The sequence below is a fragment of the Zingiber officinale genome, chromosome 6B (assembly GCF_018446385.1).
Source record: "Zingiber officinale cultivar Zhangliang chromosome 6B, Zo_v1.1, whole genome shotgun sequence".
In the NCBI taxonomy this organism is placed as follows: Eukaryota; Viridiplantae; Streptophyta; class Magnoliopsida; order Zingiberales; family Zingiberaceae; genus Zingiber; species Zingiber officinale.
In genome coordinates this window covers 127,147,222-127,291,400 of record NC_055996.1, presented here as the reverse complement: position 1 = coordinate 127,291,400, position 144,179 = coordinate 127,147,222, and the positions used below count along the sequence as shown (strand labels likewise).

The following is a 144,179-nucleotide window of genomic DNA, read 5'->3' as shown; positions in this document are numbered from 1 at the left end:
TTCCTTTATCGTCTCAATGAAATCAGCCCCTATATTGTCCCAAGCCGCCGTGAAGAATTTTGCATTATAACCATCCGAACCGGGAGCTTTATCGGCGCCTATGCTAAATAGAGCCTTCTTGATTTCTTCCTCCGTGATTGTAACTTCAAGGGATGATACTTGGGCTTGAGATAATTTAGTCCCATGCAAGGAAGAAACATCAATTGGAGAGCTTTGACCGACTTCACCCAATAAGCTTTGAAAATAATCCACAAATTCCACGGTGGCTTCATCGAAACTAGTCATTTGTTCCCCGGATGTTTGATGAGTGTAATAATAGCATTTATTTTGTTGTTTCGCTTCACCAAGTCATGATAAAATTTGATGCATCTATCACTATTATTGAGGTAAATACTCTTAGCACGTTGTTGATAGAAGAGTCGTTCCGCCTCCGCTAGCATAATTGTCTTCTTCCTTATTGTGCCATATTCACTTGGGGGCTCTCCACCATCAAGAAGGGTTCTTTGAACAACCTCTAACTCTGATTTTTCTCTTGATGCTTGCTCTTTGATATGTTGAGAGTGAAGAGCATCAAGTTCCCTTAGTTTACCTTTCAACCGTGTAAGTTTAGTCTTGAGAGTAAATTGCGCATTGCCATATATGAGTGTCTCCCATGTATTTGCCACCAAATCTTTGAATCCATCATGCAACACCCACATATTATAAAATTTGAAGGGTATATTGGAACCTCTCTCTCTTACAAAAGTTGAAACTATGGTACAAGAGTGATCCGATAGACAACCCGAGGGCGTAAATTTCACAAAACTTTCACAGTCCGCAACAAGCCATTATAGATTTACCATAGCATGATCTAGCTTGCAAGAAACCCGTCCATTTGTCCATGTCAAACGACACCCAATAGAGCGAAGATCAATCAAACCACAAGTGTCAACAAAGTACTCCAAATCATGTATCTCATAATTAGAAACCGGTTCCCCACCTTCTTTGTCTTGAATTGCCAATGGTGAATTATAATCTCCCATAATGAGCCAAGGTTCCACAATCATTTCTCCAAGGGTAAGAGAAGTCCATAAGGGTCTCCTTGTCATGATAGAATGAAATCCATATATAAATGTCACCAAAGAAGATCGAGCCGTAATAGAACAATGAACACGACAATGTATATATTGATCCGATGTGTCGAGAACATCCAAATTGACCCTGTGCATATCCCATAGAAGCAAAATACGACCTCTATTAGAATAAATGAAATTATTTGTCATCTCCATACCTGAGAAATTTCTTCGCATGATAACATCTAAGGAGTCCTCATTAGGTTTAGTTTCAATGAGTGTTATAACTTGAATTGTCTTTTGCTTGAGAAGGTGAATGATCCCCCCCCAATGTTTTAGGGGCTTATGGAAGCCCCTAATGTTCCAAGATGCAATTTTCATCGTCCATGAGAAGGTCGGGCTGCTCTAACCCGTAAATTCCTCCCATTTTGCCGAGTCTCCTCATGTGCTGAAGTTGAAGTTGGTGAAGGGGGTAGTTCCGCTTCCACAATAGCTTCTCTCTCATACTTAGATACACAGGGGTGCAAATTTATGTCCAAGATTTGTACTAAATCGTATTGACTCATATGCGAGTACAACCTGTGCATGTCGAATGCTAGACCGTTCGGGGTAAAATTTGTCAAAGTGAAATAACAAATATTTTGCCATGTGAATTTCTTTATTTGTTGCTCAAATAAATTGATGCGTTAATTGACAATCAATGGAAATCTCTAACCAATAGATATTTCTATCTAGATGGTAATGGTCTTTAATCAGCTATTTAATACAACAAAAGGGAGACACTTTTATAAAAAATGAGGTCATGATATTAAGTAAACGGTGTCAGAAAAGAATCTCCATTCACCTATGTTCTCCTCGCTCTCTTTTTCTTTGTTGTGCATCTCTTACTTGCCAAAGTACTTGTGATAGCATTCAAGTACCTCTCAATTCGCCGCGACCGCCAATACTTGGTGAGGATCATGGTTTATCATTGTAAACTGGGAAACATACGACTCGAGAGAATTTCAAAACATAGTCGGAGGTGGGGCGAATCTGTTTCATGGGAAATGCCTGATAGCAGGCCTTAGCATCTTCTTCCAACTCGACAACTGGTGATTTGGCAATCGACAACTCGACAGTCAGCGACTCGACGATCAACAACTTAGCAATCGACAACTCAGCGATCGGTGACGCGACAGTTGGCTGACTCAGAGTTGGCACTCGACTTACTCGGCAATTAGCACACGGAGTCAAACTTGCTAGTCGGACTTAACAGTTGACTTGTTGATGTAATATCCCTAGGTCAAGGTTGACTTGGTTGACTAAGCTTGAGTTGATTCAAGCTTGAATTTCGATATTTGATAATATATGAAGATTGCAGATGTAATCATCTGATTGAGGAGATTGTTGATATAATTCCCCTCTAGTCAAGGACATACTAGTTAGATGTGAAGATAAGTCAAATAGGTCAAAAGATTGACTGAATACTTGACTGGGAAAGCCTTAACTGGAGATTAAGCAAAGGCAACTCTTGGTGAGTGAAGTCAGACAGTTGGAAAATCCTGGTGAGTGAAGCTAAGTGAAATACCTAGTGAGTAAAGCTAGGCAGTTGGAAAATCCTGGTGAGTGAAACCAGGTAAAAGACTTAGTGAGTGAAGCTAAACAAGTTAAAGTCTCAGTGAGTGAGCTGAGTAGTGGAAAAATCCTAGTGAATGAAGCTGGGTGAAAGTCCTAGTGAGTGAAGCCAGGAATATGGATAGTCCTGGTGAGTGAAACCAGGCTGATAAAAAAACCTGGTGAGTGAAGTCAGACACGTGGAAATCCAAGTGGGTCAATGTTGACTAAACACCTGGTATTGGGAAGCCCAAGTACGTCAAAGAATTGACCGGATACTTGGCACAAGGAAATTCAGATGATTCAAGATTGACCGGACATCTGGTGGAAGTCCAAGTGGGTCATGGAGGACCGGACACTTGGCACGAGACAATAAGTCCAAGTGTGTCAAGGTTGACTGGACACTTGGTGAAGAAGTCCCAGAAGGTTAAGGTTGACCGGATGCTAGGCATAAGGAGTTCCAACAAGTCACGGTTGACTGGATGTTAGAATTAGGGATCGTAGACTTAATTTAAGCAAGTCAAAGGGAGGTTAATCCATCAACTAATCGATTGAACCGTAGTCCAATCGATCAGTTGATCGATTAGAGGTGGCTGTGAGTGAAGGCTGGCCCAATTAATCAGGTGATCGATTGGGAGCCTGAATCACGACCATAAAAGCTTGCCTAATCGATCGGTTGATTAATTGGGGGGCTAAAAATCATGTGAGTCGCGATAAACGTTAAATCGATCGGTCGATTGATACAAGTTTCTCCAACAGAGCACAGAGGCGTTCTGAATCGATCAGCCGATCAATTCAAGCCTCGCCAATCAATTTATCAATCGATTGAGATATGACCGTTGCGAAGGAAATGCTCAAAAGTCTTCTTCCTCGCAGCGATTCGACAACCCTTTCTCTACACTTCTTCCTGCGATTGTTCTCACAGGTTCATGCCAATTCTTGAAGCATTTTTGGAGCAAAGTGTTGCTGCACTTCCAAGGTCAAGAGGCATTCCATACAAGAAGGAGAAGCAAGCTAGGGTTTTACAGATCTTGTAAGATTTGATATTGTATTAGCTTATTTTTTTTGTTCCTCTTGTATATCTGTGTGTGTGAGTTTGTATAAGGCTTTTCCGCCTTCGGTAATTGCCGTAAAGGAGTGTTTTCATAGTGGATGAGTGAGTAAGGGTCGGATCCTTGAATTAGTCACATCTTCTTGAGGTGGATACCAAGTCAATCCTTCATGTTAGCGTTATAAGAGTTTTTCATGTTTCATTTCGCTGCATATCATCATCACGAAGTAAGACAATGAACGTGACGAGCTATTAACCGCCCCCCTCCTCCTCTAGCTACAAACCGAACCTAACAAGACTCAGCTGACTCAGACTTTACACTCGAACTTGGCTGACTCAGACACGACACTCGAACTCTGCACTCAGATTTGGCTGACTAGGACTCTGCACTTGGACTCAACAGTCTACCATGCAAGACAGCTCAATATTTTAGGTAGTTTAGTCATCCCATGTAGCTCATTCTCTACTTGCCAATATGAAATTATTTGTTCAAGCCACACTAATTGATAAGTCTGAATTAAGTTTCTAAATTCGATATTTTTTGTCAAAAATTCTGGCAACATATTATCCAACAATGTTGAAACAGATTCATTTTTGTTGAGATGATCATAGAGAATATTGAGGTGCAACAAACTCATCACATGGAGGCCCCCTCCGCTTCAATTGGAAATGTTCCCATGGGAAAATGGTAGAGAAGTTCACTAGGTTGAAGTTAAAGTGGTGGTAGCACAAGATGCTTTTTTACTTTTCCACGCTTGATCTGGCTCGATTCTTGAACGAGAACCTTCCCAAGCATGCTGAGGATGTTAATGTTTAGACCATTAGAGCAGCGGAGGCATGGACTCATTCTAAGTTTTTATTCCAAAACTATATCTTCAACTGTCTTCCCGACTCACTGTATGTTGTATACAACACAAAGAAAATAGCTAAAAAGTTGTGGTAGTCATTAAACAAGAAGTACAAGATGGAGGATGTGGGAGCTAAAAATTTTTTTGTAAGTTGATTCCTAGACTACAAGATGGTTGACTCCAGAACGATGATCAACCAAATTTAGGAGCTTCAAGTGATTCTGCATGAGATTCACTCAGAATGTATGGTTCTGAGTGAAACCTTCCAGATGACTACCATCATTGAGAAGTTGCTTCTCGATTAGAAAGACTTTAAGAATTAGTTAAAGCATATGAGGAATGAGATGAATATAAAAGAACTCATTGTTACACTTCATAGTGAGTAAGACAACAAGAGTTTGGAGAAAAAATTGTTCTCTTAGGCTATTGTAAAAGCCAACGTGGTCGAACACAATCAAAGCTCGAAATAGAAGAGTCTCAAATCTTCTAAGATGGGATCTAGGGAAGACATCAACAAAAAGAAGTTCTATAGGAAAGACTTAAATTGTGATCAAATTGGTGACAAATATTCGTGGTGTAAAAAGCTAAAAAAAAAAAAAGCAGAAGACCTACCTAAACAAGGGATCATAAATGGACGACCTCTACACCATGGTCTCCGAATTGAATTTAGTGGGTTCAAGCCTGCGACAATGGTGGATTGATACCGATGCCACCATACATATGTACTACAACAAAAAACTATTGGTCTCGTGCGATCGGAAAAAAGGGTGAATTCTATGAAATTGCAAATATACCATTCTCACAACTTTCAACTTTGACTAATAAACACTTGTTAGAAAAATTTAGATTAATTGCATAAGAGTAAACGAGGCTAGCAGATTTACTTTATTTGCAACCGAAGAGGTCGCTAATCTAAGATGAATGATGCGCACTATTAGAACACCTTGTTCAAGCAAATTCTTAGAGGTGGAGAAGCCCCGTATAATGACTTTACAGCTTAGAAAATGAAAACAGTAAATAAGAGATTTGAATACAAGTGTTATGTTAAATGAAGAAGAACAGTGCTCTATCTATAGCCGACTAGTCAAAACTAGCCGTTTACTGATGAGGCATCTCCGGGCACCTCTAGCTGTGCAAACTTTACATCCACACAGCAGCTTCGCAATGCCATGTAGATTGAATTTTTCATGTCTGGGCACTTGGATCATGCCCGGACCAGTCAACCCTTTGTTGATTCGTTTGGCACCTTCTCCGATCCTGGGCTTCTTCTCCTGTCGCTTGGGTGATCCTCTGACCTTTTAGAGTTGAGTTCAACCGAATCCAACTCTGGCTTTCTCCTCCAGCGATCCTCCGCTCTGACTTCTCGTCCCTAGGAAATGTCGCGCACTTACTTCTTGTCTACCGACGTACTCTTCCGCAGTACTTCATCCCTCAGACATACCAAGCGCATCGACTCCTTTCCTGTGTCATCCTTCTCGCCAGCTGTGTCTTCTGCTTGACTTTTTTTATTCCTAAACTCCTGCACACTTAGATAGAAGGCTTAAATACAACGGGATCTAACTTAACCTGGTTGACCACATCAAAACTAACCCAAAGTACTTATATAAGCTACTCCACAACTTTAAAAAAATCAAAGATAGAGAGAAATTGTTCATAAGAGACTCAGTAACCTTGGACATCATGGGTCAAGGAAAAGTGATGCTGAAGTTAATCTCGGGCAAGGAGTTGACTCTTAACAATATGTTGTATGTTCTAGAAATTTAGAAGAATCTGGTTCCGAATCACTTCTGAACAAGCATAGCTTCTGCATTTTTTTCTAGTCGAACAAAGTTATTCTTGTTGGATCGTGATGATTCGATGGGGGGGGGGGTGAATATCGATTACGAAAAATTCTTCGATAAGAGTTAAGCGCAGCGGAAAAATTAAGCAATGCTAACACAGACCAATTTTACTTGGTTCGGAGCCTGTGTCGACTCCTACTCCAAGACCTGCACTCTTTGAGTGCTTTCGGTGGGCAATCACTAGCAATTCGAAATTTATTACAAACTACGTATAGAGAATGCTAATGAAAATAAAAGAAATACCGACAAAGGAATAAATCGAAAAGGTGAAGTGTGTTGTCGGAACTTCATTAGCGTCGCAGGAGCGCAGAGCAAGCAATAGAAGATCTTCTTGTCAGTTGTTGTTTTGAGCTCCACCCCTGACCCTCCTTTTATATGAGGCTCGGAGCGCCCCGGATCCCTTCCGGGCGTCCTGGTGAGACGTGGCAGGTCCAACCAGCGAGTTCAACGTGACGACGACGCGATAGGATAAAAATTACCTCCCGGGCGTCCGGATCCCTTCCGGGCGCCCGGACCACCTTTCTCCAGGGAACATCTTTCCTACAAAACAAGGTTAGTCCGAAGCAAATAGATAATGCATATCTTGCAAAACAAAGTGTTAGCACAATTTATAAGTTTAGTATAAAAAGTATGACTTAGATTCCGTCTTTCCGAGATCGGAATCTAGTCACGATCTCGACTTAGATATCCGAAATGGATCTAAGCCGGATCAACGCCTAATGTTCCCTTCCCGGGAACGCGTCCTCACAGTCACTCTCTTCTAGTGACATACCTTTACTCACCTGCCAGACGTCCGGTCAGCCCTTCGACCCATCTGGACTTCTTGCCAGCTATCCGATCAGTCCGTCGACCTAGCTGGACTTCATGCCAAATGTCCGGTCAGCCCTTTGACCCATTTGGACTTCGTGCCGAGCGTCCGGTCAGCCCGTCGACTCGCTTGGACTTCGTGCTAGACATCCGGTCAGCCCGTCGACCTGTCTGGACTTAGCCTGTACACTCGATCAGAGTGTTAGATAACGATAAACCTAACTTAACCTGATTTGTCATTCATCAAAACCTGAGTTAGATCGTTAGTGCTAACCGCACCAACAATTCTATCTAAAAATAAAATATTTTTAGGAAATGATTTTATAACCAAGGAGTTATTTAAGCTTAGCCTAATAGAGATTACATTTAAAGTTAATAAAACTACAAACTCTTCCGTTTATATGTTTGAGTTTTCATGTTTATGGATTGGACATGTTAACTATGATCTATTGCGTAGATTAATTAACATGCACCAAGTGTCTTAAGGATCACATATGCGTGAAAGAAGTGGACTACTTCAAAGAGAATTAGAGACAAAATTCTTAGACTTTCTCATAGAACTAGCGTGTTCATTATCAAGAACGAATACACTCATGAAAACTGAGATGTATCAGGGAGAGCATTAGGTGTGATATGTCAATTCTTACACAAACAATATAACAATTAAAGAACATCGTGTCTACTGTCAGCCAGTCTTAAGGAGAGTCTTAGATGAGATATGTTAATGCTTACACAAACGGTAGAATAGTTAAAGGACATCATGTCTATTGTCAGGCAGTAAGAAAGCATATCATCACATAGGAAGGTTTAAATGGTAAAATCTATCGGTCTCATACTGGACTCAAATGTTGAATGCTATCATATATTATGTTTTCATTCATATAGAGGATTGTTTGAAATATGAATGGAAAGGTGGAAAGAGAGAATGAGACTTCATTGTGCATGAGTTTTTAGTTTTGCATTAGGAGTTTCATGACTTTATGGTTGATTTTTATTATTGCACATACATATATGATGTGAACAAATGTATGGAGACAGACTCTCTCTCACGCATGAGTGTATAGAAGAGTGCAAATTTAGCATCCGAATTTGCACTAAACCAAGTTGATTAGTGTACGCACATGACCTGCGTCCATCGAATGCCGGACTAATCAGGGTAAAATTTGTCTAAATGAAACAACCGATATTTTACCATGTGAATTTCTTTTGTCTGTTGCTCAAATGAAATAGATGCATTAATTGATAATTAATAGAAAATTCCTATCCGATAGACGTTTTGATCCATGTAGTAATGGCAGCATTTAATCAGTCATTTAATGTAGCAAAGGAGAGGCGCTCCTATAAAAGGGGAGGTCATGATCTTAAGCAAAGGAATGCAAAAAAAAAAAAAAAAGAATTTCTTTCCGCCTATGTTCTCCTCACTCTCTTCTTCTTTATCGTACATCTCTTGTTTGGCAAAGTACCCGTGATAGTATTCGGTTATCTCTCATTTTATCGCAATCACCAGTGCTTGGTGAGGATCGAGGTTTACTGTTGTATCCTAGAAACAGATGACCCGAGAGATCTTAAAGCATAGCCGAAGGTGGAGCAAATATATTTTAAGGAATTTACTTGATAGCACAGATCTCGATATCTTCTTCTGACTCGATCGACACTCAACAGTTGGTGACTTAGCACTTGACATTCGACAGTCAACACTTGGAGTCGACACTTGGTTGACTCGATAGTTAGCATCCAAAGTCGAACTCGACACTCAGGCTTAACTGACTCGGACTCTATATTCGAACTCGACAATCAATCATACTAGACAACTAAATTTTTTAAACAGTTCAGTCATCCCAAGATTTTTTTTTTCTTTCCGCTTACATCACTTTTATAAATAAATCTGAATTTAATTTATAAATTCATAAATTTTTTTTTCAAAATCTCCGATACCAACAAAAACCACTCAATTGCATAAAGTCTAGCTCCACGAGCTCTGCGTGTATTCCATTTTCATATAGTCTTGTATTTTTCAGGCACATATCAATGGCGTAGGCAAATTAACTTAAACTCTTTACGAAACCTATCAAATATCAATGTACTTTAGTTGGCACAAAAGTCACCCATTCATTCAAAATATAGAAATGACTCAGAAATTATCATGCAACCTTCTCACGAGCTTGAAACAATTTTATCCGCTTATGATTAGATGAACCATTACAGAGTAAAAAAATAGTTTTCAAAAATAAATATTATTAATAAAGATGTATGCTGATTTTGATAGATGGATTAAGTTAAGAGTTAGAAAAAAAACAAAATAAAATATAATTAATTTTCAAAAATATTCATTATTAGTAAGGACATATATGTGCCTCCACGGTTGTGAAATAGTGATAACACATTCAGAAAAATAATTAAGAGGACTATTCCAATTTTACTTAATAGGTAAATCGGAAGGTAGGCCAACCTAATATCAAATATATATACTTACTGTATACATTGATTTGGACATACTAATTAAGCTAGTTTTTTTTTTTGGTAAGGCATTTAGGACGTTTGATAGACACGTGGAGCACTTTCTTGGCAATAAATGAAACTCATCAAGACCCTTGGAGAATTCTGGCTTCATTTTTTTTTATTTTCGAAAAAAAAACACACACGCGCCCCTTCTTGTGGTGGGTTTAGGCGAAGCGTGTGCACGTTTTATCTCGCATTTTGTCCCACGCAAAAGGCAATAAAACACGTGGATTCCGTTGGCGGAAACTTTCATCTAGCTCCATAACCTACTGCATCCCCCAATTGCCATCCCTTGAATTCTTATCCATCACCAAATTACACACCCAACCGAATCGATGCGTCGCGCTCCCGATCATCCACGATTCCATTTCCATTTCCGATGATTAACGCTGCCAGTATTTTAACCTTCAGGGACGCGAAGGAAAAATCTAGAAAGAACATGTCACACATATAGCCAAAAATGGAAAAGAAATGAATGAGCATGCCACCTGGCACCGGTGGACGAGACTTGCAGCCCGTTTCGAATGACCGAATAATTTGTGCATCGTGCACGTCTCCAAGTGCCATGGATTAATGAACCAATAATATAAATAAATAAAAATTATTCCCATCCACGTCAGCTCGCTTAAAACGTTCCCGCGGCTAACTATAAATACAGGGGGCACCTCCTCCTCTGCTTCCTCGTCTCGTCCTCCGGCTATGGAGAGCAAAGGGGATAGTTGGATCAGGGGAATCCTCCTCGGACGCGGCTCCTTCGGAACGGTCAGCCTCGCTTTTGACCCCTCGGCCGTCCCCGCCGGGCGGATTTTCGCCGTCAAGTCCGTCTCCTTGGCCTCCGGCTGCAGCGCTTCGGTCGACTTCCTGGAAAACGAAATCCGGATCCTCGAGTCCCTCTCCTCTCCATTCGTCGTCGAGTACCTCGGCGACGATACCACCGTCGAGGCCGGCGCCGGAGTATGCCGGAACCTGCACCTGGAGTACCTTCCCGGCGGCACCGCGGCTGACTTGGGCGGCTGCGCAGACGAGTCGTCCGTGCGCGCCTACGCCCGGTGCGTGGCGCGCGCGCTCTGCTACCTCCACGACGTCGCCGGCGTCGTGCACTGCGACGTCAAGGGTCGGAACGTGCTGCTCGGAGAGGCCCCCGGCGTCGCCAAGCTAGCTGATTTCGGTTCCGCTATGAGGATTTCAGATGTTTTCTCGGGAGATCGGCGGAGCTTGCAAGGCACGCCATTATGGATGGCACCGGAGGTAGCGAGGGGGGAGATCCCAAGGCCGGAGTCGGACGTGTGGTCGTTCGGGTGCACCGTCATCGAGATGCTCACCGGCGTAGCACCGTGGTCATCTTGGAAGCCTAAGGACGCTGCCGAAGCCATGTTCCGGATCGGTTACGGCGCCGAGCTGCCGGAGTACCCATCTCATCTCTCGAAGCAGGGGAGGGACTTCCTCGACAAGTGTTTGAGAAAAGACCCAAAAGAACGATGGACGGCAGAGCAACTACTGCAGCACCCGTTCCTGGCTGAGGCAGAGCCTCCGACGGAGCAGACTCCGAGAGGAGTACTTGAATGGGCTAATTTGCAGTTAGACTACGAAAGCGATGACGACAGCTACGGCGACTTCGACTCTGTATGTTTGATCTCCGAGGGAATAGAAAGAGTAAGGGAATTAGCATCGAGTGGATCTCCTCCGGCAGCCTGGAACAACGATGGCTGGGAACAAGTAAGGAATCCAGAGGAATTGGCTGTGGATAAGTGTGGAAGAGAAGTGGAACAACAAAAGTGCTGGGAGATATCTAGAATGGATTGCTCTGTTTTTTCTGCTCTCTGTTCTTGGTGTTGCTTTGTTAAATGTGATCCGAGTTGTTACGATGAGATTATTGTCAATAGACAGTTACATGTTTTCTCCTCTGGTTTTTGTTTACGGTGTTTAGTTGATATTATTTTTTTTATAAAAAAAATAAATCAAGCAACAACGCAATACCAATTTTTGATAATCATGTTAGTTCAGGAAAAATGAATAAAAGTTTAATTTCATTTAGCCTTGAATCTATGCAACCAATGTTAGCCTCCTTGCGAGTAGCAAGCATCGAAAGCCAACTCATGGTGGATCTACATTAATTTAAATGCAATACAGTGGTTTAAATGCCTCTGAGAGAGTATTGATGAGTTTTTAAGAACTTTAAGAGCATACTAGTGGTCTCACGCTAGTATTTTGGCATGTAAATGTTCATCGAGGTGAATTGACCATTACACCTCGATTGAAAAGCCAAAGGTAAAAACATGCAAGTATTACTGCCACAAGAGCTCTTGAGCACTCCAAAACTTAAACCAGGATCCTCTGGATTGTAAGATTGTTAATAGGTGGGATTTTATTGATCCATCTGTTACCTTTGGATCGCAATCCCTGATCTGTTCTTGGACAGGGGTTGTTAATAGGTGAGATTCCATGGATCCTATTTGTAAAACAGGTGAGGTCGAGATCTCACCTATGAATGAAGTGATCCATCCTCTGGATTGTATTTTACGATCTAGAAGAGCCGGCCTCCCAAAACATATATATATATATATATATATACAGAAATAATATGCTGCGGACAAAGTCGTGCGAACCGCTGCGGACTTGCCTTCCTGATCGGTCACCAGTCCGATCAGGGAACCTCCTGATCGGTCTGTAGACCGATCAGAAAATGATCGGTTCCCTGATCGGTTTGGTGACCGATCAGGAAGGCATGTCCGCAGCGGTCCGCTCGGCTTTGTCCGCAGTATATCATTTCTGTATATATATATATGTGATTAGGGCATCCACAACGACGTTAACGCCTGAGGTATTAATGCCGACGTGGACAGAGTTTTTGGTACTACAACATTAACGCGTTCAAATCTTTGAACACGTTAATGCTACAGTACCAACTAAAAAATAAACATTAACGCATTTGAACGTTAAAAGTATTACAGATGCTCTTAGGCGAAATTAGCATGGAGACATTTTAGAATTTTTCACTTTAAAGAAGTATGTTTATTAGACATCTATAGAACTAGATACGAAAATTTCTCAAGGCAAAATCTCTCTTTGATCGAGAATCTACAATGTTTCATAATATACATTTTTTCTGATATTGTTATTCTTTTGATCAAACTTTTGATTTTCCCCGTATCTTCCAATATGCATACATGTGTTCTTCCTTATCGTCATAATTTCCAATATGCACATGATGTTCTTCTTCCAGTAAGGCAATAATGCACACATCATCATATCCAAACCCCAATTAGCCTGTGGGGCAAAAGTTGTATGGTCCAATCACCAATGGATTGCAACCTCTATTTCCAGAAGAGTTCTCATACTTGAATTGAAAAAGGGCTGGTGATAAGGAATGATGTGCAGATTCCATGCTGCACTCTCCCGTCTTGTGCTTAGAATTGAAGAGTACATATTCTTATCCAGCTCGCCGTGTCACCATGGTTTGTGGAGCTCAGGTTGCCATGAAAAATATGAAATGACAGCTTCAGCTTCCGGGTTTATGCTAAAGCTCACGTACTGTGGATTATTTGGGTCCCTCCCATGAGGGCACTTTATCCATTGCCCCAAGGACTGTTGTCTCGTCCTGCCAAAAGGGAGAAGAAGATTGTGGTTTCGGATGGCTGCATAAAGGTAGAAAAAAGATTGTGGTTTCAGATGATCCACATGAACTTTTTGCCTCAAGTTTTGGTCACAAAGTTATAGAGCGCTGTGTGAGGAAGATAGATAGACACCACCACCCGACGTAATGTTATCAAGATACGGAGAAGTTATTCGGATGCAAAGTGGCATTTAATGATTTGTCTTTTTTTGTTTTCGAAAAATAAGAATTAATACAGTTGGAATTAATGGTGTCTGTGTTGGCTTCATCATTGTATGCTGTAGAATTTCCATTTCCAAAAGGTTGAGAGTGAAAGCTACCACATGTCTTTTATTCTCGTTCCTGTGAAATCCAAACAGACCAATTAGATGGATAGAATAATGATTATTTTAAAGACTCTTTTTATCAAGAAATTTCAGAGAGGACGCAAGAAATTGTTAAACATAAAAACGTTTTTTTAGATTTAACAGAATAAAATTGATTTAAAATAAAAAATAATGACCTAGTACCAACTAGACAAATGCTTAAATATATCAAAATTCCTAAATTGTAAACAAATTAAAATAATCCTAACAGAAAAATAAAATATCCATAACCACCAAAAGACCTTAAACAATATTTTTTAGATTTAATTATAGATTTTTGAACAAATTTATACATTAAAAATTATATGATTTAATCTGAGTAAAAAAATTATGATCTCTTAAAATTTAGATCCTTTAATTTGCATCATCTATGTTGTTAAATCTTTTATAATGTTTGATTATCATTCATCATGAGAAATTCAATTTTGAATAAATGGGAAAATGGTCTGTGTCTAGAAGAATTTAATTTTATATTAAGAGTTTTAGAGTTTGGAGACGATATAGCTGATTTATATTGAATCATAATTTTTGATATTGTAAACATCTATAGATGCAATGGCGGAGCTGGCCCGGGTGAATTACTCGGGTTGATTTCAAGATGTGGGTCACAAGTGTTGACACAAAGATCATCAACGTCAGTGTTCAGGGTTAGTCGTCGACAATAATGTCACTGCCCCAAACTAGCCGCCGACACCGACATCGCCACCTCGTGCTAATAATCCATGTTTCTTACTTTTTCTTTTTCTTCCATTATTATATTTTTTCCCCCGTTGTGGGCTACCCGGCTTATAGGTAGTCATGCATGTGGCTTCGTCCTTTATAGATGATACACTTGCGAGCGTGCCAATAAGGATGTGTGGATACGTCTAACAAAACCTCTAAGCACTCCACAGATTGCCACGTCAAGATTACGTATCGACATATTAGATAAATAGATTCCGTGACTTTAACACACAGGGACGGACCGAAAGAGGGGCTAAGGGGGAGCTTTAGCGCCCCCCCCCCTCGAGTTCGTCGGAACCATCTAGTATGGCGGTTCTTGCCTGTGGGGCTGCTTTTACAGCTCCCCAATCTTTTTCTCCAATAGACTTTTATGCAAGGAGGTGATGAAGCGGATGGTGTTGGTGGAAAAATGGAGTCTAACCTGAGCTCGAGGCCTTCCACCTTCCATCTTCTCTCGCCCTTCTTCCCACCCAAAAGGACTTACCCAAAAGGACACGTTGAAGTGAATCTGCGCATGCGATCAGTAATGGCAATAACGAATGCAGAGTGGATTCAGTCCTCTTGTAAAAAAAATTTCTAATTCCATCCCTATTGACACATATACACCTTCATGATCTATCACTATAAAAACACCACCACATTCCACTTCTTAGAGTGAATAGATTCATGAATCATCCTACAACAAACAAAAAGGGATACAGTATTTAAACTCTATATTTAATTTTGTTCCTGTATTCTGTCCCAAAATGAGTACACAGCAGTTTGAGTTTCCCCAAAAATGTTTGACATTTGGCTTGTTCTCGTAGATCTCAGTGTCAAATCGAAGACCCAGTTCTGAGTTAAACGTCTCCAAATGAGGCATGTTGACTGTAGCAAGATTTTCTTATGAGATCAAAACATTGCATAATTTTAGCAGGAGGAAAGTTGCGGTGCGTCGTAATAGACGATCGTGCAAACTGTTAAGACTGTTTATGGTAAACATTGGATTGTGTTCTTCCTATTATTTACAGGTATGATGGGTGAGATATGGTCAGTAGTTCCTGCTATGCTTAAAACATACTCAGGTAGAAGAAGTAGATTAAATCATCCATTTTAATTAGATTAAATCGAGCCAATCCATTTAAAACAAGCAAGTTTTTAGAAAACTTATTTTTTAATTTTTTAATTCTCTTACAAAATTTTCTTTGAAAACTTTTATCGAGGAAAACTGCTGCTTCCCTTGAGAGCAACTATCCAGTACTGGAACTACAAGCTTATATTGCAGGGGAAAAAAAGTTTGAAAATGATATGTTCAAACAAAAAATCTTAAGAAAAAGTTTAAAGATAAATATATAAATGATGGGACCTACAAAAAATGAAATGATAGGTCATGAATTTATGTATCTATCCTTGAGCTTTTTTTTCAGATTTTTTTCTTGTACATATAATTGTTCAAAAAGTTTTTACAAGATTTTCTTTGAAAACTTTTACCGAGGAAAGAACTGCTGCTTGCCTCGAGTAACTCTTGAGATCATCCGACTGACAGAGAGAGGAAAAAAACACAGAAGCATTATTAATCAGATTTGAAAGGTAGAGAGATGATATGCTACATATAATTCGGATGTCAATTAAAAGAAGATTTTAAATCAGACAAAATGCTATGACGGGAAGTAAGAATCGTCTTTGCACATGTTCAAAAGAGCAAACGTTGGTCGGATGAGGAGTTATGTCATCTTAATTTTGACCGTATCGGCGTATAACATTCCGTATTAATTATTATTATTATTATTATTATTATTATTTTTCAAATAATCGATAGAGGAATCTGTCTTGTCTTCATTCGTTGACTAGTCAAATTGAGTTGACACAGCAGGCGAATCATTTATAATTATCCCATGCCATACTCCTGATCCACCTCATGCTCATTTCCCACATTTATCTTCTTCCTTCCTGGTTAATTCGTCTCTATCTACTTGCGTTTTTATTTTAAGCCACACTTCGCTGGTGGCGTGACAACGCACTTAACCCCATCATGATATGCACAAATCTAGTTGATGGTGGCTCTAACCTTCTATTATTTATACTTTAACAAATAAATTGCTTTTTGTAGGTAACCATACACAATGCATACTTTACGTATCCACCACAGTCAACACGATCCACATTCCAAAGTCGGATTAGTGCGTTTTGTCGCAGTGCTCGCAAGCCCATTAATCTGGCCGTGATTATTCCAATTAACTAAGACCATTTTGGCAAAAAAAAAAAGTGATTTTTTTCCTTTCTCAAAAGTTGTCTTTAGTTAAGTCTTAATATAATCTATTGTTTGTATTTTATAAAGTGTCGCGGCTTGTCAGAGTCTTGGAGATTGGAAAAAAAAACTGAAAGACGAAGCACGCCTGAATGTGACACCCATTTAGGACTTCCTCAGACAGATACAGTTTGACATTTAATTTTCGAATTTATCTCTCGGTAAAAAATTTGAAAATTCTGATGGTAAAGTATTCGATAACAATATTATTTTGGTACTCAGATATGCCCCATGAACAGCGTTTGTAACTGACAGTTACATGCATGATCCATTATTTCAAGACGATTCAAAAAATTGAAACCTTAAACTATCACAGAGAAGATTAATTAATTAGCTAATCGCTCGATTGGGATTGCGTGGAGGTCTTGGGCGGGCAGTGCGGCGGCCGGAAGGCCAGCGGCCCGGCCGCGTAGACGTCGATGTCGGCGTACTGCCCCGGGACGGTGGTGTTCTGGAATCGGAGAGGCGCCCCTTGCAGGCCTCCGTTGACGTCGGTGGCGGCGCTGCAACGTTGGTCCGGCGACTCCAGGAGGCGCGCGCCGCACGCCTCCGCGGGGTCGAAGTATCCGCCGCGCATCGTCGTCGTGAAAAGTTCCGCGAATACGTAGCCGTTTTTGTCCGCCTTGGCCGCCCGGTAGAGCACCACCCGGCCCCGGTGGTCCCGGCACGTCACCACCAGCCTCGCCCCCGGCAGCGGCCGGGCCCCCGACAGATCCCACGTGCCCACGCTGCCGCAGCCCTGGCAGCTCACCAGCCCTTCCATCGCCACGATCACCTTCTTGCTGATCTCCTCCGCCTCGGCCGTCGTAGCCGCCGCCAGCACCGCCGCCACGAGCACCGCGCACCAAATCTTAGTCGCCATACGATCTACCGAAACGAAGGACAAATGCTCCCTTCCATCGAAAGGCAGGTGCCGCGGATTATAACGACAAACACGATCGATCCGGTTCATACTCTGAACCCGGTTCATAAATAGAAGGACAAAGAACCAAAATTGTTAGGGAAATTTCACTGTACCACCAAATGATCAGATATTTCAAGTAATTATACACTACCGCAGAGTTTATCCCTTATGATCGATCCTTATCTTGATTATACAATATATTGACTTTGTGGGGGCAAACTGAAAATACCACTAGACTCTTTAGTTGGTGGAAGGCGAATTTGGTTTAGAATAAAAATTGAGTGATTCCTAAGTAACACACTTTTTTCAAAATTTAAAAAAAGGAAGAAGAATAGATGGAGAAATTTAGTAAGTGGGTTATGGCCAGTTTAGCGTTGATTCATGGGGTTCAATGGCGTCAGTTGTGGCGCATATTAATGTCTCTGAGCCAAACGCATCACTGTCGAGCGTCGACCGGTCGATTGCTTTACCATTAATTCATAATGGCGACGCTTGCGAAGGGATGGTCCTTCTTCTATTTTTAAAAAACAAACGAAAAGTGGTTTTTTTCTTGTTATAACATAAAGGTTTAAGTAAGCCCATGAAATTAAATATATATTCATGTGATGGAATCCTTCGACCCCGTGAAGCTATGCTGAGTTGTTAATTAAAGTTAAAATGGATCAGATGTGACCCAAAGGATGAAGGCCAGATAAGATTTAAATTTGATCGAGTTTACTCTGTACATTCGTTTTCAAAAATATAATTTGTCTGGAGACATAATCTGTCGAAAGACAAGACATTATTTTTTTCGCTCTCAAATCCCAGCTCGTCCTTGCTCAGCCTTGGTCGTCAATTTCATCCATGCCTCAATCTTAAATTTCGACATTATTTTTGTCTCGATCTCAATCGTCGATATTCTACACGCCTCAATCTTAGGCCTCGACGTCATTCATGTTCTAGTTAGTCGTCGACATCTTTCGCACTCAATTTCAAGTCCTAACATCACACTTTTGACATCGGGCAAGATATTAATTATCTTACAGGCTGACGAGATGAGAAAAATTGAGGAAAAGATAAAAAGAGAAATCTTCAAAAGGAAACTTTTTATTAACACTAGAGAATTAATCTCTCAACATATAAACATAATTCTTATATAAACTACAACCTAAGACTTAAATAAGAAAAGAAATTATAATTAACATATTTTAATTCCAATTTTATAAAAAAAATATATTTGTATCCGAAAAGAAAAAAATAATTAACATAACTATATTAATTCAAATCAAGACACAAATCAAGATAAATCTTCTCTAAAAAATATCAGGAATATGAAAATTACCTTAAATATCTAAAAATAAAAATAAAAATACCAAAGGGTTTAAATGGTAGAATTTATGGCTAAAAATTTGATGGTTACGATTTACTGATAACAAACGCAGGTTTTCAAATTTTGCATGCGTGACGACACACAAAGTCTGATTCCGAATCCCGAGTCAAAAGTTATGTCCGTTTGAAATTTAAAGTCTCATATTAGGCTTCAACAGGGGTTGGGCCTGCATGTTGGAAATGAGGATAGTGGGGAACGTGGCCCATATTCCCCACTACACATAATGGAAAAGTCCATTATGCCCCTAGTGTATTTCCCTATATAAAGGGGGTCCGTCCAAGGCTCATGGTGTGTGAAATCGCGATCGTGCGACGAGAGTAAGAGGAGAACATCCAAAGCGGCGGGATTTGGTTTGTGGAATTGCGGAGGGCTTTCTGATCCTGTGATCGCTCTTCCGATAGCGAGCTTCGTCATTGCCGATTGCGGATCTGCGGGAGATCGCTGTAAGTTTTTATCGCATTTAATTAATTCGTCTATCATACATTTAGAACATATTTTCTACAATGGTATCAGAGCGCGTAGTTATTTCTAAATGTTTATAGACGAATTATGAAATTGTCATTTGAATGCTTTCTCGTTTTGTCATTTCCCGGCGCTGTTTTGCACGACTAATGTGTCGTAGCATACACGTTGTGCCCAATTTGTAAAATCGCTACCGCTGGATTTACCGGCGATGGCAGTCCGTGGCCGTTGTTGGCGTCCTGGCTGGCCGGCTATGTGTTGGTGGCTAGAACAGTCAGAACCACTGTCGGCAATCTCGTCGAGCCTAAAATTGATTGGTTTTTGGTGCTGGAAAGAACCGGCTACCACCGGCAGAGGCTGGCGATAATTTCCAGTTTGACCGGCGACCGTGTCCGTGGCGGCGTGGGCGGTTTACGCGGTGTGATTGAAGAAGGCGGCGTGGCAGCGTGTGCGGCGTGCGCAATGTGCACGATGTGCTCGACGAGCGGACGTGGGTGCGGCGGAGAAAACGGAGGCACGTTGTTCGTTTTTTTTAATAGGATAAGTTCTATTTAAAAAAAATGAAAACAAAATTTTTTAATTTCGAACAGAATAGAGAATTGGTTTCATGCATAGATTTTAAAGCTTACGTGTTTAAAAAAAAAAACGTGAGTGAAATTGCTGCATGCAATTAAATATAAAAAAAAAGAAACTTTTAGTTTCGTATATTTTTTTTATATATGCAAAAATTTTAAACTCCTGTGTTTTGAAAAAAAAAAATTTATATGCATGGTGAAATTAATTAAAATTAGGATTATTGGTTCATTTTTTAATTAATTATATGGGTTTAAACTGGTTGGTCCAATTAGACCCGGTTTAGATTAAATCATTGGGTTTAATTAAACCAATTTGATCCAATCCCAAATAAATTTGGGTTGATTAATTGGACTTGAACCAAATATGATCAAATGACCAGATTTGTTCTATTGGATCAGATTTGATCAAAACAATTAGATTTGTTCTAATTGGTCGGACTTAAATCAATGGGCATTGGTTTGATCAAACGGATCTGAGTTTGATCAATAAGTATGAAATTGGTAGAAATGAACTTAGAGAAAAGGTAACAGGACATAGGCACAAAATCCTTGTCCAATTAGATTAGTTCTAATTAAGGACATTGGACCAAGCTTAGGATCTGGATCCCTAATCCGATGGGTCTGGCCAATTAGATTAGTTCTAATTGTTGACTTAAACTCCTGAAAATCGAGAAGATTTGTTTTTCTTAATTTATTATGTTGGTACTATGCCTGTATAAATTGAAATAAGCCGGTTTTGTACTGGTTAGTCGGTTTTGTACTGACTTATTTATTTTCAATTTTTCATATGGCTAGTCGTGATTTACGACAACATGAGCTTTGGGAGGAGATTAAGGAGCTTGATTTCGACCCTGTTCTAGGACTCGGATGGCTTATTGGTCGGCTCGATCGGTTGTTCTGGAAACTCGAGCGAGAAGAATTTCCAGTAGAAGACACACACAGAAGATTTGCTCTAGTCTATTCACTGCCAGAAAACCTTAGGCAGATAGCATTCCAACTTTGGGATGATTATGATGGACACATCTCGTACTCAGAGATGTGCAGACAGTTGCTTCATCTCTATTGGGATCCTGAAGACCCAGAGGAGGATCCAGATGAATCTGAAGAGGATTCAGAAGATCCTGAAGATCCTCTAGAGGAGGATCTAGAAGAATCTGAAGAGCATTCAGAAGAGCCTGAAGATCCAGATGAATCTGAAGAGGATCTGGGAGAGTGTGTGTGGGATCCAATTGAAAATCTTGAAGTTGTCTTGCCTGGGATTACCCCAAATGAGTCCAGGCTGAGAGGGATTAGATTAGCCACTGCACTAGTGTCTGTCCTAGTGAGAGTGGTAGTTGCCTATCTAGTTTATTAGAGTTCTGTTATTTTTATTGTCATTTTGTATGAACAATAGTTAGTCTATTTCATTCATGTCAGTTGATTATATGTTAACAATTTGCAGCATAATTTTATATTAATGATATGTTCATTTATTTATGCTGTTTGCTTGACATGATGCATGATTAGTTCATGATATATTAAATGATTAGTTCATTTAATTAAAAAAATATGATATATTAAATGATTAGTTCATTTAATTAATGAATTCATGATATTATAAATGATTAGTTCATTTGTTGGGATGTATGTAATAGAATTGATTAATATTAATTTGATTGGTCATACGGATGATGAGTGAAAACATAGTTGTCACTTGATTTTGTAAACCAATTCAAAGTAATATTAAGTCAATCATAAATTGCATACATATGATTTACACTGAATACTAAATAATGTGTTTATTTATGATAGATTATGACAACTAAAAACGTAATAGCTGAACTCAACAAAGGTGAAAAACTTAATGGGGATAACTATAAGATCTGGCACCTTAGGATACAATATGTACTTGAGGAACAAGAAGTTCTAGAGGCTGTAAATCAGGTTATGGAAGTACCTGTAGATGGTCCCACTGCACAACACAGACGAGATCTTGATGCCTATAAGGCATGGAAGAAAAAGGACTCCACTGCAAAGGGTATATTGATTAGTTCAATGGTAGACGACCTAACTTTTGAATATGAGTCATATCTTACGGCTCATGAAATCTGGGTTGCCCTTAAAGAAAAATACAGTGGAGTAAGTCTGAGCAAGCTTCGACAGCTGACAATTAAATTTGACAGCTATAAAAAGCGTCCGAATATGTCAATGGTTCAACACCTCAGGGAGATGTCGAACATGATTCGGGAGCTTAAAACTGCTGGTCATGAGTTGACTGATGAACAACAAGTTCAAGCAGTTATTCGTTCACTTCCAGATTCTTGGGAGACCATGAAGCAGACCTTAACTCACAGTGAGAGTATCAAGACTTTCACTGATGTCTCACGCCATGTAGAATTGGAGGCGGAGAGAGTTGAATCTGCAAGGATTTCTGGACAAGCCTATGTGGCTGTAAGTTCTGCTGGATCATATGGATCCAAGAAAAAGAAATGGTTCAAGAAAGAGAATGGAAAGAAGAGGGAAGCTGCTGTTGTGGGACAAGTCCCAATCAAGAAGATAGCCAAGAAGACTGGAAAGAAACCTAAAAACAAGTTGACTTGTTTTAACTGTGGCAAAAAGGGTCACTTTGCTCGGGAGTGCACTGAGCAGAAAAAGGTAAATCCAAGTGTGTCTTCTTTTCAAGAGTATTTTGTTGCTAGTTCAGTGTTGTTAGCTGATTTTTATCCTGTGGATTATAGATTCGGGAGCAACCAACCATGTAGCTCGGGAACGAGTTACATTTGTTGAGTACCGTCGTGTACCAGCTGGCAACAAGTGGATCTATGTGGGAAATAATGCAAGAGTTGAAGTCAAAGGAGTCGACACTTGCAAACTCAACCTACGTGGTGGTAGAGTTTTATTTCTACATGATGTCCTGTATGCACCTGAAATTCGACGGAATCTTGTTTCCGTTACGTGTCTTCTTGATTTAGGGTATTGTATTAATTTTTACAGTCGGTCTGTTGAACTTAAGATTGACTCAGTGTTAATCGGATATGGTTTTTTAACAAATGATTTTATGGTTCTTGATGTAGAACCAGATGTCAATTATGCTATTGATGGTTGTTTTTCAAGCATTGCTTTAACTAGTGATGCAGATATAACTGATGAGGTTTGGCATGCTAGATTAGGACACATAGGACAAGAACGTATGAATCGGTTAGCTAGAGAGGGTCTATTGGGCACTCGAGCTAAGATTCAATTGTCTATATGTGAGCATTGTCTTGCTGGAAAAGCAATTAGGAAACCATTTGGTAAGGCTATTAGATCTGAATCGACATTGCAGTTAATTCATTCGGACATTTGTGGTCTAATGAATGTGAAGGCTAGACATGGAGCTTCCTATTTCATTACATTTATTGATGATTTCTCTAGGTTCGGTAATGTGTATTTGATTTCTCACAAATATGAAGCATTAGATTGCTTCATTCGTTATATGAACGAGGTTGAGAATCAAACAGAACGTAAAGTTAAGGCTTTACGCACTGACCGTGGAGGGGAGTATTTGTCTGATATGTTCAAGACAATATGTAATGATAGAGGGATTATTAGACAGTTAACAATCCCTGGAACTCCACAGCAAAATGGGGTAGCTGAAAGAAGAAATAGGACTCTTCTTGAAATGGTTAGGTCTATGATGGCGCAAGCTAATTGGCCAATCTCCTATTGGGGAGATGCATTATTAACTGCAGCCTATGTACTTAACAAAGTGCCTTCAAAGTCAGTTCCATCTACCCCATATGAACGTTGGACAGGCAGGAAACCAGATTTGAGTAATCTGAGACCCTGGGGGGCAGCTGCTTATGTTCATGATAGTTCTCACAAGTATGGAAAACTAGGGCCTAGAGGTAAGAAATGTATCTTTATAAGATATCATGAGACCTCCAAAGGTTATGTTTTCATAGGTGAGCAACTAGATGGAACCATCTCCGAAATAGACTCGAGAGATGTGACTTTTCTCGAAACAGAGTTCCCAATCAGAGGTGATGTTCCTCTATTTGAGGAGGATGAGATATTATCAACAAGAGAGGTGTCAAAAGGGATACCTGAGTCTAGTCAACCGAGTGGGAGTGATATGCCGAGTCATGAGTTGACTTCTCAACAACCCAACTTACGGAGAAGTGTTCGTAAGATCAAATCTAAGAAGAGGTTTGATATTGAGAATGAGGCATTAGTTACACTTCCAATTGACGACGACGAGCCTCAATCCATTGAGGAAGCATTGGGATGTAGAGTTAGAGAAAAATGGAAAGCTGCAATGGTTGAAGAGATGGAGTCCATGTTTCAAAATCATGTTTGGGACTTAGTCGATCTTCCTCCAGGCCGAAGGGCTATTGGGAATAAATGGATTCTCAAAATAAAGAGGAAAGCAGATGGATCGATTAACAGATACAAAGCTCGTTTAGTAGCAAAAGGATATACCCAAATGGAGGGTATTGACTTTGAACAGACATTTTCTCCCGTAGTGAAATTTGTATCAATAAGAGTTATTTTGACCTTTGTGGCACATTATGACTTAGAATTACATCAAATGGATGTAAAAACCGCTTTCCTTAATGGTAATCTTGACGAAGAAATCTATATGGTTCAACCAGAAGGTTTCATTGCTGAAGGCCAAGAGCAAAAAGTATGTAGACTTAGAAAGTCTATATATGGGCTAAAGCAAGCGTCAAGACAATGGAACATAAGATTTAACGAAGTCGTTTTATCTTATGATTTTGAGATGATCAATGAGGATCATTGTGTTTTCCTAAAAAGGGAAAAAGGAAAGTATGTCATTTTATCATTATATGTTGATGATATGTTGATAGCTGGAAATGACATAGAATATGTGAATGAAGTCAAGAAGTGGCTGTCATCACAATTTGATACAACAGATATGGGAGAAGCTGAATACATCTTAGGGGTGAAGATCATAAGAGATCGTCCTAAAAGACTTTTGGGTCTGTCACAAGAGTCTTATATAAATAAGATGTTACATCATTTCAGCATGTCTAATTGCAACATAGAACATACACCTATTGTGAAAGGTACTGTGTTGAGCAAGAGTATGTGTCCTAAAACTCCAGAGGAAATAGCTGAGATGAATAAAAAACCATATGCCAGTGCTATTGGTAGTTTGATGTACACTATGTTGTGTACACGTCCCGATATCAGCTATGTTGTGGGCTTGGTCAGTCGCTTCCAGTCAAATCCAGGACCGAGACACTGGAAGGCAGTAAAAAGGATATTCAGATATCTGAAGGCGACAACAGATTATTGTCTCTGTTTTCAAGGATCAGATATGAGTCTGAAAGGTTATTCAGATGCAGATTGGGCTGGAGACCTGAATGATAGAAAATCCACATCAGGCTATGCATTCTTGCTGAATGGTGGCGCCATCTCCTGGAACATCAAGAAACAAGCTTGTGTAGCTTTGTCGACTATGGAAGCTGAATATGTGACATGTTCAGCAGCTGTGCAAGAAGCAGTCTGGTTGAGAAGGTTTCTGAAGCATCTGAAAATTGCTGAGGATAGTGGGTGTTGGTTGCTACTCGGAAAACCTATAGGTTCCACTGTACAAAAATTTTGTACAAAGGTCTGAACCTTTTCCTAGCTACCATGTGTTCTTTTAAATTAAATTTTGGATCGCCTGCGGAACTTAACACGTTTGATCCAAAACTTAATCTATTTGTTCTTTTAGGTTTTGACTTGGATCTCCTGCGGAACTTAACACGTTCGACCCAAGTCTCCTTAAGTTATTAATTCCATTAAATATTAATTTCCATAAAAGGTTCCCAGTACTGACGTGGCGAGGCACATGGCCTTCTTGGATATGGGAGCAACCACCACCGACTAGACAAAACCTTTAATAGAAAGCTAATATTTAATTTCCTAAAATAACTTTAGGTTAACCAAAGAGAACAATCAAATCACAAGGAAAAGAAAGAAACAAAAGAACACAACTTCGAAAAACCATATTCGAAACACTAGAACGTAAGCCTCTTGTATTTGGTATTATTTCCAAAAATAACTAGTATGATGCGGAAAGAAAAATTACTAGTTATACCTTTTAGAAAAACCTCTTGATCTTCTACCGTATTCCTCTTCTTATCCCGGACGTCGTGTGGGCGACGATCTTCCGAAACGAGAACCACCACGCACCTTCTTCTTCTCCAAGCAAGGTTCGGCCACAAGAAGAACCACCTCCAAGGAAGAAGAACTTGATCACCACCAATACTCCAAGGGATCTTCAAGATGAGGCTTCCTCCTCTTCTTCTTCTCCTTCCTAGGTCCGGCCACCAACAAGAGCTCCAAGAGATGTATGGTTCGGCCACCAAAAGAGAAGAAGGGAGAAAGGGCAGGCCACACAAGAAGAAGAAAAGAGGGAGAAAAATAGAATAGATTCGTTAGCCATGAAGCCTCCTCTACCCCTCTTTTATAATCCTTGATCTTGGCAAATAAGGAAATTTTAATAAAAACTTCCTTAATTCTTTTGCCATTGAAAAGGAAAATTTATTTAATTAAAATAATTTCCTTTCTCAATTTTATAATGGTCGGCCACAATAAAAACTCCAAGCAAATAAAATTTTAAACACCAATTAAAACTTCCTTATTTGCTTCCGAAATTTTATAAAATTTCTCAATAATTTTATCCCTTCATGATTGGTTTATAAAAAGGAAATTTAATAAATTAAAATCTTTCTTCTAAACATGTGGATAAAAGAAAGTTATCTCTAAAAATTAAAATCTCTTTAATCTACAAATAAGGAAAGATATCAAATCTTTTCTTAATTTTTTGTAGAAACTTATAAAGAGAATATTTAATTTTTAAACTTTCTTTAAATCATGAACATGATTTAAAAGGAAAGTTTTCTTAAAATTTAAAATCCTCCTTTAATCAACAAATAAGGAAAGATTTCAAATTTTAAACTCTCTTTAAACATATAGATGATTTACAAATAAGGAAAGTTTTACCAAAAATTAAAACCATCCTTTTAAACTACAAATAAGGAAAGAGATTAATCTCTTCTCTTAATCTTTTGTAGAAAGCTATAAAAGGAAATTTTTAATTTTTAAACTCTCTTTTAAAAACATGATATCCACATAAGAAATCATTTTAATAAAAATCCTTTTTAATATTCTAGTGGCCGGCCACCTAAGCTTGGGACCCAAGCTTTGGCCGGCCACCAACTTAACTCATCCACTTGGTCTTGGCCGGCCCTAGCTTGGGTTCCAAGCTAGCTTGGCCGGCCCCATTGGATGGGTAAGAAGGTGGGTATGCGGTGGGTATAAATCTCTATATACTAGAGGCTACGATAGGGACCGAGAGGAGGAATTGGTTTTGGTCTCCCGATAAAATTAAGCATCCCGTGTTCGCCCCGAACACACAACTTAATTTTATCAATAATAATTCATTCCACTAGAGAACTATTATTGAACTACCGCACCAATCCCAAATTACATTTTGGGCTCCTTCTTATTATGAGTGTGTTAGTCTCCCTGTGTTTAAGATAACAAATGTCCACTAATTAAGTAAGTTACTGACAACTCACTTAATTAATATCTAGCTCCAAGAGTAGTACCACTCAACTTCATCGCCATGTCGGACTAAGTCCACCCTGCAGGTTTAACATGACAATCCTTATGAGCTCCTCTTGGGACATTCTCAACCTAGATTACTAGGACACAGTTTCCTTCTATAATCAACAACACACACTATAAGTGATATCATTTCCCAACTTATCGGGCTTATTGATTCATCGAACTAAATCTCACCCATTGATAAATTAAAGAAATAAATATCAAATATATGTGCTTGTTATTATATTAGGATTAAGAGTACACACTTCCATAATAACCGAGGTCTTTGTTTCTTTATAAAATCAGTATAAAAGAAACGACCTCAAATGGTCCTACTCAATACACTCTAAGTGTACTAGTGTAATTATACAGTCAAGATAAACTGATACCTAATTACACTACGACCTTCTAATGGTTTGTTCCTTTCCATTTTGGTCGTGAGCTACTGTTTATAATTTATAAGGTACTGATAACATGATCTTCTGTGTGTGACACCACACACCATGTTATCTACAATATAAATTAATTGAACAACTACTTTTATCATAAATGTAGTTATTTGACCAATGTGATTCTTATTTCTAGATAAATGTTTATACCAAAAGCTAGACTTTTAGTATACACTCTAACAGTGGGAGTCCAGTAACTGTCTACTGTGACAGTCAAGCTGCAATAGCTTTTTCCAAGGATCCCAAATATCATAGCAAAGGCAAGCATATAGAAATTAAATATAATTTTGTAAGGGATATTGTGGCTAAAAGAAAAGTCATTCTTGAGTATGTCCCTACACGTGTTATGCTTGCAGATCCTTTTACTAAGCCAATGACTAAAGAGTCATTTAAAGAACATGTAAAGTCTTTGGGACTTTGTAGAATGTAACAATATTAAAATAACAATCAAACTTTGTGTTATGATTGTGTAATTTGTCATAATTTATTCAGTGTATATGTTGTATTTGTTAAATTCATGTAAGATCTCGGTGAGCATGTTGGCAGGTGGAGATTGGTCCACTCACATGGACAATCATCTCTGTTTGTTAAGTACAAATAGGGGTAAGACCGTTACTTATGAAACAGTTTACGTAGCTGAAATTATGATATTAGAGACAGATTCATAAGTTGAGGTCGCCTTGATAATTGTGTCAAGATGAGATCATTTATGTATAAATAATGATCGAAGTAAATGAACCCACCATTTACTGAACCTGTTGAAATCCAGATTAGAATTCATATGTTGAATTCAGGATTAAACGTTAGGTATGTCTAGATCGAAATCTGTATGATGTTAAATTTGAAGACAACATGCACTCTTTTTTTTTAGTAAAGAGAATAACATCATAGCATGTGATTCATACCACATGTGCTATTGCGACAATAAAGGTAGTAGGAGAATAAATCCTTGTTTCTCTACTATGTGAGACCTTTGAGATTATATGTTAATCTTAATTTTTTGCCTTAGTGACTATTTAGCTGTCTACTTGAAGTTTTAATCAGTGTCTGCTACTTTAGCGTGTATCCTATGGCTATGGATGATTCGGTCTATGGAGCATAACTAGGAAAGCGACTGATTAAAATGAATTGATTCTAGCTAAAAAGGAAGATTAAATATATTTACATCTTTTGTTGTTATTCACAGGTCGACCCATTTCTGTTATGTACGGAAATGAATGTGAATATTGGATATGGAACATGCTCATGACATAATGGTCATTATAAGGGATTAGAGATGTTCATATCGATGTAAATGAAAATTATTTAATCTGGGTAAATAGCAAGACATGGATATCTTCAAGATAATGGCTGTGTGTCACTTGAAGATCGGATGGATTCTGGATAAAGGCTATGTGCCACCAGGAAAGTGGCTAAGTGCCATAAAGAGTGTGTCTCTAATTTATTTGAGTAGCTAAGTAAAGTGTAACAACTTTATTAGCATTGATTGCTCAAAGAGCGGCTAAGTCAAGGTGTAACAATCTTCTTAGCAACTATCGCTCAGTGTGCTTGCTGTCGCACGAACCATTTTCTCTAAGTATGGATTGGATGTTCTCATACGGTCTTTGTGACCAAACTCTCTAATAGTCTATGTGACTTGTTAAGTCTTTGTGACTTACCTTGGACGAGTGGGAGATGTTGGAAATGGGGATAGTGGGGAACGTGGCCCATGTTCCCCACTACACATAATGGAAAAGTCCATTATGCCCCTAGTGTATTTCCCTATATAAAGGGGGTCCGTCCAAGGCTCATGGTGTGTGAAATCGCGATTGTGCGACGAGAGTAAGAGAACATCCAAAGCGGCAGGATTTGGTTTGTGGAATTGCGGAGGGCTTTCCGATCCTGTGATCGCTCTTCCGATAGCGAGCTTCATCATTGCCGATTGCGGATCTGCGGGAGATCGCTGTAAGTTTTTATCGCATTTAATTAATTCGTCTATCATTCATTTAGAACATATTTTCTACACTGCATTAGTATCCCCCACTTGAAAAGAATTCACCCTCGAGTTTAGATTAACTTCATTAGCAACCATTGAATAAGGAGTTAAGTGATTCACATTGAAGAAATCAGAAGTCTTTAGATGTCTAGAAAGGTGCAACCTGTAGGCATTGTCGTTAATCTTTTGCAATATCTCACATGATTCAATTTTTTGATCCTTTAGCTTTTTATAATCTCCAATAGGGAAACGATCACGAGTTAATATAGCCAAACAAAATCTCCAATCTCAAAAAGCATCTAATGTGTCATCGACCCGAGCTTTATACTTAGTACTGCTTTCCATAATTACCTATTTCATCTGCTCATGAATACCTCGAAGATGCTCTGTCATCTTATCTTTTTTAGGACTAATTTGCCCTACACGTGGAACTGGGGCTAAGTGTTGATGCAGATTGCATTAATAATAATGTTTTGATGTATAACAAATAAGCTAAAGTTAGATGTTGTTTGCCTAACCTTTTACCAAGTGTGCGGACTTGATGGGTCTAGAGGACCGAAACACCCGGAGGGGGTCCGGGTGTCTGGAGGTGGATAAACTTCAAAAATGAAGTTCGATAAGAGCTCGCCATGTCAGCACAATCAAAATACCCAGGATGGGATCCAGGGGCCCGGACAGGGCTATAAAAAGAAAACTTCGACCAACATCTTCAATACAACAATTGCAACAACTTTTGTACTCACGCGCTGCTCCGAAAAGGTCTCCAGAATATCAAAAAGTTGCTCCGACAAGCTACGTACGCTTAAATCTGCGACAAATGTTATTCACCCCCTTTAGCGTCTTTACGGTCAACACTAAGTCTAGAACTCCTGATGGATTCCGACTATAGATAATCCCAAAAGGATTCAATCTTGTGGTCCTATTTTTGATCTATTGTAGGCAAACTCTGCTTGAGGTAACGCTAAGTTCCACTGCTTTGGTTTAGTTTCTGTAAAGTATCTCAGAAGATTGCTTAGACTCCGATTCGCCACCTCGGTTTGTCCATCTGTCCGAGGGTGGTAAGCATTACTAAAGTTTATCTGTGTTCCTAATTTCCCCCTTAAGCTCTTCCAGAAGTGACTTATGAATTTGGTATATCGATCTGAAGTCATTGACCGAGGAATGCCATGTAAGCGCATGATCTTCTTAAAGTAAAGATGACAATCCGAGTAGCATCCATAGTCTTCCTGCAAATTACAAAATGTGTCATCTTTGAGAATATGTCAACGACAACAAGAATTGAGTCTGAGGTTCGTTAGATGCAAGGTAATCCCAATATGAAATATATGCTAACATTGAACTAAAGAGCTTTAGGAAACTGATAGGGGAGTGTACAAGTCTGCATTGGTTAGAACCCCTTAGACCGTTGGTATACAAAACATCGATCAACAAAGTGAGCCACATCATTAGTTAACTTGGGCCAATATAAATTGGCAAAGATGAGGGCTAACGTCTTATCACGTCCAAAGTACCCCTCATTTTGAAGCTCGCTCATAATCTGCTGCCTTAGAGAGTAGTATGGAATACACAACTACAACCCATGAAATAAATAACCATTATGCAAAATAAAATCGTGTCGATCGGTAATCATCATGTATCTCCTGGAATATCCTTCTGAATGATAGGTCAATTGCATACATATCTGGAAAAATCTCAAAGTCCGCAACTCTAGTACTTATGGTGGTGAGTAATGAAGAATGCCAACTTAGGGTATATGCGACACGATTCAGACTTCCAACTTGGTGCCTTAGTGTAAAGGTGAACTCTTTCAAGTAAGCCACCCATTTGGCATGCCACCTGCTCTAGGTTGTGTTGACCATTGATATACCTTAATGCTTCATAATCAGTGAACAAGATGAATTTCTTCTATACTAGGTAGTGTCGCCAATGCTTCAAGGACTGTGCAATGACATAGAACTCCAAGTCATAGGTTAAATAATTTTTTGTTGACCCGGAGAGCTTCTCGCTGAAGAAAGCAACTAATTGCCCAAATTGACTCAGAACACCCCCGATACTTATGACGGATGTATCACAGTTGATCTAGAATAATCTATCAAAATTAGAAAGAGCCAAAACTGATGCTTTGGTCATCCTTTGTTTGACCAGTTAAAATCTAGCCTCTGCTTCTTCAGACCACTTGATATCCCTTCCCTTGAAACATTCGTTGATAGGAGTAAATAGAGTGCTAAAATTTCTGATAAACCAGTGGTAGAAAGAAGATAAGCCATGTAAGTTTTTGATATCGTGCAAGGTACTCGGTTGAGGCCACTCAAGGACTGCATTTATCTTTATTTAATCTACATGTATACTATCAGTAAACACAATAGAGCCGAGAAACGTTACCGATATAGTAAAGAAAGAGCACTTTTCTTGTTTACAAATAAGCACTCCATTTTCAACTTTTCGAAGATGGCACGACGATGATTGAAGTGTGATGCTCATGTCAGACCATAAACGAGGATGTCGTCAAAGTAAACCTCCATAAACTTTCCTATAAATAGTCATAAAATCTGATGCATAAACCTCATGAAGGTACTAGGAGCATTGGACAATCAAAAAGCCATGACTATCCACTCACATAGCTCATGTTGCGTCTTGAATGTCGTCTTCTATTTATCACCAAGCCTTATTCTGATTTAGTGGTATCCGCTTTTAAGATCATTTTTTTAGAAGACTTTTGAACCGAATAGATCCAACATGTCATCCAAGTAGGGATTAGAAACTTGTACTTTACTGTAATCTTGTTGATGACTCTGCTATCGACACACATACGCTACGAGCCATTCTTCTTTGGTACTAGTAGGGCAGGAACTGTATAGGGGCTCATGCTCTCTCGGATGTGTCCCTTTTCAAGCAACTCCACTGCCTGATGTTGCAATTCTTCTGCTTCTTTAGGGCTAAGATAATAAGCTGACCGATTAGGCAAACTCGCCCCTGGAATAACGTCAATTTGATTCTGGATATCTCGATAGGCGGTAGCCCAAAAGAAAGATCCTCCGGCATCAGCTCATCAAAATTCACTAATAGTTGCTATAGTTGGTTGGTAACTCGGTGTCTATGGTCGGAGCAATGCTTTGACATGGTAGCAAAGATATATAACTCCTTACTCCACTTCATCTAAAAACTTGGATATAGAAAGCATATTAGTATTTTTATCTACCAAAATTGGAGTAGTTCCTTCCCGCCAGGGCCCCAACACAATTTTTTTTTCCTTTAATGTTAAGTGTATATGTATTCTCTTGCCCATCATGAACAACACTGTGATCATACTGCCAAGGTTTTCCTAACAATACATGATATACATATATGACCACCACATCACACCAAACACTACCAAATTAAAATATTTGCTAATTAAAAAGGAAAAGAGACATCGTCGGTCAACTGTTACCTATCTTTCTTTATTCAGCTAAGTTAACTTGTAGAGTTTAGGATGACGATCAATTTTAATTATAATTTTTGGATAACCTCTAAGGATATTATATTCTCACAACTGTTGTCGTCGATACTCATCTTGTAGACTTTACCTATGATGTTGTAGGTAGTATGAAAAATATTGGTTTTCAACCAATTATCCCCTGAATCACCCTTTAGAGTCAACAGAATCTTATGAAAGGCCAAAGTCTCATGATTATTGCCATAAATCACTTCGTCAGATGATACATTGGATTGTCAATTGTCGTTGTATCTTTTATTACTTCTTCCCCGATCAACAAGTTTTTGCCTTTCAGATAAGTAGAAGAGGGCTTCCTGCATTGGTGCGCCATATGTCCTTGTACACCACATTGATAATATCTGACAAGAGCCTTAGAGTAAACCTATGGTTACCATTGCAGTGGTCGTTGTGATGGCTACTACGGTGGTTGCTGTTGTGAAGGACAAGAATTTTGAGGACGAGCTGGTCGATTGTTCTGGTCGTCTCTCCCCATTGATTTCTTGTTTTGTTGCTTTTCAGCCGCCAGTGCACCCTGAAAGGCCTTTGACACAATCGAGAGTGAATGAAGACTGATGACATCTTGCAAGGCCAAGCATAGACCCCCTAAGTAACGTGTTAGCTGCTGCTCCTCAGTCTTAGCTTGGATAGGTCATTTTGGGTCACCAGTTGGAAAAACTCTTCTATATATTCGTTGACCGATCTCATGCCCTATCTTAATGAGTGAAGTAGCATGAATAGAGTCTGGGTGTAGGAAAAGGGAAGGAAGTGTTCCTTCATGTTTTTTCTCATTTCTTCCTAGACTGTTATTTGGGATTTACCTTGTTTGTCTCGATAGCGCCGCATCTATTCCTACCATGCTGATGCTTGCCCTTTAAGTCTGATGACAATTAACTTTACTTTCATCCTATCTAGAACTTGCTTGTAGTCGAAGATCGGCTCTACTTCCTTGTCCAGTCAATGAATTCCTTTGCTTGCAACGAACTAGAAAATTCAGGCAGATCCTGAAATCTGAAGTCTTGATTAGGTTCCTCACATCCACGGTGTTCTTAAGGTGAGTCACGCCGATGATATGGGTTCTCGAAGTAAGACTCATATCTACAATCTGAAATCTCATGATCTTCGGTTAAATTTGTAATTTGCTTCTGTAAATCCTCAATCGTCATTATGTCATGGATGTTATGATCATTGTGCACAGCTTCCTCCCCTGAAGCCCGTCTGTTGTTGCAACTGTGACTATGACTACGACGACCCGTTATTGGATTTGTTGATAACCTTCTTGTTCTCTGATACCAACTGGTACCAGGCAGGATAACGATTATCCTGCGAGCTGATAATAAAAAAAAATTGAGGAGAATACAAGAAGAGGAACCTTCAAGAAGAAACTTTTATTAAAACCAGAGGATTAATTCCTCAACATCATGACTCTTACGTATTGTTTGGGAGGAGGTGAGGAAAGGGTAAAGAAGGGGAAGGGAAACTTAAAACCCAGTTTGGGAGGAAGTGAACTACGGAAAGGAAAGGTAAGGAAGGGTAAGCTTTAACCTTCTTTATTCATGAAATGAAAGAATTTCTTACAGTCCGATTTGGGGGTGTAAGGAATGGTAAGCTTTAACCTTCTTTATCTATGAAACGAAAGAATTTCTTACCCTCCTATTTGGGGGTGTAAGGAAGGGTAAGATAAATTAAAAAAATTATGTTCCAATTTTATCTCTATTTTATTATATTAATTCTAAAAATCTTTGTTTTAGATATTCTTTGCGTCACGATGAAAAATACTCGCATCGCTTGACTCGTACCACCCAACGCTCGCACTCCGTTGATGATGACACCGACTTTGATGTTGACACCGACTTCGACGTCGACACCAACTTTGACATTGACTTTGATGCCAATGCTGATTTTGTCGCTGATGTCGACATTGACTTCGACGTTGACGCCAATGCCAACACAACTTTAATAAATGAGCTACAATTACTTGAATGCGTAAGTCTTAACTAATAAATATATACATGATGTACTGGATTTCTGAACGCGTATGTCTTTAATAAAAATAAGGGTAATTTTATAACTTTATATATTTAACATAGTAATACATGTTACGTTAATGAACCTTTTCTCCCTCCTAAATAAGGAGAATATAAATACTTTAATTCTCTTCCCTTTCTCTCCATTCCCCTCCCTTCTCCAATTCCGTTAATAAACTTTCACTCACCCCATCCAAACAAAGGGTTATATAGACCACAACCTAAGACTTAAATAAGGAAATAAATTATAATTATCAAATCTTAATTCTAATATTGTAAAGAAAGAAAACAAATTTTTATTCGAAAAGAAAAATAATTAACTTAATGATCTTATCTCAAATCAAGATTTGGATCAAGACAAATCCTCTAAAAAATACCAGAAATATGAAAATTACCCTAAATACCTAAAAAATAAAAATTACAAACAATAACAAAATGACCATAAATAGGGTTTAAACCGTGGAATTTACGGTTGAAAATTTGACGGGTATGGTTTCACCGGTAACACACATAGGCTTTCGAATTATGCACGCAGTACGATAGACAAAACCTGATTTCGAGTCCTGCGGAAAAAGTTATGTCCGTTTAAAGTTTAAAGTGTTATGTTAGGCTTCAATAAGGGTTGAGCCTGCATCAACCTCTCTTGCCCTCAGTCTTTAACATCTTTCATGTCTCAGTCTGAATTCTTGACACCACACCTCTGTTGGCCTTAATCGTCGACATCTATGTTTTAGCCTCAAATCTTGACATACTCTCAGTCTCCGTCGTCGACATCCTCCATGCCTTAGTTTTCGATCCGAGCATCATCTCTGCCTCGACCTCAGTCACCGACATCCTCCCTATCTCGACTTCAGTTGTTTACTAATTCATTTCTCCTTGTGGTCACTCAACACCGATGTCACTTCGTCATCCATCCTCAGATCAAGCCCACACTAAACCCCCAATGATGAGACTACTTTTCCTTGAACATGAAAACAATAATGATAAATATTTCAGAACATGTGATACTGAGTGAATGGAGAAGTGATTATATGGTTGTTAGATTTGATTTTTTTAATTATCCTCTTCCAAACATGTGACATTTAATAGATGAAGAAACATATAATGATTGTCAGATTTGATCTCTTTATTGACTATAATGTAGAGATGCTTTTCTGACAGTACATAAATCTTAGAGGAGATGAGCACCAGAGAACTCTCTGGCTAATACTCTCTTCTCTCTCCGGTTACCATCAAAGTCTTGCACCTTTTTCTTTTTCTTACTTCTGCATTAAGTTCATACCTTAAGCAAACACTAATTTAAGCATCAAAGTATCTCTCCCTTGCATCAGTCTATCCCTTTATTGAAGTACGTTTGAGTTCTCCTCATCCTCTTCACATACAATTTCTAAAGAGCGCAATATTAGATTATTTATTGACTTATAATTTGATCATCCACGTATTTAACCGGAACATATTAATGAATTAGGAACTCAATAAGTTTCTCTCTCCGTCTGTGATTTTGTTTACATGCATGAATCCGTCCTAAGAATCATTAATTACCCGACTCATTTTAAGCGAATGACATGCGTGCACGATATTCATGCCTTGGATTGGGGTAGGGCAGGGATTAAATAGCATTGCGAACTTGGACGTGGATGGGACGACAGAAAACGACGACACAATTCTTAATTATGTTATTATATATATTCAAGATAATGTGGAGATAATCCACATCGAGATAAACAGGTGGCAGATCTACTTGACTGAAACACTCCAAAGACGATGAACATAAAAAACGATGCTTTAATTTGTCGACTAAATTATTTTACCTAGCTTTTTATTTAGATAATTTTTTACAACTATTATATGTTCCATCTTTCTTTTTAATCGGATAAAAATGACACGGAAGCTGTACTAAATATTGAAGCTTCATACCTTTTGTATGAATTTTTTATTTTTGATTTTTTTTTGCCTTGCAATTGAACTGATAAATGAAATCCAATTCAATTGATATATTTTTTTTTATCAAACTGATTAAATCAGCTGATTGGACAAAACTCGATTTATCGTTAACGATTCTTTTGTGACAATCAGTTTAATAAATTGATACAGGATTATGAACGGATCCAAATATGATGTGACAATTAAAATAAGGTGAGATGACAATGTAAGCACAGCGGAGATGAAAGTCAAAGGGGCACTCTCAATATAGCTTAGCTTTTCACCTAGTGCTAGGGCTCCCAATTTAAGGATGACTGATCCTAAAGTCAGTCAGAGACCCATTGTTTTACTCTACTGACACTAAATGTATATTCGGCTGTCTAGCTTAGCTCCTCCATTTTCAAAGTATATATAGCTCCATATCTGACCGATCTAACAAATGGGTCCTCATTGTTCATTATTCGCCCATCCTCCTACATACATGCGTTCGGGTAAAAAACTGACCAGGGTTATAAGGCTCGGCCTCCTTATCTATACAAGATAAATATACAAGGCAATTTTTAGAAAAAGCCAGACCAAATTCCTAGAGGTCAGGATATTACTTCAGGGACATGTCTCTGAATACTAGAATGGCTAGTTGAAAGCATTGGTCGGCCCTCTCGGGGCTCAATTCCCTATTCTCCACAAACGAGCATCCCCGCTTAATGTCGGTCAATCATAGAACTGCCCGAACCTAGGGGGCTCGGTTCCTTATTTATATAATCAGATCTACATCATTCGATATATACCCAAGTAGCCATAAAGGCCAAACACCCTACCATATTCAATATTCTGCTTATGCAAGATGCGGCCGGCCGGCTAAGTGCTTGATTGGGATGTATTCAGGAGACAACACTGTCAGAGAATCATAACAACTTGTCATTAAATAGTATCCGTTTGTCAGGGAATATTCTTCTGCTCTTATGAAGGCATTTAATGGAACCTTCATCGAAGGTGACTCTACATTTTCCCTTAGCTGATACATTATAACAACATATTTCTTTAACTACCTCATTAATGGTGTTAGCTACCAAAAGAGTGCACACGAGTAACGGAAGATTCTTCGGACAGTGACGGTACACATCTCAAGCTATTCTTATTCCCTTATTCAATGACTTCTGACACCCGATATTCTATGTAACCTCATGATTATGAAGGTTATAGAGATGATATATAAATGGGGTCCTCTCCGAGAGCAAGGTACGCTGGAGTACGCTCACACAATTACACAATTAGTATACTATGGGCGTGTCCTACTATCGATTTATTGTTTTACTTTCCACTAGGATAATACACTGATTTGAGCGTTAGAGGACCTTCGTCAGACCCCTTCTTTGGTTTTTAGCACTGATGGCTTGTTTGCTCGTCAACCCACGACTCCTTTGATCTAAGAGTCTTCGTCTAGTCAACGTAGCAATCATCTACTCAGCGCACTATCTTCAACTTCTAGACAGGATCATAAATAATAAAAAAATAGATATTTAATAATTACCTCCAAACAAATTTTAGTAGATTCCTAAATGCCAATTAGGTTCTTACCAACAGTTGCCCGTTAAATTTTTAAAGTTTCTAGCCAAAGTTTAAAGGTTCGAATATTTTGCTTTCTTTACAAATCGCTTCGATCATTTTTTTATTTAATCAACTGCTAATGCATTTTATGTATTGTATAAACGAATCAAACGTTCTAAGTTCGGTATTCAAATTGGTAAGAGCTTTTGTATATGTCTTATCATATAAATATTAATTAAATGAATACATTTAAATAATTAATCAAATTTAATGAACTAGTTTGAATAAATATCTCATGAATCGAAAAATTAAAAATTATTAGTGATAGCATTGATGAATAGTGTATAGAAATAAAACTTATGAACTATACTTATTAATAAATTTCTCGAATTTATTAATAAATATTTTTGAAGTTTGATAACATTACGGAACAAACTAAGATCGAATCAAATTTAAGCCAAATTAAAGCCAATTTAAATTTAAACAATTATTTTTATAACTTAAATTCATTAAAGTCCGATGTGATTTAACTCAATTATCTTACCAAATATTTTTGAATAGCATAAAACTTAATTCAACTCTAGTCTACGTCCCTAATTTTAAGAACAAAAATTTTCAAATTGTCATTCCCACTGACAATGTACACTGTGATGAAAGGTGAAACTATCACCGACAGCCTCAGTATATATTAAAGCCAATTACAAACAGGGACTCAGCGAAACACCAGAAACAAAATAGCAAATTGAACAACATATCGATGATGCACTCAATTCTCCACACAACACATCGCAAATTGAACATATCGACATTAATGTATCTTCACGCCTCCTCGATCGCTATTCGCTAGTACCTCGGGGCGCAGCGAACAGGCCTGAACGCTAGCGGTCCGGCCGCATAGAAATCCTTCACGTATTCCCTCCCCGCGAACGTCTTGTTCTCACACCGCACCGCCGCGCCTTCGATCCCGTAGTTGACGTTAGTCAACTTGTTGCACGTCGCCTCCCGCGAGGCCAGCAGCCGCACCACGCAGGCCTTGACGGGGTCGAAGTGGCCCCCGCGTCCGCCTTCGAGCGAGGAGTAGAAGTATCCGTTTCTGTCGGTGGAGACGGCGCGGTGGAAGACGACCCTTCGGTGGGGGGCCCTGCAGGTGATGGTCACCTTGGCGCCCGCCAAGGGCCGTGCCCCGTGCAGGTTCCAGGTGCCCGCGTACTTGCACTTCTGGCAGTAGACCAAACCTTCCGCGACCGCCACCACCTTCTTCGTGGAGTTGTGCGTGGACGAGGAGGCTCTCACCGCGGCCACCGCCAACGCGAGGAGGAGGAGGAGGAGGGCCGCTTTGGTAGGCATTTCGTCGAACACTTGGGGTGCTGATTGAATTAACGGCTAGAGTATTAATAGATGGATTATTAGTGACGACGGACGTGGGAGCTTGTAAGAGCCTTCGGGTTGGGTCGAATAACAACGTGAAGACACGTTTGTTTTGTTTTGTTTTGTTTCATTTCATTTCATTAGCTAAAAATAACCTTGCTACATATCGGGAACTAGTGATCCAAACATCTCAGAGTCAGGCCTCTGAAGGTAGAACAACACATTCGAAGCATCACCTTCCATCCAATAAGAACCACTGGCGTTCCACCCTAACCTGCAATCCGCATCATCTGAAGCATCAAAGTCAGTAGTACTACTCAACAGATCCTCCAAGCAGAAGACATCAGAAGGAACGCCGACCCTCCAATCGTCGTCAGTCTGTTCAACCTTTGGCCGTATCGACGTATCACTCGATTCAGTGACAGTGGCAACATGGCCGTCATTAGATTGATCAGGGAAATTGAGACGCGCGTAGGGTCCGTACATAGCTCTGGCAGCCTCGTCATATGCAAGTGCAGCTTCTTCTGCAGTCGGAAATGTTCCCAACCACAGTCGGCTAATGCGATTGGGTTCTCGAATTTCAGCTACCCACTTCCCCCATGTACGCTGCCTCACACCGCGGAAACTGGAATTTGGATTATCTGGGCCTCCCTTGCCTTGCATGCACCCCTTTTTTGATCCTTTTGCCGGGGCACGTTGCACGCGTTTCTCCGCTTCTGATACATCGTTCTGCGCTCTCCAACGAGCAATGGTTTCTGCTACAGAGTTTGGACCATCACGCTTTCTTCTTTGTCTTTGTCTCTTTTTCCTGAACAAAATGAATCCAAAAGATTTATCACCCGCCCAAATAGTTTAACCATGTGCAGAGAGTTGACACCGATATCGCAACAACGTAGACTCTACTAATATATTCATGCAAGCACTGGATTGTTCTCTTTGCCAATAACGAAAATCGAGATCTGAGACCAAACACAAAATCGAGATTGAGCGCCCAACTAAAACCCGATCACCAGCTTTGCAGAAGCAATATGAATCACGCTTGCTTTCCAAAATTCTTGTTACCTCATTAAACGAAAACTCATTTGCCAGAACAAAGACTACTGTTAGATCAGTTTCCACCCACACCACATCAACAACCAAAACCACAGACTTAGATTGAAACAAGGACAGAAAGAATCACACAAAGAACAACGGGAAAAAAAGACTCTAGAAATGTCAAGAGGAAAACATTCAATCTGGATCCTACCTTTCTTGTTCCATCACCATCCCCCTCGTTGTCTTCTTCTAATGCTCAAGTTTCTCGGCCTCTCTCGCGTTCTCGAGAACTCCTCTCTCGCAAGCCCAGAAACCTTAACGCCAGCATCGGGCCGTATTTATATCTAGGACGAGATAGTCCGAGAAAGGGCGTGGGTGTCTTATTCCTTGGAGACGAAGAATCGAGAGCCTTGCGGGTCAAGTCAAGTCCGACTCCGAAACCAAATTTGGTATTCTTCTTCGAAGTTCACCAAAATATATTGGGCCTTTAGTGGGCCGGAATGGAGGCAGGGTATCGTTCTAGTGGATATTTCGGCCTACCCATGAGAGCCCAAATCAAACCCCAAACAAGGTCAGACTTACATAACACGTGCTTTTCTAAAGCTTATACATGGGAGTATTTATCAAGACAATAATTAACATAGACTTCCACGGTTGCATAAGAATTTAGAGCCAAAATTCACTAATTTAACATGGTTGGTGCTGACTTATAGAAAGAAACATAATGGCGAAAAAAATCTTTCCAAATGTAGAGTAGAAGAAAGAAATCTCCGGCATCAAGTGAAAAATCAATGATTTACTCCCTCAAACTCGACTTCCCCCAATATAATTAGCAGATTTATGCTCTCATATCTTACCTAATCTACCACTAAAAACTTTCTTTCTCCCAAGTTCTCAAACCGAAATCACAATCAACGCCGCCGAAATGCATCAAACCAAACAAGTATTATTTGTACAGGTAAATCATAATTCCCTGAAGCAAAAATACATGTGACATTACTTCCAGTAGTCTAGTACCGGTAGAGTATTTGTGTTGTGATTATGCAGATGTTCACCAGCTTTAGACAATCTTAATGGAAAAGTCGTCCTCATAGTGCAAAAAATTCATTTTATTACTAGGAAGAGTTGCTCCAACTAACAAGATGGATTATATTTTCTCCTTTTCATTCAGAATTTAAGCAGACAGTTGATGCAGATGAACCAAATATTGCAGAATTGACATGAGAGAGATTGAGCAGGTTAAAATTCGGAGCAGAAACCGGAGCCCTCCCATATTTTGGGTCAGATAAGATTTGGCATGACATCCTATCAGTCCAAACAAATAAGTTTTTTTTTTTGTTTTCATAAGCTCAAGATTTAATTCCTTGGTGAAACGTCGTTAATAAAGTTCTAAACAAACTTAGGAACCAATTTATAAAAAGAATGACATTTCTAATAAAGACAAATTTTAAATAATTTAAACTGCATCTCATGTTTGGGAACCCAGAATGCAATTCATTGCTCCCAGCTAATTTCTGCTGAACTCTCATTGAATTATCATGTTAGGATTGTTTAACTAATTTGCTAACTATACGATAGTAATCTGCGTCAATGGGTGTGAGATATCTTATATTCCATAGTTTGGTGATATTTGTTAATCTTTAACCTTTTGCAATATTAACTTGGGAAGGGCTGCTCTAGAACGAATTGTTTTGAATTGGCGAAGAACACGGTTTGGGTGTTGAAACTTCTCATGAAGATTGATAATGCTTTTTTTTGTTGGAAGAATCAATTGTTTAGGCTTTGAATCCACCCTTAACACGTCATCATCAGACACAACAACCATTAGGATAGAAAACTTGACACTTAGCACGCTATCGGCACTTGTAATTGGAACTTTGGAAGACAGAACCCTCCTCATGGGCACTTGCTTTTCTTCATGCGTATACATCATCTTGAAACATTTGCATCTCTATCTTTCTGCAATAAAACACAGTAAAATTAGAGCATATCCAATGCAGCTTTTTTAACAAGTTTGTAAAATTAAAAAAGTTCAACAAAAAAGCTCTAATAAATGGAGACATAAACTTTGAGTTTTTTATTTTAAGAGCAGGTTTGATATTTCAAACCTGTTTTTTTCTCTTGAAGATGGAGCCATTAATCATTAAAAAATTAATATTGCATGTTTGATTTTTTTAAAACCATTAAATATTTTATTTAATAGTTAAATTATATACTTTTCTTTTGAAAATAAATATATTTGGTAAGTTAAAAAAAAATACAAATGACTATAATTAAATTAAAATTCATAAGTTAATTAAATATTAAATAAAAAGTACAAATAAATTAATTTAAAGATGACAATTAAATAAAATATTAAGTAAAAATTATATAGAGATATTAAATGAAAAAATAAAAATAAAGATGTATGATTTGTAATGTAGGACCCACAAAAAAAGTTGTATGGAGGTTTTTTGATTGTGGAGAGAATAGTTGGTTTTTCTATTTTTGATGTGGCATATTGGAAACTAAAAAAAAACTTACGAAGAGGTTTAATTATTGGAGATGCCCTTAGTCTTGGGCGTTTATTTCGGCATTAAATTTCAGACCAAGTACAAAGCATCTCCAATGGAAGCTTTTTAAAAGGTTTGCAAAGTTAAAAAAACTATGTAGATAATAAAGACATTTCCAATGCAAGGTTTATGAGAGGCTTGTAAAATCCAAAAAATTGAATAAAAAGTCTTAAATCATTGTAGAGGTGAGGTATGAGATTTGTAGTTTAAGAATAGTAGTGAAATCACAAACTTGTTTTTTTGTCATGAATTTGATGCAATATGCATGAAGCCATGTAACTTATACTATGAATGAGATGATAAAAAAAACTCATTTAGAACTTTAACTATTGGAGTTATTTAAATAAGTTTTCATATTATTGATGTGACATATTGGAATCATGAAAAAAACTCATTTAGAGCTCCAATCATTGGAGATGCCCTAAGCTTTGAGGTTTTTAGTTCAAAGCTGATTTTTTTAAATCCGGTTTTTTTTACTAGATGGAACTATTAATCATTGAAAAAAATAATATTACATGTTTCATTTTTTAAAATCATTAAATATTTTATTTAGTAGTTAAATTATACAACTTTGTTTTTGAAAATAAATATATTTGATAAGTTAAAAAAATACAAATGACTATAATTAAATTAAAATTCATAAGTTAATTAAATATTAAATAAAAATTATAAATTAAATTAAATTAAAAATCATAAGTTCATTAATTTATTAATTAAAAATTACAAATAAATTAAATTAAAGATGAGAATTAATAACACTATTAAGTAAAAATTATATAGAGATATTAAATGAAAAAATTATAAATAAAGATATGTGATTTGAAATGTAGGACTCATAAAAAAGTTGTATGGAGGTTTTGTTATTGTGGAGAGAATAGTAGGTTTTTTTACTTTTGATGTGGCATATTGGAAACTACAAAAAAGCTTATGGAGAGGTTTAATTATTGGAGATGCCCTAAGAGCATCTCCAATGTAGCTTTTTTAACAGGTTTGTAAAGTTGAAAAAGCTCAACAAAAAAGTTCTAATGAGTGGAGACATAAGTTTTGAGATTTTTATTTTAAGAGCAGGTTTGATATTTCAAACCTGTTTTTTTATCTTAATATCAAACTTACTTTTTTCTCTTGAAGATGGAGCCATTAATCATTGAAAAATTAATATTGCATGTTTGATTTTTTTTAAAACCATTAAATATTTTATTTAATAGTTAAATTATACACTTTTCTTTTGAAAATAAATATATTTGGCAAGTTAAAAAAAATACAAATAACTATAATTAAATTAAAATTCATAAGTTAATTAAATATTAAATAAAAATTACAAATTAAATAAAATAAAAAATCATAAGTTTATTAATTTATTAATTAAAAATTACAAATAAATTAATTTAAAGATGAGAATTAAATAAAATATTAAGTAAAAATTATATAGAGATATTAAATGAAAAAATAAAAAATAAAGATGTATGATTTGTAATGTAGGACTCACAAAAAAAGTTGTATGGAGGTTTTTTGATTGTGGAGAGAATAGTAGATTTTTCTATTTTTGATGTGGCATATTGGAAACTAAAAAAAAATTTACGAAGAGGTTTAATTATTGGAGATGCCCTAATAATCCAATCATTTTCAACATGTCTCAAACTCATCTAGGAGCATCTCTAATGCAAGGGTTTTAAAAAGGTTTGTAAAATGAAAAAGCTAAATAAAAAAGTTTTAATCATTGTAGAGGTAAGGTTTGAAGTTTGTTGTTAAAGAGCAGTAATAAAATTTCAAAGCTATTTTTTTGTGTTGAAATTGATGTAATATGCATGTAATCATGCAATCACATATTATAAAATAGAGCACAAAAAAATCATTTAAAGCTCTAACTATTGGAGATGTTTCAATAGATTTAGAATGTTGATGTGGCATATTGAGATCATAAAAAAAGTTTTTGTAAAACTCTAACTATTGGAGATGCTCTAAATAGAAACACGGGATACTAAGAGCATCTTCAATGATTAGAGTTCTAAAAAAACTTTTTTTATGATCCCAATATGTCACATCATGCCACATTAATATTCTAAAAACTATTGAAATATCTCTAATAGTTAGAGTTCTAAATGATTTTTGTGTGGTCTAATTAATAACATGTAATTGCATGATTACATGCATATTACATCAATTTCAAAATAAAAAATAACTTTGAAATTTCACTACTGCTCTTGAAATATAAAATTCAAATCTTACACCCACAATGATTAGAATTTTTTTTTTCAACTTTTTTATTTTATACAAAGCTCTTTAAAACTTTTACATTGAAGATACCCTAATTTAGACATGGTATATTGTTGGCTCAAAACCCACCACATGAGCACTTGCTTTTCTTCAGTGTATAGCATCATCTTGATACATTTTCATCTCTATCTTTGTGCAATATAGCTTGCAGAATTAGTCTTGGGCTTTTATTTCACCATTAAATTCCAGACCAAGAGGATTAATAACCCAACCATTTCCAAAGTGTCTCAAACTCATCAAAGTGGAGCAGAAACATTGGATGCTAAGTTATAAATCATGGTATATTGTTGACTTAATTATTTGATTGAATGACTTAACCCCTGCCAACTGTCCAACGTCCTTAAAAAATATCCCATAAATTAAATTAAGGGTAAATCTCAATGGCTAAAATCTGATCAATTAAAAATGAATCTAAAGTATTTAATCATGTTATTTTAAAGATGTAATTAATCATTAAGATCTAGAGAGATAATTTTTAAAAATTAAAAATGTCATGATAATGTTTAAATGGAGAAAAATGATGATGATGTAAGAATCTATCATCTTCCCTTTAAATCTAAAATATCTTTCTATAATATTCCTAACTTTGAAATGCTTCATGTTGAAATATTCCTCCGGTGTCTCCAATCAATGGCCATGAACTTCTTTTAGGTAATATCGTTATCCTCGGTATATAACAAGAAATCCATTTGCATTGTAATATCCAGAGTCAACCAATTAATAACAACTTTCATTGTTGAATAATAAATGACATTGTTTAGTAATATTAAAAATAAAAATAAAATTCATAACAAGCTATACATTGCAACATAAATGTCCCTCGAGGGACCCTTAGACCATGTGGTCTTGAGATCGCATCTCGAAGCAAATGACCATTATGTGCTGAGCTCTCCCAACCAAGGAATACATATATGAATTGCATGTTTGGCCAACAAACACCTAATACGTTTGTTGAAATACACCCTGTTCTAGTGTGATAACAAGGTTTATCTTCGGTAGGAGGTGTAACTTTAATTAATGTTCCATTTAAGGCTCCTAAGCATCCCTACACAGTTAACAAAAAATATACGATTATCACTTATTATAAAAAAAATATGTATTAAAGTTAGGGATGTAAATAAACCAAACGGTTCGCGAGTTATTCGGAGCTCAGTTCGATAAAAAGCTCGTTCGAGTTCGTTTGTTTGTCTTACCGAGCTGAGCTCGAGCTCGATTTCGAGCTCGACAGTTTTATCGAGCTGAGCTCGAGCTTAAGGATATTCGGCTCGTGAGCTTGTGAACATGTTCGTTTGTAGGCTCACGAGCCAAAAAACGAGCCTTAAATCGAGTTCTAAAACGAGCCAAAAAATGAGTTCTAAAACGAACCTTAAAACGAGCTTTAAAACGAGCTCTAAAATGAGCTCGAGCTCATTTAACGAATTAGGCTTGTTAACTATGATATTTCCAAATCGAGCTAATAACGAGCCGAGCTCGAATTGTTCGCGAGCTTGATAATTCCAAATCGAGCCGAGCTCAAGCCTTGTAATAAAAGTTCGATTCGAGCTCGAGCCGAGCTCGAGCCCGAATATAACTTAAATGAGCCGAGCTCGAGCCTAATACTGTTTGGCTCGGTTCGGCTCGTTTACATTGTTGGTTGGTCCTAGGAAGATCGTATTAGTTCAACTGTACAAAAATTTTGTACAAGTGTCGAACCTTTCCTAAACAACCTATTGTGTTCTTTAGAAATTAAATTAGGAATCGCAAACGGAACTTAATATTATTGATTTCAAATTTAACTTATCTGTTCTTAATGGTTTAGATTTGGATCACAAGCGGAACTTAGCACTATTGATCCAAATCCACATATGTTATAAAGTTGATTAAATATTTATTTCTAAAATCGGCTCCCAGGTCAAACATGGCGAGGCACTAGGCCTTCTTGGGCATGAGATCATCCATCACTGCCTCGACAAAGCCTTTAATAGAAATTCAATATTTAATTTCCTAAAATAACATTAGGTTTAACCGAAAAGAACAATCGAATCATAAATCCGAAAAATAAAACAAAAGAAATACAACTTCGAAACAAATTTGAAACTCTAGAATCATATGCCTCTTGTGTTTGGAATTCATACAAAGAAAAACTAGCATGATGCGAAAAATAATTACTAGTTATACCTTTCTTTGTATGCAACAACCTCTTGATCTTCTACCGTATTACTCTTCTTATCTCGGATGTTGTGTGGGGAACGATCTACCGAGATGAGAACCACCCAAGTCCTTCTTCTCCCTCACGAAGTTTCGGCCACCAAGACTCCTCCAAGGATGTAGAGGTTCGGCCACCACCACCAAGCTCCAAGGGATGCAAGAAACAAAGCCTCCTTTCTCTCCTTCTCCTCCTAGCTAGAACCGGCCGCCAGCAAGAGCTCCAAGAGAGGGATGAAACCGGACACTAAATAAGAAGAGAAGAGGAGAAGAAGAAGCTCTAGGGCCGGCCACCACCAAAGAAGAGAGGGAGGAAAAATAGAATAGAGTTATTAGTTATGAAGGTACCCTTACCCTCTCTTTTATAATCCTTGGTCTTGACAAATAAGGAAAATTTAAATAAAACCTTCCTTAATTTATTTGCCATGAAAAGAAAAATTTAATTAATTAAAATTAAATTAAGTATTAGTTTATCTTGATTACTAAATTACACTAGTACACTCTAAGTGTATTGAGTAGGACCATTTTAGGTAAGTTCTTTTTATACTGACTTAATAAAAGAACTAGACCTTAGTTATTATGGAAGCGTGTGCTCTTAATCCTAATATAATAACAAGCATATATATTTAGTATTTATTTCTTTAACTTATCAAAGGGTGAGATTTAGCTCGATAAATCAATAGGCCTGATAAGTTGGGAAATGATATTACTTATAGTGCGTGTTGTTGATTATAAAAGGAAACTGTGTCCTAGTAATCTAAGTTGAGAATGTCCCCAAGAGGAGCTCATAAAGATTGTCATGTTAAACCCTGCAGGTGGACTTAGTCCGACATGACAATAAGGTTGAGTGGTACTACTCTTGGACTAAGACATTAATTAAAGTGAGTTGTTAGTAACTTAATTAAATTAATAGACATTCAATATTTTAAACACAGGGAGACTAACACACTCATGATAAGAAGGAGTCCATAATGTAATTTGGGATTGGTGCGGTAGTGCAATAATAACTCTATAGTGGAATGAGTTATTATTGATGAACTTGAGTTATATATTCGGGGCGAACACGGGATACTCGAGCTCATCGGAAGGTCAAAACCAATTTCTCCTCTAGGTCCCTATCGTAGCCTCATTAAAGCCTTAAATTCGCTCATAAAAAGCTCATCTTGGTGTCCAAGAAGGGACCGACCCATGGCTTGGTGACCAAGCCAAAGGGGTCGACCATAAACTCCTTGAGGTGGCCGGCCACAAGCAATTGAAGGATGCCGACCACATATTTCAAATTAGAAGGGGTGTTTTGAATTTTTAAAATCTTCTCTTTGTAGATATCTACAAGTTTTAAAAGAGAGATTTTAAAATATAAAACTTTCCTTATTTGAATTATGCCACATGGTTTAAAAGAAAGTTTAAAAGTTTTAAAACTTTCATTTTTTAACCATCCTCATGGTTTTAGAAAAAAGGAAGAGAAGTTTTAAATTTGAATCTTTTTAATTTTGTAACCATGTTTAAAAAATAAAATTTTAGAAGAGAATTTTTAAATTTTAAAATATGGTTTTAATTTTTAAAACTTTCCTTTTTTAACATCCACATTAGGAAAACAAAAGAGAGCTTGTAAAATTTTATAAGAGTTTTTTCTTTGCCTATAAAATTTTTTACAAGGTTATTTCTTTCCTTTTAAGAGGTCGGTCACCCTTGCTTGGTGCCCAAGCAAGGGTCCGGCCAATCAATTGAACCAATCAAAGATTGATGATTGAATCAATCAAAGGAAAGGAAAAGGAAAAATAAAAGGGGAAAAGGAAAAACAAAAGGAATATTTTATTTTTTTGTAAAAAGTCTTTCCTTATTTGCCTTGGGCAAGTAATATAAAAGAAGGAGAGGAGAGGCCTCATGTATAATTAATTCTTATTCTCAAGTTGGTGCTTCCTCTTGGTGGCCGTCCCTCTCCCTCTCTTTTTCCCCTTGCTCTCTTTTGTTCTCTTGTGGTGGTGGTCGGATTTTAGAGAAGGAGAAAGAAGGCTTTTGGGTGGTGTTCATCTTGGAGGATCGTCGCCCACACGACGTCCAAGGCAAGGCGAGGAATACGACAGAAGATCTCGAGATTATTAGCATACAAAAAAAAGATATAACTAGTAATTATTTTCCACATTATGCTAGTTATTTTTCTTTGTAAGAATTCCAAACACAAGAAATATTAGATTCTAGTTTTTCGAATTTGTAATTCGTGTTTATTTTTTATTTTTTTTGAATTTGTGATTCGATTGTTCTTTTTGGTTAAATCTAATGTTATTTTAGGAAATTCAATATTTAATTTCGTTAAAAGATTTTGTCGAGGCAGTGGTGGATGCTCCCATACCCAAGAAGGTCATGTGCCTCGCCATGTTTGTCCTGGGAACCGATTTTCAAAATAGATATTTAATTGAATTTGTAACATAGGTTGATTTGGATCAATAGTGTTAAGTTCCGCTTGTGATCCAAGTCTAACCATTAAGAACAGATAAATTAAATTTGGAATCAATAATGTTAAGTTCCGTTTGCGATTCCTAATTTAACTTCTAAAGAACACAATAGGTTGTTTAGGAAAGGTTCGACACTTGTACAAAATTTTTGTACAGTGAAACTGGTATGATCTTCCTAGGACCAACCAACATCTTATTTTCTATACGCAAGGAAAAACAAAAATCGTGGTTTCATTTTCTCCAAGATGTGGTGGAAGTGGGTTAGTGGATGAGTGGAAGAAATGCCCTATTATTTCCAAAACGTGGAGGGTAAAGGGAAAAACAAATTAATTACTTCTCTTGATTTCATTTCACGTTGAAATGAAATTCTCCTTTTTTTTATTTATTTTTCATAATGCAATTTAATTATAATTGCATTTCTTCTTGGGTTTAAATTTTCAAAGCCCAACATCTCTTTCATCTTGGTGTATTGGATTTTAGAACTTTTTAGAATCCAATAATGCGAGTCCATTGTAATCATATCAACGATCCAATATCGTTGACACAACATACGTATTTGCTTGCTATTACAATAATATAAATCTAATTTATAGAGTTTATATGGAACTCTTCCACTCTCCTTATTTTCTATTGATTTGAAATAAATATAACATTTGATCATATCAAACTTTATTTGTCAATACACTGTTTGATCACATCAAACTTTATTCGCCAAATTCAACTCCTTGAATTTGACTTTCTCAACAGGAAATAGGGAAACCAATACTTGTGTGACCCTTAATGGTTCAGGGACACAGCTAGCCGTGGGTTCACAACTCTTTGTGATTCAGGATTATACTTGTTCTTTATCGGACATACCCTTAATAGCCCATCATATGATTAACACCTTAATTATAGGATATCAAAACTAATTCTGATTAACACCCAATGAATCATAGTAAGAGTGTCTAGTAGCACCGCCATATGATTCCCTAGGTATCACTGAATAGTACCTGTAAGAACTAGTCGATTATGGTTAACGTACAGTCATGTCCCTTCATCTCATATATCCCGGTCGAATCTATAATAATTGGTACATCGAGGATTGTATATTGATTCGATAACTATGTGATATATCTTATAGTGATATTGCAAGTGTAATTAGGAAACTCCTTTTCTAAAGTACATCTTACAGCTCTGATCAGAGACTTCATTCACTATAAAACAATATATTACATAGGATATCCACACCTGTAGGTGTGCGGTGAATCCCCAATTATAATATACTGACTTCTATATGTTTCGTTACTACACCCAATCTCACCACCTGATGACCCTAATAGAGTCGATAAATGAGCAAAAGTACAACCCCAGCATACAGAGTCTCAGTGTTGTCCCGGGTCATAAGGACTACTAGTGTACAACCACAACCAAAGACTTATCCACTCGATAAATGATAACCACTTGGAAAGTCTGTGTGAGGGATGTTTGATAAACTCATCATATGATCACCCATCTGTATGGTTGAACATCTCTATGTCCTTACCAATGAAACATGGTACACTACATCACAGATACTAGTCTCTAGTTCAAGCAACCTTTTATCCTTGTTTATTAGGCAACCCAATTGACTAGGAACAAATTTAGAATATACAGTGAATATTGATGTATTTCATGATGACCATCATATGTACCACCACATCTCACTATAGTATATTCAAGGACTTTATCTATGCATATAGCATGGATATAAAGATAAAGTAATGCCAAACTAAATTGAATTATATTAAAATAAATGTTATTTATTTACAAGAGTCCATAAAGCCCTAGCCAACAGTTGGCTTTGCAGGGCACCTACTCTAACAGTCGCGGCCTAAGGCAAGGTGACCCCCTATCTCCCCTACTTTTTGGGTTATACATCGAAGTATTATCACACAGGTTGCAAGTTGTCTCCTTGTCACCCTCCTTTCACTTCCATCCTATGTGTAAAATGGTTGGCATCACACATCTTGCATATGTCGATGATTTGATGTTGTTTGCACGGGCGGATGAGTCCTCAATAAAAGTATTAGCAAATTGTCTGGAGGTTTTTGGCAATGAAGCAGGACTTTGGGCTAATTCATTGAAGTCTCATATGTATATGGCGGGGATTGATGATAGAATGAAGAACCGATTGCTCCAACTTATTAGGTTTCAGGAAAGAATATTTTCATTTCAGTACTTGAGGATTCCACTAGCGGCGGAGAAGTTATGGATTACAAACTATGGATCATTATTTGATACTATTACAAGGAAGATTAATTCTTGGCCAAATCACACCTTATCTTATGCGGGGCGCTTGGAGTTGGTGAAGACGGTGCTTCAAGGTGTGGAGTGTTATTGGCTTTCCATGCTCCCTATTCCTGGCGGTGTCACTGCAAAGATCAAAGCAATATGTCGTACCTTTGTGTGGTTATCAAAGCACCCGCCTATTTCTTGGGTCACTATATGTCTTTCTCGACATGATGGTGGTTATGGACTACGAGACCTACATGCATGAAATGAAGCACTTTTTAGTAAGACATTATGAGAGATCCAAACTAATGCGGATTCACTATGGGTAAGATGGCTGCACCATCATTATCTCAAGGGTACTGATTTTTGGCAATGGGAGGTCAAAACTTCGGACTCTCCTCTTATTAAATGGTTTGTGGACATTCGAAACAAAATTTGAAGGACTACAAATGGAAATGGAGAGGCAAACTTGTTGATTGGTGAGTGGTTTGCGGGAGGAAAAAGTGGGACTGCAAATGCATATGGTTTCTTTATGCTGAGAGGTCCTGATGTGGCATGGGCATCATTGGTTTGGAGGCTAGAAATTATGCTGAAGCATCGATTCATTCTATGGTTACTTGCTCATGGGAAACTACAAACAACAGATAGAATGCCTTATGTGGAGAACAAGACTTGTATGTTTTGCCAATGTTAAGATGAGTCGAATGGTTACTTGTTCTTTGAGTGCCCTATCACATGTACTTTTTGGAACATGGTGCGAAGATGGTTAGAGATAAATCATGACGTTAATTCAATAGAGGAGTTATTTCACATTCTTGGCCAACACTACAGAGGTGCGAGCCGGAGAATGAAGGCAAGGTATCTTGGAGTTTCTAGTATGATCTATGTTCTGTGGGAAGCCCGTAACAGATGTCGCTATGAGGGGATAGTCCCTGATATTGATAGGATGTCGCGTAAGATCCAAATTCACGTTTATCATTTTGTGGACTTATGTAGAAGTTGAAGGGGAATTCTACGTTGCTGCCCGTGAGGAGTTTGATGTCCATGTTTTTGATGCTCCACCTACTGTCCATGGTTTTGAAGCTACATTTGCTGTTCGTGTTTTTCATTGCTTGTGTGTGTACATGCAAGTCAAGTTATGGACTTGAGTGTATGCATGTGAGTCAAAATGTGGACTTTGTGTGTGTCTTGTGATTGGGGGTGAGATGAACTTGTATAGTGAGGGATCCTACTATGTGTGGTGAGGGTTTACATTTTGTACACATTTCCTATGATGAGGGGATGTGAGTTGGAAGGTATGGGAGAGGATGGTGAATAGATCCACCATAATTGATCTATCTAGTCCGCAACAAACGGCTCGTGGTAAGGACAGCGATAAATCCGTTGATGGCTGAGGTTTTGCCAAAAAGCTCAAATGGTGAATAAATCCACCATAATGATCTATCTAGTCCGCAGCAAACAGCTCGTGGTAAGGACAACGTCAAATCCGTTGATGGCTGGGGTTTTGCCAAAAAACCCAAGAGGGTTCATAGATCCAGCATAAGGATCTATCTAGTCCACATGAAACAGCTCGCGATAAAGACACAATAAATCCGTTGATAGCTGACCACTTGCTACAAGTGGGGCGACGATCTATGGTGGGATGACAACCATAGATTTAGTCCGTGCTTTTGATGCTCCGCTTGCTGTTTATGCTTTTGATGCTCCATTTGCTGTCAGAGCTCTTCATGGCTGAGTATTCTTGCTTGTTGTCCGTGTTTGATTGCCACACCTACTGCCACACCAACTGTTCATCATTTTGTATTGCATGTAATGGTGTTTGTGTGATGTTGTGTGTGTGTGTGATTGGAGATTGGTTTGACTTGGTTTTTGCTTGTGGATTGTCCCACGTGAAGCATGATGGTGAGAGGGAAGTTGAGTGCATGATGATGTAAGTGAATTGAGTGATGATAAAAGAGTTTACCTTAATTACAAAGGATAAACTCCTAACTACCATGTATGTTTCCACATTCGATTTGCGAATCTTTATCTCTCAAATTAATTTTATATAAATATATCTATTTCCATGATTGAGGCTAGCAAATTGTCATCATTAGGATTGTCGCTAAAATCTTTGTAGAAGTAGAATTTGGAAGGGACAATAAAGTAGAAATAGGTAGCATCAGGATGAGACCAACAAGAATCTCTATAGCATAGTTGGGTTTAGATGTGACTAATCTAGGAGACAATTATCTCTACTAGAGATAAAAGATAAAAATAAAACAAGTATGTCCATACATATGAAGGTAAGTAAAGGGCATTATGAGGAAAAAAAATTGTAAAGGATATGTAAACATGAAAAAAAAAAAAAGAGAAAAAGATATGAGATTTATTGGGTAGTATGCAGGGAGAATGATATAATAATTGTGTATAAGTTTAAAGAGAAACTCCTATATATGATAATAGTGTATACGCTGTTTCATCAAATGCCTTCTTTCTCTCAGTAATACCATTCAGTTGGGATGTAAAATAATATGGAAATTGATAAAGGGGACCTTGGCTCGAAAGAACAGATTCAAAGATATGAAGAAAACTTTATTGACATTGTTGCTTAAAGTTTTAATAGAATTCAAATTGACTTCTAATTTCAACACATCGGAATAAAGAATGTTTAATAGTTTAACGTAATATTTTTCAATAAGAAAAGCCATGCCATTTTGAAATAGTGATCTATGAGGAAAACAAAATATTTAAAAGCATGCTTTCTCACATGTTAGAATGTATGAAGGACAAAAGTGTAGTAGCATGTTAGAATGTATGAAGGACAAAAGTGTAGTAGCATGTCTATGAATACTAGGAGAAAATAAAGAACAAATCCTAATTGACACGAGTCATATTCAAGATTTTGAAGATGGGACAAAGGATGGAACATCTTTGAAGCATCTGAAGGTTAAAGGTGTTGGAGTGTATACTAAAAGTTTAATTTTTGTAAACATTTATTTTTGAAATAAAGAATCATATTGGTCAATATCTATATTTATTTGTTAAATGTAATTGTTCAATTAATTTATATAGTAGACAACATGATGTGTGGTGTCACACACAGAAGATCATGTTGACGGTTCTTTATAAATTATAAACAGTTGCTCATGACTAAGATGGAAAGGAATAAACCATCGGAATAGTCGTAGTGTAATTAAGTATTAGTTTATCTTGATTAATAAATTACACTGGTACACTCTAAGTGTATTGAGTAGGACCATTTAGGTAAGTTCTTTTTGTACTAACTTCATAAAAGAACTAAATCTTAGTTATTATGAAAGTGTGTGTTCTTAATCCTAATATAATAACAAGCACATATATTTAATATTTATTTCTTTGACTTATTAAAGGATGAGATTTAGCTCGATAAATCATTATGCCCGATAAGTTGGGAAATAATATTACTTATAGTGTGTGTTGTTGATTATAGAAGGAATCTGTGTCCTAGTTATCTAGGTTGAAAATGTCTCCAAGAGGAGCTCATACAGATTGTCATGTTAAACCCTGCAGGTGGACTTAGTCCGACATGACAATGAAGTTGAGTGGTACTACTCTTGGAGCTAGATATTAATTAAGTGAGTTGTCAGTAACTTACTTAATTAGTGGACATTTGTTATCTTAACACAGGGAGACTAACACACTCATGATAAGAAGGAGCCCATAATGTAATTTGGGATTGGTGCGGTAGTGCGATAATAACTCTCTAGTGGAATGAGTTATTATCGATGAACTTGAGTCGTGTGTTCGGGGCGAGCACGGGATACTCAAGCTCATCGGAAGGCTAAAACCAATTTCTCCTCTAAGTCCTTGTCGTAGCCTCATTATAGCCTCAAGTCCATCCAAATATAAGTCCATCTTGGTGTTCAAGAAGGGGGCCGGTCCAATGCTTGGTGACCAAGCAAGGGCCGACCACATCCTCTTCCAAGGGGCCGACCCTATTGCTTGGTAATCAAGCTAGTAGGGGTCGGCCACAATAATTCAAACAAGGAGAGTTGTTTTGAATTTTTAAAATCTTCTCTTTGTAGAAAACTATAAATTTTAAAAGAAAGATTTTAATTTTTAAAATTTTCCTTATTTGAATGAGGCCACATGTTTTGATATAGAGTTTTAAAAGTTTTAAAACTTTCCTTTTTTAACCATCCTCATGGTTTAAGGAAAAAAAGGAAGATAAGTTTTAAAATTTAAATTTTCTATCATCATGTTAAAAAAGAAAATTTTATAAGAGAAGTTTTAAATTTTAAAGCATGGTTTTAATTTTTAGAACTTTCCTTTTTTAACTCCTACTTTAGGAAAGAGAGCTTGTAAAATTTTATAAGAGTTTTTCTTCTTGTAAAATTTTATAAAAGAAAAGAAAATATTCCTTTCCTCTTATGGGGGTCGGCCACCCTTGCTTGGTGCCCAAGCAAGGTGGCCGACCATGTTTAAAAAAAGAATAAAATCATCAAATTTATTTTTGGTGATTGATTCAATCAAGAGGAAAGAAAAGGAAAAATTAAAAGGAAAAAGGAAAAACTCTTGGAAGATTTTAATTTTTGTAAAAATTCTTCTCTTATTTGTCTTGGGCAAGTATTATAAAAGAAGGGGTGAGGAGGCTTCATGAGACACAATTCTTATTCTCTTGGAGGAGTCTCTCTTAGTGGTGGCCCACCCTCTCTCTTCTCTTTTTCTCTTTGCTCTCTTCTCCTTGGTGGTGGTGGTGGCCGGATTTTAGAGGAGGAGGAAGGAAGCTTTTGGCTGGTGTTCATCTTGGAGGATCGTCGCTCACACGACGTCCAAGGCGAGGTGAGGAATACGGCAGATGATCTCGAAGTCATTAGTTTACAAAGAGAAGGTATAATTAGCAATTGTTTTCCGCATCATGCTAGTTATTTCATTTTGTAAGAATTCCAAACACAAGAGGCATTAAATCTAGTTTTTCGAATTAGTTTTTCGAGTTTGTGTTTTCTTCTTTTTCGAATTTGTGATTCGATTATTTTTTTTGGTTAACCTAGAGTTATTTAAGGAAATTAAATATTAGCTTTCTTTAAAAGGCTTTGTCTAGGCGGTGGTGGTTGCTCCCATATCCAAGAAGGCCATGTGCCTCGCTATGCAGTCCTGGAAGTCAATTTTGGAAATTAATATTTAATGGAATTAATAACATAAGTAGATTTGAATCAATAGTGTTAAGTTCCGCTTGCGATTCAAATCTAAACCATTAAGAACAGATAAGTTAAATTTGGAATCAATGATGTTAAGTTCCGTCTGCGATTCCTAATTTAACTTCTAAAGAACACAATAGGTTATTTAAGGAAATGTTCGACACTTGTATAACAAATTTTTGTATAGTGAAATCGGTACATTTTCCTAGGACTAACCAATAAAAGGTCCTAGACGGCTATGGATTTGAAGTGGAGGATAGCTAGCTACTAATGCAAATGAATTTGAAGATATAATCAATTGATATGATTCTCCAGACTCTTTACCTACAGTGAGTACTCTTCTATTCTGTGAACCCAAAGTTAAAATAGGATCAACAACAAAGCTTACTAGACATTTTTGCATTGTCATGAGTTTTGCGACAGAATGTAAATTCAAAAAAATTGGGTATATCTAAAGTGAAGAAAATGGTGAGGATGGCACGGAAGTGATCTGATCAACATCTTGAATTAGTGAGAATAACCCATTTGCTAGAGCATCTATCATAGGATGAGATGTAGGCATATGACCAGAGAAAAGTGAGTTATTTTCATACAAATGCTCAGAATCACCAGAATCTATAATTCAACTTTTTACCCCATGCAAATTTTCCATACATGTGATATATTCATCTTCATAAACTAGGGATGACATGAAATGAGAGTCTGCCACCTAAAGAAGCATAGATATTCATATGCAGAGATGTCAATGTTTGAGGGTATGTAGCTAAGAACACCATTCTAAGGAATATACTAGTATTGGAATGACTTGGTACACGAAATTGCAATTTGATTTAATAAAAATCCTACACTCTGGAAACAATAAAATCTGATCTGATCTGGAACTGTAGGAATCCAGGCATTTTATATAGACGATTAGCATTGATACAACAGATATTCACAAATTTCTTTTGAGCAAAAAAAAAGTTCCAATGGATAAAACTTAGTGAAGCACACACCTTATAGTGATGTAGTACAATAACCATGATTATAAATATAATTTAGGTTAAAATTGTGATCCCATATAAATCAAGGCTTCCAATCAGACATGAAAGGAAATTGAGAAGACGCAATCATGCCAGCTGATACGCTTTTATCTGTAATCTGGAGTTAGAGTAATTAAGTTAACACAAAAAAGTTACGAAAACCACAAAAACGTGATACAAGCTGATTCTTCCTTAGATGAACTAACTAAACTGGCGCCGTCTGTGGGAACGCTCCTGCATCCGAATGGAAACAATGGACGAGGCTGGACGACAACACACGGTGACGCTTTCGACGGAGGAACTCGACGCTCTGATCGAGTCAAGGGCCGCCAAGCTTGTGGAGCAAAAACAGAAAGCAGCAGCCGAGCGGCTAGAACAGCAAGCAACGTCAACGTCTGGTGGTTGAGCGGAAGCACCGCAGGCCACTGTTGCATTTCATCGGGCCCTATTCTGCACGCCTGAAGCCGCAGCAGCTAATAGAGATCGAGGATCATCTTCTGATGAAAGGCCTAGACGAGATGACAAAAAAGGAAAAGCACCCCGAGCGGACGCGTCACCCGAACGGATTAATCGCCAATTTTCAGAGGCTATTCTACGAGATCCTCTACCCAAGCACTACGTGCCTCCGACGATTGGCGAGTATAATGGGACAACCGACCCAGATGATCATCTGGGTAAGTTTGATAACACAGCTACACTCCATCAATACACAGATGGAGTAAAGTGTCGAGTTTTTCTTACCACTCTCTCGGGATCGGCCTAACGGTGGTTTCGGAGGCTGCCGGACGGATCCATCACAAGCTTCAAGGATTTCCGGACGGCCTTCCTCCACCACTTCGCAAGCAGTCGGCGCTATCAGAAAACCAGTGTTAGTCTGTTTGCCATCAAACAGGAGCTGAGAGAGCCGCTCAGAGCTTATATCCAGCGGTTTAATCAGGTGGCCATGGATATTCCAACGGCCACCTCAGAGACAATGATGAACGCATTTACACAAGGACTCGCGGATGGGGACTTCTTCCGCTCGCTCGTTCGGAAGCCGCCTCGAGACTATGACCATATGCTACACCGAGCCAACGAGTACATCAACGTGGAGGAAGCTCAAGCGGCTCGGAGAAAGGAAACAACCACTGATCGGACTCCCCCTGCCGAGCGGAAGCCTCACAGCGCTCATCAACAGCCAAGGGGACAGAGGGCCGAAGCAATCCGCTCCCCCCATGTGAGGTCCAATGTGCAAGAAGTAGCAGCTGAGCGGCCCAAGCCAAAGAAGAAATGGACTCCTATGTTCTGCTCAATCCACCGTACGGATACGCATAACACCAGAGATTGTCGGAGCCTTCCTTTGATTGCTCATCCTGTTCCTCAAGGTGGCGAACGTAGATCACCGTCGTTTGACAGGCGACAAAGGCCTCGTGTAGCCGAGCGGACAGTAACTGACAGGCGACAACAACAGACGCCCGAGCGGCATCGCTCTCCGAGACGGGAGAATCCCCGGATGTCTAGGGAACGTCCCCGTTCGTCCGTTCGGGAAGAAGAAAATAGAAGCAATGCTTCCCGAGGCGAGATCAACATCATAGCTGGAGGGCCGACCGGAGGTGATTCCAACCGTGCAAGGAAGGCGAGCGTCCGGCAGCTCCAAATTCATGCAGTCGGCTGCAGCCAAGAGCTGGCGAGCGGACCCGAAATCAGTTTCGGGCCTGGGGACTTGGAAGGAGTTGAAGTACCCCACGACGACGCTCTCCTCATTAAAGCGGTAATAGCCAACTACACTATTCACCGCGTATTTGTTGACACAGGAAGCTCAGTCAACATCATATTCAAGAAGGCGTTCGATCAGCTACAAATTGATCAAGCCGAGCTGCTACCCATGACAACCCCCCTATACGGGTTTACGGGTAATAAAGTTCAGCCGGTCGGACAGATCCGGCTGGCTATCTCACTGGGAGAAGAGTCGCTCAGGAGGACGAGGACAGCAAACTTCGTGGTAGTCGACTCTCCTTCGTCCTACAACGTCATTTTGGGACGACCGGCGCTCAGCGAGTTCCGAGCGGCCGTCTCCACCTTCTATCAGAAGATCAAGTTTCCCGTGGAAGATAAAGTAGGTGAAGTACGGGGAGATCAATTAGCAGCTCGGCGATGCTATGTCGAGATGATCCGAGCAGAAGCCAATTCCGCTCGGAAAGCACCCCGGATCGAGGTAAACGCCATCACTGAAAAGCCACCCTCTTTAATTTATGAAGAAAAAGAGGAAGTGCAGATTCACCCAACCCGACCGGAGGCCACGACATTCGTTGCGTCCGATCTGGAGGCTAATCAGAAAGAGAAGGTGATCCAATGCCTCCGAAGAAACCATGATGTCTTCGTGTGGTCGACACATGAGCTGCCCGGAATTTCACCAAGTATAGCGCAGCATGAGCTCCACGTCCGACCGGATGTTCGGCCAGTAAAGCAAAGAAAAAGGGACTTCAGCGCCGAGCAGAATGCCATCATCCGAGCAGAGGTGGAGAAACTCTTGGAGGCTGGCCATATACGCGAGGTCCAATTCCCGAGCTGGCTGGTGAATGTGGTGCTAGTTTCCAAGCCCGGCAACAAGTGGAGAGTGTGCATCGATTTTCGGGATCTCAACAAAGCTTGCCCGAAAGACTTTTATCCCCTGCCCCGAATAGATCAGCTGGTGGACTCTACGGCTGGCTGCGAATTAATATGTATGCTCGATGCTTACCAAGGCTATCATCAAGTGCCGCTCGCCCGTGAAGATCAAGAAAAAGTCAGCTTCGTGACGGCCGACGGCACCTATTGCTATAATGTGATGCCGTTCGGACTGAAGAATGCGGGGGCCACATATCAGCGCTTGATGAACAAAGTATTCAGAGAGCAGATCGGGCGAAATCTGGAAGTGTACGTGGATGACATTCTCATCAAGTCCGTCCAAGCGGCCGATCTCTTCAAGGACATGGAAGAAACCTTCCGAACACTACGCAGATATGGAGTCAAGCTAAATCCCCAGAAGTGCCTGTTCGGGGCAAAAGGAGGGCGTTTCTTGGGGTACATAGTGACCGAGCGGGGTATTGAAGCAAATCCCAGTAAAGTAAAAGCCCTACAAGACATGCCGCCCCCAAGAAATCTGAGGGAAGTGCAGCGTCTGACCGGTCGGATAACTGCTTTGTCCAGATTCATATCCAAAACTGCCGACCGAAGCCTTCCTTTCTTCAAAATCTTGTGCAAGGCTACTAAATTTCACTGGGACGAAGAATGCGACCGGGCGTTCGAGGATTTGAAGGCATATCTGAATTCCCTCCCGGTATTAGCCAAGCCGGCTGCGGGTGAGCCACTTTGTATCTACCTATCTTCGACCGAGCGGGCAATCAGCTCAGCACTAGTGAGGGCGAGCGGAGAGGAGCCTGTGTATTTCCTTAGTCATATTTTAAAAGATGCTGAATCTCGCTACACTGGGCTCGAAAAGATGGCTTTTGCTCTGGTCCTCGCCGCTCGACGCCTTTACCCATACTTCCTGGCGCATACCATCGTTGTCAAAACCAATAGCCCGCTCGGGCGTGTGTTACTGAATCCAGAAGCATCCGGGCGGCTCATCAAATGGACGACGGAGTTAAGTGAATTTGACATCCAATACCAGCCCCGCTCGGCGATAAAAGCGCAGTCCTTGGGGGATTTCGTTACCGAAGTACAAAGGCCGGAGCCCGAAGCCATGTGGAAGATATTTGTGGATGGATCATCCACTCGGCTCGGGAGCGGTATTGGTGTATTATTGCTGTCTCCCCAAGAAGAGAAGATGCATCTATCTGTCCGGCTTGATTATAGAGCTACAAATAATGAGGCAGAGTATGAGGCCCTTATAGCCGGCTTACAGGCCGCACGACATGTAGGTGACGGTCGGGTAATGCTGCATTCAGACTCTCAATTGGTCGCTCAGCAGCTCACAGGCACCTTCGAGATTAACAACGCTCGGCTCAAACTTTATGCCGAGGCCTTCGAAAAACTCAAGGTCGACTTCAGAGAGGTAATTATCCAAAAGATACCCCGAGCCGAGAATCAAGCGGCCGATGAGTTAGCTAAACTGCGAGCTCAATAACGCCGATCGGCATCCAGCAGCCAATTGAACAATTATCCTTGGTGGCGCATGTCGACCGGATGGAAGGCCTCACGTTGCCGAGCGACTGGAGAACACCCATCACAGAGTTTCTGCGCTCGGGAACCGCACCGTCGCGAAGCCCAGCTATTAAGGAGGAGAGCCGGTCGGTTCACATTCATCGACGATCAGCTTTACAAGAAGGCTTTCTCACGCCCGCTGTTGAAATGCGTGAGTTCGGAGGACTCGGCTTACATCCTCCAAGAAGTACATCAAGGATCATGCGGAGGGCATCCGGGCGGACGTTCGCTGGCTAAGAAGATCTTATTAGCTGGGTACTTTTGGCCAACCTTACAAGCAGACGCCGCGCGGACCGTGTCGACGTGCGTATCTTGCCAAAAGTATCACAATGTCTCTCACCGACCGGCAGAGGAAATGAAGGCATCAACAGTTTCGTGTCCGTTCGATCAATGGGGAATGGATATTGTTGGTCAATTTCCAATGGCGACCGGGCAGCGGAAATTTCTGTTAGTGGCGGTTGATTATTTTTCCAAGTGGGTGGAGGCCGAGCCGCTAGCCAAGATCACCGAGCAGATGGTCAAGAAATTTATTTGGCAGAACATCATCTGTCGGTTCGGCATCCCCCGTCGACTTATCTCCGATAATGGGCGGCAGTTCACATGAAAGTTGCTCGAAGATTGGTGCCAAAGCTATGGCATCGAGCAACACTTCACGTCCGTAGCATACCCTCAAAGCAATGGTCAAGCTGAAGTAGCTAATCGGGAGATTTTCATATTTTGCGTGCTCGGCTCGACCATTTGGGAGGAAGTTGGGTGGATGAAGTGCCGGGCGTCTTATGGGCCATCCGAACGACTCCAAAGGAAGGGACGGGCGTCACGCCTTTCCACCTGGTGTATGGCGGCGAAGCGGTCATTCCTGTTGAAGTCGGCGTCGAGTTCGCTCGGATCCAAAATTACGATAAGGACAACGCCGAGCGGAGGAACATGGAGCTGGATTTGGTCGAAGAAGAAAGAGCCAAGGCGTCCGTTCGGCTGATGGCGTACCGGCAACGGATGAAGCAAAACTACAATCGCCGCGTAATCCCCAGATCATTCCAGGTCGGCGATCTTGTCTGGAAGAAAATCAAGCTGGTCGGCGACGTTGGCAAGCTGGAGGCACCGTGGGCGGGCCCCTTCAAGGTTATTGAAAGCTCCGCTCGGGCGCCTATTATCTGGAGGATGGAGATGGGCGCCAGCTGGACCGGCCGTGGAGTGCGAATCATCTCCAGCCTTACCGGGCTGGGTAAAAGGTGCATTAATGTAACTCATTTTTGCATATATTGTGGTCGCCCATGTTCTTGTAATGCAGGAAGCAAAATTAATTCAAAGGATGACCAATGGGTTTGCCGAGCAGTTGTATTGAAGTTAGCCTTAAAAAGGTCGTCGAGCTCCGACGTTAAATATCGAGAGACGAGCCAGCGTCTATAAACGTCCGAGCGAAAGGCCGTCGAGCTCCGACGTTAAATATCCCGAGTGGAAGGCCGTCGAGCTCCGACGTTAAATATCGAGAGACGAGCCGGCGTCTATAAACGTCCGAGCGGAAGGCCGTCGAGCTCCGACGTTAAATATCGAGAGACGAGCCGGCGTCTATAAACGTCCGAGCGGAAGACCGTCGAGCTCCGACGTTAAAAATCGAGAGACGAATCGGCGTCTATAAACGTCCGAGCGGAAGGCCGTCGAGCTCCGACGTTAAATATCGAGAGACGAGCCGGCGTCTATAAACGTCCGAGTGGAAGACCGTCGAGCTCCGACGTTAAAAATCGAGAGACGAATCAGCGTCTATAAACGTCCGAGCGGATAGCCATCCACGTAATATATTCCGGCGGTAAGAAGCCGATCGACGACAGAGCTCGTTCTTTAAGGCCCACGAACGGGCGAGTGGCTCGCTTAGCAAAAATAAATCCCTTCGAAGAAAGGTGCAAAGCAAAGGATGGCTAATAAGAATTAAAGATGCGAGCACATGAACGAGTGACATTCGCGCGCCGAGCGGCTACGCAGTCGCATGATGAAAGACGTTTTTTGAAGACAATTGGCTTGAATCCATGTTAAAGTATGGAGCCGAGCGGAGGAGCTTTAAAGAACACTTCAAACATGACGAAAGAAAAAAAATTTTCCAGGACAAAAATTGCAAGAACAAAAAGATAATCTATTTACGCCAAACATTAGGCGGACAAAAGTTACAGCAAAAATAAGTTTCGCCGAACGGCGAGGATACAAAAAAGTTGATAAAAAACACTCCTCACGCGTCGAAGTCAAAAAGAGGAGCATCAGGAATGGCGCCCATCACGGTAGACAGATCCTCTGGGGGGATGGTCAGCTCGGCGGGAAGATGGCCTTTGGTCTTCAAGTAATCTACCGCCGCCTTGATCGCTTCTTCGAAAGTGAGGGAAATCTTGTCGGTAAATTTCTCTCCAAAGTCGTCTGAGCGGACAAACGCCTTCCTCACTTCGTCAGAACGAGCCGACTCCCCATCTTGATACTCTTTGAGCGCGGCTTGGGAAGCATCGTTGGCAGCCTGGAGATCCTTTAAATCCTCTTCAAATTTGAGCAGATCGGCCGAGTGGCCCTGCTTCTCGGTGGCTAGAAGGGCATCCAGATCCTTGATGCGTTGCTCTAACCCTCTGATCTCCACCTTCATTCGGTCCATGTCGTCGATAGCCTTGCGCTTCCGAGTGGTCGCCGTCTGGATCTCTTTATCTCGTTTTTTGACCACAGCTTCAAGCCGAGCGACCTCGCTCGCCAGATCGGAAGCTCGTTTCCGTTCGGCTTCCAAAAGCTTTTTGCTTTTCTCCAGAGCAGCCGTGGATTGCCCTTGGTTAGCCTCCGAAAGTTTGAGTTTTTTCATTTCTTCCTCCAGCTCAGCCAGTCGATTGCTGACCGCAATCTGCTCTACCCAACTCTGCGAACGAAGGCAGTTAAGCTAAAAGCTAAAACAAAAAATATCAGTAAAGCAGAAAGGCATACCCCGGTCGCCTGCTGCAGGTTACTGTCCCCTAGCTGACTGGGGGACATAAGCGCGACACGTACGCGCGCGTCCTCCCAAACTTTGGCAAGCGGACCAGTGAGGGTGATCTGCTGTTCGGAAACCGATGGCCGATCGGCCGCCAGTAGGTATTCCTCCGAGGGAAATCTTAGGACAGTTTTAATCAACCTCGGGCCGCTCGAATCATCTTGGGATGCAGCAGCTTGGCCAGAAGACTCGCCGATCGGATCCGGGCGGTCGCCCAGTCGCCTAAGGCGACGTAAAGTCCGAGAGGTGGGAGGTTGAGCCTCAGCGATGGTCGGCGGCAAGTCGAGTTGAGTTGGAGTGTGCTCCGAGGAGATCGCCTCAAAAACCGCAGGAGCATCAGCGCTCTGCTCGGAAAGCTGCTCCCTTTGTGAAGGTTGTTGAGCAGCTTGCTCTAGTCGACGGCGCTTTCGAGTCACCAAAGGTGTCTCGTCAGCCGATCGGCCTTCCTCCTCGCCCTGGGCGGATGTGATATTGACCGCGGCCTCGTCAGTGAAGGTCCGGGCAGCCGATGCCTCGGGAGCAACTTGAGTTCCCTCGCTCCCTTCAGTTGCAGAGCCGGTCGGAACCAAACCCCGTTCGGCTACCTCTTTGTCCTTTACCGCCTCAATATTGGCGGCTTTCAACTTGAGCTTTTCGGTTGCCTTAGCGCGCCACATAACTTCAGCTGCAGAAACAAACAATAAATCAGTTAGCACAAAAGAAAAAGGGGGATAAGAATCGCTTACTCATGCTACAAGGCAGATCGGCTTGGATGGGAGACAAGCCAAATATGTACATTACTCCAGGAAGGAGCAACTTGTCGATGTCGTATCATTGGCCGACCAGCTGGTTGGCCACATGAAGATACGCCGGATGTCTCTTGAATTTGCCAAGACCCGGTTGATTTGGCACCGCCGTCTGCCACTTCGTTCGGAAGGCCGGCCGCTCGGGGAGATGCATAAAAAAGAAATGCTCCTTCCAATGTTTATTGGAGCTCAGCATGTTGGTAAATAGGACGAAACCCGACCTAGATTGAAATATGAAGGTTCCCCACTCGGATTGTTTTGGGTAGAAGAAATAGTGGAAGATTTGGGGGTCCAAGGGGATATCGTTCAACTTGAAAAGGACTATCACCCCGCTCAGCAACCTAATCGAGTTCGGCACTAATTGGCCGAGCGGGAGGCGAAAGTGGTTGCATATTTTGATGATGAGCGGATGTGGAGGAAAGCGCAGCCCGGCCAAAAATTGATCACGGAAGAAGCAAATGGTGCCGGGCGGCGGATCATTGGGCCGATCGGAAGGAGTGGCTACAACTATTTCGTGGTCGGCCGGAATTTCATACGTCCGAATGAGACGCAAGGCGTCTTCTTCATCGAATCGGCTCTCCATAGTCGTATACCAGAGACCAGGAGCGCCGACGGTAGGCGTAGAAGTACTCGCCATGGTCGAAATAGAAGCGATAATCGACAGAAAAACTAAAAGAAAATGCTGATAGAATGCAAAAGGAAGCAATATAGGAGGCGAGTAGCTGGAAAAGAAGGCTTACGGGTACGAGGAAGATCGAGGAAAGGAAGAAGATGGCGAGCGCACCAAACAGGCGGTGAATAAGGATCGCCGGAACAGAAAGAGAAGCGTGAAGACGAAGGAGGATGAAGCAACAGTGCGGCGGAAAATGAGTCGGGGGCTTTATATTGCCGCCTGGGAGCAACCTCCACCGTCCGATCCAGGTCGTAAAAAACGAGGCCATCATCCAGCTGTCCATTTCAAACGGCGGTTGTCCCATCGGAAGTGACGCCACCGCCATACGCTGACAAACGCACGATCGCCACGTGTCAGCAGGATACTGGTTGCATTTAATGAGCGCCCCTTACCGTGCGCAGCACACGTGAGGGGCAGTAGGGGAGAGAATTGAGCATGGATTCCAAGAGAATACAAGGCACGGACAAGATATCGCCGAACGGAGGAGCATTCCTAAGCCTGGCCGAGCGGACTGATGTGGCGGTCGTTACTCAGTCAGATCGGCAGTCCAGTCAGTCGGACTTCGCCTCCTTCGACTAGACTTGAGGGGGAGGCAAGTGATCCGGCGGTTAGAACAGGGGACCCCCATTCGGAGGGGTCAATGCCGCGCTGGAGTCAAAAGGCCAAGTGGCCGACCGGAGAGGGAGGGGCCGACCTCCCGACCGGCCCCGGTAGACCGACCGGTGAATAGCCGAGGACAATAGGTGCCCCCACTGAAGTCGTAGTTCCGACGCACAATGGAACAGTAGCAGGGAGCCGAGCGGAAGCCCTAAGAGAAGGTAACATACTGTTAACAGGCCCTGCATAGTACCCTACCGGAAATATCCCCAGCATATCGATGCATATGGCAGGCCGGCGAGAGGGGAATTCCGTCCGACTGGCGCATAAAATGAGGGCCGTCCGGACGTCACTCCCCGTCCGGACGGACGTACCGGCCTGTGGGGTAGGGAAGGACAAGGACATCTTCTGACAACTGTCAAGTCCCAGGGCTAGGCCATACTCTTAGTCTGACAGTTAAGTGTTCTCTTGTCACATCGAAGACGTGCTTGGACTGTAGCAGTATGGCGTCAGGTAAGCTTTCTGACAGACACATACCGAGGTATGGGCTGCGGACACGTAGGCGCCTCGGTGGACGTACAGGAGCTCTTTCACCGCTCTATATAAAGAGCCTCATACTTCGCCGGAGGTACGCGTTCAAGACCTTTAGAGCCACTTTTTTCACTGTCTGCTTGCTTGACTTGAGCGTCGGAGGGTCGCCGCCGGGAACCCCTTCCCGGCCCGACTTCTGTGCAGGTTCGCCGGAGCTTCGTGAGACTAGCCGGAGATCTACATCGGCGACCCGGAGAGCGCCACGTGCCTAGCGCCCATTGATTCAACATTCGGACAGGATCATAAACCATTAGCATCTCAGTTTAATCCTTAAACAGTATCAGAGAAGTTCTAAAAGTTATAACAAATCTTTGTATCTGTAACCTTAGTTAAAGACAATTATAGTTTTTAACTTGAAATTTTGAAAAATGAAATTTTTTATTCGTTTTGGTGAACAATCGCTAGTTTAAGATTTTCCAGTTCTTTTTGATTTCCAGATCACCTTACACTGATCCGTAAGTTCTTAATTGAATTAATTGAAAAAAAAAAATCACAACCAATAGCTACATCCAGAATGTTGGCATCCAAACAATAAGTTCAACAATGGAATCTCAATTATTCAATTCCAACAGGAGAGGACAGCGAAGAGGAAAACATCATACATTTACTAACCTAGTAGATCCATTGTCAAGCCATGAGAGGAATAGCTAATTAGCTGACTCTGCCGCAGAAGAGGAAGCTAGTTTGCTAGAAATTTCGTATGTTATTTTTATTTTCAGACCTTGTTTTAGTATAATGATAAATAATAACTTTTATTAATTTTTCGTGGGCTAGATTTGCACTAACTTATTATAAAATTTTGATTTATTATTTTTGTCAATGAAATTGATTTTTTTAAAAATATAGATAAGAACATCAATAGCGTACCTTTCACCTTTCACGTTGCGGATTAGAATATTAATAGTATACATTTGCATGCGGTAGAAAACACATTTTATAACACGCTGCAGAAAATAATTGTTAGATATGTGTGAATGGAGAAGAGGTGAAAGAGGATAGAAGCTTCATTGTAAATGAGACTTTAGTCCCACATTAGGAGTTTCATAGCATGTTGATTGGTTTATATTAATACACATGTATTGATGATGTGAATAAATGTATGGGAAGGAGGGTGCAAATCTAGGGCATATATTGCACTAAACCATGTTGACTTGTGTACAGGCATGACTTGTGCACGTCGAATACCAGACTGGTCGAGACAAAATTTATTCAAGTGGAACAACCAATGTTTTGCCACACATATCTTTTGTTGCTTATTTAAGTGTGTAATCATTAATTCTTTTGTTGCTTATTTAAGTGTGTAATCATTATCTTTTGTTGCTTATTTAAGTGTGTAATCATTAATCGATTATTAACATTGATATTGATTAGAGTTCCTATATAAGCAGGCTACAATCACAGGCAACAAACACACACATAAGCAGAAGCTCTCTACCTTCGTTCTCTCTCTCTCTCCCCCCCCTCCTGTGTCATGCAACTTTTGCTTGGCGGGACCGATTAGGATAAAATTTGTCCAAGTGGAACAACCAATGTTTGCCACATATATCTTTTGTTGATTATTTAAGTGTGTAATCATTAATCGATCGTTAACATTGTCATTGGTTAGAACTCATATATAAGGAGACTATGGTCACAGGCAACAAACACACACACAAGCAGAAGCTCTCCACCTTCGTTCCCCTCCTCCTCTGTCGGGCAACTTTTGCTCGGCGGAGTGCTTGTAATAGCAGTAGAGTACCATTCAGTTCGTCGTGATCACCAGTGTTTTGTGGAAATCATGGTTAACCGTTGTATCAAAGGAAACAGACAACCTAAGGAAACCTCGAAGAATAGTCGGAGGTGGAGCGAATATGTTTTAAGGAAACTGCGTTCGTCGTAGACTTCGGTTCGCTCGGTTGTAAGTCCTCTTGCCCGACTGCTCATTGTCTGCTCGGCTGAATACTCGCTCACCTGAAAGGTCTCTTGCCCGAACGTTCACTTCGCCCTGCCCGACCGCATCACTCGGCCGACCACTTCATCCGCTTGGGCTACTAGCTCGCCCAGTTTGCTCAGCCGCTTGTTCACTCGCTCGACCCAGACGTTCACTTCTCCCCCTCGGCCGCATCGCCCGGTGGGCCACTTCATCCGCTCGGGCTGCTAACTCGCTCGGTCGTTTGACTGCTCGGCCTCCAACTCGGTCGACCTTTTCGTCCAGTAGGTTGCACGCCCGTCTGGCCGTTCACTCTCTCGACCCGTTCGACCTTCTGTTTACTCGGCTGCTTTGCCCATTCAGCCATATCTCGCTCAATCTACTCGCCCAATCGCTCACTTGGATCGCTCGGCCTCTCTACTTTAGGCCACCCTGCCGTCCACTGTAAGGCTAACTGCCCGCTAGGTCTAACTGCTCGCTCAACCTATCAGCCCGGTCGACCAATCTACTGCTTGCTCGGCCGACCCTTTAGTCTGCTCGGACTTTGCTGCTCGGACTCGGAACTCGGTCTACACTCAGCAATTAGTAGAAACCAGCCCCTGCTAGCAGCCTAAATTATCTACTTAGGTCATCTTGATAGATAAGTGAATTTAATTTAATATATTTAAATTATGCTAATTCCAAAATCTCCTACAAATTGTTTGTCCAACAATAATATCTGCAGCGCGCAAAGCACGCTGCGGATATTATTTTTTTGCAGTGTGCTGCAGATAATAATATCTACAACATGTAACACATGCTGTGAATAATCTAAGACTTTCAACAACTTTTAATTATACAATGTGTAATGCGCGCTGCGAAAAATGAATTTGCTTGTTACGGGAAGCCATTTTTGTTGTACGTCCATACTTTGATAAACTACTCAATTTCAATGATGAACTGACTCATGCACACATGTTGCATTTAGGGAGAGTTCCACAGAAGATGTGCAAGTCGTAAGATCCTAGATAGATAAACACAATGACTAACATAATCATCTTGTCTTTTAAAACACTTGTTATCTTCCTGTGTTCCTTAAATGAAAATAGGAAAGGGAAAATTAAAAAAAAACATAAATCTTCATTACATAAAAACACAATATCCATTAGTGTGTTTTTTGTCCATGGAAATATAGGACCAAAACTCAGTTGGCTTAAGATGAAGCCAGCATTTTATTATTTTGACATCTTAGTCAACGTATGGCAAAAGTGACTAGGTTATTTCATAAAGGTTTGACACATCATCAATAGGGATGTATCAACTATCCACTAGGAATGCTGGTATTTGATATAAGCATGAAGGGAGTAGATTAAGTGTCCAACTATGAAATGTGGCTACTACTAGGGATAGTGACGAGTGATATGTTAAGGAATGGGGGTAGTACATATTTTCTTTTGGTAATTGATGAAGATTGAAGCAAGATGGGAGGAGATAGGACAGAGCAAAGGTTTTTTAAGTTTTAAGAGGTAAGGAAGAAGAGAAAGAGAGGTTCTAAGGGGAGGGGAAGGCACTTGCAACTAAGGAGAAGGATTGGAAATGCTTATTACAAGGTGGGATGAGGCTTCTTATGTGTGATTGCCTTTGCCTGTTATCATGAAAGTGACATGAGCAGCCATTAAATGGTGTAGTGAGTCTAGGAAGTGACTGAGTTTGTCCTATGAATTTTCCCTTGTTGGAAGATGTGCTTTTAGTGCTCAAATTTTCTCACAAATGCTTTGAATCTCTAAATGACAACTTCGCCCAGGAATCCAGAATTTCTTATAATTTCTTTCAATGAAACTAAAAATTTTGAGAAGAAAAATTTTCAATCAAAATTAAATTTTGTTTGATAAAAAACAACAAAAAAGTTATAAAAGAGATTGCAAATTATAAAATCTTGTTTGGAAAAATAAATAAACTCACAGTTTGTATACTCATTTTTTTTTTTGACGAAAAGTAAAAAAAAATTGATATAAAATATTTTTCATAGTAGAAGTTATCATATTAATAGAAAAACTATATTATTATACAAATATATCTATAAAATATAACAAACTAGAACCATACTAAAAAGATAAACAGATTATTAATGAAATTAATTATATTAATTAGATTATTAACAAATCATTTATTATTGTCATAGTGAGTAAATGTTATTGTTAAATAATTTATTATTGACATAATGACTAAATTATTAATGAGATGCAAAGTCTAATTTTACGTGAAAATATATAAGGATGAAATACAAAAAATTATATATATGGGAAAATTAAAAATTCTATAACTACAAGAATGGTGTAAAATTTTAAAATGAAAGTGAAAATATAAAAAAATTAGAGGACTAAATTACAATATTAACCTACTGTTTGGAAAATGATGAACTTTTACAATTGTGGGATTTAAAATGAAATTTAGATAGTGAAATAAAATTTTAAAAACTTCAAAGGTTAAAAAAGTGTTATTTGACTAAAATTTTAAGGTGATATGAAAATTTAAAATATTTTAGAGATACTTTGAAAATATGATATCTTTAACAATAGGTTAAATTTAGGGGCTCAATTAAAAAAATGAAGAATAAAAGAATTATTTTAAGGATATATGACATGTATATGATGAGTTGAGGAGACAATTAAATTTTGTTTTATTTTTAAATAGAGATGTTGTTATAATCTAAAACTTTAGGGAGGACTAAACTATAATATTACTGGTTACACATGGAATTCCACACTGTGAGAGAAGTTTTAAAAAAGTAAAACAAAGTACCGGTGCCTACTTCCCAAGTGAACTCCAAATATCATTGTCATAGCTTGGAGTTCGGATTCTCTATATCAAACACCCGTGTCCTTTAATTGATTGGATGAATTAGATCATATCTCAAAAATATAATACATATTATGAGAATATCACACATTTCGAGGATGTCACGACTGTCAAATCAACAAGGAGACATGGGGACGTGCGATGTTTGGGATAGAGAATCCGAACTACATAACTTGTCTCCTTTGATGACGGGTCAAAATGATCTCTAACAAAGTCTCTCATGAAAATCCTCTTGATTGTCAAACAGGTCGTGCCAAAGTAGCACTATCACTTAAATTTTATACAAATTATGAAGACCACAAAAACTTGATACAAGTTCATTCTTCTTTAGATGAACTGACTGGACCAAACACCATCATACTAAGGGTATAAATGAGTTGAGTTGCTCATGAACCGCTTACGAGTAGCTCGGTCAAAGTTCGACTCGAGCTTAAATTTGACTAAGCTCAAGTCAAACTCGAGTCGGCTCGTTTAACATTCGAGTCGAGCTCGAGCTCATTTAACATGGGCCCGAGGGCTCGTTGGACTAGATAATTAATTTAATATTTTAATAATTAAAATTATTATAGGAAGAGTTTGTGGTTAAAACATATCATTTATGTATTTAAGGTCCAAGATTCGAATCTCACTTGCACATGTTTTTAATTTATTTTCTCAAATTAGGCTCGAGCTTGACTTGAGATCGAGTCTAGCCTCTGTAGTTTTCTCCGCTATTATAGCCCTACACCATACTTTTGAGGATAATATGAAAGCATCTCCAGTTTAATCCTTAATCAGTATCTATTAGAGAAGTTCTAAAGTTATAAACAAATCTTTGTATCCGTAACCTTAGTTAAAGACAGTTTTTAACTCATGGAGTCTCAATTATTCAATTCCAACCGGAGAGGAGAGAGCAGAGGAAAACAACGAAAATTTGCTAGCCTAGTAGATTCATTGAGAAGATCAGCTAATTAGCTGACTCGGCCGCAGAAGAGGAAGCCGCAGGAAAAGCGTTGACTGACGAAGATCGGCGGGCGCAGAGCCCTGTGCTCCGCCTTCTGCTGCTTCCTGGCATTGTACATTTCCTCCGTCTTCACGGCGACCAATCGCTTCACCTGGCCATTCAGCAATGAATACAAATGAGAAGAAAGTCGAGAATCCAGTAGGCGATCAAAAAGGAGAGAAAGGGATGGAACCTGGTTGAGCATGCCGAGGAGAGATGGGGTTGTGCGGTGGATGACGATTCGGTGGCAGCGGCGGAGGCGCATGGCGTCCAGGGTGCGGCGGTGGAGGCGGCGGGTGCCAGGGAGGCTGCGCACCAACGTTATGTACAGGCGAGGGCTCCACGCGATTGGCACCCGCGCCTTGAAGGCATTGAACGCGCTTCCGCTCATCTCCGATCCCTCTCTACGCCGACGAACAACCGACGATGGAAATTTCGGCCCAATCCCATGAGAGCCCAAATTAATGGCCCAATCAAATCTCACTGCTGTGCTGTGGCAGCTCCTCCACGACTCCGCTAATCTATATCGAACGTGGCGCTGTTTTCTCACTCGAACAAGAAGAGGCAGATGGGGAGGCTTTCCATCCTCCGCTCCCTCCGCCTCCTCCCTTCACCTTCCCCTCTTCGTCCTTCCTCCATTCGCCAGTCACGGCGCCTCTCTGCTTTCGCTCGTCGTCAAATTAGGTAATCATCATTGGCTCCTTCCCTCAATCGCGCAAGTATTCTTCTCGTTCCGATTCCTAATTTTTGCAATTTTAGGGCTTCTGGTCAAGCTTTTTTTTCCCTGAAAATAATTATTTATTGTAGGTCGGAGTTGTCTTTGTCATTTGGTAGTCATCTAATCCCACACCCTGCAAAAGTGAGTTTTCCCCCTTCGTTCCATTTGATATCATTTTATTCGTGTATTTTCTTGAAATGATTCTTCTTTTGTGAGTTGGTTCAAAGGTTGATAAGGGCGGTGAGGATGCCTTCTTGGTGAGCAACCACAATGGGGGAGTTTTTGCAGTTGCCGATGGTGTTTCGGGGTACTGTATTTAGTTCTTAAAAGCTTTGATGAAGATTTATGTGCTTAAGTGTAATTTTGTATTCTATTTTTTCGTGGTTTTGATGATTGATAGTTGGGCTTTGATGATTGATAGTTGGGCGGACCAGAATGTGGATCCTGCGCTATTTTCAAGGGAGCTGATGGCAAATGTTTCAGAACTAATAGTGGATGAAGAGGTGAGGATTCAGATATTGTGAAATTGATAGTATATTTTGAGTAAACGGGAGTAAATTGGCATGCATTGGATCAGTATTGATTTTGAGCCTGCATAAATGTAGTTTTTTATTTTACTCACGTTTTTTTTTCTATTTTGTTTGCAGAATTTCATGATTTTTTCAAACTACTAGGATCAGAAAAAAAGAGACTATGTTTTAGTGTTTTGGAAAACAATTAAGCTTTTTAACCGTCTCACATATATTTTAGCCTCAATGTTCTCAGTATGAAAATCAAGAAATGAATATATTTTCTTGGCCCATGTGGCTTTAACTATTTCATTGTACTTAAATAAAAAGCCATTTTGAAATATGCTTATAATTAAGATTGAACTTGCACTCGTTTCTAATCATCTTCCATTTGACAGGTCAATTATAATCCTCAAGTACTCATGAGAAAGGCCCATGCTGCTACCTCTTCTATAGGTTCAGCTACCGTGTAAGTATCATGTAAGTCTTACTTTTCTATCTTATGGCGTTAGGTTGCAGACATGTTTCCCCTTGACCTCTACAAGCACCATGGATGGACAGATTTGACTTTGTTTTGAGTAGTTACATGAAAAATTATCTGTAGATAGTCTCTCCATTGCTAATTTGCTATGTTACTCTGACATGGGTGCTCGTATCCAACATATAGATCTAAGTGTTTAACATCATATCTTGTGAGAATATTAGCTATGCTCAACAGAGGTGTCAGTCCCTACTCCCTAACTCAGTGTTGGTGTCAATGTTGTGTGAGACACGAGCACATCATTGGTAGATTGAGTCCAAGTGACTTAATCCATTGGGATCCTAAACTATTCGTTCTATGGGAGGATTACTAGAATCATTGAGAAGGGTGAGAAAAGTTGTCTAGTGATTTACAGTGGGCGAAGGCCTTTGTTTAGTTCGTTCTCGATCATGTCTAGTTAATCTTGGTTTTGGCTAGTTGTGGTGACCTCAAGTCTATCTTTCACTTATAGAGGTGATGTTTGTCGAAATGGGTACCTATCTAGACTCCTTATGCCTTGTCAATAAAGTACTGCAGCTATTTATCTACTTTGTGGAATAGTAAGCTGATAGACTTAGGTCGTTAGGTGACGTTGTTGTATTTTTTTTTTGTCCAATTACAAATTTATCTCAAAAAGAAAGTAAGCTATATGTGAATATGAATTCTGTAAGGATTTTTTTTTAAGAAAATAGTTTTTACAATACAATCCTTTTATTTTTCTTCATTTTTAGATTCTTTTCTCCTTAGGAAAAACAAATTGGAGAAAATTTCACAACACGTGCAAATTTATCTTTTTCGGAATAATTTTTATGTACAAGGAAATGACTGAAGGGAGATTTCTTAGTAGCTCATACTTGGACCAACTCAGGAAATGACTGAAGGATTTCCCCATAACTACTCCTTTTACCAACTTGAGAATGACCAAAGGGAATTCTCCAAAGCTGATACTTTTATCAATTAGGGAAAAGATCGAAGGGTTCCTATAGCTAATACTTGGACCAACTTGGGAATGACTAACGGGAATTCCCCATAGCTAATACTTGGACCAACTTCAAGGACCTTAAGGAGGGGGCCTCATAAAACCCATATTGGAGCCCCAAATCGATCCACAAGGACAGAGAATCACATTTAGGAGCCCCCAAATATCTCTACAAGGATAGAGAAGAAGGGTTTGCTGCAAAAAGGGGTTCGTCCACTCTTATTTCATTGAATACCATAGTCCACATTCGTGATATTTACAGAACACGACTGTTGGTACAGGGAGCACCAGACGATCGAACCTGTGTTTTGATAATGACAAAGGGGTTCAATGTTAAGTTATCTTGTTGTCTAACAAGTTGAACTAAGTATGTAGGAAAATCCTAAGTACGGTTTGACAGGTGGAAAGTCTTAGCTGTGCTTAGGCAACTAAGTCGTGGTCCAAGGAACTGAGCAAAGTCTTGGCGGGTCGAGGACTCTGGGCGAAATCCTAGAGTCAAGAACTCTAGGTAAAAATCCTAAGGTTACGGACACCAGGTGGAAGTCTGGACGAGTCGTGGATCGGACATTCAGCATGAAGTCCTGAAGTCACGGATAATAAGCAAAAGTCCAGTTGGTCTGGAGGACCGGTCTAGCAAAAGGTAATTTCTTATGAGAGGAGTGGTGAGGATGTATTTCCCGAAGAGGGAACAGTAGGCGTCGGTTCGACCTAGAATTTCAATGAAACTCAAAATCAGGATCGGACAGTCCGAACGCTGTCAAAATGTGTCATTCTTTAAATATTATTTGCCTGGACTAACCTTGTTTTGTATAAAAAGAAGTTGGTAGAAAATGAAGTCCGAGCATTCGGGGAGGCTTCACCCGGAGCAGGGTGCCAACACCCTTGCGGTTCGAGCTGTTAGAGTGTATACTAAAAGCCTAGCTTTTTGTAAACATTTATTTTGAAATAAAGAATCACATTGGTCAAATGTCTACATTTATATGCTAAGTGTAGTTGTTCAATTAATTTATATTGTAGATAACATAGTGTGTGGTGTCACACACAAAAGATCATGTTATCAGTTCCTTATAAGTTATAAAAAGTAGCTCACGACTAAGATGGAAATGAACAAACCATTGGAATAGTCGTAGTGTAATTTGGTATTAGTTTATCTTGACTATAAAATTATACTAGTACACTCTGAGTGTATTGAGCAGGACCATTTGAGGTAGTTTCTTTTTATACTAACTGATCTTGTGGTAAGAGCCCGGGACCCCCTAACGAGGGGTCAACGCCACATGGAGGTCAAATGGCCAAGTAGCCCGCCGGAGAAGGGTGAGCCGACCGGACTTGGAAGAAATGGATAAGACCGATCGACCGACCAAGGGACATTCGGTAGTAAAAGGCGCCCTGACCGGGTCGGGGTTCCGACGCTCTGTCGAAACAGTAGTTAAGAGCCGAGCGGAAGAACCAGGAGAAAATGACACTGCTAACAGTCTACATAGCGCCTACTGGAAATTTCCCCAGCACACCAATGTCAACGGCAGGCCGGACGCGAGGACGGACTCCCTGTCCAGCCGGTCGGCCGCCCCGGATTATGAGCAGTAAAGAAGGGGGAACATCTTCTGACAGCCGTCAAGTCATATGGCTAGGCCATACTCCTAGTCTGACAACGGGGTGTCCTGTTGTCCCATCGAAGGCGCAATGGAACTGTTGCAGTATGGCGTCAGGTAAGCTCTCTGACAGGTGCATACCGGGGTATGGGCTGCAGACATGTATGCACCTCGGTGGACGTGCATTAGTTCTTTCACCGCTCTATATAAAGAGCCTCTTACTTTGCCGGAGGTACGCACACTACGAGTTTTGGAGCCCCTTTCTCTCTATTGAGCTTTGCCTGACTTGAGCGTCGGAGGGTCGCCGCCGGAAACTCCTTCCCGGCCCGACTTCTGTGCAGGATCGCCAGAGCTTCGGAGGCCTGCGCCATTGACTAGGAAAGCGCCACGTGCCCAACGTCCTTTGGTTCGGCGATTCGGACAGGATCAATTTGGCGCCGTCTGTGGGAACGCTCCTGCATCCGATCGGAAACAATGGACGAGGCTGGACGACAACACATGGTGACGCTTTCGAACGAGGAACTCGACGCTCTGATCGAGATAAGGGCCGCCAAGCTCGTGGAGCAAAAACAGAAAGCCACAGCCGAGCGGCCGGAGCAGCAAGCAACATCAGCGTTTGGTGGTCGAGCGGAAGCGCCACCAGCCACCGTTGCATTTCATCGAGCCCTATTCCGCACCCCTGAAGCCGTACCAGCTCACAGAGATAGGGGATCTTCTTCGGACGAAATGCCTAGACGAGATGATAGAAAGGGGAAAGCCCCCCGAGCGGACGCATCGCCCGAGCGGATCAATCGCCAATTTTCAGAGGCTATTCTACGAGACCCTCTGCCAAAGCACTACGTGCCTCCGACGATCGGCGAGTACAATGGGACAACCGACCCAGATGATCATCTGGGTAAGTTCGATAACACAGCTACTCTCCATCAATACACGGATGGAGTAAAATGTCGAGTTTTTCTTACCACTCTCTCGGGATCGGCTCAACGGTGGTTCCGGAGATTGCCGGACGGATCCATCACGAGCTTCAAAGATTTCCGAACGGCCTTCCTCCACTATTTTGCGAGCAGTCGACGCTACCAGAAAACGAGCGTGAGCCTGTTCGCCATCAAGCAAGAAGCCCGTGAATCGCTTCGAGCTTACATCCAGCGGTTCAACCAAGTGGCGATGGACATTCCAACGGCCACCTCGGAAACCATGATGAATGCCTTCACACAAGGCCCGTGGACGGGATTTCTTCCGATCGCTCATCCGAAAGCCGCCCCGAGATTATGATCACATGCTACACCGGGCGAACGAATACATCAACGTGGAAGAGGCACGAGCGGCTAGGAAAAAAGAAACTCCAATCGAGCGGGCTCCTCCAGCCGAGCGGAAACAACACGCCACTCATCAGCCGCCCAGAGGACCAAGGGCCGAAGCAATCCGATCCCCCCATGCCAGGTCCCACGTGCAAGAGGTAGCCGCCTACCAAAGCCAAAGAAGAATGGACCCCGATGTTCCGCCCTTCCATCGGACGGACACGCACAACACAAGGGATTGTCAAGTTTTCCTTCGTGGTTCATCCCGGGACGACGGTCTCCCTCAGTCGACAGGCGGCAGAGAACTCATGACGCCGAGCGGACAAGAACCGATAGGCCACAACAACAGGCTCCCGATAGGCATCGTTCTCCAAGGCAGGAGAATCGCCGAGCGTCCAGAGAACGGTCCTGACCGTCCGCTCGGGAAGAGGAAAATAGAAGCAATACTTCCCGAGGCGAGATCAACGTTATTGCTTGCCGACCGGAGGAGACCTAATCGAGCTAGAAAGGCAAGCGATCTCCAAATTACGCCATGCAGCCAAGAACGCGAACGGACCGGAAATCGCCGCTGGGACTTGGAAGGAGTCAAGTACCCCACGATGCTCGCCATCAAAGCGTAATAGCCAATTACACACCATCACGTATTTGTTAACATGTGAGCCAACCAACATCTTATTCAAGAAGGCGCTCGATCACCGCAAATCGATCGAGCCGAGTCATACCCACGACAACTCCGCCTACGGTTTACTGCAACGGTTCAACCGGACAGATCCTACTGGCTACCTCGGGAGAAGAGCCGCCAGAGGACAAGGACAACAAACTTTGTGGTGGTCGACTCTCCTCGCCCTACAACGTTATTCTGGGACGACCGGCGCCACGAATTCCGAGCGGTCGCCTCAACCTTCCATCGAAGATCAAGTTCCCCGGAGGACAAAGTGGAGAAGCACGGGAGATCAACTAGTCGGCGATGTTACATCGAGACGGTCCGAGCAGAAGCCAATCCTAAGACGCCCGATCGAGGTAAACGCCATCACGAAAAGCCATCCTCTTTAATTTACGAAGAGAAAGAGGAAGTGTAGATTCACCCAACCCGACCGGAGGCCACGACTTTTATCATCCGATCCGGAGGAGAAGCTAAAGAGGAGTCGACCCAACGCCTCAAGAAATCACGATGTCTTTCGTCGGGCGACGACGAGCCGCCTCGAATTTCGCTAGCATAAGCGCGAGTTACATGTCCGACCGGACGACGGTGAAGCAAAGAAAAGGGACTTCAATTCCATCATCCGAGGAGGTGGAAAACTTGAGGCCTGCCATATACGCGAGGTCCCCGAATGGTTCACTAACGAGTATTAGTCTCCTGCCGTGCAACAAGTGGAGAGTGTGCAGATTTTCGGATCTCAACAAAGCTCGCGAAGATTTTTATCCTCTCCTGATAGATCACCGTGGACTCTACTACAATTAATCAGATGCTGACGCCTACTGGCTATCACCATGCCGCCACCCGTGAGGATCAAGAAAAGTCAGCGACGGCCGCTGACACTTATTGCTATAATGCGATGCCGCTCGATCAAGATGCGGGGCCACATATCGTTGATGAATAAAGTATTCAGAGAGCAGATCGGACGTAATCTAGAAATTTATGTGGACGACATTCTCATTAAGTCCGTCCGAGCGGCCGAGCTCTTCAAGGACCTGGAAGAAACCTTCCGAACGCTACGCAAATACGGAGTCAAGCTTAATCCCCTGAAGTGCCTGTTCGAGCAAAGAGGGCGCTGGGTACATAGTGACCGATCGGCATCAAGCAAATCCTTGCGAGATATGCCGCCCAAGAAAATACAAGGAAGCTCAACAGCTGACCGGTCAGATCATGACGCTATCCAAATTCATATCCAAGTCGTCCGACTGGAGCCTGCCGTTCTTCAAAGTGCTTTGTCGAGCTACAAAATTTCAATGGGAAGCCGAGTGTGATCGAGCATTGGAAGAGCTGAAGCAATATCTAAACTCCTTACCTGTATTAGCCAAGCCAATTATTGGTGAGCCACTTCAGATTTATCTATCATCCAACGAACATGTCGTTGGATCGACTCTAGTTAGGCAGAACGTCCAAGAGCAGCAGCATGTATACTTTTTGAGCCACATTTTTAAAGATGCAGAATCTCGCTACACTGGTCTCGAAAAGCTAGCTCATCGTCTCGCCGCTCGAAGGCTCCATTCATATTTCCTAGCACACACCATCATTGTACTAACCAATAGCGCCTTGGAACGAGTTCTACTAAATCCCGAAGCATCAGGAAGGCTATCAAATCGACGACCGAACTAAGCAAATTTGACATATAATATCAACCCCAACTGGCAATCAAAGCGCAGGCCTTAGCCGATTTCATCATCGAGGTATAGAAGGTCGAGCCGGAGACAACATGGAAGATATATGTGGATGGGTCGCCGACTCGGCAAGGCCGGATCGGAATACTGCTTTTTCAAAGAAGAAAAGACGCACTTCTCCATTAGATTAATTATAAAGCCACCAACAATGAAGGTAACATAAGGCATTGATAGCCGGCCTGGGCCTTCAGAAGCTCAAAGCAGATTTTAGAGAAGTTATTGTCCGTAAGATACCCAGAGCGGAAAATCAAGCGATGAGTTAGCCAAACTCGCGAGCTCAATAACGCCAATCGCCATTCAGCAGCCAATTGAAAAAGCACACTGGTGGCGACGTCGACCGGATGGAAGGCCTCACATTTCCAAGCGATCGGACGCCCATCATAGAGTTCCTCCGCGGCGCCACACCATCCAATGAGTATGAAGCCCAAATGCTAAGGAGGAGAATCGGCGATCAGCTTTATAAAAAGGCTTTCTCACGTCCGTTGTTGAAATGCGTGAGCTCGGAGGACTCGGCTTACATCCTCCAAGAAGTACATCAAGGATCGTGCGGAGGACATCCGGGCGGACGAGCACTAGCTAAGAAGATCCTGCTAGCTGGATACTTCTGGCCGACTTTACAAGCAGATGCCGCTCGGAGAGTGTCGACGTGTCTTTCATGCCAAAAGTACCATAACTTCAACCACCGACCGGCCGAGGAAATGAAGGCATCAACCGTTTCATGTCCGTTCGATCAATGGGGAATGGATATTGTCGGTCCATTTCCGATGGCGACCGGACAGAGGAAATTTTTACCGGTGGCGGTCGATTATTTTTCCAAGTGGGTGGAGGCTGAGCCGCTGGCAAAGATCACCGAACAGATGGTCAAAAAATTCATCTGGCAACACATCATCTGTCGGTTCGGCATCCCTCGCTGATTGGTTTCCGACAATGGGCGGCAATTCACAGGGAAGGTGCTAGAGGATTGGTGTAAAAGCTACGGCATCGAGCAACACTTCACGTCCGTGGCTTATCCCCAAAGTAACGGTCAAGCCGAAGTAGCCAATCGGGAAATTCTTCGTATTCTGCGCGCTCGGCTCGACCATTTGGGAGGAAGTTGGGCGGATGAAGTGTTGGGCGTCTTATGGGCCATCCGAACGACTCCGAAGGAAGGGACGGGCGTCACACCGTTCCATTTGGTGTATGGCGGCGAGGCGGTCATTCCGGTTGAGGTCGGTGTTGAGTCCGTCCGGATCCAGAGCTATGATGATGGCAACGCCGAGCGGAGGAACATGGAGCTGGATTTAGTCGCCGAAGAGCGAGCCAAGGCGTCCGTTCGGCTGATGGCGTATCGGTAGCGGATGAAGCAAAACTACAACCGCCGCGTAATCCCCAGATCATTCCAGGTCGGCGATCTCGTCTGGAAGAAAGTCAAGCCGGTCGGCGACGTCGGCAAACTGGAGGCACCGTGGGCGGGCCCCTTCAAGGTTATTGAAAAGCTCCGATCGGGCGCATATTATTTGGAGGATGAAGACGGGCGGCAGCTAGATCGACCGTGGAGTGCAAATCATCTCCAGCCTTATCGAGCTGGATGAAAGGTGCATGAATGTAATTCATTTTTGTGTATATGCTAGTCGCCTATGTCCTTGTAATGCAGGAAGCAAAAAGATGAAAACGCATTGAGCATTTTTGTGTATGTGCCGTTCGGCCGGGGCATATAAATATACGAGCCAAATGCTCGAAGGTGAAGACCCTGCACCGTTCGGCCGGGCGTATAGTATCCAAGCCGAACGCTCGATGACGAAGACCCCGCGCCGTTCGGCAGGGGGAATTGTATCCGAGCCAAAGGCTCAATATCGAAGGCCCCGGACCGTTAGGCCGGAGGTATATTAAACGAGCCGCACGCTCAATATCGAAGGTCCCGTACCGTTCGGCCGGAGGTATATTGTACGAGCCGCATGCTCGATAACGAAGACCCCTCGCCCCTCGGCAGGGCGTATATAATCAGTTAAAGTTAGCCGTAAAGGCCGTCGAGCTCCGACGTTAAATATCGAGAGACGAGCCGGCGTCTATAAACGTCCGAGCGGAAGACCGTCGAGCTCCGACGTTAAATATCGAGAGATGAGCCGACGTCTATAAACGTCCGAGCGGAAGACCGTCGAGCTCCGACGTTAAATATCGAGAGACGAGCCGGCGTCTATAAACGTCCGAGCGAATAGCCATTCGCATGATACGATCAACGATAGCCTGGTCGTTAAAACCAACATACGACTGAGCGGCTCGCTTATCAAATATGTACGGAAAACCCCTTTGGGGGTAAGGCACGAAGCAAAAGTTGGTCAGTAGAAGTTAAAGATATTAGCATGTAAACGCCGAGCGGCTGCTCAGTCGCATGATAAAAGACATTAAAGACAATCGACTTGTCTGGTAGAGCGTGGTGCCGAGCGGAAGAGTTTTAAAGAACACTCACAGTCGTGACGAGAGAAAAATTTCTTGCCAAAACAGAAGTTGAAGGAACAGAAAAGATTATCTATTATGCACTGGGTGAACCAAAAAAGTTACTACAAAATAAGTTGGGCGCGGGAATACAAAAAGTTCATAAAAACGCTTATCACGCGTCAAAGTCAAAAAGAGTGTCTGGACGGCGCCCATCACCGTCGCGAGGTCCTCGGGACGGCTACCGGCCGGCAGTGGCCTCGGTCTTGGATAATCCACCGCCTTGATTGCTTCTTCGAAAGTGAGGATATCTTGTCGGTAAACTTCTCTTGAAATCTTCCGAGCGGAGATACGCCTTCCTCACTTCGTCAGAGCCGACTTTTGAGCGCGGCGTGGGCAGCGTCGCTGGCGGCTCGAGATCCTTCAAGTCTCCATCAAATCTTTGAGATCGGCCGAGCGGCTCTCCTTTCTAGCCAGCAGAGCATCCAGATCCTCGATGCGTTGCTCAGCCCTCGGATCTCCACCTTCATTCGGTCCATATCGATGGCCTGGAGCTTCCGGGTGGTCGCCGTCTTGATCTCCTTATCTCGTTGCTTGATCATCACCTCACGCCGAACGACCTTGCTCGCTAGATCGAAGCCCTTTCCGCTCGGCATCCAAGAGTTTTTCGCCTTCTCCAGCGGCCGCCGACGCCCAGCACTTCGTAGCTTTTGTTTTTCAACTCGCCCTCCGCTTCCGCCAATCGATCGCTAATGGCGATCCGCCCACCCGCTCGCTAGCAAACGTGGATAGGTTAAAACATAATTCAAATACGCAAACAAAGAAACAGAGCATACCCCGGTGGCCATTGTTGTCGCCGAGCTGCCGGGAGTCATCTTGGCTATTCGACGCCGAGCGCCCACCCAAGCTTGGGCAAGAGGGCCCATCGGTGATCTGCCGCTCGGGGACCATTGGCCGATCAGCAGCCATGTACCCTCCGAAGGAAGGCGCGACGCTTTAATTAAATTCGCCGCTCGGCTCGCTCGAGAAGCGTCGGCCCACCGGACGGCCCACCGTGACCAGAAGGAAGAAGCTCGATACGGCAGAGTTCTTAGAGGACGGACGGCACTCGAGCTGGCCCTCGGAGAGCCATGTGGGGTCGGAGTACTCTCGAGGGAAACCGTCCCGGACAGCACCGGAGCGTCCGCGCCCCGCTCGGGCTGGGGCTCATCAAGTGGAGTTGAGGCAGAGGCAAATTCCGGTCGTCGGCGCTTCCGAGTGACTAGCGGAACATCATCTGCCGAACGGCCCTCTACCTCAGCTTGGTTAGAAGGTTCAGTGCCGCCCGTTGCCTCGTCGTGAGAGGTAGCAGCGGCTAAGGCTTCAGGGGCATCCTGAGTCCCCTCACTTGCTTCGCCGGTCGGTTCAGCTAGACCAAGGCCCCGCTCGGCGACCTCTTTGTTCTTCACCGCCTCGATCTGAGCGGCTTTCAATTTGAGCTTCTCGGTCGCCTTAGCACGCCACATGACTTCAGCTGCAGAAGCAAGAAATAAATCAGTTAGAACAAAATAAACGAGAGGATAAGGGAACTTACTCATGCTGCAGGGCAGATCGGCTGGGGTAGAAGACAAGCCGAATATGTGCATTACTCCCGGAAGGAGCAGCTTGTCAATATGATACCGACTAACTAGCCGTGCGTGAAGGTAAGCCGCGTCGCCTCTAAATTGCCGGTTCTTGGCATTCTGCCCCGCCACTTGGTACGAAAAGTCGGTCGCTCGAAAACGATATAGAAAAATGCTCCTTCCAATGTTTGTTGGAGCTCAGCATATTATCAAAAGGACGAAGCCTATCCTAGATTGGAAAACAAAGGTGCCCCACCCGGCTTGCTTGGGATAAAAAGTAGTGGAAAATTTTTGGGTCTAAGGGGATGGCGTTCATTGAACAAAACTATCACTCCGCCCAGCAGCCTAAAGGAACTACCGCCGAGCGGAATGCGAAAATAATTGCAAACTTGTAAGAAAAATTTGTGGGGTGGAAAACGCAGTCCGGCCAGAAATTGGTCTCGGAAGAAAAGAACCGTGCCGGACGGCGCTTCATGAGGCCGATCGGCCGGTGTGGCTAACACTATTTGGTGATCGATCGGCAGATCATAGGTTCGAGTGAGGCGCAGGGCGTCCTTCTCGTCAAAATGGCTCTCTATGGTCGTATACCATAGATCCGGAGCGCCGTCGGTCGACTGCGAGGTGCTAGTCATGGCCGAAAGACAAGAATGCGGGACCAAAAGGGAAGGTTCAAGCAAGGAATGGAGAAAAACCGACTGAAGGAAATGATTAACAGAAAGAAGAAAACATTGGGAGCAAGAAAAAAGGGTCTTACAAGCAAGGGAGATGATCGGAAGAAATTGTAGGGTCGTCGGAGAGCCGGAACGCAAGATCGCTGGAGAAGAAAGAAGCAGCGAAACGTCGGGAGGAGAGGAGGCCGAAATGCGGCGGAAAGCGGAAGTCGGAGCTTTATAAGGGCGGCCGCTATTGATTTCAGCCGTCCGATCCAAGTCGCCGATATCGAGGTTGTCATCTAGCCGTCCATTTCAAACGGCGGCTGCCCCATCGGAAGTGACGCCACCGCCATACGCTGACAAACGCACGACCGCCACGTGTCAGCAGGAAACTGGTCGCATTTAATGAGCTCCCCTTACTGTGCGTAGAGCACGTGATGGGTAGTGAATTCCAAGAGAACACGAGGCACGGACACGATATCGCCGAACGGATGAGTATCCCTATACCTAACCGAGCGGCCTAATGCAATGATCATTGCTCAGCCAGACCGGCAGTCCAGTCAGTCGGACTTCGCCTCCTTCGACTAGACTCGAGGGGAAGGCAAGTGATCCGGTGGTAAGAGCCCGGGACCCCCTAACGAGGGGTCAACGCCACATGGAGGTCAAATGACCAAGTAGCCCGCCGGAGAAGGGTGAGCCGACCGGACTTGGAAGAAATGGATAAGACCGATCGGCCGACCAAGGGACATTCGGTAGTAAAAGGCGCCCTGACCGGGTCGGGGTTCCGACGCTCTGTCGAAACAGTAGTTAAGAGCCGAGCGGAAGAACCAGGAGAAAATGACACTGCTAACAGTCTACATAGCGCCATCGGAAATTTCCCGACACTAATGTCAACGGCAGGGACGCGAGGTGAGTCTTGCCGTAGCGTAAAAGGAGGAGGGCGGCTGACGGACTTCGTCCCAGGTGGCCGCCTTACATGAAAGCGAAAGAAGGGGAACATCTTCGACAAGTCGTATACGGCTAGCATACTCCTAGTCCGACAACGGGTGTCTGTTGTCCCATCAAGGCGCAATGGGCTGCAGATGGCGCCGTAAGCTCTCGGCAGTGCATACCGGTATGGGTCAGCATACGTATGCACCTCGGTGGACGGCATTAGTTCTTTCACCGCCTATATAAAGAGCCTCATACTACGCACTACGAGTTTTGGAGCCCCTTTCTCTCTATTGAGCTTTGCCTGACTTGAGCGTCGGAGGGTCGCCGCCGGGAACCCCTTCCCGGCCCGACTTCTGTGCAGGATCGCCGGAGCTTCGGAGGCCTGCGCCATCGACTAGGAAAGCGCCACGTGCCCAACGTCCTTTGGTTCGGCGATTAGGACAGGATCACTAACTATATAAAAGAACAATACCTCTGTTATTATAGAAGTATGTACTCTTAATCATGATATAATAACAAGCATATATACTTAATACTTATTTCTTTAATTTATCAAATGGTGCGATTTAGTTCGTTAAATCAATAGGCTCGATAAGTTGGGAAATGATATTATTTATATGGTGTGTTGTTGATTATAGAATGAAACTGTGTCCTAGTAATCTATGTTGATGATGTCCCCTTGAGGAGCTTATAAGGATTGTCATGTAAACCCTGCAGGTGGACTTAGTCCGACATGACGATAAGGTTGAGTGGTACTACTCTTGGAGCTAGATATTAATTAAGTGAGTTGTAGTAACTTATTTAATTAGTGGACATTCAATATCTTAAACACAGGGAGATCAACACACTCATGATAAAAAGGAGCCCATATAGTAATATGGGATTGGTGCGACCGGTATGATATTCCGAGTATGATATTCCTAAAGAATACAATAGGTTGTTAGGAAAGGTTCAGGACTTGTATAAAATTTTTGTAAGGGAACCGGTATGATATTCCGAGTAGCAACCAACACGAGCGCCCAGAGTTGTTCCAGGCACCCGGGCGATCGAAAATCGATCTTCACAGTGAGCTGGAGCACGATGATTGGCGGACCTACATCACGGTCCGGGTGCCCGAGGGTGGTCCAGGCGCACAAAGATGGATAACTTTTGCAGATCGAGTTCGACGAGAGCACGCCACATTAGCCCTGTGGGGGCGCCCGGGGGAGGTTCCAAGAGTCCGGAATGAGCTATAAAAGGAGGATTCGACCATCACCTAGATAACAACATTCCAAACAACGTCCGCTTGTGCGCGCTACTCATAAAGCACCTCCTCAATGCTCGAAAGTTGCTCCGACGACGATTGCGCTCAAGATTTGATTCTCCAAGTCGTTGGTATTGCTGTTATTCAAATTACTTGTATTAAAGCTATAATTATATTTGTAATCATTGGATTGATTAGTATTTGCCCATCGAAAGCACTCTTACGTGCAGGCATTAGAATAGGAATCGCCACTGGCGCCGAACCAAGTAACTCTTGGGGTGTTAGCGTTGTCTCTTTCTTTCTTTTTGTCTTTATTCCGTTGCCATTTTACTCGATCGATTTTAAACGAACGTGAAGAAGCCATGAGCGCTATTCATCCCCCCTTCTAGCGCGTCTCGATCCTACAACGACAAGTGTTCAACAACTTGTTTCTTTCCATGTTCTACTTTTTGTGACCATGGGTGCCTGGTTTGTGTTCTTTCATTGCTTTATGCCTTGTTTGAAAGGTTTGAAAGTTGAGGCCAACTACTTACTGCTTCACTAATATGGATAGTATAATTGCAATATTAGAGAAGAACGGAATCCTTAAAGTGGCAAATGTTGGAGATTGTGGGTTGCGACTTATTCGGAGAGGTGATTTACCAAGAGATGAACTGACTTCTATCAGTTTTTTTTGAGGTCAGCAGCTAGAATATTTGTGATTTTAATTTTTTTTTGTCCTGTCATTTGATGGACAGACCAAGTAGTTTTTGCTACATCTCCACAAGATCACTATTTTGATTGTCCATATCAGTTGAGCTCAGAGATTTATGGCCAAACGTATCAGGATGCCACGGTATTGCTTGTTTGACTTCGTTTTCGTTAAGTTCATTTTTTTCTTCTGCTGTTGCTTGCTCTATATGAATTTTCTTTTCTTGACTTATCTTTAGTTTAGAGTAAAATTCTTTTGTACTCCAGAATCTTTTTTTTATCATCATCATCCCTTAGCATACCATTGCTTTGATATCTTCTACACTGATCCAATAAGAACAAAAATACGAAGCCTGAATGTCCCAGTGTCCATATAACAAAATTTCAGTTCAATTATTCATTTGAAGCCTTAAACCTTTGCTTTACTTGGAGAAATTATTTGCATGATCCATGACTCTGTTCAGTACTTATTCAGTTTTTTTACTAAATATTGTCAATTCTGATCATTTTCTAAGATACAAACTAAACTTAAGGTTTGACATCATGAGTAGAGGGTCAAACTAAACTTTAGCTAAAGTATAAAGCAACAAGGTTTATTAACAAGAAGAAAAACAAGCTCTTTATTTTGCTGGACTATGTGTAAATGTGCGAAGATGGAAATTTTGTGGTTAACAATGATGACATATGATTCCAAAAAATTTTGCCTATGTTTTTCAACTTAAATTGTAGAATTTTCGTGCATAAGGAGAAGCAATTGGTGTTCATTTCAATTTATCTACTTTATCACTGCCAACTGAATGGCTGTACATGGATGATGAAGCTAACTAAGATTTGGTTGCTCTAAAATGGCACAAGTAGTGGAAAAGTAGGTCTGTTTCCAGACCATTCTTAATTCTGATGCGGCATGGTATAGTTTCAAATTTATCCAGTCTGCTTTTAGTTTACATATTTGTCCACTCAAATTCTCTTCTAGTTAATATCCTACTCAACTGAGTCTACAGTGATTTATGAAGTACAAAATTTGCACTTTCCAGGAATTCTACTTTTAGCTTTATATGCCGCAGCTACATTTATTTTCTCTTTCTAATATTATTGTTTGGACTATCAAATGCTGTAACTTATTCAACAGGTATGTAGTTTAGAGTTGATTGAAGGAGATACAGTTGTCATGGGTTCAGATGGCCTTTTTGACAATATCTTTGATCATGAAATAATTTCAGCTCTCTCTGGATCTCAAGATGTCTCCGAAGCTGGTTTGTTGAGAGTACTAAATTCGCAATTTGGCTTCGACTTATTCCTTCTAACCAATATGTTTCTTGTGATGGTAGCAAACAAACTAGCCAATCTAGCACATTATCACTCTATGGATTCAAATTTTGATTCACCGTATTCCTTGGAAGCTAGAAGCAGGGTACCGACACCTTGTTTTATGTTTTGTTTGTTGTCTAAGGCTAGCATTGATGCTCTATTTCGCAACTATCATACCAAACAAATTCAACACAAGAATCTGAAATAATATTCACCGTGTCTTTGTTCCTATTATGTGCTACATGTAAACATTTAAACGTAACATGTAATTGTAGAAAACATGTTATCTAGACCTGAATAAATGATGTTTACTTTGCAGGGCTTTGACGTACCCTGGTGGAAGAAAGTCCTTGGAACAAAACTAGTTGGCATGACATTCTTAACCTCTTGTTTTGATGATTTTTTCCCATTTCCATGCTCTTAGTGTTCATGCTAATGCCTTCCATGTGATCTGATGCATCACTGGATTGTTTGACGCAGGGGGCAAGTTAGACGACATCACTGTCATCGTGGGTCGAGTAATAAGAATAAGCTTGTCGGACAACAACGAACAGGTTCACAATCAAACCCATCGATAAGCAGGTGCATATCCATTATTGTTAAATTGCTGAATGATTAGCTGACCGAATAACTGGCAGGAGGAGATTGCAAGCTCCACGTTTTGATGTTTACGGGAGATCACAAGACCATTTCTTGCTATTTAATTTCTTAATTTTACAATTTCTGTGTACCTCTATTAACAACACTCTTGTTATTCATGCAAAATTCTACTGATTTTGAAAGAAATAAGTATTAATCTTTTTTGTGAAAATGAAAGGTATATTCTAAATTTACGACGTTTCATATTCATCGAATACGGCAGATTCCTTGTCTGGAATTGCACCAACATTTTACTTCAACCTTTTACAGGGCCTGGCAAGAAGTTTTCAATAATTTCTGACGTCAAAACAACTGCAGATTACGTCATCACCTGGTGCATTGTACACAGAATCTAATTCCTCCCAGGGGCCGTCCTACTCTATCGGACCGTTGAAATGGCAGATCGGAGTCAAACCACTCCCACCGACGATGTGGATGTGACGCAAGCTAGCGCTTCCGGACGCAGCCCCCAAAATCTAGCCGTTGCTCTTCCTCACTCGTCAATTTTATTTTCGCTTTTGCCCTCGCGCTCTCCGCTCAAGTCGTAGCCGGCAGTCAAGAGGAAGAAGATGATGAAGCGGCGCAGGAAAACTAGCCGTTGGCTTCCTCCAAGGGTAAAACAACAATAATAATTTCCATCTCCGGCAATTTATAATCCCACTCCTTTCGTTCCCGAATCCAATTAATCTTCCTCTCTCATCTGCTCTCCCTTGATCTTGTACTTCGTCTCGCGTTGATCCAACGCAGAGCAGTGAGTTCCCTGCTTCATGGATAGCCTCCAACGGCAGCAGCCGCTGCCGCTGCTGGTGTTGGTCTTACTTTTATTGGTTTCGTCTAGGTTTGCTACGGGACTCGAGTGGGACGGGGTAGCGATCACCCAGAACGACCTCCAGGGGCTGCAGGCCATCAAGGCCGAGCTCACCGACCGCCGAGGCGTGCTCCGGATCTGGAACGGGACCGGCATTGACGCCTGCTCCGGCGCATGGACCGGTATCAAGTGCGTCCGCGGCCAGGTGATCGCCATCCAGCTCCCCTGGCGCGGCCTCGCCGGTCGCCTCTCCAGTAAGGTCGGCCAGCTCGTTTCACTCCGCAAGCTCAACCTCCACGACAACACCATTGGCGGGCCCATCCCGCCGGCCCTCGGCCTCCTCCGAGAGCTTCGCGGAGTTTATTTGTTCAACAACCGCTTCACCGGTGAGGTGCCTCGGTCCATCGCCGGATGCGTCCTTCTGCAGACGCTGGACCTCAGCGCCAATTCGCTCTCCGGCAGCATCCCTGCCTCCATTGCCAACAATACCCGGCTCCTTAGGCTTAATTTGAGCTACAACAATATCTCTGGGTCAATTCCTGCCGCCGTCACTCGCCTTCCGGCTCTTGTGTTCGTCTCCCTCCAACACAACAACCTCTCCGGTTCTGTCCCCGACACATGGGGAAGCAGCAGCAGCAACAATGTTTCAGGTTTCCAGCTCAAAAGCTTGCATCTAGAGCACAATTTCCTCTCCGGAAGCATCCCAATCTCTCTCTCTCGCCTTCCAATGCTGGAAGACCTCTCTCTCAGCAACAATGAGCTACAAGGCAGTATTCCTGAGGAATTCGGGACGTTCCCGAGGCTTAAAACGCTCGATCTTTCCAAAAACTCCATTAGCGGAAGCTTTCCTGAGTCACTGTGTAACCTTTCGTCCTTGGTCGAGCTCAAACTCGAAGGTAACTTTCTCGAAAGCCCGATCCTTGAGTCCATTGATGGCTTAAAGAATCTATCTTTGCTCGATCTTAAGAGGAACCAATTCGTCGGTTCAATCCCTCCCACGTTGGGGAACATCTCCGGCCTTTCTCTGCTGGATTTGTCGGAGAACAACCTCACCGGAGGAATTCCAGTTTCCATTGACAACCTCACCAACCTCACTTTCTTCAATGTGTCCGACAACAATTTATCTGGCCCTGTTCCTGTTCTCCTCTCCGAGAAATTCAATTCGAGCTCTTTCAGTGGAAACCTCCAGCTCTGCGGTTACAGTGCGGCTCCATGCCCTTCTGCTCCTCCTACCTATCCTCAGTCTCTTTCCACCTCGCCGGAGCACACACGGAGAAGACTTGGTACCAAGGCACTAATACTCATCGCTGTGGCGGTCTTCCTTGCGCTCCTCATCCTTCTTTTCTCCTTTCTATTCTACTGCATGATTAGAAACAGAGCTGCAAAACAGAGCACCGCAAGAGAGGCGGCGGCCAGGAGAGGCGAGAAGTCAGGGCAGGAGACGGGGTCGGAAGTCGAGACCGGAGGTGACACCGGAGGGAAGCTGGTCCATTTCGACGGCCCGCTAGCCTTCACCGCCGATGACCTCCTGTGCGCCACAGCGGAGATCATGGGGAAGAGCACTTACGGGACGGTCTACAAGGCGACGCTGGAGGACGGCAGCCAAGTCGCGGTGAAGCGGTTGAGGGAGAAGATCGGGCTATCAGAAACTAGATTTGACATCCACTGAATTTTTCCATTCAGAAGGTGTCACTATCCATTAGTAGACGATCATGTGACCAAATTTGATATCCACTATGTTTGGTCACTTTGAGAGCAAGCAAACGTTAACGCCAAAGATTTATTTGGTATTCACCTCAAGAAGAGGTGATCAATCTAAGGATTCGACCCTCACTCACATATCGACAATAAAATACTCTTTCTCGAAAATACTTCGGAGGCAGAGAAGTCTCGTACAAACTCACACACATAGTAGATACAAGAAGAGAAAGATACAAGCTGACACAAATGAAATCTTATAAGATTTACAATGAAGAAACCCTAGCTTGCTCTCTTCTTTGCTTGTAAACACTTCTTAAACACTGAAAGTGCAGCAACACTTGTCTCCAAAAAGTTTCCAAGAACTGGTGTAAAGATCTGTGCTCGATACAGAGAGTGGAAGAGAAGAGATACAGTGAACAATGCACATGAACTCCTTTTCTGCCTACATAACGATTATATTTTCAACCTTAATCGACTACCCCAGTCGATTAATCCTAATTAGCCAGATCGATTCAGCAACATTCTGTTCGATCACGAGAAATAGCTTAAGCAATTAACTTGATCGCTTAAGTTTCGAACAGAAACATTCTATTTGAAAGCAAAAGGAGCTGTAAGTGATTGCTCTAATCCCTTACGCTGTGTCTAATCGATTGACTTAATCGATTAGGCACATCTGTGCACTCGCGTCAAACCAGCTCTTAAGCGATTAAGAAAAATGCTTAATCGCTTAAGCTTAGTGTAATCGATTACCGAACCCTAACCTCCAAAACTAAGTTTAGGGTTCCTTGCTCAACATCCGATCAACCGTGACCTGTTGGGACTCCTCATTGTTTGGCATCCGGTCACCCTTGATCTGTTGGGACTTCTTCACCAAGTGTCTAGTCAATCCTTTAACCCACTTGGATTTTTCTCCTCGTGTTAAGTGTCTGGTCAACCTGACCCACTTGGACTTATCGTCTCATGTCAAATGTCCAGTCAATCCTTTGACCCACTTGAATTTTTCTAACTGTTTAACTTCACTCACCAGGGTTTTACACTTGGTTTTACTCACCATGATTTCCTTTTACCTAGCTCTACTCACTAGGATTTTCACCTGGCTTCACTCACCAGGATTTCCTTCTGCCTAGCTTTACTCACTAAGACTTTCACCTACATAGCTTCATTTACTAGAATTTTCAACTTCTGCCAACCTTCCCGTTGGACATGTCCTTGCCTAGTCTTCAGTTTGGACTTTCCAATCAAGTATTTAGTTAACATTGAACTACTTGATTCTCCTTTATATTAAATTAGTTAAACCTTGACCAGTGGAGAATTGCACTAACAATCTCTCCAAATGGACAATTATACCTGCAATCTTCATATATTGTCAAATATCAAAACTTAAACATCACGATTCAAGGTTGAGTCAACTCAAATTTAGTCATACTGGTCAACCTTGATCTAGGAAAATTGCACCAACACACTACTCCCCTCTTTATTTAGAAGATGCCACCACGTATTCATTCGCAGGCGATTAGGAGGCCAAGTCTAAATATTGAATCCGAGTGCTCGTTGGAAAATGGTATCTAAGCACTAAAATCGAATGTTCAATGTAACCTAGGATCTGAGCATTAAAGCTGAATGCTCGATGGAACCTGATAGCTGAGCATCAAGGTCGGGTGCTCAATGGAACTTGGTATCTAAGCACCAAGGTCAAATTATGTTTGGTAGAACCTAATATCTAATATCTGAACAGTGAATTCCAGGGCTCGGTGGAGCTTGGGATCTAAGCATCGAGGCCAAGTACTCGGTGGAACCTAGGATATGAGCACCAAGGTCAGGTGCTAATGGAACCTGATATCTGAGAACCAAGATCAAATGCTTGGTCCAACCGATACCCAAACACCCCATCAAAGTGTTTGGGAAATGGCCTGGTACTATCAAGTTCAATATGACCCATTTCCAATGGAACGCATGTTGTAAGGCCAAAGTTAATTATAAGATTTTCGATAATAATTTACTTTTGTGTATGATAATATTAGGTTAATTTTGAATTATGTCATAGCATTGCTAGTTTAAATAACTTCACTCATTCAAATAAAGATTTATTTATAATATCATCCCTATTTGTATTATATTGTTATCTTATTTAATTTTTTGTGACATCGCAAATAATAAATGGTTTTACTTGAGAGAATCTCAAGAGTAGTCAAAGCTTTTAAAAAATATTAGAGATTTCTCAAGGTTCTTTATTAGTCGGTAGCATATATTTGTCAAGTAAATTGTTTTTGATTAGTACTATAGGTAGTGTGGTTATTCGAGTTGACGTATTATATGTGCTTTATTTATTTATTTATTTTATCGTAAACACGAGATATATTTCTTAACACGAGAATAATTAAGTAAATATGATTAGCTTCAGTCATGTGCTCCATTAACACTCTACTTGTCAAGATGTTTCAATTGAAATCCTATCAATTGGCTTCTAAAGATCATTGGCTTTTTATAATGATTATCGTATAGTTGCTTAAAATACACAAAGGTTATAAAATGAAATAAGCAAATTAACTTATAGCTATCAATTGACTACCTCTAACTATTAGGGTCGATTTGTAGGGGGGGGGGGGTGAATAGCTCATTGCGTTTCATGGACTTGCCTTGTGATGATGATGATGATGATGATGATGATGTGCAGCAGAATACTCTCGAAACAAGCTTCAATGTTAACAATATGGATTTACTTGGTATTCACCTCAAGAAGAGGTGACTAATCCAATGATCCGACCCTCATTCACTCATCCACTATGAAAATACTCCTTTACGGTAACTACCGAAGACAGAGAAGCCTTATACAAACTCTCACACACAGATATACAAGAGGAAGAAAAATAAGCTAATATAATATCAAATCTTACCAGATCTGCAAAACCCTAGCTTGCTTCTCCTTCTTGTATGGAACACTCTTGACCTTGGAAGTGCAGCAACACTATGCTCCAAGAAAGCTTCAAGAACTGGCATGAACCTGTGAGAACAACGCAAGAAAAAATGGAGAGGAAAGGGTTATCGAATCGCTGCAAGGAAGAAGGCTTTTGAGCGTTTCCTTAGCAACGATCATATCCCAATCGATTGGGCAGGTTTGAATCGGTCGGCTGATCGATTCAGAGCGCCTCTGTACTCTGTTGGAGAAACCTGAATCGATCGACTGATCGATTCAGCGTTTTTTGGGACTTGCGTAATTTCCAGCCCCCCATCGATCGGTCGATCGATTGGCAGTGCCCAATTAATCGGCTGATCGATTAGGCAAGCTTCTGTGGTCACGGTTCAGGCTCCCAATCGATCGCCTGATCGATTGGGCCAGCTTTCACTCACAGCCACCTCCAATCAATCAAATGATCGATTGGATTACGGTTCAATCAATCGGTTGATCGATTGACCTCCCTTTGACTTGCTTAACTCAAGTCTAGGGTCCCAAAATCCAACATCTGATTAATCGTGACCTGTTGTATCTTCTCATGCCTAGCATCCGGTCAACCTTGACCTTGTAGGATCGAAAAGAATTTAGATATCTCCACAATAGCATGATATTGTCCACTTTGGGCCTAAACCCTCATGGCTTTGCTCTTGGGCTCTCCCCAAAAGGCCTCATGCCAATAGAGATATCTTTATCTTATAAACCCATGATCTTTTCCATGTGTTTTCAATATGGGACTATGTTTGCAACCTTGCAACCCCAACAATCCCCCCCTCAAACAAAGGACCATGGGCTTCTCACGTTCGATCCTCGACCCACCAGGTCTTCCTGCCCCTCGGTCTACCCGACCTACTAGGACTTCCTTGCCTAGCCGCAACTAGGACTTCCTGCCCCTCGGTCCACCCGACCTACTAGGACTTCCTGCCTGGTGTCTGGTCCTCTTGATCCGAACATAGGAGCCCCCACTTTCTTTGTTCAAGGTCAATATTGTACTCACATGGTTCAATCAGACCATAGCTCTTGTGCACAGTCGGCGGTTAAACCTTCTGGCAGTCCGGGCTCTGATACCAATTGTAGGATCGAAAAGAATTTAGATATCTCCACAATAGCATGATATTGTCCACTTTGGGCCTAAACCCTCATGGCTTTGCTCTTGAGCTCTCCCCAAAAGGCCTCATGCCAATAGAGATATCTTTATCTTATAAACCCATGATCTTTTCCATGTGTTTTCAATATGGGACTATGTTTGCAACCTTGCAACCCCAACAGACCTGTCGGGACTTCTTCACCAAGTGTCCGGTCAATCCTTTGACCCACTTGGACTTTCCTCCTCGTGTCAAGTATTCAGTCAATCTTGACCTACTTGGGCTTACCGTCCCGTGCCAAGTGTCCGGTCCTCCATGACCCACTTGGGCTTCCACCAGATGTCTGGTCAATCTTGACCTATTTGGATTTCCTTGTGCCAAGTATCTGGTCAATCCTTTGACCTATTTAGGCTTCCCAACACAAGGTGTCTGGTCAACCTTGACCCACCTGGATCTCCGCGTGCTTGGCTTCACTCACCATGTCTTTTCATCTGTCTAACTTCACTCACTAGGACTTTTCATCTGCATGACTTCACTCACCAGGACTTTCCACCTGTCTGACTTCACTCACCAGGACTTTCCATTTGCCTGTCTTTACTCACCAGGACTTTCACCTAGTTTCACTCATTAGGATTTTCACCTGGCTTCACTCACTAAGATTTTCATCTGGTTTCACTCACCAGGATTTTTCCACTGTCCGACTTCACTTACTGAGACTTTCATCTGTCTAACTTCACTCACTAAGTCTTTTACCTGACTTCACTCATCAGGATTTTCCAACTGCTTAGCTTCACTCACTAGGTCTTTTACCTTATTTCACTCACCAGGATTTCCAACAGTTTGACTTCACTCACCAGGACTTTCCCTTGCCTAACTTCCAGTTAGAGCTTTCCCAGTCAAGTATTCGGCCAACCCTTTGACCTACTTGACTCTTCTTCACATCTAACTGGTCTGTCCTTGACCAGAGGGGAATTGTATCAACAATCTTCCCAATCGGATGATTGCATCTGCAATTTCCATGTATTATCAAATATCAAGACTTAAGCTTGAGCCAATTCAAGCTTAGTCAACCATGTCAACTTGACCTAGGGATATTGCATCAACACTAACTACTAGGTCTATTAATTTTACTATTTTATTAAAAATCTAGAGCCTTTGCTAGCTAACTCTCATTTAATTTAGTGAAGTCCAAACTTAAATTATGTTAATATATTTTTTTTTAACACTGAAAATAATTTCATTTCAAGGTTTATTAGTAATTTTCACATACGCATCAATCAGGGATCTAGAATTCAAAATTCAGTTGCGTTATATTATTAGAAATTTTTTTCATTAATCAATCAAGGATCTACAGTTCGGGATACATCTGCAACGTATTATTGAGAATTTTTCTTATCAGTAATTTTCTCTAGTTGTTTTATATAAAAAATATATACTGGTTATCTTAGTCGCATATATTAGGATTGACAATACTATGAGCAGAGAACCTTTTATAAATACCTTGAGCTGACAACGTTAGAAAACATACTTTTCTCGAGCATCACCCTCGCAATTTGGATTCTCAAAAAGGCAAAGTACTTTATACTAATGATTCTATTTTAGTATTTTATAGAATAAATCATATTATTGAGAATTTTTCTCATTAATCAATCAGGCTATAAATAATTAGTATTTTTATAAAATAAATTATATTATCATTGAATAATGTTGTTTCATTTTATTAAATTTGTACTAGTTATTTAATTAAAATTTAGGATAAAATACATATAAAATAAAATTTATATTAATCAAAGTTAACTCTGAGTTATTTAATTTAGTAATTGATACAACATGAATTCGAAATTTTAAATTTTGAAAGATCATAATTTTAACTTAGATTGAATTATAAGACGCACAATATATCAAACTGAAGCTCATTCAAAAATCTACCACTGATTAGAATATGAAACTGATATCAATTCAATTTCAAGCTATAATACATCATTTAACTTTTTTTCGAATACTCTGACTAATTTTAATTTTTTTTTTATGTTATTATAGTAGCTATGAAATCGTAGCTGTTAAAACTATGTAACATTTTGTAACTATTATAATGTGTCAGACTAATTTAAAATTTAGTCTTAAGATATGTGAATCATAAATAAATACTATAAACGAAGATAATTAAATAATTGCACGATAGAATTTTTTTAATGAAAAATTAAAGTGGGGGCACATCATTACTCAAAAAAACTAAAGAGCATTTTTTTTTCTTTAACCAAAAAACATATTTACAATTTAATTTTAAATTTAATTAAAATTACATATTTAAAATTTATCTTAAAAATTATTATAATAGATTTAAGTACTTGTAAATTTTAAATTTAATTGGGCGGATGAAAAGCCGGCTCGGTAGTTGAACTATAAAACACCCAACAATTTTGGCGGTAACCTCGATGCGCGCGGCACAACTTTCCAACTCGGAACCCTCGAGTCGTGACACCGCCTTTCCCCTTGCGTGTCGCTCACCTGTGAATTTGCTAGTGGAAGCAGGACAAGGAACGTTCTTCTACAATCCATCTTTTATTTTCAATCTTAAAATTCAGTTATGATCGTCCAACTCCATCAATGAGCAACCCTCACCCTCTTTGGTTAGCCTCCCCAACTCATCAGGTCGAAAGCGGAGCCGATCCCAGATGGAGACTCCGGGTGGAAGAGCGGCGGTGATCGCACCCCTACCTTGAAAAAGGTGACAGGCAGCGGCTCGATCAATCTCTCTCTCTCTGCCTTCCTCCCTTTGTTGTGGTTCGGCGGTCGAATCGAAACCGCCGTCGGTTTGTTCTCTTGCCCTCAAAATCTTTGCGGAATTTAGCGCTGGTTCGAATTGATTCCTTTACTCGGGAGAGGAATTTCTAGGGTTTTCTTATCGCAGATGTCGTCAGATCCACCGGATGATGTCTCCGTCGGCGATATTGGGCATCACCTACCGATATTCCATTTTGCAAGTCCTGAGGCCTTTGTTGCTTGTCCTATGGCGGCGGCTGGGATGCTTTGTTTGGAAACCCTAGCTGTTTCCGCGGGGGAGGATCTCTTAGCAAAGAAAGATGCAGCGCGGGATCTGGCGATTGATTGTGTTGTTCGGCGACGCGGAAATGAGAGTCTGGGCAGTGCGGTTGGTGGTAGTGCGGATGTTGCTAAAGAGGCGGGGGCAGACGAGAAGGAAATGGAAGAAAATGATGAGAGCGATTTGAGATATGCGGACGAGATGAAGGTCATTGCGGAAACTGAAACGAAGAATGCAGCGGTCGAGTTGAATGGAGAGACGATGATGGATAAAGGTGACGTTTTTACTGCTGAGTTTTGTGGGAAGATCGACGCGGATGCAGCTGCCTTCGGGGACAAGAATGCGCAAGTGGAGGAACACGAACTGCGGAAAAGGAGAAGGAGAGGAAGGCGGCGACGTTCCACCATTGTAGAAGAAAGACGAACTGTGCGGTATTTGCAACCCTTCCAAGATGAGAATAAGGACAGTTTTGCAATCTCGGATCTGGTGTGGGGTAAGGTAAGGAGCCACCCTTGGTGGCCTGGTTGGATCTTTGGCCCATCAGTTGCATCAGACATAGCGTTGAGTACTCAGAAAGAGGATCACCATCTGGTACTCTATTTCGGTGACAAGACTTTTGCTTGGTGCCAAGAATCCAACCTGAAGCCTTTCCAAAGGTACTTCACTCAGATGGAGAAGCAAGGCAGGGGTGATGTATTTGGTACTGCAGTAAATGATGCATTAGCAGAGGTCTCAAGACATTTGGAGCTGGGAATGAGATGCATTTGTTCACAAGATGAAGCGTATGCTGTTCTGAAGGACCTTTGGGTTGAGAATGCTGGAGTTCAGGAAGGAACATGTAGTTGTGCTGTTAATAAATCTTGGATCATGAACTCATTTGAACCTAAGAAAATGATGGACTATATTCGGTTGTTAGCTATGTCCCCATGCAGAGGAGCCGACACCTTGGATCTTGTGATAGCAAAAGCTCATCTGAAGGCCTTTCATTGCACTAACGGTTGTCTTCAACTCCCTGTTTCTGTCCTGTATCAAGAGCTAGAGGATAATGATGAGAGTTTGCCAGCTACAGAAATAAATCTTTGTAATGGTATTGCTGATATGTTGAGTCCAGTTTCTTCAGCTGCTTGTTTTGTTAATAAGGAATTAAGGCGCAGATCAAGAACTAAGAGAGACAAGATGGATGTTCTAAGTGGGCATAGAAAAAGAAAGAGCTTATCTGAGCTAACGGATGATAAATGCTTGCCTCGCCATATTGATTGTCATAGAAATAGTATTGACAGAAGAGATCCTTTGACTTCATCAACTAAGAGACAAAAGATTGCCTGTTTTTATCCTGTCATCTCGGGGAAGCGTAAGATGAAAAAACTTGATTCTTTAGGAGATATGACAATGGCATCTCTAAATTGTAGTAAACAGTTCAGGGCTAAAGAACACAATGACCGAATTATGGGAAAGAGTAAAAAGTCCCCTACTTTCATAAAAAGGAATTCACCTAGATTAAGCCAAAAGAGAAATGCAGTTTTTGATTATCCTAATTCGCAAATGGGGACTGGAAGATTGGAAAAGACAGAACTAAAGGACTGCTCACCTTATAAAATGTCCTCAGGACAGTGCTTAGCTGCAATCAATCCACTTAACATGGATAAAACAGATAAAACAGTCAGTTTTTTCAATGGGTTTAGAGTAGTATCTTGTTCTTCAGAAGACAAGGGAGTAGAGGATATAGGTTCTAGAAAACAGAGCAGGTCACAATTGTCAAAATCCAAGACAGTCCTTTCAGATTTGGCCTCACCTTGCTTCATTCAGGATTCATATTGGTCTGATATTATTGTTTGTAGCAATTTGGATGAACAACTTGAATCTAAAAGCTCAAAAAGAAATGGAGAAACACAAGTGAAGAGACTGAAGAAGAAGGAGAAAGCTCAAAAAGCAAACTGAGTTATTCATTCCATCTTGCTCGATGTCAAGTGCTGTAGAGTATTTACAGACTGGTTCAGCTTGTGTTAATGTAGCAAATGAATTTGAAGCTGGAAATCTCCAAGATAATATAGAAGTCTATGATCGCATCCCATCAGCTTCTTATAACTGCCCCTAGTATGACTGTCTTCATTTATTTAAATTTTTTGTTAGTTATGGCCTCCATAAGGGTAGCGAAGATAGAGTTATTATTACTAAGCATGCTGATGGAGGTTTTGGAATAGGAAAAAAAAAAAACCATTCTGCGTTCAGTTAAAACCAATGGCATGTTAATTTAACCACAGGCTTAGGTATTTTGAGATGACATGAAGAAAGCTTCCAAAGAGCACATGACAGAAACCATCCTACATAAGTGTTCTATCTAATTGATTCTGTAATTTGTATATTAAATTAAATGTGCATTTGACATCATTCATTTTGATCATTTATCATATTGGTCATGTGGAAGATAGCATGCAGACTTATAGATCACCATAATCTTTAGTTAGAAGCTAAAGTTTGTTTGACATTTTCACTTGTTCTCTTCAATGCATGTTTGCAATTTGACTTCGACTTTCGTTGCCTATATGATCTATTTTATATTTGCATCTTGGAAAAAGAAATACTGGCATTTCAAGAAGGAGATCTGAGTTTTGAGATGCCTATATTATTTACAATGATGTGTGTTGTCGGCAAAACTTCTTGAGAGTTTACAATCACTCTGATTATGTGTATGATAGTTAATTTTTAAATGTCAAAAAATTTTAGATTTCATGCTTAATTTCAACTTTCATCTTGCCTTCTAAAGCAATAGTATTTTAATTAAACTTGATATTCCCTGGAAAATCACACACTCTCTGCAGCTTCTACTTTACAGTCCAGATGTAAAAAGTGGACAAGGGTGAAAGCTGGTTTTGACCTTTTGAGCTTTTCTGCTCTCCTTAACTGACAAATAATTAGATTAAGTTGCTTGTTTTTCACATTTATTCAAGAGTACTTACATGCCACTAGCTTAATATGATAAAGAGTAGATCATAATTAATTTCAAGCTTTTCATGACTTTTCTGAAACTTCATTTCATAAAATGGTGCTAGTAATTTGCAGAATTCGCCAGTTGACTGTGGAGTGCTCAACTAGCACATCTTTTGACTTCTTGATTGTTGTTTGAGTAGGTTACTGAAAAGGATGTATTCTCGGTTGGTGTTGGAGCTTTCAGGCTGTGCATATGAATTTGAAGTCTGGATTCCAGAAGCATACAATTTCGAAATAGCAGGCCATCTTTTTAGTGTAGTTGGTCTCACTTTTGTTTTAGTAGCCTCACACTCTTGTTACATGATTGTGTATGTTCTAACTGGTTTTTTGCATGGTATTTCTTGAAAGTTTATGCATACATCAGAATATGTTGTCCTAGAATCACATTGCTACAGTGTTTTAGTCAAACTATTACTATGTCATGTCTACAATCACGTCTCCACCAACGGAAAAAAATTGCTACTGCATCTTCATGAGCAGCTATCTCTGAGTTTCGCATTAGCTTGCATTTCCTTATAATACTTGATTCATAGTGAAATTGAATTTGGAAGGAGATAAAAGACCAAATCTATGGATGAATAATCTGACAGCAATTATACAGCAGGTGGGTTGGCTGAACTTTCCTCCCTTTTGATGATAATTATACTGTGCATTATATTATATCAATGAATGTAAATCAATTACATTTTAGTGTACACTCCTAAGAAGCGTGAAAGTACAATGTGCTTATTTTGTAAGACTAGTGATTCGTGAAGCGTTGCTTGAGCTGTGGTTATTAATAGAAGAGCTCTCCATCATGATAAATAAAAGTTTTTCTTTTGAGATTCGTTGATGTATCTGATAGGTTTTTCTTCCTAGTCTTGTTAGTAAGTTGGCAAATTGTTTTCTTGATTGGTTGAATTTTCCTTTCAGAATTAATTGATCATTTGAATTGCAAGTTTTAACTATCGCCCTATTGACATCCTATAACAGATTTGAATCACTTGTACTTTCATCTCATCATTTGAACTGTTGCAGAAGAAAGTAAAAAAGGTGCAATTTTCACATTTCATATGCCTAAAGGAATTCAATCTGTGTCTTTCCACTAGAATTTGAAACAACGCTTCATCCTTGAAGTAGTATATCCAATAGCTTCATTCATTATGTCTTGTAAGGTCATCTTGTCTCTCTTGCCCACTTAGAGTCTCCCTGAGAGGATCAAATGAATAAATAGCAAACTCATGAAAATTTGCACCGAATATGAATTATTCTTTTCAGCTGTTGCTAACTTATGTATAAAACTGTGAAATGTATTTTGATGTTACATTAGATCTTTATCATCCACCATTAAAGGCTATATATCCTTCTTTTAATACAATACTCATAATATAACACCATTTATCCTTGTATAACATCCTAAAACATTTTTATTTGCACTATTAATGATATTTTTTTCAAGTCAAAATTCTTATGCTACTACCAATTTTGATATCTATAATTGTCAAACAAGTGGCAATTATAAATCCTTTGATGTATGTTGAAATCTCTTCCAATACCTGAACTGAAAACCTTTTGATGTATGTTGAAATTCGCTATCATCCTTGGATTTTGTGTTGAATACTCCACCTATCAGAAAGCTGTTCTTGCATATATTGCGCTAAAATTTGGTAACTTGTGCTATGCTTTGATATTGCTCATTAGGGTTTTAGCATACTCTAGCACTTGTTACTATGACACTACCAAGATAATCATAGGCAAGATCAAAATGTCTCTAAAGATTTAGTCAAATGCTTAGAGATTTGTGGAAGTCCACAAAAACAAATTCATTGCTTGAGATTTGTGGATCCACTCTTAATAGATGCTTTTCTTTATCCATGCATTATTGATCCATGGAACTCTATCCTAAACTTTTAGCGTTCTTATGAGTCAGAAACATTGTATTTGATTGCAATATTGAAGAATTCAAATATATATGATCAAACTTCTTTCCCTCGAGGTCTTGCATCTCTAGGTCGAACTGAACCTTTTATTTAACTCTCAGTGGACAAATTGAGAATAGAATGTTGCAATCAAAAAGTTGAGGAAGCCAGTGAACACTTTTCTTTTGTTGGGAAATAAGAAATGGTCTGTGTGGAGTTTCATTGGCCAAGAAGACTTTCCATGTATGGACACACAGCACCCACGTCTCTTCCTCGTATCTCTCCTTCCTTCTGCCGACAGTATCCCCACCAAAATGGCAAGCCACTTGCCAATTTAAGTTTTGTTTAAGAACACACACAAAAAAGCTGTTCCTTCTATTGGTATAGCCTGCTGGCCTACTTATTGGACCTGTTCTGGCATCCTCTATCTATTTAGTAAAATAATCCATTTGGACCAAAGTTGTTTTACCTTGATTTTGAAAATCAATTTTAAAGACCTCTTTAATTCAATGAGTATTTATCTTTTCTTAAAGGCAAATTTGAGAAATTCATTTCGATAATTTCAGTTCATCAAATTGCTTGGGAAATACTCTGACAGATACTGAAGGATTTGACCAAACAGCTGTGCTCAATTTGGATAAATACCTTTTTTTTTTCAAACGCATCTCCCCTTTTACTGGCTTTTCAATTATTTTTATTTTTAAAATTCAAAAACCAGACACCATATTTTATGTGTTTGAATTTTATCTAGCTATTTAATAGACTAACGTATTATTTGATAAGAACGTCTATAATGAGATATTAAATATGTATTATAATATTCATGTAACATTTTCTCTCTATTCTTAACACAGGAGAGAGAGGAGGAGCCTTCCGATGAGTAATTTTTTTTAAAAAAATAAAATTATTATTAAAAATAATAATAATAATTTAAATATTTTAAAATATATTTATTTAATATGATGTAATTTTAAGAGAATTGAGTGAATGGTGGGATTTATAAATAATGAATGTTAATGTTAAAAGGAATAAATTATGGTGACGTTTGGTTTATGGGTTTAAGAATGAGGGAATGGATTCATTCTCAAACCTTGTGTTTGGTTGATGGGAATGAAATCAAGATTTTTGAATGAAATCCAAAAATTTGGGTATGGATGAAACTCACCCACTCCTTTGGGTTTTGATGGAATAGGAATGTGAATTAAGTTTTAGACAAAAACACCCTTAATATATTTGTTCATTTTTTTTTAATTTCACACTCTATCTTCTTGTTCTCTCTCATAATATTTCCTCTCACCTTATTTTATCATCACACTTTCTCTCTCAACATACTTTCTCTCTCCTCATTCTCTCTCATCACACATTCTCTACCATTTTCTCTCTATATTCTCTTCCATCATACTCTCTCTCCTCATTTTCTCTCTCTTCATTCTCTTCCATCACACTTTCTCTCTCATTACACACTTGCTCCTTATTTTTTTCATCGCACTTTCTCTCTCATCATATTTTCTCTCTCCTCAATCTCTCTTAGCATACTCTCTCTCTCCTCATTTTCTCTCACCATAGTTTCTCTCTCTTCATTCTCTCTCATCAGACACTTTCTCTTTATTTTCTCTCATCATACTTTCTCTCTCCCTAGTCTCTCATTTTCTCTCATCACACTTTTTCTCTCTTCATTTTTTTCCCATCACTCTTTCTCTCTCAACCCACTTTCTCTCTCATCATACTTTCTCTCTCCTCACTTTTTCATTTTCTCTCATAATACTTTCTCTCTTTTCATTTTTTCCATCACTCTTTCTCTCTCAATATACTTTCTCTCTCCTCATACTTTATCTCTCTTCATTTTTTCCATCACTCTTTCTCTTTCAACATACTCTCTCTCTCCCCAGTCTCTCATTTTCTCTTATCATACTTTCTCTCTCTTCATTTTTTTCATCACTCTTTCTCTCTCAACCGACTTTTTCTCTCATCGTACTTTCTCTCTCCTCACACTTTCATTTTCTCTTATAATACTTTCTCTCTCTTTATTTTTCCCAATACTCTTTCTCTCTCATCATACTTTTTCTTTTCTCAATCTCTCCTATCATGCACTCTCTTCTCATTTTCTCTCATCATACTTTCTTTCTCTTCATTTTTTCCCAACACACTTTCTCTCTCATCATATATTTCTCTCACATTCAACTTTCTCTCCCATCTAATTTTTTCTCTTATTTTCCTGTAAGGGTAAAAAAAAAAATTTAGGTTCATTCCGATTGAAAATATTTAATTAACCAAACATCATTTTTAAGAAATAAGAATGATATTCAAGCTCATACTCATTCTCATTCCATAATACTATGATATCTATTCCCATTCTGATTTCTAGGAGAGAACCAAACGCCCCCTAAGTGTTAATGTTAAAAGGAATATGTGTAAAAAAATATATATATTGTTATAATGAGTATGTGATAGTGGATCTCATATTTTTTGATGAGATAATGAGTATTATAACGATGATATATGGTGGATACTCTAACACATTAATTAATATCAGAATAAATTTATTAAGTGATCTATTAATTATTATTGCAGATTTGTGCCATTAGATTTGAATTTACAAATGTAGAATCTATTAACCCATTCTGTTATTATCAATGTTGTAAATAGCTCCATTGGTATTGTCGTGTAAATTTCTACAGAAGATCCACGCGTTGTACTTCTTCCCAGGATCACAGACTTTCAAGGATGACACAAAGATGATGACTATTTCGTTGTATTAAGGTTCATCTTCTTAACTTTGTGCAATTTAATTTCGACGGTAAGATTTCGATGATGTCAGATCTTGTGTATATTTTCTTCTTTGTTGAATTAATGAGGATTAGAATTCATGTTTTAGAAAACTTCCATCACTTTAATTTACATCTTTGGCAGTAAAATTACTTCAACTTATCAAAATTATTTAAATTTAATCAAAATCCTTTCAATTTATCAAAATCATGTTAAAATTATTGTATTTAAATTCGAGTAATTTTAATTCAATTGATAAATAATATTTTAATATAATAATAATTTATACAAAATAATTTTAATTATATTAAATTAAAAATATTGAACTGACAGCTGCACTGTTACAAAAGCCAATAAGAGTATTATTAAGATAAATATTAAATAAGTTGTATTTTTTTTTCTAAATAATAACTACGGACAGCCTTTTCCATTTTGTTTTTTTTTTAAAGTGAATTTCGTCGAGACTTTTACCCTCTGTTTGGGAGGGGGTGAGTAAAAGGGAGGAAAAGTTAATATGGGTAAAATGAATTTTTACTCTTGTAATTTGGGAGAGAGTGAGCTATGAAGGGGAAGGGAAGAGAAGGGTAAAACCTCCCCTTGCATGTTCGGGAATAAGCGAAATTCCTTACACCTCAAATTGGGGTGTAAGGAAGGGTAAGGAGAAATTATTATAATTATATTCTTATTTATTTTTTCACATGCAGATTTATTTAAAAAATAAGAGGATATTTTTATAAATTTATATATTTAATCTTCATTCCATCCCTTTCCTCTCACATAAACTTTCCCTCCCTTCCAAACAAGGGTAAGATAAATATATTACTTTCTTTTCCTTTTCCTCCCTTCCCCTTCCATTAATGAACCTTATCTCATCTCATCTCATCCAAACAAAGGCTTAGGGCAGGGTGTAGATCCATCCAAACTATTACTCTACCCTAGAACCGTAAATCGAAACTTTATTAATCAATTTAAAAAAGATTTAGACAGGTCTGCTGTGGCTGGCTGGCAGGTTGGCTGGAGGAATGAGAATTTATTTTTAAAAAATGTAAATTTAAATTTAAAATTCAACTGGCTTGTGAGTTGAATTGACTGGCATAATCAGTAATTCAAATTTAAATCTTTTTAATATACTTATTTATTTTTGGATAGATACGTGGATTGATCCAATTAATCTGTCATCTATCTTAGATAGAATTGGATTGAAAAATTTTTAATAGGTAAGGATGATGGAGTGGCCGGTCTCATCGAGTTCGGCTCCTCTATTTCTAAATTTTTCTATTTCCGTGTCTCTTTGTCGATCGAACGGATCAGATTATATTTCAAGGATGTCTTGCACATCACGAAGATACTGCACATATCTTAAGGATACCATGATGTCTTGAGATGTAATCTGATCCGTCCGATCGGCAGAGGACACGGGGATAAAAAAATTTGGGGACAGAAGATCCGAACTGGATCTCATCCCATTTTATTATGAATTTTTGACGGATAAATCCATCTTATTACGGATGGACCCATCCCTATTTTCCTCTTGCTGTTACCTCCTGAGCTAAAAAGATTTTCTCTCATGTCCTCTTTATTATTATAAAGATTAATAATCATCTATAATTTATCTCTGTAAGAGCATCCATATTAATTTCTTTATTACTATATCTAAAATTTAGAGTAAATGATTCACTTTATTAAATTTAGACAATCATTTTTCACTATCCACTACATCAACTATCCTAAAATTTTCATCATTCTTAATTTTTTATTATTTTCTTCTCTTTCTTTTATTTTTTATTATTATATTTATGAAATTAATAGGAGAGAGATTAAAAAGATTGAATAGAAGGAGAGAAATTAAAAAAATATTATTTTATATTTAGGATAGAGATTTCATTCCTTAAATTCAGATAATCATTATTCATCAAATTTAAATTTAGAGAATGAATATGATAACTTATATAAAAATTTTTTAACTACTCTATCTAAAATATTTTAAGATAAAATATTTAGGTAAGATAATTTATATGGATGCTCAGATATTGATCGACAGATTGATAGAGTAAGTACCGACGAACACATTGTCTATTGCCCACATCCACATGAGTTGGAAAGGCTCGTTTATTGGCCAAAAATTCACAGGCTGTCGGAGCTGATACCACCAAAGTGGACTCCATCGCCTTTTTCATTCCCTAATAAAGCCTTAGCAACCAAGAGAGTGCCAAAAGATAAAGCTAAGAGTGTCTATTAACAATTAAAATTAAAGATCCTTCGTTTAAATTATAACTTTTAAATAATTTTATTATCATGTAATCTACCGGTGATATTTTAAAGATCCTTCGTTAAAATTCTGTGGTGTTGATCCGCTGTAAACATTTCTCAATTTAATCTGATTGATGATGAAATTTTTTTTATAAGATTGATAGATCATCTTTAAAATTAATCAGTATACATTGAAAATTGAGTGATAACTATATATATATATATATATATATATATATATATATATATATATATATATATATATATATATATATATATATATAAAAGATAAAGAGATAGTTATAATAATAACATGATTGATCTTGTCTGCATACTGAATCGATGGAAATTGGGAATGTGGTGCTCTTTGTGGCTCCCCGATGATCTTCGCAGTGATGTAGCCTCCGATGAACCTGCAACCAAGTCGGGCCGGGAAGGGGTTCCCGACGACGACCCTCCGACGCTCAAGTCAGGCGATGACAAGAAGAGGCAGAATAACACTGTGGCTACAGTAGGCAAGGAGAAAAATCATACCTCCGTCGAAGTCCAGAGATCTTTATATAGGACCCCGGAGAGGCGCACATACGCTTCCCAAGGCGTGCACGTTCCCAAAGCATATCTTGGAATGACTGTGTTAGAGAAGCATGCCTGACACCATACCTCAATTGTCCGAGCATATCTCTGTTATGGCAGCGGAAACTTCCTCCGTACGATCCTTGGTACGGTCCGGCCGCCGACCATGCTGCTTATCGACGGCAAACGTCTCGAGAATGATATCACTAACTGCCCCTTTTGTCCTCTTCTAAGTCCTTTGTCTTTAATCGGGCCGGTCGGGCTGGTCGCTCGACCTCCCAGGCGCCCGGGTATACACGTACCTCGGACCGAATGAGTCGGCCGATCGATCATATACTCGGATGGGGCACCGGTTAGTTGTTCTGTCGTTTGGCCTAGCAGCCCAGCTACTCGGCATAGCGGTTTCTCAATAAAGAAACTTGTGAGCGTCGTCGGAAGCTCGACCCAAGGTCGAGCTGTCTTCGTGTCGGCCCGGGGTCTACCCAGGACGATCGACCAAGAGATTCCTCCCTGCTCGGCCGAACCTTTTGTAGGATCGAAAAGAATTTAGATATCTCCACAATGACATGATATTGTCCACTTTGGGCCTAAACCCTCATGGTTTTGCTCTTGGGCTCTACCCAAAAGGCCTCATGTCAATGGAGATATCTTTCTATTATAAACCCATGATCTTTTCCATGTGTTTTCAATATGAGACTATGTTTGCAACCTTGTAACCCAACAATCCCCCCCTCAAACAAAGGACCATGAGCTTCCCACGTCCGATCCTTGACCCACCAGGTCTTCCTGCCCCTCGGTCTACCCGACCTACTAGGACTTCCTTGTCTAGCCGCAACTAGGACTTCCTGCCCCTCGGTCCACCCGACCTACTAGGACTTCCTGCCTGGTGTCTGGTCCTCTTGATCCGAACATAGGAGCCCCCACTTTCTTTATTCAAGGTCAATATTGTACTCACATGGTTCAATTAGACCATAGCTCTTGTGCACAGTCGGTGGTTAAACCTTCTGGCAGTCCGGACTCTGATACCAATTGTAGGATCGAAAAGAATTTAGATATCTCCACAATGACATGATATTGTCCACTTTGGGCCTAAGCCCTCATGGTTTTGCTCTTGGGCTCTACCCAAAAGGCCTCATGTCAATGGAGATATCTTTCTCTTATAAACCCATGATTTTTTCCATGTGTTTTCAATATGGGACTATGTTTGTAACCTTGCAACCCCAACACCTTTGACTTCCTCCCAGCTCGGCCGGACCTTTGACTTTCTCGTGTCATTGACCCCTTCTTCTATGAACCCCCGCTCCTTATCACCGGATGAATGATTATATATTTCTACTCTTTGATCACTTAAGGTAAGACCAGGATATATACATACGAGGATAAGAGAATTCATATAATTAATCTCATTTGATAGAATACAAATTTAATTATTATTATTGTTGTTCTTCAGACTCCAGTTAACATTTATGTCAATAAATGCTTTTATTTGATCAAACCAAAATTAGTTCTTCATTCTGGACATTAATTTCTCATTTAAATGAAAAATTAATGTATGACAATTTACTCATTTAAAAAACATATTTTTGTTACCTAAATTTATAAATGTCGAATTTATAAATGAGACCTCGGTCGGACCACGCTACTCCAATTGCCCGTAGGGCGAAAATAGGTGTAAATACATTTAAAAATAATAATAATAAAAAATAAACACGTGGCCTATATTCATTAGACTTGGACGGTGGACCCATTGTGTGTTTGACTAAATTCTTCCGCACATGATGCCTCACGTGCCTTCATTATTTCAATTTGACGTGCGGCCTCCTCCTTTCCGAAACATCGTATTTATTTACTCGCCGTTGTGCGGACGCCTTTTAAGGCAAGGGCGAGAGAAGATCCTTGCCATTTCAGGAAATTAAGGGTACATTTTTTTACCCTTTTTGGTAGGCTGGCATTTATTCAATTTAATGTTTCCAATTTTTAATTAGAAGAATGTTTGGAAAGGTTTTTTCTTTTCTTTTTGGTGAATTTCTTTAGTAATTGGTTGGTGATACGTTATTGTCAAAATAATAAATAAATGACTAAATAGATCAGAGGTTTGATTATTACGATAATGATGTAGTTGGTAGGAGATGAATATAATTATCATTTATCATTATCATCATCACTCTTATGGAGCACCACCACCTAGATTTTGATTTTAGTAACCCGTTTTGGAAATTGTTGACAATTTAACGGATCGCACCCTTTATTTTTATATTTTTGACAACAGTACTTGCTTTTCTCCGTGTTTACCAAATCACCCTGTGGGATGGAAAAAATCAAACACAATATTTTGAATCAAAATGAATAATTAAGTTATTTTAATGAACTTTTAAAATAAATTTAATATTACAAATTTATTTATGAGCTTCTTTGTTTATTTTTAAGTTTAATAAGAATTTATAAATTTTATTAGTAAATATTATATATAAATATTATTTATAATCTTTTACGAATTGAACATATAGTATTTAGTCTAATATATTATTTAATTAATTATATATATTGAATAAATATATAAATAAATTTATTACTGAACGTTAGTTCATTTAAAGCCTTAGGCTCATTATTACAAAGAGAAAAAAGGCGCGAAGGTTGGTGGTATTTATATGGATAATTATTTTAACATATTTAGCTAGCGGATGTAAAATATTTTATCAGATATCTTAACTTTTTCATAAAGGATCGTTGTAAATGTTTATTATGATATTTCTTTTTAGAGTGTTTGAAGGTTCGATAAGGCATGATGGCAAAACTGAAAAATAAAAGGGGTGATTTGATAAATTTCTTTAAAATATTATATCCGTTTGTTGATATTTTTGGAATCAGGGGACCATCTCTTACCGTTTTAACCCACCTTTAAAATTGTATTTGCCGCCATATCCCTTACCCACTTTGACCAGCCTGAGAGCAACTCGTGGGACCCTTGTTCCTCCCTCTGCGATATCCCGAACCACACGACCGGTAAAAGTCGGGTACAGAGAATCAGAGTAGTCGATTTGGTCATGCATCAGAAAAATTGGCCATGGAACGTGTACGGCTCTTATCCTTTCGTTCCTCCGAGGCAGCAACTAATTAATTAATCTTTTGCTACGTAACGTTTTACCATCCGTCCGATCTAGTCTGACGGTCACGATTTCTCACCGGGCCGATGTCTTCTCTTGCGCGCCCGGACACCAGCGAAATCGGGATACCGCCTTCGCTGTCGGTACGCACACCGTGTTATTGCGGCCGCCTCCGCCTCCGCCTCTATATATCGGTTATTGTCCTCCTTGACAAGAATATATCGCTTATTGTTCGTGCTCCTTCCGCTGCCACCGATGGTCGCCGGCCATCTCTAGCTCCGTCACTGTCGGTCTTTTCGATTACGCGTTCGTTACTCCGTTGGGCTCATTCGCCTCTTTCGTCCCGGTTTTGGGTGAGTTCTATTCCTTCAGTCTCTTTGTGTCTTTGTTAAGTCTTCGTGTTGATTGCTAGCTCTCCTGAACGATTGGATTTGGAGTTTAGGCAGTTCTATAGTTCATTTCTATTTCTTTTTTTATTCATTGGTTTAGGGCATATTCAGTACTGTTTGTGACATGATCATTGAGGTCTGAAATAGACGTTCCGTAAGAACGATTCCGCCTTGTCCTGCTTCTACCTATCCTTGTTTTGACTCTTCTTCCGAAAATAACCAAGAACTAGATTCGGAGTGCAGACGAGTAGCTGGGGAGAAACCATTGGGTTGATTTAGGTAATAAAGGTTGAAGCTTTTTCAGTTGGAAAGAAAAGAAATGTTGGACCTCAATGTGGAGTCAGTGGGCGAGCCGACGGCTGTTGAAGACAAGGCATTTTCTGAAGTCAGCGGCGGCGGCGCGCTGGTGGTTGCCTCGGTGATCTCTGAATCATCCGTCGTTAACGCTGAGGCTTCTGCCGATGCAGCGGCCTACGAGGACTCGTGCTCCACTGTGCCAAAATTTGGCATTTGGAAGAGCTCTTCATCGGGCGAAGGCGAGAACCATGTGGAGATAGACGAGGATAGGAACGAACTTTCACAGGAATCCGGCTTAGTTACCTGGCAGCTATTTCCACCGGAACCGGCAGTAGTTGTGGCACCTTCCTTGCCATCATCATCAAGGCCGCAGTGGATGAAGCTTAACTTCTACCAGGAGAATGTTTTGTCACAGGTAGGTGGCTTTCGTCCTCAATCCTGGCAGCAGCATCAACGGCCAGGGCAGCCACAACCGCAGCCGCCACAGCCACTGCCGCAGCTACAGCCAAACCAACAACAGGTGAAGAAGATTAGGAGAGGGCCTCGATCAAGGAGCTCTCAGTACAGGGGAGTCACGTTCTACCGCAGGACAGGAAGATGGGAATCTCATATCTGGTCAGCATCTTGTGCCTCGAATCTCTTTGCCTTTCTGTATTCTTGCAATCAATAAACTCGAACTATCTAATCATCAGGGATTGTGGGAAGCAGGTGTATCTGGGTAAGAACTTCATGAACCATTTTATTTTCCTTGAATTTTGGCAATTGTTATGGTAGAAATTCTCTCACAGTCTTTATTCTTGTTGGATATGATACTAATAGGAGGTTTTGACACTGATCATGCGGCTGCAAGGTTGGTCTTGTCATGATGATTATCAGAATGATTGTTTTCTTTTCAAGTTTCAAGTAATCTAAGTGTTCTGAGATTATAATTTCAGAGCATATGATCGAGCTGCCATCAAGTTCAGGGGAGTTGATGCTGATATTAATTTTACTCCCACTGACTACGAGGAGGAAATGAAACAAGTAATAATATGTCGTGGCAATGTAACATTTAATAGTTCTCATAGATGGATAAGTAAAACTGATAAACTCCTTTCTATATTGTTAGATGAGAAATTTGACAAAAGAAGAATTCGTGCACGTACTTCGGAGACGAAGCAATGGATTTTCAAGGGGAAGCTCCAAATATAGAGGGGTGACTCTTCACAAGTGCGGTCGATGGGAAGCTCGCATGGGGCACTTGCTAGGAAAAAAGTAAGAAACTCAATCTGTGTTTATTTTTTGCTTATTTTGAAAAATAGCTTTTATTGAAAACATGGTACCGCCACGTTAGCTGCCCCCTCACGACGGCCCCATGTTATTGAGAGGGAGTTCAACGGGAATCTAAGAGGGTGTTTGGTTCTTTCCTAGGAATAGGAATCGGAATATGAATCATTGTATTGTGGAATGAGAATGAGTATGAACATGAATATCACTCTTAAAAGCAATGTTTGGTTAGTTGCATATTTTTTATCGGAATAAATCAAAATTTCCTTTTTTACCCTTAAAGGAAAATAAGAGAAAAAATTAGATGTGAAAGAAAGATGAATGTGAGAGAGAAAATATGATGAAAGAAAATGATGAGAGAGAAAGTATGATGAGAGAGAAAGTGTGATGAGAAAGAATAAAGAGAGAGAAAGTGTGATGAGAGAAAATGAGAAAAGAGAGTGTGATAGGAGAGAGCCTGATGAGAGAAGATAGAGAGAAAATATGATGTGAGAGAAAGTATGATGGGAGAGGATGAAGAGAGAGAAAATGTAATGAGAGAGATTGAGGAGATAGAGAGTGTGATGAGAGAGATTGAGGAGAGAGAAAGTGTGATGAGAGAAAGTGTGACGAGAGAGAAAGTGTGACGAGAAAAAAAGAGAATAGTGAGTGTGATGGAAGAAATTGAGGAGAGAGAAAGTATGATGTGGGAGAAAGTATGATGAGAGAGAAAGTGTGATGAGAAAAAAAGTGAACAGTGAGTGTGGTGGGAAGATTGAGGAGAGAGAAAGTATAATGAGGGAGAAAGTATGATGAGAGAGAAAGTGTGATGAGAAAAAAAGTGAATAGTGAGTGTCATGGGAGAGATTGAGGAGAGAGAAAGTATGATGAGAGAGAAAGTGTGTTGAGAAAAAAAAGGAGGGAGTGTGACAAGAGAGATTGAGGAGAGCGAAAGTATGATGAGAAAAAAAGAGAAAAGAGAGTGTGATGGAAAAGATTGAGGAGAGAGAAAGTATGATGAAAGAAAAAAAGAAGAGAGAGCGATGGAAAAGATTGAGGAGAAAGAAAGTATGATGAAAGAGAAAGTGTAATGAGAAAAAAAAAAAGAGGAAAGAGAGTGTGGTAGGAGAGATTAAGGAGAGAGAAAGTGTGTGAAAAAATGATGAGAGAAAAATATGATGAGAGAACAAGGAGAGAGAAGTGATATGAAAGAAAAAATAAATAAATATATTTTGATATTTGATATTAAGGGAGAAAATTTTAATTTTAGGTCAAGGGTATTTTCGGAATAAGGAAATATTTTGATTGATGAAAATAGAGTAATAGCTTATTGAAGGGGGGGTACATGGGAATGAGTTATCATCCAATTTCAAAGATTCATTCCCTTATTTGTATTCCTATTCCTATAATCAAACATTAACAATGACAATCAATGATTCTCATTTCCATTCCCATTCTCATTCCCCACTTCTATTCCCCTAAACCAAACGGCCCCTAAATTGACAAGTACATGGGCGGAGACTTATGGAGGCTCCCCCGACTATTGGATCGAGAAGCGCTAGAGGGGGGGGTGAATAACGCTCGTGGCTTTCACTTTTAGAATTCGTAAATCGTACGAAAAACTGACAGAGTAATAAGCAGCGGAAAATAAGAACAAACACACAGACACGAAGGAATTTACTTCGTTCGGAGCCTGTGACGACTCATACTCGAAGGCCCGCGATCCTTGATCGCTTTCCGTGGGCAACAACTATAAGCTCGAATAGAGTACAAATATTACAATTAAGTACAATTGAAAAAGATAGTTATACCAACAACAGTATAGTAATCTGAAGATTCGGAGCTCCGGGTCGTCAGTGTCAAGTCGCAGCATTTCCGGGTCGTCTTGTTAGCAGCTAGTTACAAAGGGATCGCTTGGAATTCATTGATTGAAGGTGCTGCTCGAAACCTCCTTTTAAATAGTGCTCAAGGCGCCCTAAAGCCCGTCCAAGGCGCTTTAAGCTAGCTGAGTCGCCCGCGTGGATCAAGCCTGAACTGGTCGTGACTTATCCCTTCAAGACGCCTTCTCTGCTCTCCAAGGCGCCTTCATCCACTAGTCCAAGGCGCCTTGAGCTCCCTTCAAGGCGCCTCCAAGCTTGCTTCGTGGACAGCTCAGCTTTGCATCCGAGGCTAAGTTGTGCTCCTTTGGTCATGCAAAAAGTGTTAGTCCCAAATACATATCCTGCAAAACAAAGTTAGCACAAAACAATATAGATATGAAAGTAGAATATGATGACAGTCTCCGGACTGTCCGGGCCTGACTTCAAATTTTCGATCGGAAACCCTAGGTCGACCCGACGCCTACTGTTCCCTCTACGGGGAACGCGTCCTCACCTACTCCACTCAGGAGATTTACCTATTGCCAGTGCGATCCTCCAGATCGACTGGATTTTTGCTCGGTGCTCGATGCTTCCGGACTTTTTGCTGGACTTCCGCTTCCCGGCTGGTCCAGTCTTTCACCTGGTTCGCGACACCAGGACTTTCCACCTTAGGTTACCCCCCTAGGACTTTTGCCTGAAGCACTCGACGCATCAAGACTTTCCGCATAGGGTTACCACCCCCTGTGACCTAGGGTTACCACCCCCTAGGGTTTTCACCTTGCCTAACCACAGTTAGGGCTTTTGCCTAAGTACACTTAGGACTTTCCTGCAATCTCATTCAGACTGTTAGATCACCACACCTTAACTTTGAATCCTTTGCCATTATTAAAACTCAGATTCGATCGTCGGATGCTTCCCGCACCAACAATCCCCCCTTTTTTGATTATGGCAACTGAAATTCAAAGTTAAGTAAAACAAATGCATAAATATATTTAAAAGGTTTAAGTGAACGAGCTTAAGTATATAAATTTCAAATACAAGCATAACTTAAGCTAACACTTAAACTTTGTGAAGCTCCCCCTTAATACAGGGTTTTGAATTACTTTTGAATTTCCCTACTCTCCCCCTTTGCCATTTATCAAAAAATAAGCCAGTTGAAAGCAAGTTTTAAGTTTTTAGAAAAAACAGATTTATGTTTTTTTTTTTTTAAAAATGCTTGTGTAACACTTAGCTTATAATTGAATTTTACTGAAAAAATTGTTAGCTAAGGGAGAAAGAGGACTTAAAAAGGAATATTTTTCACCTAAATTTAAAAGGCTAATATATGGATGACTTCGAATGATGACTTTAGCCACTTTTGAAACTTAGTTGTTTTTAACTAAATTTTGAAAAACTTAGCTATATATTTTTTTAAAAAATTTCTTTTTGGAGCCAAATTATCTTTGAAAAATTTGAAGTCTCTTTTTACTTAGCAGAAATCTTTTAAAAGCAATGAGTTGAATTTTGCAAGTAAAGAAATATGCTTTTTAATACTTTTAGCTAAGTATAGAATGAATCTAAGAGGTAACTTAGAAAAGTATTTTAGAAAAAATTTATAAAGGTGGTTAGGTTTGAGAAAGTTTGAAAGTTGCTATATGAGTCACTTAGCTAAGCCTTTTGCAAACATTGAAAATGTAGTTTCAGTTTAAAAATGTACTTAGCTTAAAAACTTAATTTTGAAAAAATAAAAATTTATTAAATTTTAGGACGAAGAGGGAGTAACTAAATATTTATGTTATTTATTCAAATTTAGTTGGTCCTTAAGTCCAAGCATGGGTCAAGTTAAATAGTTGTTAACTTATCCAAATTTTTTTGATCAGGTATCAGAGCCCTAAAGTACAAGCATGCTCAATCTTAAAATCTCCATTTCCTTCACCAACTGTCTAACCTTTAGCTACTTGCTGATTGCCTAGAGGGCAGCAATTTTCACTTGGTTAGTCAAGTTAAGTCAATAGATCCAGTTAGATTTGACTAAGGCTGGATGACTTAAACTGATTACTGTTAATAAAGTATTTAACGCCCAGACTCATAATGATGCACAGATATAAGCATACTGGAGTCCAGGCTGTACCCTATGCATCTCACACCATTCTATGTTTTTCAAACACAAGCAAGGTATACCTAGGTGTTTGTGAGACGCTCTGGCTTAAATCTAGAGGAGCAAGATTTCTAGGGTAGAGCCTAAACTAAGTCCAACTTTTGAAAATTCTAAGAAAATGGGATTTTAAAATCATTATTTTTCCTATAATTATTTGAAAAGAACAGGATGATTAAGTAAGACAATAAGTTTGAAAATCAACATCTATTCTACCCAGCTCATTCCTATTTGTCTTCTAAGTACACTGAACTCAAGTTCAGGTAAGGGTTTCATGAAAATGTCAGCTAGGTTTGATTTGGACTCAACATAGTTGAGTGCAAGTTCACCTTTAGCTACGTGATCCCTTACAAAGTGGTGTTTAGTTCTAGAGTGGTGAATTAGATTTTTAGTTAGATTAATTGAGCTTATATTATCAATTAAGATTTTTGTATTTTTGTATTCTAATTGATAGTCTTTTAAGGTATGCATCATCCACAAAAGTGGAGAGGCACACTCTCCTAGGGCTATGTATTCAGCTTCAGTGGTGGACAGAGCAACACAATGTTGCTTTCTGCTTGACCAACTTACTAGGCACTGACCTAGGATTTGGCAGCTACCACTTGTACTTCTTTTGTCTAATTTGCACCCAGCATTGCTTTCTGCTTGACCAACTTACTAGGCATTGACCTAGGATTTGGCAGCTACCACTTGTACTTTTTCTGTCTAATTTGCACCCAGCAAGTCTGAGTCAGAATAGCCAAAAAAGTCAAATGTGCTAGTTTTAGGGTACCAAAGTCCTATATTTAGGGTACCCTTAATATACGTAAGTATTCTTTTAACATATGTTAGATGTGATTCTTTTGCACAAGATTGGTATCTTGCGCACATACCAACTGCAAATATTATATCTGGTCGACTTGCAGTTAGGTAGAGTAGGCTTCCTATTATACTTCTATAGTATTTTGGGTCTACTGATTTTCCTTCTGGGTCTGGGTCAGAGTCAATGTTGATGTTAGTGGCCATTGGGGTATTTATGATTTTTGAATTTTCTATGCCAAATTTTTTAATTAGTTCTTTAGCATATTTAATTTGGTAAATATAGATTCCATCTTTCGTTTGTTTAATTTGTAAACTTAAGAAAAAATTTAGCTCCCCAACCATACTCATTTCAAATTTATTTTTCATTAATTTAACGAATTCTTTTAGAAGTTTTGAGTTAGTTGAGCCAAAAATTATATCATCAATATAGATTTGGGCTATGAAGATATCTTTTTCTATAGTTTTTACAAATAGGGTCGGATCTATGTGACCTTGGTTAAAGTATTTGGATGTTAAGTAATTGGATAACCATTCATACCATGCTCTAGGAGCTTGTTTAAGTCCATATAATGCCTTTTTCAATTTAAATACATGATTAGGGTAGTCTAAGTCCTCAAATCCTGGGGATTGGTTTATATAGACCTCTTCCTTAATGAATCCATTTAGGAACGCGGATTTTACATCCATTTGGTATAACTTAAACCCTTTATGTGCTGCATATGCTAACAACATCCTAATGAATTCAACTATAGCTACTGGTGCATAGGTTTCGTCATAGTCTAAGCCCTCAACTTGACTAAATCCTTTGGCTACTAGTCTAGCCTTATTTCTAATTATTTCACCCTGATCATCCAACTTGTTTCTAAATACCCATTTGGTATCTATTATTGACTTATTTAAGGGTTTAGGTACAAGTTGCCAGACTTGGTTTCTATTAAATTGGGCTAACTCTTCTTGCATAGCAATGATCCAGTCTGGATCAGGTAGTGCCTCTTCTATAGTCTTAGGTTCAATTTTAGAAATAAGGGCAACCTGACTGAAGTTTCTATAAGAGGATCTAGTTCTGACTCCTAGGTTTGGATCACCCAAAATTTGGTCAGGTGGGTGAGAAGTACTTGGTCTAGTTGGTCTTATGTTTGGGTCAGGAGTTGGTTCCTCTGGTTTATTAGTGTTGGGATGAATTTCATCGTCTTCAATAATTCTTGGATTAATGTCAACATTTTCATTTAAGTTAGGTAGATTATTTTCTTCATCAAATATTATATTAGTTGTTTCTTCAACTTTTAGGGTATTTTGGTTGTAGACTCTATAGGCCCTACTGGTTGTGGAGTACCCTAAAAAGATTCCTTGGTTTGATTTAGGTATAAATTTTCCTAAGTAATCTTTAGTATTTAAAATATGAATTTTACATCCAAAAACTTTTAAATACTTTAGGTTGGGAATTTTATTATAATACATTTCATAAGGAGTTTTATTATGAAGTTTGTTAATTAGAATTCTATTTTGAATATAATTTACTGTATTTATGGCTTCGACCCAAAATTGATAATTTAAGTTATATTCATTTAACATGGTTCTAGCGGCTTCTTATAGGGTTCTATTTTTACGTTCCACTAGACCGTTTTGTTGGGGGGTTCTATGACATGAAAATTCATGTTGGTATCCATTGATTTTATAGAATTGGGTAAACCTATGATTTTCAAATTCCCCCCATGATCACTTCTTATTCTTTTAATTTTAGTATCTTTTTCATTTTCTGTTAATTTGCAAAAATTACTAAATTCTTCAAAAGTTTCATCTTTTGTTTTTAGAAATTTTACCCAGGTGAACCTAGAGTAGTCATCAATTATAATTAAGCAATACTGATTCTTGCTTAGTGACTTGGCTCCATATGAATCAAATAGGTCAAGGTGAAGAAGCTTAAGTAAAGAGTTAGTTCTTTCTGGATTAGTTGATTTGTGGGTTGATTTGGTTTGTTTTCCTTGTTGACAAGCATTACAGATTGAGTTTTGAATAAATTTTAATTTGGGCAAATCTTTAACTAGACCATTTTGACTCATTTTTTAAATGAGTCTGGTGTGAGTGTAACCCAATCTTCTGTGCCACAAGTCAGTTTCCTCTTCTTGTGTTAGAAAACACTTTATTGAGGAAGTGGGTAGATCAATTGAGTACATATTATTTTTCTTAAGCCCTTTAAGTGTGATTTCAGGGTTTTCAATATTTTTAACTAAACAACTAGATTTGTCAAAGGTAACTAAGTATCCACTATCACACAATTGGCTTATACTTAGAAGATTAAAATTGAAGTTTTCAACTAATAGAACTTTTCGAATAATAAAATCGGAACTAAGTTCGATGTTACATCTTCCGATTACCTTAAGTTTGCCGTCGTTGCCGAATGCAACAGACCCTAAATTCTTTAGTTTGAGCTTTGTGAACTTTAATTTATCTCCAGTCATGTGTCTGGAGCATCCACTATCTAACATCCACTGATCTAATTCTTTATGTTCCTACACATAAATTGTTTGAATTGGACTCTATTGATGAAAAGAAAGTGAAGTGATTAAGTTTGAGTTTGAATTGATTGAAACATACGTTTAACACTAGGTTAATTTTATTTTGAAAAATAATTAAATGTTAACTCCATTTTTAATTAATGATTAATTTTAAAAACTAATTTTTAATTATGTTTAGCACATAATTTAGTTTAATTAATTTTTGAGAGTAAATTAAGTTTGATTAATATTGAAAATCATTAATTTTGATTAATTTTGAAAATAATTAAGTTTGATTGATTTTGAAAATAAATTTTAAGTTAATTTTGAAAAACAATTTTAAGTTTATTTTGAAAAATAATTTTAAGTTAATTAAATTTGAAAAAAATAATTTTAAGTTAATTAAGTTTTGAAAAATAATTTTAAGTTAATTAAGTTTTGAAAAATAATTTAAGTTAATTAAGTTTGAAAAAAATAATTTTAAGTTAATTAAGTTTTGAAAAAATAATTTTAAGTTAATTAAATTTTGAAAAATAATTTAAGTTAATTAATTTTGAAAAAATAATTTTAAGTTAATTAATTTGAAAAATAATTTTAAGTTAATTAATTTTTAAAAATAATTTTAAGTTAATTTTGAAAAATAATTTTAAGTTAATTAATTTGAAAAAAAATAATTTATTAAAAAATTTGAATTAATTTTAATTTTGAATTTACTTTTGATTACGAATTTTAATTTTAATTACGAATTTAGTTTTGAATTAATTTTAATTTCTTAGTCATCTCACCTGATCTAAAATTTTCAATCCGGGAATCCTATAATTTTATGAGATAAATTAGTTTCAATTTAAGGGTTTTGTTTAACTTTGTGTTAGATTCAGGTTTAGATTTGGGTTCAACAAGCAGACATTCTTTGGATAAACTTCTGGGCTATGGTGAGTCACAAGGACATCATTAAAGTAACCATGCCTTCGAGGTTTTCCAAATAGTCCTACTCATTGAACTTAATACAAAACCTTGGTCTAACTGGTTAGGATCCATAAAGGGTAGTTTCGGTCAGTTCCACTTAGCCAAATGCACCAGGTCGAAGCCATATCTTCCTAGACATGCGATGACTAAGTTTCCCTAATGTACTATCATCCAATACTTTACTAGTACCGTGGGTCAAGTTAAACCTATGCCCTTTTAATCTAACCTTAATTACTCTGTCGGGTAGTCTACTCTTGTTTACTCTTATCGGGTGAATTAATTTCGGAGGTGTCAGCTATTCTGGATCCTCCTTTTATTGAATTTTTTAATTTTGAATTAATTTCGAATTGAATTTCGAATTTTTAGTTTTTAAATGAATTTCAAATTTTTAATTGAATTTTGAATTTTTTAATTTAATTTCGAATTTTTAATTGAATTTTGAATTTTTAATTTAATTTCGAATTGAATTTTTTATTTAATTTTAAATTTTTAATTGAATTTCAAATTTTTAATTGAATTTTGAATTTTGAATTTTTTAATTATGTTTATTTTATTAATATTGTCTTTCTTTTTGCTCCCCCTGGATCATAGCCTCGATATGGTTTATCGAGGTAGTGTATTTGATCCTTCGGGATCCAATATTGACTAGGTCCAACTTGATTAATCAATTTGGACTTGGAGACCTATGCTTGGACTGTTTTTCTATTTGCATTTTGTACAAGAGATAAATAAGATTTATATTTCTTCTTTGGTTTAAATCCTAGACCAGTTCTATTGTAAACGGCTCTTTATGTCCCAAGAATTAGGTCAAGATTCTTGGAACCTAAAGAAAATCGTTCTAGTGTTTTCTCCAGATCCTTGACTTGAATTTTTAGGTTGGAATTCATTTTTTCAAGTTTTTGGACTTGAGTTGAATTTCCAATTTGAACTGGTTCAGTCAAAGATTCGGAGTTAGTCACTTCTTTAAGGACTTCTACTTCCTTTAGAAGTGACTTGATTCTAAGGTTTGATTTAGCTAATTTTCATAACAAATAATTAACTAAATTATTGAGTCGAGAGATACTTACAGAGGGATCGGGCCCTTCGGAAACGGATACGGATCTGTGGCTTCGCTCGGACTCGGCCTCCGACTCGCTTTCACTCTCAGACAGGTTGATTTGGTCCCGGGCCATCAGCGCCAGTAAACTCGTCTGATCGAGTTTGTCGTTGTTGTCTTCTGAGGAAGATTCATCCCATGTCGCCTTCAGGGCCTTCTTCCTTCTCTGCTTCTTTGCTTCCTTTTGGTTAGGGCAGTTGGCCTTGATGTGCCTCTTCTAGTTGCATCCGTAGCAGATCACCTCAAATTTTACCTTAGAATTCGGTTGGGCCTCCTTGGATTGGACTGCCTTCTTTAGGTCTCGCTTGTTGAAACCTTTCTTCTTCTGGTAGAGTCTCTTCACAAGGTTCATGAGTTCAATGGTTAGTTTATTGTCTTCTTCATCTGAGTCGGTTTCTGCTTCCGGCACCTGTTCGATTCTTCGTCGTGATCTTGATTCTCGAGCTCCACCGGTACCTGCAAGCAAAGCAATTCCTTTCTCGGAAGGCTGTGTATTAGTCTGCTCATGAAGTTCGAATTCTGAAAATAGCTCGTCTAATCTAATTGAAGATAAATCTTTGGAGACTTTGTAGGCATCTACCATTGATGCCCACAGTGTACTCCTAAGAAAAGAATTGAGTGCATACCTTATGATGTCCCTATTTTCGACCTTTTGACCGATTGCGTGGAGGGAGTTGAGAATGTCTTGTATCCGTGCGTGAAGTTGATAGGCCGTCTCATCTTCCTGCATTTTTAGGTTATACAATTTATTAAGCAGCAAGTCACGTTTACTTACTTTTGTGTTGGAGGTTCCCTCGTGGAGTTCGATCAGCTTCTCCCAAAGCTCTTTTGCGTTGGAGAATGGTCCAACTCTGTTGAGTTCCTTCTTGGTCAGTCCGCACTGGAGGGTGCAGGTCGCTTTGGCATCAGCTTCCACCTTCTTGATTATGGTTGGTTCCCATTTTTTGCAGGGTGTCGGCTTGTCGTCTTCGTCGGATGGGAATTGTAGTCCAGTCTTGACGATTATCCATGTCTCAAACTGGATTTTGAGGAATGTTTCCATTCACCCCTTCCAGTACCCGAAGTCTTCTCCGGTGAAGAGCGGGGGACGAACGGTGCTATAACCCTCTTGATGGGCCATTTGAAATTTGAACGACAAAAACAATAAAATCGGTTCCAAGACTGGGTCTTGGATTAGCAGTGCCGGAGAAATAAGGGAAAACGGGCTCGAGTGGTATTGTACCAACCTCGAGCAATATCGATTCGATTAAAACAATTAGAATGTAGCTATTAAGCTAATTCTAATTTGACTCCGAAAAATTTGAAAATACCACGAAAAAATGTTTTGAATAGTGGTTGCATTGATTCAAAACGACCCTGCTCTGATACCAATTGTTGGATCGAGAAGCGCTAGAGGAGGGGGGGGGGTGAATAGCGCTCGTAGCTTTCACTTTTCGAATTCGTAAATCGTACGAAAAACTAACAGAGTAATAAGCAGCGGAAATTAAGAACAAGCACACAGACACGAAGGAATTTACTTTGTTCGGAGCCTGTGACGACTCCTACTCGAAGGCATGCGATCCTTGATCGCTTTCCGTGGGCAACAACTATAAGCTCGAATAGAGTACAAATATTACAATTAAGTACAATTGAAAAAGACAGTTATACCGACAACAATATAGTAATCTGAAGATTCGGAGCTCCGGGTCATCGTGTCAAGTCGCAGCACTTCCGGGTCGTCTTGTTAGCAGCTAGTTGCAAAGGGATCGCTTGGAATTCATTGATTGAAGGTGCTGCTCGAAACCCCCTTTTAAACAGTGCTCAAGGCGCCCTAAAGCCCGTCCAAGGCGCCTTAAGCTAGCCGAGTCGCCCGCATGGATCAAGCCTGAACTGGTCGTGACTTATCTCTTCAAGGCGCCTTCTGTGCTCTCCAAGGCGCCTTCATCCACCAGTCCAAGGCGCCTTGAGCTCCCTTCAAGGCGCCTCCAAGCTTGCTTCGTGGACAGCTCAGCTTTGCATCCGAGGCTAAGTTGTGCTCCTTTGGTCCTACAAAAAGTGTTAGTCCCAAACACATATCCTACAAAACAAAGTTAGCACAAAACAATATAGATATGAAAGTAGAATATGATGACAGTCTCCGGACTGTCCGGGTTTGACTTCAGATTTCCGACCGGAAACCCTAGGTCGACCCGACGCCTACTGTTCCCTCTACGGGGAACACGTCCTCACCTACTCCACTAAGGAGATTTACCTGTTGCCAGTGTGATCCTCCAGATCGACTGGACTTTTGCTCGGTGCTCGATGCTTCCGGACTTTTTGCTGGACTTCCGCTTCCCGGCTGGTCCAGTCTTTCACCTGGTTCGCGACACCAGGACTTTCCACCTAGGGTTACCCCCCCCCCCCTAGGACTTTTGCCTGAAGCACTCGACCCACCAAGACTTTCCGTATAAGGTTACCACCCCCTATGACCTAGGGTTACCACCCCCTAGGGTTTTCACCTTGCCTAACCACAGTTAGAGCTTTTGCCTAAGTACACTAAGGACTTTCCTGCAATCTCATTCAGACTATTAGATCACCACACACCTTAACTTTGAATCCTTTGTCATTATCAAAACTCAGGTTCGATCGTCGGATGCTTCCCGCACCAACACCGACTACTACAGTCATTATCCCATGCACTTACCAACTGAGTTTGAGGCAAAAAAAAAAAATTGTTGGAAATATCTTTTATTGGATAGAGTGCTTGCTCTTGCATATTGCATAATCTTATTGGAAAATTGATTTTCGTAATTAGTATATTGAATAGGGATAGGATGACTATTTCATAATTAGACCGTGAATCAATTTCTCGAGTGAATGAGAAATTAATATTTAAGATCATTTGTATAAAGAAGGATTGATTCAATATAATCGGACATAAGTTTTAGCTCGTACATAAATTAGATTCATGGATGAGATTACATAAATATTAACTGAATATACTTGAATGTCAATCCGTGTGAAACTATTGAGGGGTGAAATCAGAATTAATTTTTAAAATTTGACTGCAAAATAATAGAAATTAATCAATTAATAATCTATTAATTGATTAATGGATAAAGCTTAATTGATTCATCAAAATATTAATTGGTGACTATAATATTAATTAATTGATTAATTATTATATACATTAGATTAATAGATTAATTTTGGTTGCAACATTAATTTAATTAATTAATGTATATGACAAATATTAATTAATTGAATCAATTAATGATAATTGATAATGTTTTAAGTAAAAAAGACAAGTCCTATGTTTTTTTTTCACCTTTAGGAAGAAATCCTAGGGAGTCATCTTTCATTCCTGTGAAGGAACCTCACTCCTTCTCAACTCACTTAGTATTTAAGCCAATTCAAATTGTAAAACCTACTTAGCTCTCTCCTCTCTCCCTTTATTCTAAGAGTTTTAAGGCTTCGTTAGAGGTCGAAATTTGAAGTACTTCTATTTTAAGATGTAGTTTGTTGTATCTTAGGAGGTGATTGTTGATAAATCATTAACACTTGAGTGGGGCCAATATCGTCTAAAAGAAAAAAGGCTCGCTAATAACGCTAACAAGGCTAACAAGAAGGATACATTTATTACCCGAAGGGATGTCTCGATAACTGTACAAGGTCGAGATTAAAAATGGGACAAGGTACACGTTATACCGAACTCCACTGGTTCAAGTTCTCGACTCATCGTCGAGCTGACCAGACCAACAAATACTACTATTGAATCTTAAGATTTTTGATTACATGTTTTTGGTCAACTGTAAGTTGTAATGATAAATATACTATATACATTTTGTATGATAATCTTTCTCGAGAAGTAAAAATCATGAAACCCATAGTTTGAAACACAATTCTTGGTCGTGCAGGTACATATATCTTGGGCTATTTGACAATGAAATAGAAGCTGCAAGGTCTAACTGAGGATGAAATTTCTTCATTCTTCGCAATAATATTCTTGGTCTTACACATGACTTGGCATACACCCCATTCCTTTAACAACATTCTTCTTCTTTTTGGTTTCTTTTTTGTTCTTCGACATTAGGGCATACGACATGGCGGCTATAAAATGCAATGGTAGGGAAGCTGTGACCAATTTTGACTTGAGTGAATATAAGGGAGATCTTTTCAGTGAGGCTGACATTGAAGGTGTAGTCCACAACTGTAGACTATTTTTCCCCCCTTCACAAATACAAGGGGTTTAGTGTTGTAGCTTATATATCCCTTGGGTGGTTTTGTCATCCTCTCAGGCCCTAAAGTGGATTTGAACTTGAGAATTTCTCAACCTTCTTCTATACACAGCCCAAAGAGGGATCAAAATCAGCAAGATTTCCCGTTCCATAATGCTCCATTTAATGCCTCCTCTGCTAAAAAGGTATATACAGTAATTTGTCATGTTGCTTCTCATACCAGAGTCTATAGCATGCTCAGCATTAACTTAATATTTTAAGTTATTGCAAATGAGAAAAGTTAATGCTGAGCAAATAGCATGCTCTTTTCTATGAGAAAAGTTTAACTGTAAGCTAAAATAGCTACCATTTATATGTTGATCGGCATCAATCCTCTTTTCTCTACAGAACAATCATGCTCATCTGGAACCCACTCATATCCATATGCCCTCTGAGACTTTGCATTCTTGGACGGATCAAAATCTTGCTTTCTATTCCAGCACCGAGGTAATGCTGTACGGGTTCTTTCTGTTTTTCTCTATTATGGTGGCCATGGTTGTCTTGACACTGAAATTGATGTAATTCTTGTATACTTGGTCTTTGGATGCTGTCTGCGAAATGCAGGAAAGAACAAGAGAAAAGAGGCCAATGGGGGGATTGCAATCTCTCCCAAACTGGACTTGGCAGATGCAACGCCAAATTCCACTGCCACTGTTCACTTCTGTAGCATCATCAGGATTCTTGACGACTGCCATCCCAAGAGCTGCCATTCCCACCCTCAACACGCAAGCTGCAAAGCCATATCCACTCCCACCCCACGGTCTTAAATAATCGATAGGGCAGAAGCTTAAGATGTCCTGTGCGTGGGATGCAACCACAACAACAACAACCAAAAAAAAAAAAAAGAAGAAGTTCGTCTGTGCGAAAATACTTAGGAGTGGTGCAGGATGGTCAACTGCAACGAAGAATAAAAACGAGTGTGGTGATTGTGTATAATTTAACTGTAGAGAAATAAAGCATCACTGGTGAGACCTTGTCTTTTTGCATCAGTCCACTGAACTGAACTGAACTGATTTAAATGTATCAGGGTGGACGTAGATTTCCGAATTGACTAAAAGGTACCCTCTATTTTGACCTTTTTTTTTAAGGTCATACTAATTGTGTTTTTTTTTATTCTACTTTTTTTAATTTTTTTTTCTTTTCCTTCCTTTGCTTATACATGCTAATTTTCTTCGACAATTTACTAAATCATGCACCTAGACATCTTAATTGATCAAAAGACGTATGCTACTTTGGTATTTATCAAAGGACGCACTTTTTCAAGTGCACTTCCCTTTTTATCCTTCTGACAAATCAAATTTTTATTTTGTCATTTTTCTTTTCTCTCTCTTCTTTTTCCTATCTCCTCTTTCATCAACGACATTTAAAATTTAGTTAATTTTTTGATAACATTTTAATACATTTAGAGAAGCTAAAATAAATTATGAATAACAAATTTGAACTCCTTGCAACATCAGGAATCCACAGGAATTGAAATGAGTGTAATCTGAGGTCTCTAGGTCCATTAGTGAGTTTCGGTCAAAACCCACTGATGGACCTAGAGAGCTCCGATTGCACCCATTTCAGTTTCTATGGATTCTTGGTGTTGCAAAGAGTTCAAATATGCTATCCATTGTTTATTTTGACTTTTAGAAGGTGTTAAAATACAAGAAGAAAGAATCAACAAAAAAATTTCATATCAGGCCCACGTTGAGCCTGATATGGAATCATATTAGGCCCAACGTGGGCCTGATATGATTCATATCAGGCCTAACGTGGAGCCTTTTTGCTGATTCTTTTTTCTTATATTTGAACACTTTCTAAAAGTTAAAATAAATAATGGATAGCATATTTGAACTCCTTGCAACATCAGAAATCCACATAAACTGAAATGGATGCAATCGGAGCTCTTTAGGTCTTGACCGAAACCCACTGATGGACCTAGAGACCTCAGATTACACTCATTTCAGTTCCTGTGAATTCCTGATATTGCAAGGAGTTCAAATATGCTATCCATTGTTTATTTTGACTTTTAGAAGGTGTTAAAATATAAAAAAAAAGAATCAGCAAAAATGCTCCACGTTAGGCCTGATATGATTCCATATCAGGCCCAATGTGGATCTCACTCTATTAGGAATGCTCAACTATTTTAGGAACTCTTCATTTCCAATGTAGCATTTTATTTTGACTTAAATCTCAGTTCATGATGTTTGTCTTTGTTGGGGGTTTGAAAAATTATGTACATTGGAAAAGCCTTAACTGCTGAATACCTCTTCAAATATGCTGGATTGGATATTGAAAAGTAATGATTTTTGCAATTTCTCTGCCTTTTGCTTGGTATCTTTTTCCCATTTAAATAATTGACACACTTTTCTTTCAGCCTTCAGAATTTGGAGTGGTGTCTCTTTGTCCTTTTCCCTTATTTCTCGTAAGTGATCTCATTTTCTGGATTAATTTTCTTTTACAAAGAAAGAAGAAATAAGTGAGTCATGACTTATTTGCAGTTACATGCTAGTAGAAGAATTAGGTCTATTTGGTATTGTGTCAATTCTATTTATTAGAATTATACATACGTATCTTCTCTTTTTTTCAATAACTATACTATGACTATTTGTTCTAAGTGTTTGCATATGTATTTCTTACAGGTAATGAAGCATTATACATTCTCTAATTTGTCAGAGAACTCTCAACGTTTTGCTACTGTCTTTTTCCACTTGATTTCATCACTAGCTGAAACATTTATGCAGGAAGATATGCATTGATGCCCTTATCTATTTTTCTACTTAGAGCAATCATAAACACATCCATTATGAAATAAAGAGTTCCTAAAATAGTAGAGCATTCCTAATAGAGTGAAATCCACATTGGGCCTGATATGGAATCATATCAGGCCCAACGTGGACCTGATATGATTCATATCAGGCCTAACGTGGAGCCTTTTTGCTGATTCTTTCTTCTTATATTTTAACACCTTCTAAAAGTCAAAATAAACAATGGATGACATATTTGAACTTCTTGCAACATCAGAAATTCACAGGAACTGAAATGAGTGTAATCTGAGGTCTCTAAGTCCATCAGTGGGTTTTGGTCAAAACCCACTGATGGACCTAGAGAGCTCCGATTGCACTCATTTAAGTTTCTGTGGATTCCTGATGTTGCAATGAGTTCAAATATACTGTTCATTATTTATTTTAACTTTTAGAAGGTGTTCAAATATAAGAAAAAAGAATCGGTAAAAAGGCTCCACGTTAGGCCTAATATGAATTATATCAGGCCCAACGTGAGCCTGATATGAAATTTTTTTACTGATTCTTTCTTCTTGTATTTTAACACCTTCTAAAAGTCAAAATAAATAATAGATAGCATATTTGAACTCTTTGCAACACCAGGAATCCATAGAAACTGAAATGGGTGCAATCGGAGCTCTCTAGGTCCATCAGTGGGTTTTGACCGAAACTCACTGATGGACCTAGAGACCTCAGATTACACCCATTTCAGTTCCTGTGGATTCCTGATGTTGCAAGGAGTTCAAATTTGCTATTCATAATTTATTTTAGCTTCTCTAAATGTATTAAAATGTTATCAAAAAATTAACTAAATTTTAAATGTCGTTGATGAAAGAGGAGATAGGAAAGAGAAGAGGGAGAAAAGAAAAACGACAAAAAAAAAGTTTGATTTGTCAAAAGGATAAAAAGGAAAGTGCACTTGAAAAAGTGCGTCCTTTGGTAAATATCAAAGTAGCATACGTCTTTTGGTCAATTAAGATGTCTAGGTGCGTGATTTGGTAAATTGCCGAATTTTCTTCACTTTCCTCTCTCTTTTTGCATGCATCCATAAGTACTGTGGTTCATATTAGGTTTGATATGTTCATATCTTATCACATTAGAGTTTAAAATTGATTCTTTCAATAATATTTTAATACCTTCGAAGAAATAGAAATAAACAATGGAAGGTATCATTGGATTCCTTGCAGTCTCATAAATCTGCAGGATTTAAAATGAGTCTAATCAGACTACTTATCTAAATCTATGAGTAAGTTTCAGACAAAATCTACTGATGAACCTAAACAGGTTCGATTGAATCAATTTTAGGTCATGTGGATTTTTGAGACCGTAAATAGTCTAATTGTGTTCTCCATTACTTATTTTGACTTCTCCGGAGGTGTTAAAATTTAATAAGAAAGAATCAACTCTAAACCCCAATGTGGACCTGATATAGATCAAAACTCATTGATGAACTTAGACAGGTCTAATTGGATCAATTTAAGGTTCTTTGGATTTTTGAGAATGTAAGGAGTCCAACGACGTCCTTTATTACTTATTTCAACTTTTCTAGATGTATTAAAATGTTATTGGAAGAATCAGCTCTAAATCCCAATGTGGGCCCACGTTGGGCTTGATATAGAATCATATCAAGCTCACATTGAGCCTGATATAAATCATATCAATCCCACATTAAGGTATTCATATCTGGCTCATATTAGGGTTTAGAGTCAATTCTTTCTTATTACATTTTAACACCTCTAAAGAAGTTAAAATAAACAATAGAGGACACTATTGAACTCTTTACAACCTCAGAAATTCAAAGGATCTAAAATGGGTCTAATTGGATCTGTCTAGGTCCATCAATGAGTTGGTCAAAACACACTTATGAATCTAGACAGGTCTAATTGGACTCATTGACCAAAATCCATTGATAGACTTAGACAGATTTGATTGGACCCATTTCGTGTTCTTTGGATTTCTGAAGTTGCAAGAAGTCTAACAGTATCATCTATTACTTATTTTAGCTTTTTTGGAAGTATTAAAATATTATTAAAAGAATCGATTTTAAATCTCATCATGAACCCATGTTGGGCTTGATATGGAATTCATATTAGACCCAAGTTGGACCTGATATGGAATTATATAGGGCCCATGTTGGACCTGATATGATTCCATATCAGGCCCATATTAGGCCTTATATAATTATATATCAGGTCTAATGTGGGTCAGATATGATTTTATAGGATCGAAATGAACAAGAGAGGAAGGGATTGAATCTCGTTTAAAACTTTTTTCCCCTTTTTAAAACTTTTTGGAAAACTAAGTACACAGCGAAAAATAAAAATATTGTTTTTTACTTGGTTCATAATTTTACGACTACTATTCCAAGGCCCGTGATCTCTTGGATCATTTCGATTTAGGCAATCTACTAAATTTTCCTCCAAAGAACCTTTGGGCAAAAAGGTCTAATACAAAAATGAATAAAGTGTAATACACTACACTTTCTTATGTAACAACAATAATAAGTAAGAAACAACACTTTAAATTTTACTGACACTTATAGTAGTTGAAGATCATAGCTCGAGGTCAGTGTTATTCTGATTGCAGCAGTTAAGCATAACAAAGTCGTAGCGTAACAATAGTAGAAATACAACATAACAAAATGAGCTTGAAAGCTAATGAAGAATTTTTATCAAAAGCACTAGTTGGACACTTCTTTTATATTGCATTGGGGGATGCTTTGGTTTATCTGGGATGTTTCCATCAACTCTAATCCAATTTGAGTAGTTTGGCTTTTATCCACTTGGGGGCGCCTTCATTCGGCTGAGGCGCCTCTAATACTCCAACTTGAGTTGCCTCCAGTAACCTAAGGCACCACAAGTGCTAAAGTTTTATCTTTGACTCTTATCTACTTAGGGATGCCTCCACTCATTCGAGACACCTTCAAGCCTTCACTTAGGGTGCCCTCCTTGAAGCACCTCAAACATTGTTAATTAGAGTTTCATTTTTTTGCTCCAAGCTCCTACAAACCGTATTAGTCCAAATAATAGAATTACTTGCAAAACAGAGTTAGTACAGATAATAAAAATTATGAATTAGATTTTGTCTAACACGATCATGATCTAGTCTTGGTCTCAACTTAGATTTTTAAAATGAATCTACGTTGGACTAGTGCCTACAGTCCCATGGGGACTCGCCCTCATTGGAATTTTGATCTCTCTCCTCCAATTGCTTACTTCTACTTATCATTTGCAGACTTACTTGATGTCTGACATATTAGGTCTTCCTGCTATATACCTTATCTGGACTTTAGCCAATTGTCAGATCTTGCTGATCCAACCGGATTTCCTGCCAAATATCAAGTTCTCGCTGATCTATCTGAACTTTTTGTCAGTTGTCTGATCCTAATCTCACTGAACTTCAGCCTAATATTTGGTGCTTGGTCTTAGTATTAAAAAAATACTAGATCTAACTTTAATCATTTATCATATATCAAAATCTGAATTTAATTAATACGGCTGACCGCACCAACAGATTCTATATTTAGTTGCTTGATTAGATTTTCATAGGTCAAATTGTATCTGAGTACGATCAAACCTGCTTATTTTACATTTATTACTAGATATCATTTAATATTTATCGAAGTCTGTTTAAACCAGATCAAATAATCAAACTCAGTTTATTAGAGAACTCATTGAGTAAATAGACTACATCAGCATATGTCATTATTAAATTTTACTGAAAAATGTTTTGAGTGATATTCAAAGGTTTTTCAATTTCAACTAGCTAGCCATGATTCTCAGAAATATCTCATGCGATCTGAGCATGCTCTTCTTAAATGTGTTTGAATGCTTCGACGTCTCATCGTCCTATTATCATCTCTTATCTAAATATATTGATATTTTCAACTAATTACTTAGCTAATTCATCTAGATACTATCAAATTGGTCCACTAGTTGCATGAATGATGGATTTAAATCATTTGGACGGCTAATTATAGATTACAAATTAACGAAAGCAAATGGATATTAATTTTAGTTCTTTAGTCTATGGATGAGTTGCAGTCTGACAGCCTGGCTGAACTGTTGAAAATATTCCTTTAGTTAGCCAGGTGCTAATGGAGGATTCCCACTTTCTTCATGTTGTTGCCTATCATCCAAACTTTTGCTAATGGATTTAAATGTGTTTTACATCAGAAACCGAAGATACAGTTGATACGGCGAATGAGGTAGGACTCCCGAGCGGAAAGTAAAGTCAAGTTTACTAGCTAACGGGATCAAAGTCTAAGAAAAGTTAACGTAAGCACCTTAGTTTCAAGATGGCTCTTGAAGGCCGATCGGATGGACGAGATAAACCCCCCAAGGGACGTAGAGCGTGACTCCCAAAATCCGAGTGGATAACGCCGATCGGATATTAGTGGAGTCCACTAAACCCAGCTTGAATAGTCAAGCAACCCAAAATCTTTTAATGAGCACACGCAATGATTCCCGCTACAACACTGTTTCTAAATGATAACCATGAACGCGCCGTGTAAGATCAGCGACGGCCATGGCGCCAGTAGCCCGTGTAAATTTCTTAATTCCCATCTTTTAGCTCTATTCTTTTTTGCATTTTGTAATCATTCAACGACGATGGCACTTCGATTTCGCCAAGAAAGCACCGAGGAGGATTGTATTCAATAACTAAACAAAAACACAACCGATATATAATGAAACTCTGATCGCAAATCAAGAAGGAATATGTAAAAGTTATGGTGCAACACGTGGAAGCCACAGTGATTGAAGAGCGTCGTCCGAGTGCTACGTTTCGGAAGCTGGTTGGCCACCGTCAAATTTCTCCGCTGTTTGATGAGCCAGCACTGATCTAAACTCCAATGAACATACCGGCAATTCGCAGTGCATGAAGAGTTATTGGCTTGTACGACGGCAGGCACCCTGCAAATCCATATAAAAATAGAAGCAGCAAGTACGTAAAAGAGGATAGCTTTTATCTTTTATCTGTAGCAGACAAATAAAAACTCCATGTGTTAAACTAATCCTTGCCCGTATAATCTTCAGGACTATCACTTTGTCAACAAGCGAACTGTGGACAAGCGATACATAGATCCTTCTAAGCTCCGCATCGAATGTAAGCTGATTTTTATCATATCCGCCACCGCTAATCTCGCCCTGAGTCCACGGCTTGCAAATCCAAGATTTAGACGGTATTGAACTAAATATAACTCGTGTGCGAGCACATCTAGTCGGAAAAAAATTTATCCGAATGAAATAAATTAATATCCGATGTTTTCGATGTTCATTTCGGATGAACTTGCTTCATTTTCGACTTCTTGATGACTTGTTATAATTATAAGTTCGGCGTAAACTTCAATCTCTAATTCAGATGAAGACGATTCATCCCACGTTACCTTAAGATTCTTGTGCTTCGTTCATGTTGGCCTTTTGTTCTTATCTTTCTCCTTTAGTTTTGGATAGTTGTCCTTGATGTGTTCTTCTTCATCACAGTTGTAGTATTTAATCGTTCTTTTGCCTCTTGGATTTTTCTTGGCATACAACTCATTAAACTTGTTAGATCTAAAAAACTTTTTGAACTTTCTTACTATTTATGTTTCTTGATCTGAGTCGAGTGAGGAGTTTGATTCTTGCTCGATCTTCTTAGCTTTGAAGGCTAGGTTTTGAGTTGGCAAGAGGTGATCTGCTGCGGATGATACGCCACATGTCCGTGCACGCCACATTAATCTAGGCGCCTGAATTCAATTTCTTTTTTTAAAAAATCAACATCTCCACAAACATGAACATTATACCCCGTGAGCATCTAAAACTTTTTATCTTGAACATTATGCCCCAAGAGGGAAGCCTGAACACTGGAGGGAAAATCTTATTGGCTCAAATTTATTATAACCCAACTCCTAAATCCTAAACTTGTTGGTTGGTCCTAGAAAAATCGTACCGGTTCCACTGTACAAAAATTTTGTACAAGTGTTGAACCTTTCCTAACAATCTATTGTGTTCTTTAGAAATTAAATTCGGAATCGCAAACGGAACTTAACATTATTGATTCCAAATTTAACTTATCTGTTCTTAGTGGTCTAGACTCGGATCGCAAACGATACTTAATATTATATATCCAAATCCACTTAGGTTACAAATTTAATTAAATATTTATTTCGAAAATCAGCTCCCAGGTCAAACATGGCGAGACACTTGGCCTTCTTGAGTATGGGAACATCCACCACTGCTTCGACAAAGCCTCTTAACGAAATTCAATATTTAATTTCCTTATATAACCTTAGGTTTAACCAAAAAGAACAATCGAATCACAAATTCGGAAAAACAAAACAAAAGAAACACAACTTTGAATATCTAATCCGAAAATCTAGAATCACTAGCCTCTTGTGTTTGGAATTCATACAAAGAAAACTAGTATGATGCGGAAAACAATTACTAGTTATACCTTTCTTTGTAAGTAATAACCTCTTGATCTTCTACCGTATTTCTCTTTTTATCTCGGACGTTGTGTGGGCAACGATCTACTAAGATGAGAACCAACAACACCTTCCTTCTTGCAAGATTCGGCCACCAACCTTCAAGCTCTAAGGGATGCAAGAGCAAAGCCTCCTTTCTCTCCTTCTTCTCCTAGTTAGAACCGGCCACCAAGGACTCCTCTTGTGTTGATGCCGCCGGCCACCAAGGAGGAAGAGAAAAGGAGAAGAGCAAGGAACTTATGGCCGGCCACCACCAAGGAAGAGAGGAGAGGAAAATAGAATAGAGTTGTGTCATGAAGGCACCCCCTCCATCTCTTTTATAATCCTTGGTCTTGGCAAATAAGAAAAATTTAAATAAAAACTTCCTTATTTTCTTTGCCATGAAAAGGAAAATTTAATTGATTAAAACCAATTTCCTTTTCTTAAATCATCATGGCCGGCCACCTCATAACTCCAAGCAAGGAAAGTTTTAATAACACAAGAATTAAAACTTCCTAATTTGCTTCCAAAATTTTTAAAAAATTTCTCTAATAATTTATCCGTTGATTATAAAAGGAAATTTTATAAATTAAAATCTCTCTATTAAAACATGTGGATGATTTCCAAAAAGGAAAGTTTTCTCTAAAATTAAAATCTTCCTTTCAATCTACAAATAAGGAAAGATATCAAATCTTTTCTTAATCTTTTGTAGAAACTTATAAAAGGAAATATTTAATTTTAAAACTCTCTTTTAAATCATGAACATGGTTACAAAAAAGGAAAGTTTTATTAAAAAATTAAAATCTTCCTTTTAACTACAAATAAGGAAAGATATCAAATCTTTCACTTAATCTTTTGTAGAAGGAAATATTTAAATTTTAAACTCTCTTTTAAAATCATGATATCCACATAAGAAAAGATTTTAAATAAAATCCCTTTTATTTTTCTAGTGGTCGGCTACCTAAGCTTGGGATCCAAGCTTTGGCCGGCCACCTTAAATTGGCTCCACCCTTAGCTTTGGCCGGCCCTAGCTTGGGCTCCAAGTTAGCTTGGCCGGCCACCTCAAGGTGGGTAGAAAGGTGGGTATGCGGTGGGTATAATTCTCTATATACAAGAGGCTACGATAGGGACCAAGAGGAGGAATTTGTTTTGGTCTCCCGATGAAAATAAGCTTCTCGTGTTCGCCCGAACACCCAACTTAATTTCATCAATAATAATTCATACCACTAAAGAATTATTATTGAACTACCGCACCAATCCCAAATTATATTTTGGGCTCCTTATTATGAGTGTGTTAGTCTCCCTGTGTTTAAAATGTCAAATGTCTACTAATTAAATGAGTTACTGACAACTCTCTTTAATTAATATCTTAGTCCAAGAGTAGTACCACTCAACCTTATTGTCATGTCGGACTAAGTTCACCTGCAGGGTTTAACATGACAATCCTTATGAGCTCCTCTTAGGGACATTTATCAACCTAGATTTCTAGGACACAATTTCCTTCTATAATCAACAACACACACTATAAGTAATATCATTTCCCAACTTATCGGACCTTTTGATTTATCGAGCTAAATCTCACCCTTTGATAAGTTAAAGAAATGAATACTAAATATATGTGCTTGTTATTATATTAGGATTAAGAGCACACACTTTCATAACAACTAAGGTCTTGTTCTTTTATTAAGTTAGCACAAAAAGAACTTACCTTAAATGGTCCTGCTCAATACACTCAGAGTGTACTAGTGTAATTTTATAGTTAAGATAAACCAATACCAATTTACACTACGACTATTCCAATGGTTTGTTCTTATCCATCTTGGTCGTGAGCTACTGCTTATAATTTATAAAGAACTGATAACATGATCTTCTGTGTGTGACACCACACACCATGTTATCTACAATATAAATTAATTGAACAACTACACTTAGCATATAAATGTAGAAATTTTTTACCAATGTGATTCTTTATTTCAAAATAAATATTTACAAAAGTTAGAATTTTAGTATACACTCTAACAAAACTCTTGAATCCTAAATACATATAATATACCTCGTGAGCATATAAACATTTTAATCTTGAATACTATAACTCAAGAGGGAAGCCTGAACCCTAGAGGAAAAATCTTATTAGCTCAAACCTATTATAACCTAACTCCTAAATCCTAAAATCTTGAACACTAAATACATATAATATACGCCAAAACAAAACAAAAAAAATTAAAAAAAAAAACTTACTGAATGAATCCAGGCACCTGAACCAGCTGTGTCACAAGCGATTGACGAAAGGTCCGCAACAAAGCATTTCTACTAAGTTGGCTCCTTTTTATTTCTTAGACTTGCACATCGTGTTTCGTGCAATTCTAAAGTTGAAAATAGACTTTCTGGGTACTTACCTCAAGATCCTTAGACATGTAGAAAGAATCTACTATGGATGTTTAGTCCGGGGTTCTTGGGAAGATATTGAGAGTGTATAGGAGAGAATCTCGTTTTGTTATCATCTCTCTGAGGTTGGTGATTCCGTGATTAGTTCTTTGAGTCTGGCGTGTAGTTGAGCAACTGTTTCCCCTTCTTCGAGTCGGAGATTGTTGAGTTGGTTCTAGAGCAGATCTCTTCTTGCTAGCTTAGCCAGTTAGCCTTCGAGGTTCCTTCGTACAACTCCAAGAACTTCTCCCAGAGTTCTTTAGCTGACTTGTAAGCTTCGATTCTATTGACTTCTTAGGGTGGCAGAATGCTGAACATATGGGACTCTGCTTTATCGTTGGCCACGAAGTCCGCTTGCTCCTTAATCAAGTAGTGTTCTTCCTTTTCAGCTCCGTGTTGATCTATGAGTGCTACAAAACCATACTTGATAGTTAATAAATTATCAAAGTCAATTTTAAAAAATATCTCAATTTTTCTTTTCCAATTTGCGAAGTCCCCCTCAAACTTTGGTGGATGAATGTTTGCTTCGACCATTTGTGCTTTAAAAGGTGATTAGTCATTTAGGCCACTTGTAGGTTCCAATGCGACCGACAAGAGAGGACTGAATTACCCTGAAAATAAAATCAACACTTTCTTTTGCTTTCTGATTTTAGCAAAGACAAACACGTTAGTTAGTTAGAAATAAAAACATAAAAGAAAAATAAGAGACATGAGAAATTTACTTGGCTACAACCAGGAAGTTTGTTAGTCCAAGATTTTGAACGCTCCACTAAAAATCTCCTTCTGGTGGAGTAGCCTTTTACAGCAATTAAGTACAAAAACAATTAACAAGAAAGCAGTAAAACAATTGAAAACGAGTGTTGTATTGAACTCTTATGACCATGGTTCTATTTATAGCCCTCTGATCGAAATAGTCATTTTGATGATGTGGCACTTCCGGGTGTGTGGACTCGATTCGGGTGCCCCCAGTGGTGCAAGTTTATTAGCCTTGCAACGGCTTGGGATAGAATTTTATCCCCATCAAGGTGTCTGGACTGGTCCGGGCGCTTGGACTATTGCTGACATGGACTCAAGGCCTATCCACACTACAACAACTAGAAGAGGCACATGTTCTGTATCAGGCTGGTCTGAATGCTTAGACTTAGTTTAGGCGCATGGACAAATCAACACAGAGTTGACTTGTCCGGCTGCAACTCTAGTTGAATGGGTGATTCTCCGGCCATCCAGAGTTGAGCTCACCCGAACCTAACTCGGGCATTCTCCTTGGGCAATCTTCTGTTTTGGCTTCTCATCCCTTGGAATGGTGTGCGCGTCCTTTTCATCCGCTGTTGTACTCTTTCGTAGCACTTCGTCCCTCGAATGCACTAAGTCCGTCGACTTGCTTCCCGTGCCATCATTCTCGCTAACTGCATTTTCCGCTTGACTTCTTATGTTCCTAAGTTATTGCACACTTAGACACAAGGATGAAATATAACAGAACATAACTTAACTCGATTGATCACATTAGGGGTACTTACTGTTGGTTGCTACTCGGAAAGCCTAGAGGTTCTACTGTACAAAAATTTTGTACAAAGGTTTGAACCTTTTCCTAGCTAC

General features: G+C 39.7%; 9 protein-coding genes across 12 annotated transcripts; 5 read left to right on the top strand and 4 right to left on the bottom strand.

The window, feature by feature from the left end:
* The first annotated feature begins 10,388 nt into the window (after positions 1 to 10,388).
* Positions 10,389 to 15,415, top strand: LOC121991510 (mitogen-activated protein kinase kinase kinase 18-like). Its single transcript, XM_042545503.1, has 2 exons — positions 10,389 to 11,610; positions 15,403 to 15,415. The coding sequence occupies exons 1-2, from the start codon at positions 10,391 to 10,393 to the stop codon at positions 15,413 to 15,415; spliced, it is 1,233 nt and encodes a 410-aa protein (XP_042401437.1). The 5' UTR covers positions 10,389 to 10,390.
* Positions 15,416 to 17,013: 1,598 nt separating this feature from the next.
* Positions 17,014 to 17,541, bottom strand: LOC121991509 (non-classical arabinogalactan protein 30-like). The gene has a single exon (XM_042545502.1). It carries the CDS (start codon positions 17,539 to 17,541, stop codon positions 17,014 to 17,016), a length of 528 nt encoding a protein of 175 aa, XP_042401436.1.
* Positions 17,542 to 39,612: 22,071 nt separating this feature from the next.
* On the bottom strand, positions 39,613 to 41,700 carry LOC121990655 (dehydration-responsive element-binding protein 2A-like). The gene is made up of 2 exons (XM_042544759.1): positions 41,579 to 41,700; positions 39,613 to 41,140 (listed from the first exon to the last, which is right to left on the bottom strand). Exons 1-2 carry the CDS (start codon positions 41,596 to 41,598, stop codon positions 40,492 to 40,494), a joined length of 669 nt encoding a protein of 222 aa, XP_042400693.1. The 5' UTR covers positions 41,599 to 41,700; the 3' UTR covers positions 39,613 to 40,491.
* LOC121991508 (non-classical arabinogalactan protein 30-like) lies at positions 39,808 to 40,311 on the bottom strand. Its single transcript, XM_042545501.1, has one exon. The coding sequence runs from the start codon at positions 40,309 to 40,311 to the stop codon at positions 39,808 to 39,810; it is 504 nt and encodes a 167-aa protein (XP_042401435.1).
* Positions 41,701 to 74,636: 32,936 nt separating the features above from the next.
* Positions 74,637 to 75,219, bottom strand: LOC121989426 (50S ribosomal protein L30-like). Its single transcript, XM_042543485.1, has 2 exons — positions 74,986 to 75,219; positions 74,637 to 74,904 (listed from the first exon to the last, which is right to left on the bottom strand). The coding sequence occupies exons 1-2, from the start codon at positions 75,181 to 75,183 to the stop codon at positions 74,761 to 74,763; spliced, it is 342 nt and encodes a 113-aa protein (XP_042399419.1). The 5' UTR covers positions 75,184 to 75,219; the 3' UTR covers positions 74,637 to 74,760.
* A 120-nt stretch (positions 75,220 to 75,339) lies between these two features.
* Positions 75,340 to 92,442, top strand: LOC121989425 (probable protein phosphatase 2C 1). 2 transcript variants are annotated; one of them, XM_042543483.1, is made up of 12 exons: positions 75,340 to 75,476; positions 75,600 to 75,651; positions 75,738 to 75,817; positions 75,932 to 76,013; positions 76,418 to 76,488; positions 90,186 to 90,265; positions 90,370 to 90,467; positions 91,452 to 91,575; positions 91,651 to 91,733; positions 91,950 to 91,998; positions 92,111 to 92,184; positions 92,269 to 92,442. In XM_042543483.1, the coding sequence occupies exons 1-12, from the start codon at positions 75,361 to 75,363 to the stop codon at positions 92,293 to 92,295; spliced, it is 936 nt and encodes a 311-aa protein (XP_042399417.1). In that variant the 5' UTR covers positions 75,340 to 75,360; the 3' UTR covers positions 92,296 to 92,442. The 2 variants fall into 2 exon arrangements, with proteins under 2 accessions (XP_042399417.1, XP_042399418.1); XM_042543484.1 differs by lacking the exons at positions 75,340 to 75,476; positions 75,600 to 75,651; positions 75,738 to 75,817; positions 75,932 to 76,013 and having other exon boundaries at positions 76,418 to 76,499; positions 90,139 to 90,265.
* A 369-nt stretch (positions 92,443 to 92,811) lies between these two features.
* LOC121989424 (probably inactive leucine-rich repeat receptor-like protein kinase IMK2) lies at positions 92,812 to 94,946 on the top strand. Its single transcript, XM_042543482.1, has one exon. The coding sequence runs from the start codon at positions 93,037 to 93,039 to the stop codon at positions 94,744 to 94,746; it is 1,710 nt and encodes a 569-aa protein (XP_042399416.1). The 5' UTR covers positions 92,812 to 93,036; the 3' UTR covers positions 94,747 to 94,946.
* Positions 94,947 to 101,389: 6,443 nt separating this feature from the next.
* LOC121989423 lies at positions 101,390 to 105,222 on the top strand. Its single transcript, XM_042543481.1, has 2 exons — positions 101,390 to 103,950; positions 104,985 to 105,222. The coding sequence occupies exon 1, from the start codon at positions 101,725 to 101,727 to the stop codon at positions 103,792 to 103,794; it is 2,070 nt and encodes a 689-aa protein (XP_042399415.1). The 5' UTR covers positions 101,390 to 101,724; the 3' UTR covers positions 103,795 to 103,950; positions 104,985 to 105,222.
* A 10,327-nt stretch (positions 105,223 to 115,549) lies between these two features.
* On the top strand, positions 115,550 to 132,010 carry LOC121989420 (APETALA2-like protein 3). Of its 3 annotated transcripts, none has more exons than XM_042543479.1 (11): positions 115,550 to 115,788; positions 116,068 to 116,736; positions 116,814 to 116,839; positions 116,941 to 116,971; positions 117,057 to 117,144; positions 117,230 to 117,375; positions 130,593 to 130,637; positions 130,769 to 130,872; positions 130,974 to 131,098; positions 131,301 to 131,399; positions 131,517 to 132,010. In XM_042543479.1, the coding sequence occupies exons 2-11, from the start codon at positions 116,144 to 116,146 to the stop codon at positions 131,721 to 131,723; spliced, it is 1,464 nt and encodes a 487-aa protein (XP_042399413.1). In that variant the 5' UTR covers positions 115,550 to 115,788; positions 116,068 to 116,143; the 3' UTR covers positions 131,724 to 132,010. The 3 variants fall into 3 exon arrangements, with proteins under 3 accessions (XP_042399413.1, XP_042399412.1, XP_042399414.1); XM_042543478.1 differs by having other exon boundaries at positions 115,925 to 116,736; XM_042543480.1 differs by lacking the exon at positions 130,593 to 130,637 and having other exon boundaries at positions 115,925 to 116,736.
* The last annotated feature ends 12,169 nt before the right edge of the window (positions 132,011 to 144,179 follow it).

Bases quoted from the DNA above. Each gene is read 5' to 3' on its own strand.
- LOC121991508 (XM_042545501.1), bottom strand. From the start codon at position 40,311: ATGCCTACCAAAGCGGCCCTCCTCCTCCTCCTCCTCGCGTTGGCGGTG.
- LOC121989426 (XM_042543485.1), bottom strand. From the start codon at position 75,183: ATGAGCGGAAGCGCGTTCAATGCCTTCAAGGCGCGGGTGCCAATCGCG. The intron at 74,905-74,985 runs GTTCCATCCCTT...CTGAATGGCCAG, and splicing joins TCCTCGGCATGCTCAACCAG to GTGAAGCGATTGGTCGCCGT.
- LOC121989425 (XM_042543483.1), top strand. From the start codon at position 75,361: ATGGGGAGGCTTTCCATCCTCCGCTCCCTCCGCCTCCTCCCTTCACCT. The intron at 90,266-90,369 runs GTGATTTACCAA...TTTGATGGACAG, and splicing joins GTTGCGACTTATTCGGAGAG to ACCAAGTAGTTTTTGCTACA. The intron at 91,734-91,949 runs GTACCGACACCT...TTTACTTTGCAG, and splicing joins CCTTGGAAGCTAGAAGCAGG to GGCTTTGACGTACCCTGGTG.
- LOC121991510 (XM_042545503.1), top strand. From the start codon at position 10,391: ATGGAGAGCAAAGGGGATAGTTGGATCAGGGGAATCCTCCTCGGACGC.
- LOC121989423 (XM_042543481.1), top strand. From the start codon at position 101,725: ATGTCGTCAGATCCACCGGATGATGTCTCCGTCGGCGATATTGGGCAT.
- LOC121989424 (XM_042543482.1), top strand. From the start codon at position 93,037: ATGGATAGCCTCCAACGGCAGCAGCCGCTGCCGCTGCTGGTGTTGGTC.
- LOC121989420 (XM_042543479.1), top strand. From the start codon at position 116,144: ATGTTGGACCTCAATGTGGAGTCAGTGGGCGAGCCGACGGCTGTTGAA. The intron at 116,972-117,056 runs GTTGGTCTTGTC...TTATAATTTCAG, and splicing joins ACTGATCATGCGGCTGCAAG to AGCATATGATCGAGCTGCCA. The intron at 130,638-130,768 runs GTCTAACTGAGG...CTTCGACATTAG, and splicing joins AATGAAATAGAAGCTGCAAG to GGCATACGACATGGCGGCTA.
- LOC121990655 (XM_042544759.1), bottom strand. From the start codon at position 41,598: ATGGTGATGGAACAAGAAAG. The intron at 41,141-41,578 runs GTAGGATCCAGA...CATTTTGTTCAG, and splicing joins ATGGTGATGGAACAAGAAAG to GAAAAAGAGACAAAGACAAA.
- LOC121991509 (XM_042545502.1), bottom strand. From the start codon at position 17,541: ATGGCGACTAAGATTTGGTGCGCGGTGCTCGTGGCGGCGGTGCTGGCG.